At 40.8% G+C, this 119664-nt stretch overlaps 13 protein-coding genes across 26 annotated transcripts; 4 read left to right on the top strand and 9 right to left on the bottom strand.

Moving 5' to 3' along the window:
• Nucleotides 1–208: 208 nt before the first annotated feature.
• Nucleotides 209–7030, top strand: Sam-S (S-adenosylmethionine Synthetase). Of its 4 annotated transcripts, XR_010437174.1 has the most exons (8): nt 209–448; nt 717–909; nt 3102–3179; nt 3417–3539; nt 4685–4797; nt 5431–6110; nt 6177–6383; nt 6458–7030. XR_010437174.1 is itself a non-coding variant. In XM_064690445.1 (7 exons), the coding sequence occupies exons 2-7, from the start codon at nt 771–773 to the stop codon at nt 6280–6282; spliced, it is 1239 nt and encodes a 412-aa protein (XP_064546515.1). In that variant the 5' UTR covers nt 209–448; nt 717–770; the 3' UTR covers nt 6283–7030. The 4 variants fall into 4 exon arrangements, 3 of the variants coding, with proteins under 3 accessions (XP_064546515.1, XP_064546513.1, XP_064546516.1); XM_064690445.1 differs by lacking the exon at nt 4685–4797 and adding an exon at nt 3698–3810 and having other exon boundaries at nt 6177–7030; XM_064690443.1 differs by having other exon boundaries at nt 6177–7030.
• Nucleotides 7031–8226: 1196 nt separating this feature from the next.
• On the bottom strand, nt 8227–13683 carry LOC135434094 (ATP-binding cassette subfamily G member 4). 2 transcript variants are annotated; one of them, XM_064690489.1, is made up of 10 exons: nt 13554–13683; nt 11357–11576; nt 10599–10722; nt 10448–10535; nt 10285–10386; nt 10081–10226; nt 9508–10021; nt 9282–9450; nt 8966–9222; nt 8227–8900 (listed from the first exon to the last, which is right to left on the bottom strand). In XM_064690489.1, the coding sequence occupies exons 2-10, from the start codon at nt 11565–11567 to the stop codon at nt 8475–8477; spliced, it is 2037 nt and encodes a 678-aa protein (XP_064546559.1). In that variant the 5' UTR covers nt 11568–11576; nt 13554–13683; the 3' UTR covers nt 8227–8474. The 2 variants fall into 2 exon arrangements, with proteins under 2 accessions (XP_064546559.1, XP_064546560.1); XM_064690490.1 differs by lacking the exons at nt 8227–8900; nt 8966–9222; nt 9282–9450; ... (2 more) ...; nt 10285–10386; nt 10448–10535 and having other exon boundaries at nt 10595–10722; nt 13412–13659.
• A 2099-nt stretch (nt 13684–15782) lies between these two features.
• On the bottom strand, nt 15783–23629 carry LOC135434079 (ATP-binding cassette sub-family G member 1). The gene is made up of 7 exons (XM_064690453.1): nt 23099–23629; nt 20239–20356; nt 19382–19571; nt 17566–18405; nt 17327–17495; nt 17167–17267; nt 15783–17103 (listed from the first exon to the last, which is right to left on the bottom strand). The coding sequence occupies exons 1-7, from the start codon at nt 23289–23291 to the stop codon at nt 16603–16605; spliced, it is 2112 nt and encodes a 703-aa protein (XP_064546523.1). The 5' UTR covers nt 23292–23629; the 3' UTR covers nt 15783–16602.
• Nucleotides 23630–27845: 4216 nt separating this feature from the next.
• Gs1 (Glutamine synthetase 1) lies at nt 27846–29842 on the top strand. The gene is made up of 2 exons (XM_064690468.1): nt 27846–28009; nt 28308–29842. The coding sequence occupies exon 2, from the start codon at nt 28315–28317 to the stop codon at nt 29515–29517; it is 1203 nt and encodes a 400-aa protein (XP_064546538.1). The 5' UTR covers nt 27846–28009; nt 28308–28314; the 3' UTR covers nt 29518–29842.
• Nucleotides 29843–35681: 5839 nt separating this feature from the next.
• ovm (oven mitt) lies at nt 35682–36540 on the bottom strand. The gene is made up of 2 exons (XM_064690471.1): nt 36367–36540; nt 35682–36308 (listed from the first exon to the last, which is right to left on the bottom strand). Exons 1-2 carry the CDS (start codon nt 36538–36540, stop codon nt 35808–35810), a joined length of 675 nt encoding a protein of 224 aa, XP_064546541.1. The 3' UTR covers nt 35682–35807.
• On the bottom strand, nt 36539–37979 carry LOC135434090 (uncharacterized). Its single transcript, XM_064690469.1, has 3 exons — nt 37138–37979; nt 36862–37075; nt 36539–36798 (listed from the first exon to the last, which is right to left on the bottom strand). Exons 1-3 carry the CDS (start codon nt 37946–37948, stop codon nt 36588–36590), a joined length of 1236 nt encoding a protein of 411 aa, XP_064546539.1. The 5' UTR covers nt 37949–37979; the 3' UTR covers nt 36539–36587.
• A 1441-nt stretch (nt 37980–39420) lies between these two features.
• LOC135434085 (uncharacterized) lies at nt 39421–41314 on the bottom strand. 2 transcript variants are annotated; one of them, XM_064690464.1, is made up of 5 exons: nt 40482–41314; nt 40335–40376; nt 40181–40278; nt 39995–40106; nt 39421–39654 (listed from the first exon to the last, which is right to left on the bottom strand). In XM_064690464.1, exons 1-4 carry the CDS (start codon nt 41254–41256, stop codon nt 40026–40028), a joined length of 996 nt encoding a protein of 331 aa, XP_064546534.1. In that variant the 5' UTR covers nt 41257–41314; the 3' UTR covers nt 39421–39654; nt 39995–40025. The 2 variants fall into 2 exon arrangements, with proteins under 2 accessions (XP_064546534.1, XP_064546533.1); XM_064690463.1 differs by having other exon boundaries at nt 40177–40278; nt 40482–41312.
• Nucleotides 41315–41953: 639 nt separating this feature from the next.
• On the top strand, nt 41954–43009 carry LOC135434086 (RNA-binding protein 7). The gene has a single exon (XM_064690465.1). The coding sequence runs from the start codon at nt 42023–42025 to the stop codon at nt 42785–42787; it is 765 nt and encodes a 254-aa protein (XP_064546535.1). The 5' UTR covers nt 41954–42022; the 3' UTR covers nt 42788–43009.
• LOC135434076 (uncharacterized) lies at nt 42716–51225 on the bottom strand. Its single transcript, XM_064690447.1, has 10 exons — nt 49201–51225; nt 47702–48049; nt 47160–47644; nt 47008–47086; nt 46852–46894; nt 46621–46786; nt 46348–46568; nt 46196–46289; nt 44614–44913; nt 42716–44538 (listed from the first exon to the last, which is right to left on the bottom strand). The coding sequence occupies exons 1-10, from the start codon at nt 51067–51069 to the stop codon at nt 42999–43001; spliced, it is 5145 nt and encodes a 1714-aa protein (XP_064546517.1). The 5' UTR covers nt 51070–51225; the 3' UTR covers nt 42716–42998.
• Nucleotides 51226–51751: 526 nt separating this feature from the next.
• ft (cadherin-related tumor suppressor fat) lies at nt 51752–69465 on the bottom strand. The gene is made up of 9 exons (XM_064690488.1): nt 69390–69465; nt 64115–69329; nt 63919–64081; nt 62338–62652; nt 62042–62275; nt 61767–61968; nt 61411–61703; nt 54846–61165; nt 51752–54782 (listed from the first exon to the last, which is right to left on the bottom strand). Exons 1-9 carry the CDS (start codon nt 69463–69465, stop codon nt 52064–52066), a joined length of 15537 nt encoding a protein of 5178 aa, XP_064546558.1. The 3' UTR covers nt 51752–52063.
• Nucleotides 69466–73949: 4484 nt separating this feature from the next.
• Nucleotides 73950–81396, bottom strand: LOC135434098 (ral GTPase-activating protein subunit beta). Of its 9 annotated transcripts, XM_064690506.1 has the most exons (16): nt 81004–81396; nt 80720–80939; nt 80104–80502; nt 79778–80041; nt 79061–79642; nt 78537–78635; nt 78313–78453; nt 77709–78252; nt 77425–77639; nt 77139–77309; nt 76876–77016; nt 76709–76726; nt 75853–76419; nt 75213–75796; nt 74252–75081; nt 73950–74196 (listed from the first exon to the last, which is right to left on the bottom strand). In XM_064690506.1, the coding sequence occupies exons 1-16, from the start codon at nt 81193–81195 to the stop codon at nt 74082–74084; spliced, it is 5082 nt and encodes a 1693-aa protein (XP_064546576.1). In that variant the 5' UTR covers nt 81196–81396; the 3' UTR covers nt 73950–74081. The 9 variants fall into 9 exon arrangements, with proteins under 9 accessions (XP_064546576.1, XP_064546577.1, XP_064546571.1 ...); XM_064690507.1 differs by lacking the exon at nt 76709–76726; XM_064690501.1 differs by lacking the exon at nt 79061–79642 and having other exon boundaries at nt 81004–81393.
• Nucleotides 81397–81734: 338 nt separating this feature from the next.
• Nucleotides 81735–84124, bottom strand: LOC135434100 (putative lipid scramblase CLPTM1). Its single transcript, XM_064690508.1, has 2 exons — nt 83966–84124; nt 81735–83906 (listed from the first exon to the last, which is right to left on the bottom strand). Exons 1-2 carry the CDS (start codon nt 84008–84010, stop codon nt 82017–82019), a joined length of 1935 nt encoding a protein of 644 aa, XP_064546578.1. The 5' UTR covers nt 84011–84124; the 3' UTR covers nt 81735–82016.
• Nucleotides 84125–84435: 311 nt separating this feature from the next.
• RpL40 (ribosomal protein L40) lies at nt 84436–85417 on the top strand. Its single transcript, XM_064690510.1, has 2 exons — nt 84436–84593; nt 84885–85417. Exon 2 carries the CDS (start codon nt 84898–84900, stop codon nt 85282–85284), a length of 387 nt encoding a protein of 128 aa, XP_064546580.1. The 5' UTR covers nt 84436–84593; nt 84885–84897; the 3' UTR covers nt 85285–85417.
• Nucleotides 85418–119664: the final 34247 nt, after the last annotated feature.

The following is a 119664-nucleotide window of genomic DNA, read 5'->3' on the forward strand; positions in this document are numbered from 1 at the left end:
ACGTGGAGATGCTCTTTTGAGTTAGCATAAGAACGGTAGGAAAGTTGTGTGGCAGCAGCTACAAATAGGAGCGCCAAAACAAGCTACATACATATTTACATACATATATACATGTTACCACTGTGAGGGACAGAGAGAATCTTCGCTCTCACACGGCGCCGCCATCGTTGTTCGCTCCCACTTCATGGCTATAAATTCTATAGCTGGCGAAAAGTGTGCGCTCTTTTTCTACCATACCGTCACGGAGATAGGACGTGCGTTATAGTTGCGCTAATTTGATTGCCCGTCGGCTAAAATATAAGAAAAATCAGTGCAACTTACTGCCCACAGAGGCTGCATCATTTATTCTAATTCTATTCTTTTAAAAAACATAGAAAGCCAGTTAAATACACTTTCATTGAACAGTTCTTGCTTGTCGGTGTGTATGTTTATTCATACATTTATACATGTATGTACATAAGTATGTATAGCTGCTGTGGCGTGTGTGCGTGACTTTGCCATCAAACACAGCATAAACCGTAAAATGCGTTTGCTGATTATATAAAAATAACAATAATATAGTCTACAACTAGAATATGTAAAAAAATATTCGTAAGAAATGGCAAATACTCGGACACCAAGCAGCGGTATACAATTGGCATTAGATTTGTTGTTCGTGATAGTTTTGGGAAAATCAATTTCTCTCATATAAATAACGACTATTTTGTTTTATACAGTATCAACTTTATTCACTTGACAAAGTATCACCTAATTAACAAGCCACATTCAAAATGCCGCAAAAGACCAATGGACACACCACTACCAGCGCCAACGGCTTCAATGGTAGCAATGGCAATGGCAATTCCTACGACATGGAAGATGGACAAACTTTCCTATTTACTTCCGAATCCGTGGGCGAGGGACATCCAGGTAAGTGCATATACACACACACATCAATAAATTTGCAGGCCCAAATTAGCTGCAGTGTATTCAAATCGCTATCGAGACGCGACGCCAGCTAACCATTCCGACCTCCTTATTGCATCACACAGTGCGGGCATGCACAATAACATATACATATGCACATATTTGTACGTACATACTTATGTACCTCCTGCAGAACATATTCACATTTCGGTACAATTTAAGGCATAATTGTATGTACATACAATTATACATGGGTTTATCAAGTTTTGATAAAATGGTGGTAGTGTTATTACAATTGTTTGACCAGTCAAGCGCTTTGCTTTGCAGCTACAATGTTTGATGCTAATAATTTTTATTATTTTTCAATATAATGAGCTTTAGTAGGTAGAAAATTCGATCGAAAAACGTGCTTGTTTACTCAGCAGACTAGCAATAGCAATTGGTTAGTGTGACCAGCTCTATGTTATATACTTATACCAAACAAGTAATATGTTACTAACGATCCAAGCCTTGGTTTTAGGTGCTCATATACAACACACATATGTTAATATAACCATTTGTGTTTCAAATTCATACTTGCAAAACTATCTAAACATATTTGTCGTACGTATGTATGTAAACCTTCATCATTTGCCCACCAACTACCAGCTGGTCGCTCATTTTTGGTCCGAAGTGCTGCTGTTGCTACAGAGGCTGCCCCGGCAACGTGTTAAATTTACATTCATACATAAGCACAGCAGTATTTTTGTTAGAACGTACATACATGTACGTATGTATGTCTGTTTGTATAGATTGCTTTGCACAACACAGAGTGCGTCATGCGCACCATGTGCTTTTTCTGATTATTGCTCTTCTGAGTTACCGGTTCTCTTTCGGCAAATGACGATCAAAACAATCGCGTACGTACTTTTTCATACATACTTACATAAACACAACAAAACATAATTACATCTGAAATACATACACATATACATACATACATATACATAAATGCGTAAACTAAAGTACAACATAATTGAATTTTGTCTTCCTGCTGGTTTCAGAGGTTTATTCATGCTATTTAACAGCCGTACACTATATTTGCAAAGCTTATCAAATTAGCGAAATTTGGAACCACGTGGTTTTCTAACAACGCTATATTTATTGGTTCTTTTGCATTGCATTTTAGTTTGTATTTCTAATTTACATACTCGGAAATGCAAATGAAATACCAGTTAATATATATGTACATATAAATCGTTGCATGCTATATTAGTATGCTATTACAGTAGTATTAATATTGCCTAGCGATAAGGACGACCGACCCTTTTGTGCGACACATTGATTGCTCTAACCGCTTTCGAAACTAATTAAGTTCGTTTAAATGGGATGTACGTATTGACTACGCACATACATATGTACATACATATGTATTTACATATATGATAAGAGAAATGTATGTTATCAATACAAGATGGGAATTGCACGTTTAGCTGATTGATGGATTGGTTTATGCGCTACTTTATCTATGCTATCAATAGTTTTAACCGTTGTCCCGGCTGTGAAAGTATTTGCTGACATTAATGACAACATAAATTAGGTATTGTAAAATTTGTCACATCTCAAATTGATCATCCAACATACACCGGACATGATGAGGCGGTTTCTACCAGACATTTTTTTTGATCGTCATTCTAGTAAACAGTCGCTGATCTGAAGTGAGGTTATCAGCATCCCCGGAACCCAAAAAGACAAAGGGGCGCCTAAAGCTCTCAGCTAAAAAAAAAAAAAAAAAACTTATTAATGTAGATTAGTATTTGAATAATATATGTTATTGAACCAATCCAAAACGATGCGCCATTTAAATGATTAAACACTTTTTCTTCCCTGGCGATTTATCAATATTGTTTACTTGAGTAATATTCGCCGTCAAATATGGCATAGTGTAAAATTAAACCAAGCTCGTTTTATTACAAGCACATGTAGCTTTTCTTTCTTCATGTTTAGCCCTAAATTCCTACGTGGCATAGAATTTCGCTGTCAATCGCAAAATGAAAATGAAAATAAACTGCTTTGTCCGACAATTTTAGCTGGCGCGAGTCTACTCGGCGGTGCCTTTGTCTGGGTATTCGTATATACTTATCTCATATACATATATACAACATACATATACAAAACAGCATTGATTGATTTACTTTTCTTATCATATTTTTTAGACAAAATGTGCGATCAAATTAGTGATGCCATCTTAGATGCCCATCTACGACAAGATCCTAACGCTAAAGTGGCATGTGGTAAATATAAAAAAATATTGAAATAAATGCAAGTTACTTGGGCAGTGAGTTATTAAACGCATAATGTTGAAATCAGTGCTAAATGTGCAATATCGACAGCCCTACAGGGCTTATTTTGCCAATAGACATTAGTAGTAAAACAACAAACGCTTATGATTTCTATAACTTGTAGTCAGAACACTGACATTGCATAATTTGACTTGCTGAATCTTATTTGAAATTATTTTTTAAAAATAGAAACGGTGGCAAAGACTGGCATGATTCTGCTCTGCGGTGAAATTACATCCAAGGCAGTGGTTGACTATCAAAAGGTTGTGCGTGAGACGGTTCAACACATCGGTTATGATGACTCCTCGAAGGGTAAGTTTTCTTGGCTTTGCTTCGAAGTTGAGAGTATCTTTTTCTTGTGGGTGGGCCTCAGGAACATTGCTCAATGCATTGTTTCTGTATTTATGTGCATATGTGAATATTCAATATTAAAAAAAAAATACCATAAAAATCAACTCAAAATCAAAAAGGTTTCGATTGGAAGACGTTAAACCTGCTCGTTGCCATTGAACAACAATCACCCGATATTGCCAACGGTGTACACATTAATCGCGAAGAAGAGGATGTCGGCGCTGGTGATCAGGTATAACAAAGCATATCTGTACCGTTATTATCCGCTAAGTGAAGCCGAATAGTGTGCGTTTGTTTGTTATGTTTACATTTCGTTTAATGTTATTCTAAATCGTATGTTTCTCATATTTACTATGCTCGCTTCGTGGCCAACCCGAAACTCATTCTCTTGTTATCGTTCTCCTACAATAGGTGTGATTGCATTTTTAAATTCCAGATAAATGTAAAATATTCATAATAGTTTTCAAACAAGCTATAAACTTGATCTAATTATTTAAAAGGATACATTAGGTCTTTAAAAAAATGAATTTTATTATATTTTTCGAAAATATTATTCTTATTATCCGCCAAAAGAAAAATATGTTTAATGAAGATTACTGGGAAACTGCATATCAATTTCACTTCGATTGGGCTGACTACATAAATTCTCATTTAACCAAATCCATTTATTGTATTCCAATAAGTAAGTTTTCGAAAAGCAACTAAAGGAACAACACATTAAAACCAAATGCATGCTACATCCCACCAAATCAGACCTCAATTGTCGATGCCTGCGATCTCAAGGAGTTTCTAAGGTGTGAACTGTGGTTACAATCAAATCAGTTCTGCAACCAACATATATCTCATTTGTGGAATATTAAGCAGAATGTGCCATGTTTGTTTAAATATATATACATAAATTATACACAGAATACAATTTGTAATATTAACGGGGATATATCATAACAAACACATTACTTACCATTACTTATGTATTTTCAATTGTGCTGCGCTCTCTACTTTTTATCTCTTTCGTTTCATATAAAACAAAAACACGACACACATTAACCATATTTGATACCTTAATACTTAATTCGCAAACGGTTTATAAAACGAAAAACGAAAAGGTTTCGATTATAAGACATGCAACGTTCTCTTGGCATTGGATCAACAATCGCCTGAAATTGCTGCTGGTGTGCATGTTAATCGCCCTGAGGAAGAAATCGGTGCCGGAGACCAGGTGTGAACTACAAACAAGTACAAATTATGCAAGGCTCGGCTGGCCGAGCTTATATACCCTTTCCAATAAGCTAGATAAGGCCATAAATTTTATCATAATCGATTCATAATTTCTTTTGGAAAGAGTGTAATAGTCACATGTACAATTTATGTTGCATATATTCTATTCTTTTTTTATATGTGTGACTAATGTAAAAGCTATAAGTGTAATTAATATTAAGGTACATTGCTAAAACTACATTTAAAATCATTTTATGATTGCAATATATGACATTGTAGAAAATTGCAATACAAACAAAAATTGCTCACATAACATAAGAAAACATTCATTATCTTGTTTGACAAAATTGGACTCGTATATGACATAAAATAGAGTTTTTCATATTCAGTTTTCATGAGCCACTAACTAACATCCTCATATATTGTATATGGCTTGCTTTGGTATATCAAAATCTCCAGTCATAGTCACTGCAGCTTTTTCATGCTCTAATTTGTTTTCCATGTTACTTCTTAACATTTCATTTAAAAAAAAAAATGGTGTTTACTTGTACTAACTTAAAGTTTAACGATTATTGTTATTTTCATTGTAATATAATCAATTGCATTATTAATGCAATATGTTAATCGTTCACAGGGCATTATGTTTGGCTATGCTACCGACGAGACAGAGGAGTGCATGCCACTAACGGTCGTGCTGGCACATAAACTAAACGAAAAGATTGCCGAGTTGCGACGCTCGGATGTCTTCTGGTGGGCCCGTCCAGATTCTAAGACACAAGTCACCTGCGAGTATCTCTTTAACCAGGGATCGGCTGTGCCGAAGCGCGTGCATACTATAGTTGTATCAATGCAGCATTCGGATAAAATTGCGCTGGACACACTTCGCTCGGAGGTTATGGAAAAGGTAGTTAAAGTTGTCATTCCCGCCAAATACTTTGATGCCAATACCATTGTGCACATAAATCCCTGTGGACTGTTTGTCATTGGCGGTCCAATGGGTGACGCTGGTTTGACCGGCCGTAAAATCATAGTGGATACATATGGCGGCTGGGGTGCACATGGTGGTGGCGCATTTTCCGGTAAGGATTTTACAAAGGTCGATAGGTCAGCAGCTTACGCAGCGCGCTGGGTTGCTAAATCGCTGGTAAAAGCCGGACTCTGCAAGCGATGCTTGGTGCAGGTCTCGTATGCCATTGGTTTGGCAGAGCCGCTTTCCATAACCGTTTTTGACTACGGAACCTCCCACAAGTCACAAAAGGAACTTCTGGACATTATCAAGCGCAACTTCGACCTACGACCCGGCATGATTGTCAAGTAAGTGCATAATACATATAACAGAATGCAGTTTTTTTTAACTACTCCACACTTTCTACTACACAGAGACCTAAATCTGCGCCAACCAATTTACCAGCGCACCAGCACATACGGCCACTTTGGTCGCGATGGTTTCTCATGGGAGCAGGCAAAACATTTGGAAAGCAATTGACTAGATGCCGAAATGTCGTTGCCACAGCCGCCGTGTGCTAAGAAACTAAGGACATTAAAAGAAACAACAGCAACATAATTTTTAGTTTTTAGTTTAAAAGAGTAAGTGGCGCCAGCAATAGGCTTGGCAGCTTTTTAGGCTTTCATTTCTTATCTATAATACCCTTTCTTTATAGTTCATACGCATTGTGTGTATGCAGCAATTTACACAATTTAGTTGTACGGGTCATATCTGCATATATGAACTTACTGTCAGTAACAAGCTCAATTACCAATTTGAGAGCTTCTGTTTTATTTGATCAATATGTTACCTACCACATCAGAGCTGTTTTTCATAACCGTTTTCAAAACTTGTATAAAATATTAATATAAATAGTAACTTTTCTCATGTTTTGAATAATGCAATACCTTGTGCCCCTTTAACGGGCTATTGACTTAATATTGTGGTGCAATTGTATACAACAGGAAGTGGGAGATATCTCCCATGTTCAAAAAAAAAATATTATAGTTTTTGAATGCCAAGTCTGTTATTATTGTCATACATTTAGATGGTTCAGACCCGGGCACAGGGTATTGTATATATCGAAAAGAGCATTCTTACTTGTTTATAAATTGCTATGTTGTCTTTTGTCGATGTTGGTATTTAACCAATCTTTTAAACAACCTAATTGTACATTACTTAGACTTACCAAGTTTTGTATTTGCTGTATTTTCCTTTACAAAAATATATTTTTAAAATACAAGTAAAACGTTTTAAATTGTGTTTAATTATGTATAAATTAATATATATAAATTTTAAAACACATTTACCCATAAACTTCAATGAGGGCACAGTTTTCTTACAACTTTTTAGATTATACCAAAAACTGCATAATAAGAAAATGATTGAAAGAAATTCTGCTTTCCGTATAATATATATATATATATATTACAGGTAAATTATATATGCTGTGATCTACGGTGTGATTTGTATATATATATATTATATATATATATACGAACCTACACTGAAATGAAGATGTTATACCCCTAAGTTATTAGTGGGTAAATCAAGAATAAAATCATTTTTATAGTAGTAGAGTTGTCGAATATGTGTGACCATTGTCTGACCGATACAAAACTCCTAATTCAAATTAATCAGCTGACGACTGTTGGGTGTCAGAGCAATTAGGTTGTCGACAAGCTGCAATGAGTATTGCAAGTCTTCGAAAATAGTATTGTAAAACGAAAATTGTTCCAAAAAGGCGGCAGTAAAAATGATCGAAAATAGTTGCAGGATAAAATTTTCATCAACGTGTATAAAGCGGCTTGCGCGGGGTAATATTAATTTAGTGCTCGTTTTACGAATTTACAGATAGTGTTTTTGCTCGATCTAATCGTGTTAATAATTGTGCGTGTGTGTAATGAGAGCTTAGCCTGTCGACAAGTAAGCATGTACATTTTTTTTTTGCCTAAAAATAATTTCGCGCCTTTATCCCGAAAATTGCTCCAAAAAGGCGGCAATAAATATGATCGAAAATAGTTGCAGGAAAAATGTGTTAAATTTAATGTGTGTATATTAATTTAGTGTCCGTTTGCGAATTCGCGTGTGTGATTTCAGTGCCTGTTGAAAAGCAAGTAAATTTTTTTTGCATGTTTTTTTTTGTGCCTCACAAAAATTTTGCGCCTATATGCCGAAAATTATGCTAAAAAGGCGGCAAATAAATTTCATCGAAAATAGTTGCAGGATCAAAAAGTAGGTTGATACCTGCGCTATTATTTTAGTGTCCGTTAACGAATTTGCCGATCGTGTTTTTGCTCGTAATAATTAAATATAAAAATCTGGATTGTTGTGCGCGTGTGATTTCCGTGTAAGTTTTGTTTTGCCTAAAAATAATTACCCTTATCTTTATTTTAAGCCGTTGCCTAATATATCAATTAATTTATTTATATATATATATATATATATACATTCGCAAAACGTACCTCGACTGTTGTACATAATAAACATATATGTGCTGTAAAATAAAACATAAAAATAAAAACATTTCATTGGCACGAAGTATTCAAATTCGAATTTGACCATCTGGAGGCCGCTTAAATCTAATCACAAGCTCTACTTTGTTCAATTTATATGAATATCTATATACTAATTTAAAAAAAATGGCTGAAACATAAACATATTGCATGTAAAGTTGTTCCCCAAAGCTATATCTAATAATTATACGAGGTGAAATTAAAATGTTCTGTCAGAAGCCGCAAGACATATGTAACCATCGGATTTGCTGCCGATTTTTTTAACCTCTGGCGTAGCATAATATATGCGGCAACTGTGAAGATCACATAGAATCCAAGTAAACAGCTCACGGACCAAAAATAGTTGATGTTCTCAAATCCAAGAAATATCAATAAAAATTGCGACTTCTTAAACATACAAAAAACTTCGGCTTCACAAATTGTATCGCCCCTGCCATAGTCATATAGAGCAGCGACTAGGCCTTCTAGACCATGGCGTAGAAAGCTGAGCGACATCAGAAACCGCATGAGGGGCGAGATGTAGGTATCCTTACCATAGCCCATGCCGTATATGGAAAGTAAAATAAGGGGAACGGCAAGAACTGGTCCCATGAACATGCCATTCTAAATATAGGAGATATATAAAGAGTTAGTTGTAGCAGGGATATAGGAATTATCGTGGTACTTACCACCAAACTAAGCCTACTGGATATCAGTAGGCCAAAACTGTCTGAGGTGAGAGCCGTTAGAAATGCAATGGTAAAGAGCATGGCGAATCGAAACCATTCAAGCGGCTGGCTGGACATTAAGTACACAATTGCCAAATAAATGACTGCCAAGACGAACATCAGAGGCAATTTGGCAGAAATCATGGCGGCATAGTAAGAGCTTAATCGGTACCACTGATTGAAATATTCACGCTTTAGAAGTTTGATTTCGGTGGGAACTGGAATGATGAAAGTGCGAACAACCATTAAAAATTTAACAGCAAAGATATTGACTTACATTGCAACAAGACCGGCATCATGGGCAGATACAAATAGGCTATGACAATGGTGAACATAAAGCCAAAGTTAAACAGAGCCTTTGAAGCTTGACTTCCCACTCCCGTATAAATGCCGCCAACGATTAAAGCCAGAATTATATTCATGTAAAATTTCAGTTTGATGTACGACTAAAAGATATAATATTCACTTAAATCGGGTAATTTGTAAATTCGTTCTGTACTTACATTGTCTCGCCACATCTGCAGCATTATGCGGTTGAGCAGCAATTTGTACTGCATCCACCAGGTGGACTTGGATGTTAGTAACTTTGGATTAATTTCCTCCTCAAACTGATCTATTTCATAGTATGAGGAGGCACCCGAAGTTGTATCCGATTTTGTTGGTGTTTCTTTGCCATTTTCCCCTGGTGGCATCCATCGTACGACTCGGCCATTGCACACGGCTTCCACCATGCGATCGTGGTAATTGTTACCGTACTCGTGGCACGCCACTTCAATTATAAAGTCAGCCGGATTGTATGTTAGCGGACAGTACAGCCCTAGATGGTTCATGTATGGAACAATGTTGGCTCCACTTCCTTGGTAGATGCACTGACCCTCAGCGAGTACGTACACCTTGTCGAACATTTCAAAAATCTTGGCGGACGGCGTATGTATGGAGCAGATGACAGTCCGACCGCCGGCTGCTAACATTTTGAGAAGCGCTATGCATTGCGAGCTGGATAGATCGTCCAGGCCACTGCAAGAAGCCGAATACACTAGTAAAACAAATTAATTCACACATAACAAAAAACATACGTTGTTGGCTCATCTAGAAAAATTACAGGCGGGTTGTTCACCAATTCTAGCGCGATCGAAAGCCGTTTGCGCTCTCCGCCAGAAATTTTTTCAGTCTTCGTGTTTTGGGCGCGTGCTAAACGCAACATACCCAAGATTTCATCAATCTATGTGCAAACGAGAAACGTACAGCTGAAGAAGTTCGAATATTGTTAATCTGCTCACCACTTCAAGTTTTTGGGCTAATTTTAATTCATTTCCCAGTTTTAAGTTTGCCGCTAAAAGCATCATCTCTCTTACAGTAAATTTCGGGTCGAGAACATCTGTCTGTGCGGTATTCATTTGAAAATTTCTTATTTATTACGCCGATTAAAGTTAGGATCCATACCTGCATAATGTACCGAGACATCTTGCGAAAGATTCGCATGTCGCGCGGACTGTTATTGACCAGAATCTCACCAGATAAACTGACAGCTCTGCAAAATACCTTAGGACCTTAGCGATCATGTCGGTTTGTTTAAATACTATTAATGTCTTACCCAAATCCTGCCAGTGCATTTAATAGTGTTGTTTTTCCTGCTCCGGAAGGCCCCATAATTGCGGTTAGCTCGTGAGAGCGGAATTCGCCATTAATGTTGCGTAAAATTTGCTTGGTTTTGTGGGCTACGGGAAATAAACAATACAAAATTATAGGTCAAGAACAATGAGAAACAAGTATGAGGTTCTAGTCGGGACCTCCCGACTAGGGGATACCCTGAACCCTCTTCTTCCAACAGGCGATAGGTATAAAATGAAAGATACTTAATATATATATATACTATTCTAGAAGCTACATGACAAGTTTGGTGACTCTAGCTCATATTATTTACCGAATTTGCCCAAAAAACAGGATTTCGATATCGATTTTTATCGATTACTTGGAAACGGGGCAAGTTATCGAATATCGAAAACAAACTCGATCTGCGCGGGGACTAGGAGGACCTACAGCTAAAATTTCAAGTCTCTTGCGTTCATACATACGGACAGACGGACGGACGGACAGACAGACGGACAGACAGACAGACGGACATGGCTAGATCGACTCGGCTATTGATGCTGATTAAGAATATATATACTTTATGGGGTCGGAGATACTTCGACATACATTTGCACAAATACATAATACCCTTTTTACCCATTTTCAATGGTTGCAGGGTATAAAAAACAAGTTTACTCCTATTGAAACGAGAATCAATATTCTATTTGTAATAGCTAATACTAAGTATAAAATTGGCCATTGCCTTAATTATAGGCTTACCATTTCCGTGATCAGGCACTTCGTAGATAAGGCCGGAAAACTCCAGGTTAACCTGTGGCCAGGCAGGCAGATACTTTAATCCGTTAACTGATTGATAATCATCTGGCTCAGGAAGTTCGACGCTAATGGCATTTATATCACTGCTGTAGTTAAGTGAACTACCGCCGCTTTGAGAGCTGGAGGCGCCCTGCACGCTTTGATTAAACTGCATTCTAGTAGACTTAAAAAACGTGATGGAAATTAAAAAGGAATAGTTAATTTGAATGGAAATTACACTGTCCCAGTGGGAAAAATGTGGAAAAAACATCAGGCGAACTGTAAGATTTAGAACGATAAATTTGCGACTCTTATATGAACGGATTTCCTTATAGAAACGGTAGGTATACGATTGCAAAAACTTATGTTTAATTTTGTAGACAGGTTGTAAATGAACAATATAACCGGTATGAGATAACCTTTGCGTAATTTCGAGGCACACATTACCTTTGCAACCACTTGGATTTGAATAAATATTTAATCGTTTATATGGGGAACTGTTTGATAATAATAGCAAATTTTCATTTTTTGTAAGTGTGTCTAATGATCAATCATTTATTAATGCATACATTAGCACTGTTGCGCTTGAACAACATATAAACTTAAATAGTCAAAAGTCGCTAGAATAGCAAATATACAGAATTTACACATCCCGGTCTTCTAACTGAAATATTTAATTTTTGTGATGTCGTGCTGAGTTTTATTTGTGTGATTTTTTTTTTAAATTAAATAATTAGGTATAATTACTCTATCTTGTTGTTTTTTAAGAACCATGCTCAGTCAGAGTTGTTTTGTTTTTTTTCGATTTGAGTACAACATATAATTTACTTTACTTCAACTCTGACAGTAAATATATACATATACTTTTAATATGGATCAGCTGTCCGGTTTCAATGCTCAACACTTACTAGCGACCCAAAAATATGAGGAACTTAAATTGATCTTGTGTTCCGCTTCAATTAGACAGAAGCATTCATTATCATTTCTCTCGCCCCGCTGTCGCGACACATAGAAGCTTTCTTCGAACAAATATTTCACTGAACTGAGCTTGTTAAATCAGTTTTGTGCTCTAGTCAGCTCGTCATGAATAACGAATTCAAATTTCCAATTGATTTCAGTTGTATGCGGCCATCTGACGGTCCGACAGCAACTATCTGATTATGTCTGGCGGCATATGCAAACGGGCGATCGCTGGTCGGAACTTTCTAGTGAGTGTGATTCAATTCGCGCATCGAAACAAAAAATGAACGAGTACTTGCTTAGAGCTTTGCAATCATCACGTTACGCTGTGCGAGCTTCAGATAAGCTGTGTGGGGCCATTTCAAAATAGGAGTAGCATCAGTTATCAAACCGAATTTATCTGCATCGGAAATTGTATACAGATCTGTGGCACTAACTGGTACCGCAAGCTTTGTATTTGTCGGGTGCACAATGCGTACTTATTACTTTAACTTATTTAATTAGTTTATCTGTACTTTTTGATAACAAACTGTACACATAACCCAAATCAAACAATATAGTATGTACATATGTGCCGGCAATTTGGCGATGTTCCAAATAATGTACATATGTATTACAATGCAAAGTCGATTGGAATTCAATTAAGGGCCTGACCATTGCACTGTCCCATACACTTACCTATTACATCCATATTCATATAATTTTAAAGCGTATTTAAAGCGTACTAATCGAAATACCCTCTGGCAAGTTGACAATTGTTAAGTATTTTGTTATTTTCATTATATTTTGATTAATCACAGTGTGACTAATGGTGCATGCATATTCAGTGAACCGGGGAGTGTTGACCATCCCTTCGGATTCTCAATAAATATTTTTGTATTCTCTGATTATGGGTGCAACCATTTACCTGCTAACTGATATGCATTTCAAATAATAAAATCATGTTTACTTTTTACACATTTGCATATAAAACTATTTTATTCTATATATGTATATGCATAGGAACAAATGGTGCAAATTCCGTAGTATACAATTGTATGAATATGTATATGTACATACTGTTACAACGACAAATGATTTATGTACGTCGTTGACTGGCAGGTTCATTGAACGGATTTAAAATGCGGTGAACCCGTGAGTGCTATTTTACTTAGATATAACAAAGTTTGCCGGCGAAGGCTTAAAACCGCACTGCACTTACTCCACTTTCTATTTGGGAATGTGTATATGTATATGTTATTGCTGTGGGTTTTCACTCTCTTAGCATTAGTGTAGCGGGCGTGATGTACATACATATATACAGACATATGTATGCATGCAACAACGACGACAACGACAACGACGACAACGGCGGCGACAGCAACGACTTGTTGCACCGAGAAACGAAAATGTACTGAAAACAAATGAAGGAAGAATGATAGAGTGGCAGCGGCAGCGGGCTGACAGGCAAGCACACTAGTACACGCACACATTGACGTCTGTACACACACATGCATGCATGTGTAAAAATGCATTTGTATTGCACGCACACTAAAGCGTGTTGCGCACTCAATATGAGAGCACGCAATGCTACAAAATGCGCAGCAGACAAAGAAAATACTAAAAGAATTCTTCTAGGAGGAGAGAACAGTCTTACATTTTTTTACAGTTGGGTATCCAGTCTATTTTTAGCTAAACGTGAATGGTCACTTTTCAGGATCTGGCTTCAAGAAACCTTGCATGGGAATGAACATGGCAGCAATCTTTATCTCTAATCTCAGTAGTCTGATCTGCAGTACTTGAAATGTTTTTTAAGTTCGCCTTGCTTTTGTGTTCTTTTCTCGATCAGCGCTTTTTTAAGTGCGACCTACCACAATATGTTTCGTAGTTTACAACTGAAAATTAATGATGTTGTTAGAAAGGTGTTGCCCTCCTTTATACCCTGTTTCTGAAAATAACAGTATAAGTTTAACAATGGACAAAAAAGATTTCACCGACAGTACAAAGTATTTCTGTACATGGAAATGGAAACGTTAAAAGTTGATCATTAACCTACTAGACGTTCTTTAGACTAGATCCTAAATTTCATATTCAAGCAATCTAATCAAAGGTCAATAATATTTTAAACTAAATATACCGCGGGACTCTAAATAAAAGCAATCATATAATAAATAATAAAGTTGATCGAAAGATTATTGCTAGTATCTTGGTTTGTCCGAATATATGTATATAAAACTGGCACACACAAGTGATACCGAATGTGTGCTAACATTACACAGAGTATCTTTAAGTTGATTAGTCCGGATTACTTGTTCCTGTTGGTCTCGCTCTTACTGTCGACTCATCGTGTTTCCAGCTTTGTTTGGCAACATTCAAAAAGCGGTTGCCAAGCAACTTGGAAATGGCGGCAAAACCAAACGGGTACAAGTTGCTATACCGAGAGATAAACTGAGAATGGCCGTGCCTGGAGTAAACAATCCCCGTTTTACTTACCGGCGCTATTTCTAGTCTTTTCTTAACCAATATTTTACTTCACCCTTGAATAACTAAAAAAAAAAAGAAAACTGGATCGAAAAAATCCAAATAAATTGGTAACCAATTTTATTAAGATTGCAAAAATATTTCGCAACAGATATCGAGCAACAGAACACATATGCAGTTGTTTAAAAGAGCCGACCAGCAGACAACCAGTCGCAACAATTCAGCATGTTGCCGTTTTTATACATTTTTATAACCGCATAAACACAGCAGTAACTATCTATCCATACAGATTGCATATATGTATATAGGCCTGTCACATTGCCGTCTTAACCAAACCGAGCCAAACCCGCCATACCTGCCTCTAGAAAACCTAACATTATACTAATTTAGAAGAAACACCATGAGCAATGTAAATCGATTCACTTTTGACCAATTTGTTAGCGTTCAAAGACTTGACGGTTCTTTAAATGGATTTGGGAGCTTAACAAGTTAATTTTTTTTGTTTGTAATATTACTTTTTATTTTGACTTTTTTTTAATATTTGCAGTCGGTTAAACAAAAAGATGTCTGGTTTTATCTAAAGAAAATGTTGTAGCTTTATTTTTTTTTTCTAAAAAATTAAAAATATTGATATTTTTTTTTTTCAAATTCAGGGACATAACTAATCTATAGGTTTAGTTTTGATAAACTTGTAAGAGTTTGAAATTTAGGCAGAGCAAAATATCAAGCATCTTTTTTTTTAATCTTTGGATGACACTTGCGAGGAACTGCAACAACACTTTATATATATACTCAGTCGCATCAATATGAGATGTTAGTTTTATCCAAGTTATTGCCGATTTCAGGTAATGTGGTTTTTAAACCCACTTGCCAATTTTTGTTGTCATATTTTGGCATAAAATTTGACAGTAATATAAGAAACCAAGAATCGCTGTTAAAATACATTCATCTGAATGCTAGAAATATATAATCAATTTTAAACGATTTTATTTTTCCATTTAATCCAAATATAACTGTGGACACTTAGAAGAAATTTTGCGAGTTTTTGAAAAACAAATGTTATATTCTTAAATAATTTTATATTGTATAATCAATCTTCGACCAAAATAGTGTTAGGCTACACATCGTATTAGCTTCGATTAAATTATAGAAGTCCGGGAAGGCTTTTATTAAAAATTTCCACTGTTTTTGTTTATAAGTAGATTGAAATATAAATTCGATAATTTTCAGGATTGCAAAAAAAGCGTAGGCATTTTTCTTCTTCTTCAAATGTCATTAAACTTTATTACAAAATATATTCAATATACAATTTCCAAAAGGTATTAATAACATTTATAAATAACATTTTGTTCGTGAAAAAATGGCTTTAAAATATTTGTTTCATTTTATAGGATTCGTATTTTGAAGGTTTTTCATATTTGTGTGTGGTATTATTTACAAACCATACGTTGTAGTATCCCAAAATTTTGATTTATAATTCACTTTACCAAACCCCAAAAATTTTTCGCCGTTGGGTCTTTTACTCATTTTATAGTTGCTGTTTTTTTTCTCTATATTGTTAAAATTTGTATGTTATATCTGGAGCTGAAATACAGATCACAGTGAAACCTTTATTTGTGGTCCCATCACACTTAAGCTAAAGATGTTGACTATACAACGTATTATTGAAACTATTATACAGAAACTGAACGTTTCGGGGATCTAAAATCAATTAGTGATATATTAATAGATACATTGGGGTAGACACACAGAAAGCTTTTAAACCCAAACACAACAATATATTTAAATAGTTAGCGAGTAGTCTTAAGCTTCCAGCGTAAGAAGAGATAGGCCGAAACCCGCAGAACTACAAAAATTACAACTAGCGCAACAATATCAAGTGTGAAATTCGCCTTGACCATGTCCAACTCCTCCAATGTGGTCAGGGGCGATTTAAAATGACAATACGTTTGGAAGCACTTTAGTTTCTCACGTCCATAGCCATAGGTGGCCAAAGCTGTACCCTCGAAACCGTAACGTATATATGAAAGGTATGTGATCCAGCGTAAATAAACTGGTATTGCGTCGAACGAAACAAAGAACCCAGAAAAGAGTAGGAATGGTACCGACATAACAGGCGCCAGGAAGACACCGTTTTGTACGTTCATTGCAGCGCCGACGACCAGGCCAACAGACTGGGCCACGAACGAAATTAGAAGGCAAGCTGATAAGAACATGGAGAAACGGAAAAGTTCCCAGGGCTGTGAGGTAAAGTAGTATACTATTGATACGTAGATGACACAGAAAATAGCCTGAAATAAATTTGAATAGGATAATGTTATAAGTCCAAAAAAATATTTAACAAAAATATATACCTGGAATGGTAGATCTGCAACTGATATAGCTAAATAATATGACTTCAGAGAATACCAGCGATTAAAGTTCTCCTTTAGCAATACCGGCATTTCAAGAGGGACTGTGAATGTTAAATATTGTGATTACAATTTTACATTACTTGAGAGATGAAAGACTTACATGACAAAATCGTTATGGTCATAGATGTGTACATCAAGAACAACATGTTGAAAAACAGAAAGCCCAAATTACTTAGTACCTTAGCGCCATCGTTACCAATGTCATAGTACAGAGCTCCAATTAGAAAACCAACCAGGAGGTGGGCAAATAAGCGCAAGTACATTAAAGTCTGAAAGAAGAGCAAACAGTTAGCTTTGGTATTAACGAACGCGACTTTTGGCATGATTTTTATGACCTACCCAGTCACGGTAACTGAAAAGCAAGGTCCTCTTCAGAACTACCCAAAACTGATGAAATTGTGATGTTGGATAGCGCTCGGGCGACAGAATCTCCTCCGAAAGTAGCGCGGCGGTGCAATTGTCTGTCTTTTCGACATCAATCATAGCATCGCCTTTCTCGTTGGTGGTCACCACAGCTTGCGCTGCTAGACCATTAGTTTCCTTAACAATGTCGTTGACCATTCCATTCAGCAAACCGTTGTTCAGAGTTAAGTTGTCCTCGTACTTGCTGCCACTAACGTTGGACAGATCGTTTTTATCCAAAATAGCTTTCAAATTTTGCACTTTCACCAAATCGTTGCGTGCCTTGATACCAGCATAGTCTGCCGAAGAGCGAATGTCCCGCTTGCCATTGTCAATGGCATCAACCAGCTTGCGTATGTGATCACCATGCTCTCCGCACGACACCTCAATTACGTAGCTCGCTGGGTTGTGGTAGCTGGGGCACTCCAAGCTCAGCGTGGATAGAAAAGGCACCAGTTGCTTAGTGCTACCTTGATACACGCACTGTCCATCGGCAAGCGTGTAAAGCTGATCAAACATTTCGAATAGTCGAGCGGATGGCTGATGTATAGTACAGATGACAGTACGTCCGCCGGCAGCCAACATTTTCAATAGATGAATGCATTGGAAACATGTCGAGCTGTCCAGTCCGGAAGTGGGCTCATCGAAAAACATAATCGGCGGATTGCTCACCAGCTCAAGTGCGATCGATAATCGTTTCTTTTGCCCTCCTGACAGGTTGCGCGTCATCGTGTTGCGATGCTCACTCAAGCTTAGAGTCAAAAGAATGTCATCAATCTGTAAATGATACATTTTTATTAGAAAATTGATTTTTTGCTTAGTGTCGCTTGCAGAAATAAAAACGAGTCTGTTGCCTGGGAGTATACAATCAGGAGGTTAACTATAGGTCAAAATAAAAAGGTTACGAATTAACATTTGCGATTTTGACGCCAATACAAGCAGACACACAGACGGACAGTCAATCGACGCGGTTATTAAGGGTGTTCATAAAAGTATATATTAAAATTATTTCTTCAAAAACTACAATATGATGCACATTTTTTAAAAAACCCTTTTTATCGGTACGGGATATACATACTTTTTTATACCCTGAACCCATTGAAAATGGGTAAAAGGTGTATTATGTATTTGTGCAAATGTTTGTAACAGGCAGAAGGAAGCATCTCCGACCCCATAAAGTATATATATTCTTGATCAGCATCAATATCCGAGTCGATCTAGCCATGTCCGTCTGTCTGTCTGTCTGTCTGTCTGTCTGACTGTCCGTCTGTCCGTCCGTCCGTGCGTCCGTCCGTCCGTATGTATGAACGCAAGGATCTCAGAACCTATAAGAGCTAGAGACTTGAAAATTTAGCTGTAGGTCCTCCTAGTCCCCGCGCCGATCGAGTTTGTTTCCGATAGTCGATAACTTGCCCCATTTTCAAGTGATCGATAAAAATCGATATTAAAATCCTGTTATTTCAGCAATTTCGGCAAATAATATGAGCTAGAGTCACCAAACTTGACATGTAGCTTCTAGAATTGTACATATATGTATATCAAGTATCTTTCATTTTATACCAATCGCCTGTCGGAAGAAGAGGGTTGAGGGTATCCCCTAGTCGGGAGCTCCCGACTAGAACCTCTTACTTGTTTTTTGTTATATTTGTTATTGACATTTAAACATTTGCCCAGCTATTTTTAATTGACCATGCCAAATATCTGCCTAAGACATGTTATTTAAATCCGTAGAATGTACTTGCTGTTTATTTACCATTGAATTCTTTTCCATTTTTGTGAACTTTTTGCTCAACTTTAAATTTGTTGCTACTGTCATCGCTTCCTGAACAGTTAAGTTTCCGTGCAGTTGATTATCCTGCATTATGTATGCGGACAATTTACGGAATAAGCTCAGATTTCGTTCGGAACCATTCATGGTAACGCTACCCTCGATATTTGAAGTTCTGAAAATATACAAAATTGTAAAAAAAATATATAAAGTATACATATAGGTAGTATGTGTTTAAAAAATACTTGTTTACAAGTACAATAAGTATGCCCACGTAGAAGTAATCGCTTGTGTGATTCAATTCGCGCATATAAAGAAAGCAAACGTGAGGCACCCATATGGTCATACATGCTTGCATATGTACATATGTACATATATACACACGTACATGTGTGTACATACACACGTGCAAGGTTGGTCCAAAGTTCAGCAACGTGGTAGAATTTGGTATAAGCGCTTAGATCAATAACCACATGTACTTATGTATTATGTATACCTGTAGATGTGCTTTTGAAATGATAATAGAAAATTATTTCGATTACATACCGGAAACATAAGCTTATCGCAATCGAGCGAGCCGGTCATATTGTTTCACGGCTATCACTTATAAAGTAAATAGGGTCCGTAAATTAATTATATGCGTAAGAATAAATTTATTTTCAATAAAATATTGATGTTGTCGAACTTATTAGTGTAAGAATGCACCAGGTTGTCCTTCGTTATATAACACAATAATTTGGAATATTCATTTGAGATGTTAATGAATTAAAAATTGAAATATGTGCATAATAAAAAACCGATAAGAACGTTATGTTAAACTGACTATCAATTAGCAGACTCACTTGTAGCCCGACAAAATGTTGAGCAATGTACTCTTTCCAGCGCCGGATGGTCCCATAATGGCCGTAAGCTCTCCCGAGCGCAAACGGCCGCTGACACCTTTGAGAATGGTTTTGGCATCTAAAACGATAATTTTTGTAAATGATTATTTAACAACATTATTGAACAATTAACATAACACTGCACCGCAGTTGATATTCAATATATTATACAGCTGACCGTTGCATTGCTCAGACACACAGTAATAAGTCGAGTCTTATATGAAATACGAAAAACGTTTAAACTTCAATAAACAGCAATTGTGCGGTCAATGGCCTTTGTCTATTTTGTTGCCCTCCATAACTGAGACGAATAAATGCCGATGACAACGTACGCCTATCTATTTGTAGTTGAATGTGAAGGTGAAAGATACATATAGTGCAAGATATCGGACAATTACATACAATTTGAATAGCGAACAAAAACGAAATCGAGCAAACTGAAATTCGATTTGTTAAGAAGATCAAATTAAATAATAATCAGATGCAAGCTGCTTGATTAAAGCCCATGCATATATATGCGCATGTGCACACTCTGTGAGTTAATTGATTGCCTTGTTGATGCGGGTTAGTATTGTGTTGCGTTGTTTCAAACATGTTACCAAACTTGTTTTGTACCAAAACTATAATCTGTTATTTCATCTTTGCTATAAAGTTTACCTAGGTTCTTTTATAATTGATTTGGTAGTATTCGGCGGATTAAGTTCATCGATTGATTGATTGACTGATATTTCTAATATTGAAATTTGAGAATCTATCTTTATCTTTATCAGTATCTATAAATATTGTTTAATCTAAAAATGTTTCCAGGTTTTTATTATGGTTTTAATTACCTAGTTACAGCAAAACATACCATTTTTTTTAACTTCACAAGCATTTCAAGATAACCTAACTAAATACTTGTATAACTGCAGTTAACTGCCATAACCTTTGAGTCATAATGCATAACATTACTTTTGACAGCTCAGTTGAAATGTTTCACAGTTCAGCAATCTGAACCTTGACAGTAAATGTCTTCAGTTAGAAGACCACACAACCACTACGATTACGCAATTTTTTCGCAATGGACTACCTTAAATTACAGGTGGAAAAGTCGGCCAGCCGGCTATAGCTGCTCAAAAACTGGTACTACATATGTACTTAAGTGATACGCTTGATGAAGTAATGCCAAGCATTAAGGTTAGGTTAATTAATAAAAATATGTATATTCATTTTTAATAAGCTTACGCTCACTAGTCTAAAGATATGCCTGTATTTATCATAAAAAGCAACTGCAACATCTTCAAGGGCAATTATAACAAATCTATCAACAATTGGTCTTCAAGAACACATTGAACAGAATTTTGAATGTTTATTTTAAAATAGTATAATTTGCATGCGTTCGCCTCATCGCCCGCCATTTTCGGCAATTTATTGTTATTATTTGGCCAAGCATTCAGCAAGTATCTTCAGTTAACACTCGGCGTCGTACATAGACATTTTTCGAGCTCAGTTAGTGTGTCAAGAATTTATAAATACTGGCATGTGTGTTCGTACACAACCTTCAATGAGTTGCTTTCTTGACCTTTGCATTTAATGGGTGGTAAATATATTAAGTACTACCTGCTAAAAAAAGTATTTTTTTTAAACATTTGTTGACCAGTAATTTAGTGTGGCAGTTCAAAGATTGCTTTTATAATGCTGACTGACATACCGTTCCAAAGCTTACATCGAACTTAAAATGGCCTTTGGCCTAGTCCTAGTCCAGCGCCTATTATAGCCCCATTCAATCAATTGAACTATCATCCTCAAAGTAGAGCAACGGCAGGGAATTGGAAGACTCGGTCTGTGGCCAGTGCTCCCTTCAGCAAAATTCAATCGAGCGAAATGAATATTTGTATACTTTGCATATGGCACAATTGATTTACGATTACCTGAGAACAAAAGCAGCTGCACCCAGCGCCCTGAAAGGCGCTACGTATAAATGATGTTTTACTAAGCAAAATGTATTGATTAATGCACATACGACTGACGATGTACTAGGAGATCCAATTAATTAGATTGGCGTAAATAAAACAAACTTGTCAGCGAGACGAGCATGTCAACATATTTACAGAAACACTAGTCATTAACAACAAAAAGCTCATGACCATGCCTCCCCCACCCTAACGTAGCTCCGGCTTATGTACACATGCTACTATATATTTATATGTATATATGCAGGCATACACATATTTATGTCATAGTATATGTGTGTACATACATAGCATATGGCCGAAAGAGGCAGACACGATTCGCATTGGAAGCTACTTGTTGAGTGCCCTAAAACACAGCAGTTTGCCTGTTATTGCCATTGGGTTCATATGAGAAGCTAGCAATGGTGGGGCAAAGGGTACTTTATCTTTATGTTAAATGGAAGGGGATTGTAATTACCCAGCGCTACGACTAACCAAGTCCAAAGTTCCATTAAACTTTGCCCAGCGAAGCTCGATGTGGCAACGCTGCCGGACAACTGCTGATATAGATGAGAACAAAGAAACCAGAAATAAGCACAGAGCGCAGCAGAAAAGCAAAAGCAAAAGCAAAACTGGATTGAAGTGCTCAGAGAGTCGACGGCGCATAATAAAATCTAAAGCCACCTAGAGGCCAGTGAATAAACGTGGATTGCAATTACTGAGAATAACAGAGGCAACAAGCAAAACAGCTGCACCAGAGTACTGCTCATTATACCCTTTTGTTTTTGGTAGCGCTACAACGACGACTGTGACTCTTCTGACTGTATGAGCGCAACACTGTTGAATGTCAATGGTAATCTTCGGTGCATTGAGTCTGGATGAGTACTTACTGCTTCGGTTTCCTTCCTTGACGCGATATGTCAAATTGTGGAACGCCAAATCCACGGGTGGTCGCTTCGGTAAATGCTGCAGAGTCTTTGGCTGGGCGGGCACGATTTGGGCTTTAAGTTGTCCAGCGCCTCCATTTCCGCTAACGCCCAATCTGTTATCGTTTAATAGATTTTTATTTTCGTTCGTTACCATCTTGACGAGTTTTTGGTTAACCAAGAACTATGTATGTATAATTTTCTTGAAACTGCAAATCGCAGTCTCACGTAGCACTTTTATTCGTTAAACCGAAATTCTATTTTTTGGTGTGTTTATAATAATTTTTGTGCTTATAGCCTTTGATAAAAATAATTTCAATTTTATATTCTTGCACCACTATTGCAAAGGGTTCTTTAAACGGCCCTGCTGCTCTTTTGCGTTTCAACCACCATCAACATGGGGGTCGCTCTATAGAAAATTTTCCACCCGTTTGTGAAAATAACTTCTGCTTCTCGAATTTCTAGTACCTAACGCGCTCACGCCGCGATCGCAACTGAATGTTTCGCAGTCGACGTAATGGAACAAAGCCAAAATGCGAGCGACTCTGAGCACTCACCACCACAGCTGCAGCTGCACACAGCAACGACTCATCCAGTCGGGGCAGCTCCACTGCTTACGCCAATGCTTTAGCTTGGGGCGGGAGCGCGATGGCAATAGTCAGTCAGAGTTGTTCTACTCTCGGTTTTATGAGAGCCAGTCATTGCGCGTGTGGAAAATTCTCATCGCTGAATTGATCGGTTCTCCGAGCATTTGTATACATTGCTTTATTTTTTTCATGCCATATAAATAAAACCCTATCATTTATGTATATAGATATACTCATGTACATGTGTATATATACAGCTGTAGGAACATATGAGTATTTTATATTTTATGGCTTTATTGTTTATGTTTTTTGGAAAACTTTTTAACTGTTAATACCCATCTTTTTATAGGACAAGTATTTATGTGATTAATAAAGCACATTTTACTTAATTATGCCGATATAGAAATGTACATACAGATGTATGTATATAAATCTCTAAGGTAGGCTCACAAATATGTGTACTATGTACATCCAAGACTAGAAAATGTACAAATTTGTATCTATGTATAGACAGTTCGAGGCATTGTTTAATTTAATTGATAAAAACGTAGACATGTTTAACTTCGAGTCAAATCATATGTTTTGCCAGAGTTCTCTATATTAGAAATTGCTGTGACGGCTGGTAAATTGTAGATTATTCAGTTCGGTTATCAACTAAACTCTATAAAAATTTATTACACGTTTCGAACATAGGTATACCGAGATAACTATGTATACAGTTATATATATATATATATATAGCGTGATAATATATACACATGCTTGGACGCTGATAACTTTATATTTGATACAAAATCGACGTTTTTTTTTTTAACTTTGTGTTGTACGACATGGAAGTTCCTTATCACTTATGAGCAAAGTCCGCGTCTTTCAGTTAATACAAGTTTGGCTCTTCAACGGTGGATAATTACTCATTAAGCTAACTGTTTCTATGAAATAGAATCACTTAGCTGTTGAAATCAGATAACTATAAAGATCGCAGCAGTTATTTGACTAACAAGAAAATATAGCGCTCTATCTTGATCTAATACGTAATACATATGTATATGTATGTGCTGTCACATAATAGCAAACGCCAGTAATGGACTTTGCTTTTTTTTTATCATCTGTGCAGTTACCAACAAGTTTCATTCCATAATGTGCTGAGTTTGATAATTGGTAATTGGATACAGTAGAGGTAAATAGTTAGCTATTTATGGTATCATTATTTAATGACTGTTATATGGTAACAATTATAGTTGTAGTAACTAAGAAGCTATAATTTATACGTTTTTTTCAAGTCCAGCGAAAATCAGGCGTTTAATTATATTTATTTTTGCTCTTACTGAATATTCTTAAATACATATATACTATTTGGTTACCATTTCCTTTTAAAATTTGTTTATATAAACAAGTTAGACGGGATGCATTTACATGCAAGACACATTTTTGAAAGATACATTTTATAGTTTTAGGGTTATCAGAAATTAACTTGATTTAATCAACTTGCATACAGGGAAAGTGCAAATTTTATGAGAATTCCATAAATTTTAAAATTTGTGCATTGCTCGATATATGAAATAGTCCGATGATATTTTGCGGTGCAGTTATTGCAAAATGCAACTGAAACAAACCGGTTTCTCTTGTTAAGACTTCCATGACAACAATTTTCCAAGCTCAACCATATTCGACGCTAGATTTGTATCTATTCGTGTTATTCGTACAGAGTCCATACAAATGAAAAGCTGGTGAGCAATTGGTATTTCCAGTTATGCAAAGTACTGAGTTTTCTACGAACTAAATATTGTTTCCTATTGTGATGACATTGCGTTCGTTTCCCAATGTGATATTATCAAACTTAAATAGGGCTTAAGTAAATCAGTATTTTTAAAAATAATATAAATGCAGGGTTTTATTCTTGCCGCCACGCAACTTAAATAAGTCAAGGCGACGTAAATATGTATTATATTATACGTATAATTAAAAAAAAAATTACATGTTATTGTATGACTAGACAGATAATTACTCACAAGTTATTATTTTCCAAAAACTGTTCCCAGCTATTAATATCCATAGTTTTGTCGATAATGATTTCTCTATTGCCTACTTTACAAAACGAATCAATTTAGAGTACATTGTAAATGTACATCGTATCCAAGTATTTCATTGTCATAAGTAGCTATGAGACCCTTGAAGCAACAAGTGGCAATTCCAATCAAAGTGCCAAATCCAATTTTTATACTCGTCTCCAGTTTTTGGTTGCTGTTTGCGCTTATGTACTTGATGTAAAAATTGTCAAGTATCTTAAGTCGCAATTGATTAACAAATCTCTGCACTTTTTAACAGCCCTAACTTATTTTGTATCTTGCGAAAGAAAACTTCAAGCCGACAGCCACTGGAAACGATGCCACACAACTGGAAACGCATTGTGCGAGTGACTACGAACTGTGCAGCAGTTGCAAGCACTCACACTTTCGCACGGTATGGTGGAAAACCGTACTAATACATACAGAAGAAAGCGCCTTAGTCTGTGTGCACTACCAACTTAAAGCTTAGCCAAAATTACGTCAAGCGCACAATGTACCGAATATACAAGTAAGGCAACAAAAAACATGCTTTTACATATCTATGTATGTATGTATGTAGGCAACGATTACATATAAACAATGTACAGCTATATGTAACGATTACATATAAACAATGTACAGCAATAGATTTTCTGCTAGAAACCTCCGCTGGCTTGGCAAAAGCCAAGGAAGCTGGTTGGCTAAGTTCGGTCAATCGCAATGGCTTGATTTTCGGGCATTTGTATAGGTATATGTAATCTTTTTATATAGGTGTTTTATATAGGAAAAACAACTTAAATACTTGAAGAGTGCTTAAACTTTGCCTACTTATAGGCGGACACAAAAAATTATTTTAGAAAAAAATTGACTGAAATGAAAAGTAGAAATTTAGGCTGAAAACAAAAATGGATTTCTTTGGCATAAAAGCTTTGAAATGCTCTTCGTGCATATACATATGTATGTATGTATAAACTGTACTGTTTCTTCGTCGTAAAGAAATGGTTTTATAAAGATAAAAACACTTTAATCCGTACTGGTTTCACTTTGCGAGTGTTGACTGTGGATAATTGTGAAAGTTCTTAACATACAGAGTTTACAGTTTTACATACCAGGAAACACAACATGAAGAGCCGGTAGAGCTGCCGGTGTGCTTAACAAGAACATACAGATGCATATATTTATATATGTACATACATCTGCACATTTAAAATTTTGTATGTTGGCACGCACAGCACTAATATGTATCAGGGGAAAAAAAAAAAACAGATAATGGACTTTGTACCAGCAGTGCGAAGAGACATGGGTCTTTCTCTATTTAAAAGAGCGCATGTGCCATACCAAATATCAGCAGGCAATTATTGGCCTGTTGCAGTTGTATGACCCGAAACAATGTTTATAGCTTGGTGGAGGTCAAACAACCTGATAGCGATACTGCCCTGATAAATAAGGGAATTTGGGTGTCTGGTTAGTTATTTCGCTGTTGAATTGGGGCAGACAATGAGCGAGAGTCTGCGCATTGTGAACACCAAGCATATTGTTGCTCTCTTGTTGTTTACATTTTTGGTTTCTCCAGACTAGTTTCTACAGTGAGCGCGCGAAATATGAAAAAAAATATATTAAAAGTAAAACAAAAATAATAATAAGCAGTTATGTAATTATTTGATGACTCACAAAGGACCCAACCAAAGTATTTAAATAAATCTTAATACTTAGTAATGCAACCACAAAAACTGAACGATATTATCGTATTCGTTAAAGAAACATTAGTCTGGCGGTCTTAATGCGTCGTTAGTGTCACTCACTTGCTCTCAGAGGCAGTGATAGCGCTTGCATGTGGGCGCCCACTTCTGTCTCTCTTCCCCTCGTTTTTTCTGTCTCGCTCTTCTGCCCATGTGTGTGCCTATGGGCTGTGCATGCGTTGGTATCACTGTAGGACGCGTCGACACTGCCGATGCCTCTGCTGCTGCTGCTGCTGCTGCTGCCTTCGTCGCGCCGTCGGCTGAAAATGCGATAAAGAAAAATCGAGACTGGCGAGCCAAACGAGAAAAGTGAATGTTGTGTCGTGAATTGTATTCACAAACCTTCCTAACTTCGTATAGGTTGGGCGTCCCAAGCAGTCGCTCCGCAAACTGATAAAACAGCGCGCAAGTTCCGCGAAGGCTACCAAGAGGAGAACAAAATTAATAAAAAAAATATAATACATACATATATACATATAACAGTATAGTGCAATTAGTGTAAATGTAAGTTGAGCGAAACAAAAGTAAATGCAACTGTAATACATATACATACATACGTGCAAACATGAATACGTATGAGTGTATAAAGTTTGAGCAAAAACTTGTGCATATCAAAAGAAGTTAAATACAAGTTCAGAGAAATCAAATGTGAAATTTAACATTGAGATGACATCTCTTGCGCAAGTACTTCACATCCATTATCCTTGAACTTTCTGTATACGCATATACATACAAACACACAGTGCTCTCAGATAACCTCAGTTCAAAAGTAAATGTATCCTTTTCTTAACTCATACCCAAGCACCGCTATGGCATTCCGTGTCGCTGGACTCTTCCTGAAAAAGGAGCTGGCCGCCCCCGCAGCCCAGCAGTTGCGCCTGATGCGCACCTCGAACGTCGCCAAGGCTCAGTTTCTAATCAACTCGCCCAACACGGCGCTGGACAAGAGCATTCTCCAGCGTTATCGAAACCTTGAAACACCTGCAAATCGAGTGCAAGCTACATATCTGTGGATCGATGGGACAGGCGAGCATATTCGTCTTAAGGATCGTGTCCTTGATAAAGTGCCCAGTTCGGTGGAGGATCTTCCCGACTGGCAGTATGACGGCAGCTCTACTTATCAGGCACAGGGTGAAAACTCGGACACAACGCTCAAGCCCAGAGCAGTCTATCGCGATCCGTTTAAGCCAGGCAAAAACGACGTTATCGTCATGTGTGACACCTATAGTGCCGACGGAAAGCCAACGCCCTCAAATAAGCGCGCCGCCTTTCAGGATGCAGTGAACAAAATTGGTGACCAGGAGCCCTGGTTTGGTATTGAGCAGGAATACACGTTGCTCGACGTGGATGGGCGTCCCTTTGGTTGGCCCGACAACGGCTTTCCGGCACCACAGGGTCCCTACTACTGTGGTGTGGGAGCCGACCGGGTATATGCCCGCGATCTCGTCGAAGCTCACGCTATAGCCTGCCTTTACGCTGGAATTGACTTTGCCGGCACTAACGCTGAGGTAATGCCGGCACAGTGGGAGTACCAGGTGGGGCCCAGCAACGGCATGAAAGCTAGCGATGATCTCTGGGTGTCGCGGTACATCCTGCAGCGTATAGCTGAGGAGTACGGCGTTGTCGTTACTTTCGATCCAAAGCCAATGGAGGGTCAGTGGAACGGTGCAGGTGCACACACAAATTTCTCCACAAAGGCAATGCGTGCCGATGGCGGCATGAAGGCCATCGAGGAGGCCATAGAGAAGCTGAGCAAACAGCATCAGCGCCACATCAAGGCCTACGACCCCAAGGAGGGCAAGGATAACGAGCGTCGTCTGGTCGGCCGATTGGAGACTTCTAGCATCGATAAGTTTTCATGGGGCGTGGCTAACCGTGCCGTCAGTGTACGGGTGCCGCGTGGCGTGGCGACGGCTGGCAAGGGCTACTTTGAGGATCGACGTCCCAGTTCCAACTGTGACCCTTACGCCGTCTGTGGCGCACTAGTACGTACGTGCCTACTAAATGAATAAATCATTGGCAGCAGGCGTCTTTTGTGTTAATAAGTAGTTGGCGTTAAATTTTCAAAGATGTATATACATAGTTGAAATTGTAGCATGTGGGCGGTCAATCTGAACAATTCGATTTGGGTAAAATCAAGAAATATTTTGCTTGTGTATAAAAAGACAGATGAGATAGAAGAAGAGGTTATATGTATGTGGCTAGCATTTAAGTAAATAAAGCAAGAGAGATGAAAGAAATAATATAACTGAAATAAAAGTGAAATTACGTTCGGCCATAATTATGTTTAAAAGTTATGTTTAAATAAAAACCTTCTATTTTTTATAATTTATATAATACGTATTTTAATTTATATGCTGCATGATTTTTATTTTATATTTTGATTTTTGTGACTGTACAATATACTTATATATACATATATAAAGTGTTTTATTTTTTATTTAATTCGCTTGATGTTAAGAAGATGGGCATATAGAAGATGCCCTAGTTAACGCATTTGCAGATTAAAAGTCATTAAAGTTATAAACATGTATGTATGTATGTATGTATGTACACATGCTTACCGTATATACACATAGATATATATATACATAGAGCACATACTCTATCCGATGTTATTGTATACAATTTGCCAAACAAACTTTTAAATAATGTAATGTTGAATTTCAGTACGAATAAACATATTAATACATGTATAATATCAATTGTAATATCAACGACCTAAATTAACAAAATTTATTAATAAATTTTATGAAAAGTAAATGTATTCGATACAGTTTAAAGCACATTATTTGTCTTTATTTTGGGATACGCTTCGGTTTATCGGGCTTTGTTTTGCTTTTCATTTTCATTCGCCTTCACTCGTTCGGCGCCGGGCAGTAGAAAATAAGAACAAATATATTTGACACGCGTTTCGCATTCTGTTGGGATCTCTATGAATAACAGTATAAATAGAGAAGATGTTTAATCAAAGTATTATATTTTTACTTTTTAAAGTTGTCCCATAAGCGTACGATAATTTTGTCATAATGGAAATTTTCCGATGGTAAGAATTGTACACATATTCATTTATCTGTACATACATACTTACAAATACATTTACTTGGCACTTTGCATTTTCGTATTCCCATGTACATATTCGTATTTATACTATATATGATATATGTGCGTCGCGGCTATATATGTATATACAAGTGTACGCATTATACATACGTATATATGTCTCGAAATCTTTAAGTGAAATTGATAATCATACTACTTCGTTGGTCGCGCTTAAAAGTGCACAATTAAATATTGATTAACACTCTTAAAATGCAAATACAGCAGCGTGGCGACCTTAATCGCGACTAAAAGGGTATTCGCTCATAAAGACTGACAAGCAGGCAACAAACAAGTGTGCAAACAAGCAAAATACGGTTGAGCGATGCACTTCACCTTGAGCTGGCGACACTTGTGACACTTGCATCGGCGATTAATGCGTTAGTACAGCCAGTTGTTATACCCTGAACCCATTGAAAATGGGTAAAAAGGGTATAATGTATTTGTGCAAATGTATGTAACAGGCAGAAGGAAGCATCTCCGATCCCATAAAGTATATATATTCTTGATCAGCATCAAAAGCCGAGTCGATCTAGCCATGTCCGTCTGTCCGTCTGTCTGTCCGCCCGTCTGTCGGTCTGTCCGTATGTATGAACGCAAGGATCTCAGAACCTATAACTATATTCGATAACTTGCCGCGTTTCCAAGTAATCGATATCGAAATCCTGTTATTTGAGCAATTTCGGCAAATAATATGAGCTAGAGTCACCAAACTTGACATGTAGCTTCTAGAATAGTATATATATATATTAAGTGTCTTTCATTTTATACCTATCGCCTGTTGGAATAAGAGGGTTCAGGGTATGCCCTAGTCGGGAGCTCCCGACTAGAACCTCTTACTTGTTGCTATTGCACCAGTCCACAAATGGGTTGGCCTGCCATTCTCATAGCTTTACTGCACAAATATTTGTTCACATGTTGTGGGACGCGATTGGGCAGACATTTTATTGCAACTTTGCCTTTATACAAATGCAAGTATTATGATCAGCTAGCTGACAGATTGTGTAAGTGGAATAAGGTCACTAGCCTGCAACCGATAAAGCAAATTATTAATAAGTATAATCAGTGAGCACACGTGCTTTACGATTATTATTCATTTGTTTACCAGCATAGAATTGTGGATTTTATTTTGTTGTCACAACTACAATATGTTAATAGTTAATAGTTTGTAGTTATTTTCAATGTGCATTTTCGAAAATTGCATATGTACACATATTCGAAGCTTTTGGAGCAAGAGATTTCTCTACGCCTGTTTGTTAAATTGTTGGGTAAAAAAACCTGTCAGTTTTAAAAAATCCATAAGCAATCGTATGTCGATGCCTAATTATGAACGCAATTCGTTTGAGTTCCGCACCTTTGTCTATTTAAATGAATGAAGTTTATTTATATACGGTAAACTAGTTTCAACGTACATATACATATATATATGTTGACATCTTACAGTGCAGGTCTTTCGAGATCAGGCTCAAGCTCAAGCTGGTTCAATTAAGTTTTTCTCTAGGAGATTTGCATAAAACTGAAACAAGCTAAAGTTATGTATGCTCACAGCTACTTTTTGACTCCGCAAGTTTGTACATTTGATTTGATACTGCACTGTGGATTAAATATTCATACTGGCATCGAACAACATTCCTTTTTAAAAATGTATATATACATATACATAGCAAAATGAAGAACGGAAATTTTAGTTAAAAAATTAATGCTTGCTATCAATTTTTTTATTTTAATACTCTCTGTTAAGTAGAAGCCTAAACAATTAATTCCAAAAAAAAAAGAATAATTCAATAAAATAAAAACCAAACAATTGACCAGTCCGCCGACCTATGATTGTTTACTTTGGTCAGACGGCACCTGTGTCCCGCCAAAACTTTAAAGACAATTAAGCAATCGATCAAATTGGAATTAAGCGAATTGATAACCAACTGCCTGTCGTTGTCGCGTGGAGTGCAGAAAGCAGTGTGTGGTAAAAGTAATAGACAAGAAATGTATGCAGTTAATAGATTTCAGAGACCATTTGGCACATAAAGGGCTCGATCTGTGCGTTAGAAATGTTTGGCTTCTTTTGGCATTTGCTAACTCGGCCAATAGATTAACGACGTTATCGGGCAGTCATAAATCATTTTATAATTTCATATGCCACTTGCGACAAACAAATGCGTATTCGTTCAGAAATTCGATTGATATAATCCGCAAAAAAAAAAAATTCAATTTATTTATATAAATAAATATTTGTTACGAAACGGCACACGGTCACGGTGCGTGATAGATATATGTACATATATTTCTGCTTGACCGTACAGTGCTCATCAGTAAATATGATAGAGGTGACTCACAATTAGTTAGTATACTATCTACATGTTCACTCAAAGCGTTATCAGAAGTGGGGCAGACCCTTGAGGAAAAACCGAACACAACAGCATTTGGCGATAATAACTGATTTTCAGTAAGGTTACGCCAACAAATATAAACTAATATAAATCACATATAAATGGCAACAAGGCTAATTATGTTTATGTTGTTCCCTTTGCTGGTGGCCTTTTTTTTTTATTATGTCAATTGGTTTTATTAAGTGCCAAATCAGCTGATAATTACGATTATGACACTGCCCATAAACACACTGGCTTGAATGCCTGAGGAATTATAGACTATGATCGCAGTCAAGTGGTTGTTGAATTGTAATCTAAAACAGAGACGCGATAATATACAGAAATAGAAATATAATGTATGTATATAAAACATTTATATTGTTGGTAATTAAAATAACATTATATACAGAACTTTACCCCATTTTATTGTCCTTAACAAGAGTTTGAAATCATTAACAATTGACAATCAAGTCTACTGTGCTCAACTAGAAAACACCCTGTGCCACCAACATATCAAGTGGTTAAATTGGCATACAATAATATTAGCCCTGTTGCCCATTAATATTATCAGTAGGCTCTTGACTATCAACTGTGCCAATCCTTGACGAATGGGTTACAAATAAAGTATTTATGAAATATACATATTTATATTTTAGAAGAAATTTGTTTTCATGCATACAAAATATACAACACTAAAATATCTCATGCTTTTTGTATCTAAATTTGTAGATATAGCCATATTTTTTTTTATAAATTTTGCGACTATAGGGTATAGTTTGTTACAATATAATGGCCCCTTATCGAAGGCCCATGGCCAATTTTGTGGGTTCTACTTAAGTCACATGAAAAACAATCAACGATGCATACACTTTAAGGTGTTATAGCCAGTTAAACAGTTATAAAAGTTTTATAAATACCTTTTAGTTGAGTTGGGCTCATTTATTCATATGTTCCTTAACGTACAATGATAAAATCATTTAAATATGCCTGTTACCCCCCTCTCTTGTTACTCACTCTCGAAACGTATACTGCCCTCTTCTTGGAACGTTGCGTTGGCGTTTTCGGCGTAGACTACGCCGTACACGCGAGCCGTTTCTTTACGTCATCGGCTTCGCACGCGTCTGCCAAGTGATCTTTTTGTTCTTTGGCTGATTAGCACATTGAACCAAACACATAGAACCGACGAATTTGACGTAGCCAAAGACTATCAAATTTTAATTGACGCTTCATTTAGATTAATAATTTTTATTTTATTTAAATATTCATTTTTATTAATTAATGCTGCGTACAAAAATGGATCATTGCTGACTATAACAAACACATGCACACGTATATGTATATATTGTGTATACCCGAAATTGTCTGTGTGTGTGTTTTGGCACGTACTAGACAGATAATGGCTGACAACTTTGTCTTTTACAAGGCGCTCAATTGCTGACCCATTGTTGTTTTTAACTTGAGCAGATTAAAAACAAGTAAGAAGTTCTAGTCGAGAGCTCCCGACTAGGGGATACCCTGTACCCTCTTCTTCCAACAGGCGATAGGTATAAAAAAATGAAAGATACTTGATATATATTTACTATTCTAGAAGCTACATGTCAAGTTTGGTGATTTTAGCTCTTATTATTTACCAAAATTGCTCAACAAACAGGATTTCCATATCGATTTTTATCGACTACTTGGAAACGGGGCAAGTTATCGATTATCGGAAACAAACTCGATCTGCGCATGGACTAGGAGGACCTACAGCTAAAATTTCAGCTCTTATTGGTTCTGAGATCCTTGCGTTCATACACATACGGACAGACAGACGGACATGCTGATCAAGAATATCAGAGATGCTTCCTTCTGCCTGTTACATACATTTGCAAATACATTATACCCTTTTTACCCATTTTTGATGGGTTCAGGGTATAACAAAACTGGCATTGTTATTGTTCTTGTGCACTGATTATGAGTACCCGATAAGCGTACTGCTGGCTTGCTGTGTGTAGCAAACTGCGCTATCAGCATACCCTTTCTTAAATGTGTGATATGTACTAAATACATATAACTGTGCGTTGAGTCAACCACCCGAACTCAGATCGCAGAATTTTCCGTCTTTGTACTTTTTAAAAGATAAATTGAATATATATCTACATGCTTAAGTACAATATATTCTGGTTTTTTCTTGTCTTCTTGATGTACATGAATGTCCAAGTTCAATTAAATAAAGTTCATTCACTGCTGAGCCAAAAGCTGTTATCATAGGGTCTCTCGGTAGAATGTAATGTGAGGCTTTATGGACATTTACACTGGACATAGTGATTGTATTCAATCGATTTGCGATGTGTATACTACTGTAGGCATGTGTGTGTGTATCTCATTATGCAGCCAAACATAAAATAGGAAGACTTAAAAAGGCAAGGACAGCTGCTCGACTCATATAGACAACGTTCTCAAATTTTCTGTTAAAGATTGTTCGAATGATTTGTCATAAAGGCACAAATAAATCTTTTTGTCCTATTTTTATAAAAATTAAAAGCAGAGTCGGTCTAGACGTGTTTCTCTTTGTAACATACAAAGACAGGAGTATATAAAAGTTTTGACTACTTTTCCCACTCTTGCAAATATCAAAAAAAATTTTATCGGTTCTTCGTAAAGTAGACATTGGTGTAAATTCTCTCCTTGATTTATTTTCCGCTTCCAATTTGTATGTATCTGCATTTATTTAAAGTGACAGCCTGAAAGTATTCTACTTTTTGTAATTATAATAATTATATGGAAATAATTATACAAAGAATAAAATATCGGAAGGGTATACAAATTGGTTTATTTTCTTGTATTTTAAATAAGGCTTACTCGTTTCTACCACAGCCCTTTTTTATGATCTTACCAGCTATGTTATAAGTAGAAAGCGGATGCAGTTGTGTATTGGGCAATTCTTCAAGCAAAGCACCAATTACCGTAAATGTACCTTTGGCCTGGTACATCAGGCTAAGCAGCGGATTTCTTGGATTGACGCGCATGTTGTTCATAACATAAACGCCTTTATTAAGGGGACAACTAAATGTATAGTTGCTTTGTCTTAAGACACTTTCCTTGGCTGGCTTAAATAGTGGTACGGCATTTATAATACCTTGCATTGCGCATAATTTGGTGGTCACATTGTAAATAATACGTTTCTTTTCCTTAGGGCTCTGTTGTACAATTAACATTCTTGAGACGGGTGACGAAATAGCCTCGTTGATGGTTGTAATTGATCCCACGCCGTTTTGATTAGAAAATGTCATATTAACGATGAACCGTGGCCGATCATCTGTCCAGTTTGTGTAAATAAAATTCACGTAGTAACAGCTCTAAATAGCCAAAAAAAAACCGTAATTAATGTCACTTGAAACAGACGCGGATAGATACCTCTTTGCACTCGACGTTCATATAGATGGATAGTACTATCCATATTGTTACAGGCACAAATATGTCGGGTAATATGTGCATAGCCTTCTCGTATGTTAACAGATAACTAAATGAGCAGTGCCAAGTAATGAGGCCTATATTTGTATTGAAATAAAATAAATCCAAAGCAATCATCAGACATCATTAGGGGAAAATGATCATTTCGGTTGAAAACAAAGCAATTACTCCAAAAATAATATATTAAATTTTTGTGCCAAGCGCAAAATTTCAATTAGCTTCCGATGCACCCGCCTCGAACTAGTGGTCTTTAGCACCTGAGATAGTTCGAGCTCATTTTCAGTGCGAGTGACTTCATCCGCCAATATGAAACGAGTCATGAATATAGAATGGGGCACTTGAATGTATGCGATGCGTTTTAACTCAGCATCAAACCTGTCGAGAATATACGAAGTTACTAAGACGTAATTTTATAAATGTATAAGCAATGTGTCTTACGCCTCGTAACTATACACACTTGTATTTACACCCACTCTAGTTAGATTCTCAACAAAGACATCATAGTAGAATTTCAGTAAATTCCGGTAGTTTTCTTCTAGTATGCACGTTGAAACGCTTGTAAACAAAAATGATATAAGATCGTGTATGACAGAATCATACTGTGCGGTTTGAAAGTCGATTATTTTTAATTGCGTCGGCTTGCCAGATTTATCTGTAGGAAAATTGTTGAATGAATCTATATATCTATATCTCCAAATGCCTTCACTTACTTACCATATTTGAACATAAGGTTCATTGTCCAGAAGTCGGAGTGAATTACACTGTTAAATGCATTATCTTCGATAGGCGGCGCTGCTATAAACCTAAAGAATTCCGTTGAGAGTTTTTTAACATGCGCTATCATTGTCTGATCGTTGCCGGTTGCTTCTGCAATATCCACCAATGTTTCCGCTATCATCGTTGCTTTCGATTCCGGCGCGGCTGCATGCCAATCGAATTTGTGAAAAAACGGTCTTAGTTCCATTTCAAAGACATTCGGTTTCTTCAATCGCAGAGCAATAGTAAGTGCATGGAATTGCGCCATATACTTTAGCACCACATGTGTATGGAGCAAGTCAAAAGGCTTTAACCTCTGGCCCGGCACGTAATTGCTGTCCCGCAGATCCTCCAACACCAAAATCGCGTCCTTGTCCACAATGTTTGCGTTTGGGATCAGGGATATGCGTGAGCCAAAATACTGTGCAAAGCCATCAAACTGTGCGTCTCTGTGTATGCCAGCCTCCACTTGTAAAGTGCTCAGCGCTGGTGCTAATCTCTCGTAAATTGCAATTTCTGCCAAACAGGTGCGTTCGGGCTGTATAAATTGCCAATGTTTTGGGTCTGTGGGCGGCACTTTAGCTACAAGCCGCTTAGCAAACAGCTTACCGTCAGGACACTGCACTTGGGCTCGTACGGATATTAAAACACTGCCGTAATTATCACCCGGCTGTGTTAGGTTTTCTACTTCATACGAATATAGCCTACCACCATTAAGTGCTGGCTCAATTACTTGACCCAACCGTTGAATTACTGGCAGGTTATTCATCTTGATGAGTTCCACGTATTGTCGTACTGTAGGCTAGCGGGTTATTGATACAAAATAGAGCGCTTGGCCTGAAACATACACAACACGCTAGATTTTCTGGCTATCGCTCAGATAACGTTTGTATGTAGCAATCTTCTAAAACTGATAAAGAATCCCTCTCTCACTCTTTCTCTTTCCCTTTTATTTTCGCCTTCTGCTAAGCAGAGCATATAAGCAGAAGCCAGAACTCCGAGGCACTCGAAATAAACTGAATACCTATATTTATTGAAGTAAGAATATTAATAAATATGACATTCTTTAAGTACTTACAACGGTTTGGCTTTTTGATAATGGTTTCACTTTTTGATTATGGTTTGGCCCCTCAATCACTTTGGCATCTAAATCTGGCAAAATTCATGTGAAAATGGTACCCTCAAATATCGTATATGGACATAGGTCAACATTTCCCACCCCCATAACTCGGTCAAATCTCATCCGATTTTCACGAGGTTTGGTGTTTTGGTAATGGTTTGGCCTCTTTATCAATTTGACATCTAAATCTGGCAACATTATTTTTGGTCAAAATTCATGTGAAAATGGTACCCTCAAATATCGTATATAGACATAGGTCAAATTTTCTCAGTCCCACAACTCGGTTAAATCTCATCCGATTTTTACGGGGTTTTGTGGTTTGGTAATGATTTGACCTCTTAATCAATTTGGCATTTAAGTCTCACAACACTATTCTAGGTCGAAATTCCTGTGAAAATGGTACCCTCAAATATCGTATATAGACATAGGTCAAATTTTCCCAGTCCCACAACTCGGTCAAATCTCATCCGATTTTCACGAGGTTTGGTGTTTTGGTAATGATTTGGCCTCTTAATCAATTTGGCATTTAAATCTGACAACACTATTCTAGGTCGAAATTCCTGTGAAAATGGTACCCTCAAATATCGTATATAGACATAGGTCAAATTTTCCCAGTCCCATAACTAGGTCAAATCTCATCCGATTTTCACGAGGTTTGGTGTTTTGTTCATGGTTTGGCCTCTCAATCAATTTGGCATTTAAGTCTGACAACACTATTCTTGGTCAAAATTCATGTGAAAATGGTACCCTCAAATATCGTATATGGACATAGGTCAAATTTTCCCAGTCCCATAACTCGGTCAAATCTCATCCGATTTTCACGAGGTTTGGTGTTTTGTTCATGGTTTGGCCTGTCAATCAATTTGGCATCTAAATCTGGTAACATTATTTTTGGTCAAAGTTCAAGTGAAAATGGTACCCTCAAATATCGTATACAGACATAGGTCTAAACTTCCCACCCCCTAACTTGGTCAAATCTTATCCGATCGGTTTCAAACTCATATTCAAAGATTTTGGAGAGAATTTAAGAATAAGGACTCTCCCTTGCTCTCTCTCCCTTTAATTTTGCTTGCGCTAAGCAAAGCACATAAGCAGAAGCCAGAAGTTCAAGGCAATCGAAATAAAGTGCATACATATATTTAGTTTAGTCAAATATGTTGAACACTTTAGCCAACCTTAAAATTTCACTAATTTTAGCTAGTATTTTTTCACCTCCTCTGTTTTTAGTTAATACCGTCAAATCAACATCCTTATAGTCGGTTGGAAGCGTATTGTTGTCGGCCAAGAGTACCTTCGTCATGAAGAGAGCATGTGGCACCTGTATATGCGCCACACGTTGAACTTCCTTGAGAAAACTGTAAGTATATATATTTGCTATTAGATATGAACTGATATCAATGTTAACAAAAGATTATACAACAGAAAAGACTTAAATTTTAAAGACAGTAGTCGAAAGCTAAAAACTATTCTATAAATACTGATATAATTTTGAAGCTCTGGATGATTTGCAATTTTTCGTTGATAACCATGTTATCAACCAAAGCCTTGAGCACATATTTTGACCGTCTTATCGCCTGTTACATAATGGGGAAAAGACAGTAAACTACCCATGTCATCCGAATTGTTTAAGTTTCATAAGTGTACTCTGTTCTGAAGTAAGAATGGTAATAAATATGAAATTGTTGATGTACTTACGCCTCATAGCTATAGTTTTTTGTATCCACATTCACGGTATGCAAGGACTGAACGAATGCTTCGTAGTATATGCGTAGAAAATGATAATAGTTTTCCTCCAACACCAACGTATCTACAGTATAAAAATATTAGTATACATTTTGAGCATACATTTAGCATTGTTCTTATTGATATGAACTGACCTACACTTGACAGCAGTAAAAAGATTAGGTCGTGGACCACTGACTCGTATTGAGCAATTTGAAAGTCAACAATTTTAAGCTTAGCGGGGAGACCAGCATCATCTAAATAAAATTCAATAATTAACATGCTCTGCTAATTTATGCGAACCGCTTCTTACCATATTTGACCATCATGTTATTTATCCATAAGTCCATATGAGCTGAAGAAAAATTAAAAATGTATTATACAATTATTGAGTCTTTCGCTGATGGCTTCGACATACAGAGAGTAAAATATGATATTTACGGAAAGTAAACCACCCTACCTATAGAGGTCCAAGGCCCATCCTCTACATATTTAGTTGCTTGAAAGTTATCAAAGATATCCAGTAATTCTTTTACGCGCTTATAAACGCCGTCATCGCCCTTGCAGACATCCTTAACGTCATTTAAGGTTTCATCGTTTAACACATCTTTGGTATCAGGTCCCATATTGTCACCCATATTAAATTTTTTGAAATACGGTAGAACATTTTGCTCAAAAACTTTTGGTTTTTTTAGACGCAGGGCGAGGGGCAAGGCGTGGAACTGCGCCATGTAGTGCAGAATGAGCACGGTATGCTGCAGATCGTACGGCTTGTGTCGATTTCCGGGCTTATAGCCACGTGCCGTTAAGTTTTCCTGCACCAGAACTGCGTCTCTGTCCACTTTATTGGTATCCGTGCTGAGGGAGATGCGTGAACCAAAGTAACGTGGAAATCCATCAAAGAGATGGATTGGCAGTACGCCGGATTCGAGCTGTAGCTTTTCCAGTTCCGGTGCCAAATACTTGTAGACGGCATTTTCCGTGATGCATGTCCGTTCGGGTTGAAAAATTTGCCAATACAAATCATTGGTAAGTGGCGGTAACTTTGCAATTAGTGGCAAATCCTCAATGATGTCATTCGATTGCTTAACTTTCGCATTGATCGCTAGCATAATACTTCCATAATTATCGCCGGGCTTAGTCAGATATAGGCTTTCATAGGATTCAAGTGTGGCGCCCTTTAAATGCGGCTCAATCACTTTGTGCAATTCTGTAATTTTGGGTACTTCTCCCATTATTGAGGCGTGCTTTGTGCTTACACTGACGTGCAGTGACTGAATGAAATCGCAAAGTAGACCCCACACTGCTTTTCATGCATCGGTATTGTTCTGCTCATGTAATCATACACACACATATTAATGTAGATAATAACAAATAATTGTACAATTACTGATAGTATGAATATTTGCATGTGTGGGTCACAATAGACGAAAAAAAAATTTACTCAAGTGGCGCAGATAAGATGAATTGTAGACGCAACTGTTTTCATTTCTGGTTGTGTTCACTTTAAACAAGTGCTCCCTGAATAAACACAACATTTGATTCGAATCTCTTCATGATTAACTATACTGTGTATGCCTGGTATCAGTTGAGTAAGTCAATCAGTTGCGACAGTGCCGACAACAACAACGACAATCTGTACTAGCAACAAGTGAATATCATCTTCCCTCCGTACCATTCTAAACAGTAACAGTAATTTGGGGTCTTTATCAACTGGCTTTTATTTATAATCAACTACATGTTCATGTTGATTATGGAATGAACATTTGTTGCATGGAATGAACATTAATAAACAAAATCTTTGATTTTGCCGGCATTTCGTTTTTCAATGTATGCTTTGAAATTGCAATACGGTCACACCTTTAAAGCGCGCGACTTGGCAGTCACGCACGTAGAGACGCATTTACTCTTATCGATATATCGACTGGAATATAAAAACAATCTTCTCGTTCGTTTGTGTACACATTCAATTGCAAAGTATTTTGATTGAAAATAACTAAAATGGATAGTTTTATGGCCGCCATTCAACAGGCGGCTCTGCAGCAACAAATTTGCAATGCAGCTAACATGATGGGTATGCAGTTGCCTTTCCCATTTGGACAGCCTGCGAATTTCGTTGGCGGTGACTTCGGATATGGGCGATCAGAAGGAGCACCATTGCACCCTCAAAATGATACAGAGGACCTAGATGACGAAGATGCAGATGATGAAGAGCAAACTCGCACTTTGTTCTGTAATAACCTGGACGAACGCGTAACTGAGGAAATACTCTATGAAGTATTTCTGCAAGCAGGTCCCATAGAAAGCGCGCGTATACCACTGGATAATACTGGACGTCAACGTAATTTTGGATTTGTTACATATCAGCACAAATGTGCAGTGCCCTTTGCCATGGAGCTCTATCAAGGACTTGAACTGTTTCAAAAGAAAATCACAATCCGGCAGCAATGCCCAGATAAACCTAAGCAACCTTTTATTGGACAAGGACGGACACACAATCCGTTTTCTCAAGGATTTGCTTCTCCCGCCCCACCAATGAATACCCACGCAGGTCCACGTAATGCTCGTCACAGTATGCACGATGGAAAGCAATTCGACCGCACCGCTGGCGCTCAAAACAAATATAATAATGATATGCGGCGCCGCAGCGACAGTGCCGTCATGGACCGCAAACGGCCAAGACCACATCAGCAGCAACAACACAACAACAGTGGCGGCAATCGAAGGTCTGATCAGCGATATATCAACGGAAAAAGATTACTGTAGTGTGTGCATTAAATTGCATAAAGTTCGTGTTTAAATTTATTTTATTAGTCTTGAATATACAAAGGCGTAAATGTATTATCTATGATCTATTGCGTTCAAAACATTGACCATATTTCATGATTACGATTACGGGCTTGTGCTTTCACTGTACATCTAAAGTTCTTTAAAATAAGGTAATCTTTATATACATATATCCGTATAAATTAAAAGATTAACGGGTAATGCTTCTCAATGTCTTTTCCACATTTCGATATGTTCGCGGTGGTATTACCTCTAACAGTAATCGCTGATAGCTTCCGTGCTCTGACAAAGCACGGAACATTGACTTGGCATAGCTGCGTGTTTCGAGGCTGCCTTCAAGCAGAAGATTTGCACCAACCATAAAGAATTTGTCACGACTTTCACGACCCATTGAGTAAATGCGATCGCAGCCTAAGCGCTCGACTAGTCTAAACAGCAGCTTCGCAGTCGTCGTCCGAACTATGGCATTCTGGTGCTGAGCACCTTTGTTTGTCAAGATGTTGAGTACTTTCGCAGGTTGCAAGTTATCCACCAAAGACTCCAAGGCTCCGGTGGCATCGGCACGCAGGAAACGATTTGTGTCTGCTGTGCGGTGCAACAACGCACAGACCAGGTCATCGCACTCAATCTCCAATGATTTGCATTTTAGGGTAAATAACTCTGTTGCGGCCTGACAGGCTGCACGAGCTACCTGTGAGCGTAAATTGCGTACAGAGCGAGTAAGTTGGATGCATGTCATGTGCATGTGGCTGTCCAAGAAATCTGCATGGTGGCGAAGCAGACGCACCATATATTTCAGACCTGTTATGTTCACTTCCCAGTTATTAGAGTCCAGCTGATCAAACGTCTTTATTAAGGCTTCTCGTGGCTTCTCAAAACGTGACATATGCGGCGGAAATAATTCCGTCTGCGACATCTTGATGGCCTGCTTCACAGGTGAGACGCGACGCTGACCACGCAGAAGATATGAAGTCTTCGACTTTTGTTTTAGCGGTGTGTGCTGTAACTTTGGAGGCAATCTGCTGTTGTCAGGATGGGAAACGGTATGAGAGCTGTTATCGGTTGTGGTGCTACTAATGTCCAGGGAACCTTGCTTAGAAGCGGGTCTTCGGCCATAGAGCGAGTCCAACGAGATGCTACGTGAGTGTATGGCTCTTTCGTCATGTGTGATATCAGCCTTTTTGCTGGATGAGGCTCGCGATAAAGATGCGAGAAATGTTTCATTGTCTGTTGATAATTCTGTCAGTTGTTTTATGGGCGGCGACTCTGCGGCTGTTGATTGGAGCTCGTTCTGGAGCTCCTCAACTACTACAAAGCTATTGCTGCTTTCAATCTCCTCTTCAATGGCCAAGGATTTAATTGACTGGGCACGTGACATTTGTGGTGTGGCATCTTCAAGCTGTGTCCTAATGCTTTCTGTTTTGCTCTGCAGGCTGTTCACGCTTTCGTTGCGTTTCAATGCGGGCTCCTGAAAGGGTGACTCCGTCTCCTCTTCTATGTCGTCCACTACGAGCTCCCCAAATTGTTGCTCCATCTCTTCCCGGGCTATAGAGTGGTCCACATTCTGTTTGTCCACTTCGGTTGATTTAGCCGAGGCAGTTGACTTTTGCGAATAGCTTGTTGACCTTAAGGACAGAGGAGAGCCTTCTGATTGATGCGGCCCAGATGTTACTGCGAATGACTGCACTGCGGTGGACGTTGTAAGTTCATTTGCTGGTTCGACCTTAACACTGTGTAAAAAATTATAATTAGTTAGCAAATTTACAGTGTATATAATTCCCCAATAGCACCCACAAAAAACTTACAGCTCAGTTTGTGAAAAAACCTCATTCACTAAAGTTTTATCAACTTGCCACGTCACTTTATCAGCCACATTTGTAGGACTTTTATCAATTTTCATCGATTTTCTACGCTTGGCGTGAGAACAACAACAACACAGACAAAGGCAGCGATCATAAGGTATCAGCCGCTGTTGCGCCGCAATCGCCTTTTCCCGTATATATTCCTTAACTGTGTGAAATGTGGTGCGAAATAACCCCAGTAGAATAGCGGGTTGACCGCTACAGTAAAAGGCATTTTGCATTTTACTAAACTGATTTCGTTTGCTTGTCTCCAAAACACACTCTAGTTAGAGAGAGAAATACATTTTGTCGATGAACTTGATTAAAACGTATTAAATTGGAAACTAGCCGGAGGACTGTTTGACCACTTGAAGCAGTAACGCCACTTTGCAAACTGTTTGCAAGGTTCGTAGAACGTCGGGTTGACCACTTCTCCGGCCACGCCAAATGGAAAGAAATGCCGAATCCACAACTATATAAGCGGTCTTTATTTCCATTTCAGGAAAACACAACACAACACAACTAAAGTTGCAAATGTAAAACAGGACATTGCGTTTTCCACACTAAACAATGCCCACACACACACACACACATATCAGACAGCCCCTGCCCAAGCCAGGGGCACCCCGGAATATATACCAATACTAAGGCTATAAAACGACGATGACGACGAAGGTGGAAAGCTAGCCATTGGTCTGCGTAGCACTGGTGTTATTTTCAGGTTGACTTTCTGCTTTTAATCGGGCGCCTTCTTACACATGTTCGGGCTACTTCGTGTAATTGACGAAGACGTCCAATGAAAAGCAATCTAACTCGACCCAATTCGACCCTTGGGTACCCTATCTTGTGTCCATTTATGTGTAGAATTAATTCAGTTAGCTATATGGTTTAACATATGCAAATATATAATTACCAATTTAATTATTGATCTTTCAAAAATGCAACAGGAATTTAATCCAGTTGAAATATTAAATTATCACTTGACACTCTCTCTCTTTCTCTCTCTATACTTAAAACTTAAATTAGTGTATTTTTTTAAAGCCAAGAAAAAAATTAATTTTTTTGAATGAATGGCAAAATATTTAACTAGATTATGATATGCTCTAACAAAGGCTGTGGGCCACAGCTACTTGTAGTGGTCATTTGAAGGTTCGTCACTGGCCGCCATCCTGTACCTACACCATAAATGTCCCTGATGAGTGCTTCATCGCGCATTTAAATTATTTAGGTTAAATAGCAAAATTGTTGGGCTTTTATATGCCACCTTTAAGGCGCCAATGTTGTAAGGCGTTAGGTGGCCAATTTTTGGGGTCAAAGGTACAACTAAATTTGCTGGCCGGCAGTTTTTTGTTTAAGGAGTGACGGAACTACCTACCCATTAACATTTGTATCAAATAAGACTGAGTATTTTATAATGTAGAATTAACATTTCTTAGTGGTGGTTTTGGTCAATTAAACTGCTGTAAGTTTTTATTACCTGGTATCAGGTGTATTGTCATTGTGGACGCAGTTTTAAGTTGTGTCAAGAAAAGCTTTTCTAACTTACTTGAATTTGCCAAAGTTTTCGGCATCTTTATTCACCGATGTTTCTGATTGGTTATTGATATCCTGTTTTTTAGTTTCCTTTAGTTTCGAATTTGCTTTTGAAGAAGAGGAAAAATTATTGCTACAAATTTCATTTGAAATATTGTTATTCACCTTGAGATTGACTGCAATTATCCGTCCAGTTTTGCTGTGCAAAAGTGTGCTGCGAACTGGTTGGCTTCTTAAGTACATGCTGTACATGCCTTTGAGTTTTTTGTAGATCATCATTTGCTTTTGGGTTCTTCGAATCTTCGAAACTATATGGATATGGAGTTCGCTGTATATTGCGCATAAAATTGCTAATGAAATCCGTTTGCCGCCTCACAGCCGGAAACCTTGAAGTCGATGCTTTAGTGTAAAAATTTGGATTCTATTCGTCAAACTTACCGGGAATTTTGTCGTGTTAAACGCCTGCAGGTTGTCAGCTGTATAAAACTACTACTTCCACTCCCACTACCACTACTGCAGGATGTTGTCGTACTGTCCGTGCTTCTTCCGTCCACTGAAGATTCAGAGCATGCTTTGGTTACTACACGACGCTCCAAGCAGTTTACTTGAATGATAACAAGTAAATGTGTATAATGCATATTAATTGTTTAGAGATTTCAATGGACTTACCATTCTTACCACTAGTGCCATAGATTTTTCTTTGAAAAAAGTCCTGAAAGCACAATATTGGGAATACAAGTACTTATAAAAAGTGCATTTTTGAATGACAAAAACAAAAGTGATAACAGACCAAGACACAGGGTATCTGTTGGGAAGGAAACTTACATTAGAGGCTCTAGACATGTCCAAGGCTTCGGGTGGTGAATGGAATGAGTGTCGATGCAAGTTCTCATCTGCGTTACAGCTAAATAAACAATATTTTAACAATGTTAAATACTTGTGCATATTGTTATGAAAACGGATAAAAATCAATTAACCTATGGTTCATTCCGGTGACTTCCTCGTCTGCGTTTTCTTGAAGCATACGTTTTTTGTTTGCCAAATGCAGACGTCGTCTTTTAACAGCATTTGGGGAGGCAGAGCCTTCTCCTTGCGTTATCCAATCCATATCTGCGCCAAATCGTGAGATACCAGCCTGGTCTGCTTTATGAAATGTATATAAGACGGATCCATCAGGGGTAATAAGGGGCAATTGGAGGCGGGACAGACGCGTTTGCACAGCCTTGAGCAGAGCAGGTCCTGATTCGATATCATCTGTTATCTCAGCAACAATTTGTAAAATCTGGTCCACCGAAGAAATATCAGCAAGCACAGCAAATACCTCCAATGCCGCCTGACGTACCCGACGCTTTCTATTAAGTGCAGCATAGGTGACTTGTGCTGCCAGAATGTTGATGTCGAAACAGGTGCCGGGAAATGACATCAAGGAGTAGATGGACATTTGTAAAGCGTGATCACGAAACTGCCGTACGATATTGTCAAATAGAAATCGTAGCAAGTATTTCAGACAATAGCTCACCTTTGAGCTCTTTGCATGTAGATACTCGGGCGCCGTTAATTTGGCGACAATTGTCCCAGCAGGCAGGCGCTGCATAAGTGCCTTGCATACACGGTTTGCACCTGCGTTTCCCTGGCGACACAGTCCCGACAGTATCTGTGGCGTACGCTCCTCCAAGTTGTCCAACGGCAGGCGTGAAATCAGATTTACCAAGACCTCGCGCTTAAGCTCAGCTACCTCGAAATTTCGCTCCGAAGAAAGTAATGTGCGCAGCAGACTATCCAAATAGGGCTGCACCAGCACCAAGTTGGATGATGAGCTTAGTGCTATTTCAAGCTGGGCTATGCCCTGTAAACGATTGCGCCAGTCCTGTTTTGTGGGGGGGAGGGGAAGAGATTGAATAAATGGTTTCGTTTACTATGGCAAATATTTTATGGCCAAGTTCTGAGTCATTTCAATAATTGCAGTAAGGGTCCATTGTTTCTACTAAATACAATTGGAGCAAGCCGGCAACGATAACGTCGCTTTAAATAATTTCCTGACTGCCCGACTGCCCCATGCTCTATAAAATGTTTTTATTCGCGCCTTTTTGTATTCTGTACGCGCTATAATTTTTGTTAATGTTTTATTATTTTTGTGCCAGTGCTGACCCAGTTTTTGGCACGCTCTGTGCCCCACTCTATCCCCATGCCAAGCTGAGCTGCGTCTCCATCAGCGAGGGGCCCAATGTATTTCTTTGCTATTTTATCGTCCTTTATGCATGCTGTTACTAAGTTATTGTTGTTTTTCTCGCTTCTCGCTAGAAATATCGCGTGCATTTAAATGATTGGTCTGCAGGAGCTACCAAAAGCACTATACATAGCATGCACCATAACTAAAACTCTCAAGCTGTTTTTTGTAAGGTGCCACCAGATGTTATACTATATTTGGAGTCAATTGATCCTAAAGGATTTTATTTGCATTGCAATACGAATTTGTGGGGGGCGTAAAATGAAAATGCTTTAAAAGAACAATTATTATTAAATAATGAAAAGCTGTCACATTCATAGAACGAAAGCTTGCTCACAAAAGTTTGACGGAAAACGCACTCATAAATTCGACGTAAAAATGTAGGGCTTTTGAATTGTTAACGTCAAAAATTAATAGGTCATTGGTACATGGGGGGTGCACACAGGAGCCCTATCAACGGCTGGAATGGTTCTGCCATTAATATGTGTGTGTGTGTGTGTGGTGGAGGTGCCCATTCCTGCCGTAGTTTTCATTCGGCCGGTAATAACAATGTATGTATTTGTTGAAATTGAGGCAATGCGTGTCGTGTACATAATAAGTTTTGGGTGGCTGCCATTATGAAGGAAATTGTGAACGCATATGAAACTGTATATGGTATATCCTAGTGACCCAGTTAGCGTATGAAACGGCCACTGGCATTAAGAATAGCGTGCGTTTAATATCCTTTTTTTTTAATATATATACATATCTACGATGCATCTTACTTGCACTAGTTGAATTTTGCTACTTACTCCTGACCGCAAGTCCATTATAGTTTTGTGGTTGACAATGTCCAGGTCTTCCCAGCTGTTTGGCGTAGCTGGTGCTTTCGCTGGCAAAGTAGAAGAAATAACTGGGTCAGTTGTGATGCTATCACTTGCCCGTAAAGAGCGCGGCGAGGGATCCGGATCACGTTGAAGATTATGCAGAACTTCGATTTCTTTGTGTGGTACTTTAGGACTGGCTGTGTTACTACCAGCAGGACTGATGCTACTGCTGCGGTAGACAGGAGAGTATGAGACGTCCCGCTTTGGCGATGTATAGGAGCTAGTTTTGTTATTGGTCGACCTTGCCTGTTCCCTACTTTGCTGTGGCGACTGAGCACTACGAGCACGGGGCAAAGGCTTAGTATTATCAATCGGAATCTCTAAGGTCAAAGCCGTCATTTTGTTGCTGCCTGCCGGAGTTGAATTATTGTCTGCGTGTTGTCCCTCTAACAGTGATGCTGAAGTTGCTGTCTCATTAGGCGGCAATGAGCTAATGTTGAGTCTGCCGTAACCTGGCACCGTACTTTCGATGTGGTTTGTAGAGGAAGTCGCATCACTGTCGGGTGTGCGCATTTTGACCACTTCTCCACCAAAAGTAACACGTTTCAAACTGCGAAACGGCGTGCCGAGACCAGTTTCATTCTGCGTCATTTCCTCCATTTCTGAATCGCTTATTATCTGGAGTATGCCCGCGTCCGTTTCTCGTGGAGACTGGGGAGCAGCAAATGGACGACATACAAGTTCCGTTGCATCTATAATGGGACTATCCGTCTCCTCGGTCTCGGTTTCCGCTTCGAGAATTCGCATGGTGAGCGTATCATCGTTGATTTGTATTTCCGTTTCCATTATAATCTTTCCCTTCTCTGGCAGTAGAGTTGCCTTTGGCTCATGTGAAATACTGCTGCTACGCCAAATGTGCTCTCGAGGCAAGGCCCTCCAAGCGCCAGCATTGACACTGGTCATGGAGCCATCAGTACGAAGAGGCTTGTTCGATATTCCATATACTTTACATAGTTGGTTATAGAGCGACAATGCATCCAGGCCGTCCATTTCGTCTAAATAACTCTCAAACTCTTGCACCCCCAACAGTTCACTTATTTTGGCCAACACCTTCAGCGTAATCTCCTGTTGGGTTTGTTGCAGCTGCAGGCGCTGCACTAGTCGCTCAATGGTGTGCTTCACTATAAAATGACTTTGTGGCGTGTGCAAAATCGATTGTAGTAATGGCGGAAGTGATAGCAAAACGCCACAGCTGAGACGTTCTTCATAGGTTGGCTGCTGAGTTAGTCCAGTGTCCAAAATCTGTAGCATAACCATTTCCGGTACGCCTGTCTCCGAGAGATAGACCCGCAAGCAGTCGAGTGCACCTTTTCGTACCGTGGGTGCCTGGTGTCCGAGATTTTTGATTAAATCAATTAAAAAATGCATACTATGCTTGTCAGCTTTTGCCCCCATTATGACCAAAACGTCGACGAGAACGCGTAATGCATGTTGGCGCACTTGCCATTCGGGATCCTGCAACCGCTCGTGGAATTCGGCAAACATGGTGGCCGGGCAAATTGTTTCCGGCAATCGACGCGTACGTAAAACATGCTCCCACAGTGGGGTTAGCTGGACAGCAGTCACAGTTTGCTCGTGGCGACGCTGCATTTTATTTGGGCAGATACTGATGTGCGGCGAGTCCGTGCTGGTGCTTGACTGTTGATTGTTGTTGTTATCCTTGTCCTCGCCAATGACATTGTTCGTGCCGCTCATGTGATAAATGACATTCTCATTGGCGTCGCCGTTGCCATTAGCCGGCCGCGTTTTATTATCCGAACTATTATTTCGCTCGAAAAAGCGCTGAAAGAACATGACGAGCTACGGTTCTTCGTTGTTTTCGGTTTTTGTTGCTGCTGCAATTATCTAACTAGTCGCATATAATGCCTTTCTTCACTTGATTTTAATTTATAACTGTCACGCACGCTTGCATCCGGTGCAGGGGCTTCTATGACTCGTATTTACATTGATTTCAATGTCATTTTTGTTTTGGCTCTTGGAACGATTTCACTACTGGTCTTTCCCAGCTGCTAGCAACGACTGCAGCCCTTAGCTGTTTGAGAATGCCTTTTGTAGTAAGTTGGCTAACAAAGTGCCACGGCTCGGGAAATTACCCCCGTATTTACGACAGAGGACAGGACTGCGCAAGTCACAATTCCTCTCCCAGAACGGCTGCGCGAACTAAAAGTGCAAACCTTATAAACAACCATTACTTTAGTTGTGCAGGAACTTTTGGCAAAAAAGAAGAACTCAATTTTAATTTATATTTATTGTAACATACAAACACTAACTATATTTTAGCTATGTAATTATTTGAAAGTTTTAGTGTATACCTTAAATCTGATATTAGTAGAATAACTAGTAAAAATGCTAGCGAGAGATAGAAAAAGTTTTATAATGTACTTAAATGGCAATAAATAGTTTAGCTGAACTATTTTAATATAGCACACATACATACATTTACAGAAGTAATTGGATTACTAAAAACTAAGGGTATAATTCAAGAAGTACTAAGTTATTAAAACTTGCTTGTGTTGGCCTTTGCTTTACTATTGGCAAATGCATGTCAGTCAGTACAATTACGTTAGAAGCCTATATGGATATGCACTTAGGATGTGTAACCTTGATACAAGGTGTTAATGTTTTTTTAAAGTACACTTTCATAAATATCAATGCAATAGTTAATAGAAACTTAACTTAAACTATAACGATACAGTTTCGTTGTACATTACAAATTGAAATGGCGACGCTTAACACTAGTAAAGGGTTAAAGTCTTACGCTTAATATACATACTCGGTCCTGAGTATTTCACACATACTCCTCTGGTGCTTTTTGTACATTGGGTATACGTAAAGTGGACACTGGCTGGGAGGGCTGCTGTTGCTGTTGCAGCGGGCTTGTCGTGTCAGGCAGCTCTGCTATGTCCTTGAATACGCCCATTAGATTCTCATAGCTAGGCCCCCAGTTTAACAAATACTCCCAACCCAATGTGGTTGCCGATGGCGAAGCATTCCCATTTGCTTTGCGATAAATGCCGCTCAGGTGGTTGGCCAGATCGTCGTCGCTGGCGACAAGTGTGCTGAGCGAGCCGCGAAAAGATGACTCAAATCCGTCATAGGCGTGCGGTGGTATGGGCGGAGTTTTGGACACATTTTGGTTCCTGCTCGGTTCCCCGCTGATTGCACGCGCCACAGGACTGCGACTATCGAGCATGCTTTTGCTAGTGGAATACTTGCCATCGCCGCTTAAGCTATTGTTGTCATACTCGATCTCAGAGCAAGTAAAGCTATCGTTGCCGCTCTCATCTGTAGAGGTTGAACTATGCGCATCCACATCTCCGCCAAGAGACAGGTGAAGTGCACCACCTGGAACTCGAGGCGTCGGCGCTTCACTGCTTGATGACAAATCCAGGGTCGAAACTAAGCTGCAAGTTCTCGGTCGAGCATTCAGTCTCTCAATTTCCTCTGCTGTGAGACCCATTGAGGTCTGTGTTGGTGCTTTAGGCGGTGCCACAGGCTTTTGACGACTGGCACTGGAACTCTGACCGGACAGTTGCGACATCACAGGACTGTTAAGGCTACGTTCGCTGTTGCTGTGCAGGGCATCCTTGCCAACGCCACCAGAGCTAGATGTGGTGGCCAGAAGTGCACTCTGCAACGGTTTGCCCGAGATATCATGCAGGGTTAGAATCCTCGGTTGTTGAGAGCTCAACTCAGAGCTGGGCGATAGGCGTGCAAGTGGTGTAGTCTGGTGGGTGCGAGATGCACTTGTCGATGGCGGTGGTTGGTTATTTTGATTGGGTACGCGTGGTACAAAGGGGGCGTTGACAGCGTGGCGCGGTGAATGGCGGTGCTGCTGTTGGGCTGCTGTGCTCTGGTGTTTGTGGTGTGTATATGACGCTACGGGGGGCGTAGTTGCTTTATACTTGCGCATGCCGCCCGCTTCGCGATACCCCTTATAATGGTAAACGATATCAATATCGGACGGCGCAATTGAGCTTGCGTTTTCTAAATCGTAGTGTTCCGGATACTCGGAGCCCATATCTACAGAGCTTCCATGGTCGAGGGGATGCAGTGGGTTTGGTGGTGGTATAGAGAGATGATGTTCCTCTCTGATTGGTGGACTCTTGCCGACCACCTCGCGTTCAATAATGTCTGGGCGCTGGGGACGTTGCTGTGGCTGCGGATGGTCAGCAGTCGGCGGTAGTTCACTGCGTTCTTTGAACTTCTTTGTAATAAGCTCTGGTCCGGCCAAATGATGACCTGGTGGGCGCATGTGATCATTGTTGCATACGATTGGTGCCGGAGAGTCATTCGCATGTATACTACGGGAAATGACGTGGTCTGCTGTTTGGCTTTGAGCAGCTGGGGCGGGTGGGTGCTTTATTTTAAATCCTGGTACACCGCAGCTGAGGCTTCCAATCTTTTCCTGTTTTCCCCGAAAGCGATAAATAACGTATGAGCCAAATATAGCTACTACAAGTATGACGAAAAACACAATAACCAGTGTGATGCCTATGCTCAATGGATCAGCTACTTGGGCAGCATCGACACCGATATCTGTACCACTGCAGCCAAGTTCTACACTTCCGTGTTGTTTTACTTCGTGAAATATGCTGCCTGAGCCGTTTAGCGGCTGCAGCTCATTATTGATGGTGAAGTTGGCTATGCAGCCCGTAAAAGGTTCTTCATTTATCAAAACGTTAGAGGCGCCGCCCACACAAAGCGTTGAGAGATACGGATCTAGGAAGTCATGCACGCCCGCAACATCCAATTCCTCGCCCACTTGGTGTCCGTCAATGAGCACGTGGAGGATGTGACTCTGGCTGCGGAGACTAACGTTGTGCCATTTGCCATCATTTAACGCTGCTGGCTCTGGCACAGTCATGTTGATCGACAGGTGCTGCTTGGAATAGTAAACCAGTTTGCCATTTAACAGGGACAATGAAGTGTACATCTGATTGGTGGCAGCATAAAATATCAATCCGTGTGACTTGTATGTGCGAAAGAGAAAACTCAAGACCTTGGGAGGGTCATAGAAGGATGTCGTTACTGCACTCGCGTTATATGATGACAGACGCTTTGTGCGACTGCCAAAGTTTGACCACGCATTGTTTCCATTATACAGATTGTCCAGAAGCTGCATGCGCCGATATTGTTCAGAGATTTTAAATTCAAGAAAACCACCACAGCTTATTCTGACAGGCTCCAGTGAGTCACCACAGTCAGGCGAGAGTAGTTCCCCACCGCACCGACACAGCGAGGTTGACCAGCGATCAACGCACTGGCCCGCATAGCTACTGCAGCGTTCCGCTGCCAAAGCTGGCTGGCAGGCCTGTCTATTGCAGCCTGGTAAAATGCCGTGCTGCTGTATCGGTGAGCTCAAATTCAAGGCGCGTCCATTGATCGAAACACTGTGAACACAGCCAACTAGGTCGTCACTGTGAATTTGACCCGGACGCTCGAGTACTGGATCTGCTGATTGTAAGCCTCCAATAAACAGAGGCTGTTTGTTGAAGTTAAGTGTGCTGCAATTAAAGCGATAATTACTTAAGTTTCTTATTTGTGGATTAAGTCTTAAGGTTGCTTACCCCATGGGAACAACGTCGTCCGCATAACAGCTGGAATCGCCGGGTATGCATTCCGAGCACACTTCGCCAGATTCCGCGCATTTAGCGATGCTCAGCGACATGACGCGACCGTTGCGGGTGGCGGTCACTTTGTGCCAGCTACCATCGGCGAGATTGAGTCCTGCCACAACTGTGCTAATGGCCGTACGAGAGCCTCCCGAAGAGAAAACCGCTTGACCCTTCACCAGCTCAATGGCCAAAAAATCTGAACGTCCTCCGTTCTGCAAGCCGTAGTTATAGACTAATAGCGCCGTCGGTTTAGTCGTTGCAAAAACTATAGAAATGTCATTTGTTGTTGGATCCAAAGAGGGAAAGCTCATGAAGGATAGCGGCTCAAATCCGTAGCTAAAACGTTCGCAATGACGCCCATAGCGACCTGATGGACAACTGCATTTATAGCTTGGCTTTAAGCTGACGCATAAGCCACCGTGTAGACACGGATTTGGTCGACACGAATCGGTAATACTCTCACACTGGCTACCCCGATAGCCGGGTCGACAAAGGCAAAAGTATGAGGCTCCATCTGGGCTACGTTGGCAGCTGCCGCCATTGTGGCAAGGCTTACTCCAGCACACATCACTGCGCTCTTTCTGGCACTCCTTGCCCTCTCGATTAGCCGGGCACTCGCACTGATAGTCATTACCCATTCGTCGGCATTGAGCCTGCCCCTGACAGGGGCTAGGTAGACAGGGATCCTGCCGCCTGGCGCACTGTTCACCCGCATAGCCCTTAGCACATTGGCAAGTGTAGTCGTGAATGATGCGCGGTCCACTCAGAACAAGCGTGGGGCTGTCGATGATGCTGAAGTGGCTTGTATCCAGCAGTCGGATGGTAGCACTGCACACCCCGCCGTTAGCACAAACATTAGGTGTACTGCAAGGTTCATAGCCGATTATTATATCCGTATGCAACAAGTCGGACAGAGATGAGCGCTTTTCACGCAGACGTTCGAAAATATGATGTGGTTGATAGTAGGTGAGGTTGGATGTGCGTACGACAAATAGAGCTTCTAGATCTATATTGCTTGCGTTATTGGTGTCTATTTCAATTAGGCTGTACAGAAGAATTTCATCACCAGGTCCAAAGCGTGATTGGAGCATCTCTAGGGCTTGACGATAATAATGGGCCAGAAACTGCGTAGCTGACATATTCCGTATTAAGAGGGGCAGAGTGTTGGCAAGTGTGTTATTGTTAAAGCTTTGAAAATCCACGGTCACCTTAGAGCTAACGTCGCCATGTTTCCCATCATTACCAGTTACGTCGTACATATATGACATTGGCGTAGTCATTGACGTTGTATACAAGTCACAGCCGCTCTTTATTGTCAGCTGCCCACTGCCTTGCAAACGACAGCGATAGTCTCCAACAATATCAACATCGTTGGGGTGTACATCAGCTAGTTTCGTATTTGCAGGTAAATCCCCGTTAAAGATACTGACAGCCACATGGACAGTGCGCGGTGTGGATGGATTGTCATTTTGATCTAGCACCTTTATAACCAGCTTATGTTGGGACTGTTGTTTGGGTTTTCCGCTGTCCTCCACCTCAATGATGGCTTCGAGATGGGGGGTTGCTTCGCGATCGTAGCTAGCAGTAGACCTCACCAATCCTGTGTACTTGTCGATGGTAAACCAAGACTTATGCTTGCCACCCACAATCTTGTAACTGAAAGGTGCTCCATTGTGGGGCAGGTCGGGATCGCTTGCTGTTAGCGTCATTATCGATGTGCCTGCAGGCTCATTTTCTGAGATATAGCCTATAAGGCCTTCTAAACTAAATGTGGGCCCATTGTCGTTGATATCGTCCAAGTCAATGCGCACTGTAGCCGTGCCCGTCTGCGGTGGTAGACCTGTATCAATTGCACCTATAACTAGATTATAGTGCGCAATATCCTCTCGGTCCAAGAGTGCTGCAGTGCTGATCTCTCCGGTTTCTGCGTCGATCTTGAAACTTTGCTTTATGTTGCCATTAATTATTGAGTATGTAAACTGATTGTTTTGTGGACGAACATCCTTGTCAATCGCTTTGACTGTTGTCACCATCGTTCCAGCTGGCACAGACTCCAATATTGTTGAAGTGTAGTAACGCTTAACAAACTCCGGAGGATCGTTTCCGTCCTGAATAGAGATTGTAACCTGCGCTTCAGCCGTATCATTTCCACGTATGCTACCGTAATTTTTGGCCATTACCATAAGCACGACGCGATTCTGGGTCTCGCGATCCAAATTACGGGTGACATATATCAAGCCTGTGTTTGTGTTGATACCAAAGCCCTTATCATTACTAGAGCCAACCAGCAAATAGTAAATTCTACCATCTTCGCCAATATCTTTATCGGTGGCCTGCACCGATCCCACGGCAGTGCCTATAGACGAAGTTTCCGAAACATCAAAATGAAAAGCAGATTGCACAAACTGCGGATAGAATTCATTAACACCCAAGACGTGTACATACAGCAGTGCATAACTTTCCATGCTTGAGTCTGGATTTTTTGCTTTAATATGCAGCGTGTAACTACGGCGCTCTTCATAGTCGAAACTGGCGGTGGATAATATTGTGCCGTTGCTGACATTGATACTGAAGAAGTGATGATCGGTGCCCCTAGCCAGAAATGAATAGTGTATGACGGCGTTTTTCGGCGAATCCTTATCGGTTGCGTGTGCCTGAAATACAGCTGTACCGACTGGTTTGTTTTCTGCAATATAGCCGTGATATTCAGATTGATTAAACACCGGCGGATTGTCATTGACATCAGTGAGTATGATCGTGAGCATAGCTAAAGCAGTCAATGGCTTGTAGCCCAAATCCCTGACGGAAATGTTTAAATGGTATTCCTGCATAACATCGTAATCCAATGGCTGCATTATTGTGATGGCACCTGTGCGTTCATTGACACTAAAATCGTTTCTTTCGTTGCCGCCTGAAATGGCGTAGTGCAGCATGCCATTGGGCCCAGTGTCTTTGTCTGTCGCATAGACTGTGAGGATCGTGGAGCCAATGGGCTCATTTTCTGGCACAATCCCTTGATAGCTCAGTGGGTTAAATACGGGAGCGTGTCGATTTTCATCCGTGACCACCACGATAACACGAGTTTGATCAGATAGTGGTGGTACACCACGGTCGGTAGCCCTTACGTTTAACTCAAATCGTGAATTAGCTGGCACTTTAATCTGTTTAATCAATGTTATCCAACCGTCGTGCTTATTGATGGTAAAGTAAGCGCTCAGATTAGAGCTAATCAACGAGTAGTCAATCTCCGCGTTGACTCCCACGTCGCAATCATCATTAGCGTGTACTCTCACAACACGTTGACCAGCGCCCGCCTGTTCTGGCAACGGGGAGAGATACTCTTCATGCTCAAACTTCGGAGGGTTATTATTTGCGTCCACTATGTTAATATTAACCAGACATTCTGTATAGAGTGGCGGCTTCCCATTGTCTGTAGCCAGGATGGTAAGTGCGAACATGTTCTCAGGCGAGCTGATGTACTGCGAGTGCTTGTACTGGATTTGTGTTTTGCTGAAGATCTCGCCCGTAGCGGGATCAACGCTAAATATGGGGGATGGTGACTGTAACGAATACGAGATGACAGAGTTGGGTCCCTGCTTGTCCCGATCGGTTGCTATGATCTGGCCCACAAAGGCCACTGCATGCTGCAGCTCCGGAAAATTGAAGCTGTAGAAACTATGTTCAAACTCAGGTGCATTATCGTTCTGGTCCTGTATTGTGATTGTAATTGGAGTCTCCGCTCGCCAGGCTCCATCGGAGGCCACAACCTTGAGAATGTATTCATCCTGTTGCTCACGGTCAATTTGTCCTGCGACCGTAATGTTGCCGCTTTGCGAGTCAATTTTAAACTTTTTACCCGGGTTCTCACTAAATGTATACGTGGCATTCGCATTTTCCCCCAAATCTAGGTCAGATGAGGTCACACATATTACAGAACTGCCGATTTCCGCATTTTCTGTTACGTTCAGTGAATATAGACGGGTAAATTTGGGAGGGTTGTCGTTTTTATCTAGTAGATGCAGCAACACACTCGCAGTACCTGTTAGCTGAGGCACACCTTGGTCGACGGCTTCCACAACAAGCGCATAATCACTCAATTCTTCACGATCTAGGCGCATGGTTGTATATATTTCGCCAGAATCGGCAATTTCAAAGGTGCCGTTATAGTCATTTTTTAATCGATAGCTGACCTCACCGTTTTCTCCAGAATCCCTATCTTTCGCCTTGATTGCAACAATAAGTTGCGGTGGTGTTTCCTCTTCCATGATTTCTGCGTTGTAGATAAGCTTCTCCATTACTGGAGGATTATCGTTGGCATCAGTAACGTTAATAGTCAACTGTGTAACGGTACGAAGGCTTGGTCTATCCGAGTCGGCAGCTGCAACCCAGATCTCATATTGATGAGCCAATTCGTAGTCCAATCCATCTTGCCCAACGCTTAAAACGCCGCTATTCGGATCAACAACAGCTGTATTTCCCATATTTCCACCGGCTATTTTATATCTTATATTGGCAACAGATCCCTTTTTTGGTGATGAGGCTGCCAGTTTAGCAATCATTTTTCCAGGTTGCACATCCTCCGGTAAATTGAATTGAGTGATTGGCATGTAAGAGAACACAGGAAAGAGCTCCACCGGACGTAGTTGCACCGTAAGCTCAGCTGTCGAGATTTGAGGCATATATCCTTTGTCCGTTGCATGGATGTTTATGTTATAAATAATGTCAACGTTTGGCTTATTTTTTTGTGCCAGTTCCATTTTTGTGCGTATAACTCCCGTGGATGGGTGCACTTCGAAAATGTGTTGATCCTTACCACTTATATTATAAATGACCATTGCATTTTCGCCCTCATCCAAATCCGAGGCTCGTGCACCAAATACAAATTCTCCAGCGCGGATATTGTTTGGCACGACAATATTAAAATTGTTGGCCTCAAACTTTGGCACATTATCATTTGTATCCCCCACTTTGATCGTCAGATTCACAGAAGTTGCGCGCGGCTCAGTAATGGAACTGTCCTGAGCCATAAGTGTTAGCTGATAGACACCTATGCTTTCACGATCTAATACGGCAGCCGTAGTTATTTCGCCCGTGTCAGTATCGATGTGGAAATGCGACATGTGCTCTCCGAGCAAGTCAAAACGAAGCTTGGCATTGAGACCGGTATCCTTGTCAGTGGCAACGGGCTTTAGCACCAACGACCCAACCGGAAGATTTTCTTGTATAGAGGCATGGTAATATTGGAGTTCGAAAACAGGTCCGTTGTCGTTTATATCTTGGACTTCAACTCTCACAATCCCCGTATTAGAGAGCGGCGGAGAACCCGTGTCCATGGCAACAAGCGTTAAAATATATTCATTCTGCAGCTCACGATCGAGAGTTCCAAGTAGAACAATGTCGCCCGTTGAAGCATTGATCCGAAACAGATCCGCATTGCCTTCTTTGAGGAAGTATCTTACTTGGTTGTTCAGAGGCGGAGTATCGGCATCGAAAGCAGTTACGGTGAGCAAATAGCCGCCGTTGGGTGGTAAAGTGTTTTCCATGACGCGGGCAATGTAAGGAGAGTCTAGGAATGTGGGTCGATTATCATTTATGTCGATAATGTTGATGATTAGCTCGGCGATATCACTTGCGCTTTCCTTTGGTGCACAATCCTCGGCACGTACTGTCAATGTATATCGCGCTTTGCGCTCGTAATTTAAATTTTTGGCCACTCTTACCACTCCGGTGTCCTCGCTTATACTAAAATCGCGATTTTGGTCGCCCGACACAATCGAATAGCGTACACGGCCGTTGTCGCCCTCGTCCATGTCTGTGGCAGAAACTTGGAGCACCATGGCACCTATACTAGCATTCTCCGCCACGGATGCGGAATATTGCTTCGGATCAAATACTGGAATGTTGTCGTTAACATCAAGGATTTTAATCGTAAGCTGCGATTGCGTTGCAAGTGGCGGATCTCCACGATCCCGCGCTGTTATATTCAAAACATAATTTAATCGGAGTTCTCTATCCAATAAATCGGCAACGCGTAAAATGCCATCGGTTGGATTCAAAGTAAATGGCAGAGGTTCAGCCGATCCATTGCCATCAATTAATTCGCGCGTATCGTTAAGAAAATAGTCTATGTAGCCATTGCGTCCCTCATCGTTGTCAATGGCTTTCACTGTGAACACAACCGTATTGATGGCCACATTCTCCATCACCGACGTCTCATTTGCGGAAACAAACACGGGCGCTTCGTCGTTGACGTCTTTGATAAGTATCGTTACCTGTGAAAGAGAAAAGTTTTTAATGACGCTCTAACATTTGTGTTAATTCTTTGAGCAATTTTATGCTTGATGATCTATTTAAAACAGGTTAAGCCAAAAGCTCTTAAAACAAGTTTCTATTTAACTAGGGCTTGACCAAGTACAAATAGTAATTAGACTTGTCACAGGTCAAACATTACTTTAGCATATGTCGGTTTTCTACTATCTAGATATCTAAAACGTAGATCTCTTGCTTGGTAGCTTACCTGCACGGTCGACGACAGCCGTTCTTGTTTTTGATGAGATAAAAACTGATCTTGCTGATGTTTTTTATAATAACGCCGGGGCGACCGATATTTGAGCTTTAACTGCGATTCCTTCAGCTCACTGAAAATGGCCATTTCATCGGCGCAATCGCGGGCAGTCACAGTCAGAGTATAGGAACTACGATGCTCGCGGTCAAGCTGTCGCCGTGTGGATATCGTTCCGTTGCTGTTAATCCAAAAGTCATTGTCTTCGTCCCCGGCTGTTATGCTGAATTCGATGAGGCCATTGTTTCCTATAAAAAAGCTCATTCCGTCAATTTTAATCACGTTTAATCAATTTATCTAGAATAACTAACCCGAATCGATATCCTTAGCGGACACGGTGACTACCTCCTTTCCTACAGGAACATTTTCCAATACTTCACTTGAATAACTCATGGGATCGAATAATGGCGTATTATCGTTTAAGTCGAGTACATTACAATATACTGTAATAGTAGTTGAGAGACTAGGCTGACCGTTATCCTGTGCTTGCACAAGTAGAATGTAATGCTGCACCTGTTTGCGAAGAATAATTTTGGAGATGTGAAAGACAAGATTTAATGTAAAACCGAAAAGTTGAATGTCTTACATCCTCGTAATCCAATTTAGCTGTCAAAGTAAGTGCTCCCGTTTGAGGATTTAAGCTAAATACGTCGTTGGCCCAATCAGAAACAACTGCATACGAGACTTGTGCATTTTGAGCCAAATCTGCATCTTTGGCCACAATTTCACCAACTTGATATCCGCGTGGTGCATTCTCTGGTATGTCAAAGGAGTAAACGGATTCTTCAAAAACGGGCGGGTTATCGTTGGTGTCATCCACCTACAAAGCGAATAATAAGCAATTAATCAGTTGCCCGTAAAAAACACGCTCGGATCACTTACCTGTATGATTATATCCGTTTCTGTGTACTGCACCCCATCACTGACTCGGATGCGCATATTGTACTTGTCCTTTGTTTCACGATCCAAAGAGTCTTTCAATTGTAGTTTTCCACTTGACGGTTCCAGGATAAACTTTCCATCATGACCATTGATTAGGGTGAAAATCATACTGCTCATAATATCGGGATCAGGATCGGTGGCGCGAATTGTAGCTATGGTGTGCCCGATCTCTAGGTCCTCGCTTACAGTATAAATCAATGGCGTATCGAGAACTTTCGGTGGACTATCATTTTTATCCAACACAGTTACTTGAACCTGTACAAAAATGGAATAAAATAGTTTTGCTCGTAAGGAGGCTCTGGACATTGAACAACGTGTGCTACGAGCTTCAAAGTTTTGCTGTAATATTCTAAACTAAATCACTGTCACAGTATGCACCCGTATGGGCGATCACACAAGGCGCAAAATACTCTTTTAATGTGTTAGTTACCCAGTCTAGCTCTTTTGCGATCTTTTACCTTCTTATGCGCTACCAGTTGCTTAATTCCAACGCAACGTCGGCACCCTACACTCTAAATACATTTTTAAAATAAACGCACATCCAAAAAAAAACATGGCAATCGTTTTAAATCAAAAAAAAAAAAAACAATAAAATTGATTGAAATACTTTTAGCACGCAAGGTTTCAGTCGCCGCGGCAGTCTCATACATGCCCGAGTTTGTATGTTTAAATAAGCAGCTACATATATACGCAGTCCAAGAAGCTGCGCAGAACTGGAACTACTCGTATACAGATTTGCATGTGTACATTGCTGGCATACCTACGCATAAAGCATGTCTAAAGTGGAGATGGAGACGGTCCCGCTGAGCAACACCAATGGTTGCCTGCCAGCGGCGACGCAAGCACTCGCAGGGCGGAGTGGCAAGGAGGGCTTAAGTGCCCAAAAGTTGGCTGAAGGGCCGTTGTACAACGTCCAGCAGCCTCAAAGATGTTTACTGTTGTGAATTCGTTTATTTTTTATTTGCTGTCTGAAAACAGGTCGACGATTTTGCAGTTGTTGGCATCCAGACTGCGCCATGCGCTGTGAACTCAGCAAATGGAAAATAGGGCCGAGACTGACATTCAAGTCGAAACACCGCGAATTAAATATGGTAGGGTATTATCGAAAATCAAAGACAACTGGCACTGGGAAATTATATTATAATTTTATGCCTAAGGTCTATTTATACAGCTTTTTAAAGTATTTTGGTTCAAGGAACAAGTACGACGGGCTTTACATTTTCTCACCACATCGCCGCAAGGTCTCTCACCTGCCGATTTGCATTTTTTGCATATGCGCGGGTCTAAAACTCTGCTTTCCGTTTAATCAAATTTTCATATCTACAGTAGACATTAAAAGCGCATTAGTGCGGTCTTAACTCATACTGATAAGCCCTTGAACCAGAACCCGTAATGCAAAAACCCTCAGCTGACAAAAGTAGGTTTACCTGGAACACTATAAGAGCAGCACAAGTCCGCTTTATTTCACGTAAACGTGCTCAGCTTCTGCAGCATCATCATGCGAAAGTCATGTTGACTTACCTTTGTACGAGCTGTCCGAGGCTTTCCGCCCAGTGCGATGGCATGGACCTCGATCTCGTAGGTGGGGGGGCCAGCTTCACGGTCCAATTCAACCGCTGTCGATAATATGCCCAATTTTGCATCGATATCGAAAAGACGGTCAACTTGGACACGCATCTCACTGCTGCTCGCATGGCCGAATATAGACGACGTGGACGCTGTGACATTTGTCACATAGTACTCGATCTCAGCGCCTTCGAGCTGCGCGCTTACCGTTAGTATACTCGTCCCGATCGGCTCATTCTCGTAGACTGATCCAAATAGGGCGTTGTGATTCTCGAATATAGGCCTATCGCCTTCACCATCGCTAGTGCCGAGCGTTATTATTGTGATATAGGTCTCAGTGCTCTTCCGCTCGCCACTTGCTTCGTCCGTTGCCCTTAAGGTCAATTGGTAACGCACGTTGGGCTTGGTTTGGGGCTGACTACCTTGACCAAGTGTGATAATTCCTGTGTTGCGTTGCAGATGGAAAAGTTCTTGCTGGCCCCCGGCAAAATCATATGTGACCAAGCCGTTGCTCGACGAATCTGCGTCGCGGGCCAATACCTGCATCACATGACCACCTATACTCCCCGGTGGAATCGAGCCGTTCACCAATGTTGGCAAAATTGCAGCATTCATTGAAACGAAGATTGGCGCGTTGTCATTGACATCTTCTACAATGACTGTGACCAGCTTCTCGGTGGACAGCTGGCGCTCCGAGGGCTGTGCCTGATCCGTAGCTACTACAGTCAGCCGAAAGTTATCAATGGACTCTCGGTCAATCTCACGCAGCGTATATATGACGCCCGTCTGTGTGTTAATACCAAAGTGACGTCCACCGGCCGTTTCCGGCTCCTGTCTGCTGATAACATACGTTACCTTACCATTCAGGCCGGAATCAGGATCATCTGCGGTGACCGTCACAATTGGCGTCTTGAGTGCGATACCCTCTTTAATTTGACGAACAATTGCCGTGCTTGGAAATATGGGTGGATTGTCGTTATCATCCACGACCATGACGTTGTATAAGACCGTGGTGGAAAGCGGTGGAATGCCGCAGTCTGAAGCTGTTATGTTTAACGTATAGTTAGTTATATCCTCATAGTCCAGCGGCTTGTGTAGGTATAAACTGCCGCTAACGCTGTCAATGTGGAACGTGTCCCTGCGGTTGCCTGCCGTTATGCTAAATACCACCTGGCTATTCAGGCCTTGATCTGCATCGCTGGCCCGAAACCGCATAAGCTCTGTTCCACTAGGACTAGTTTCCAGCACAGAAATTTCGCTGCTCGACTGTGTGAACTCCGGCGCATTGTCATTGTCGTCCAGCACTGTGATGGTAATGTTGGCGCTGGATGTCAGAGGATTTTTTATTGCTGCATCCCGTGCGACTACAGTTAGGCGATGAATTTCTTGTGATTCCCGGTCCAATCTATGGGCAAGGGTCAGCAAACCTGTCGCGCTATCTAAGCTGAAAAGGTTGGCTTCATTCCCTGCGACCAGTGTATAATATACGTCTCCATTAAGACCTTCATCGGCATCCTTAGTGAAAATATGCATTATATGTGTTCCCTCAGGTGCGTCTTCGGAGATAGTTACTTGGTAGGGTGTACGCAAGAACTCCGGGGCATTATCGTTGACATCAGTGATAATTACTTTCACTTTGACCTTGTCATGCAGTGGCGGAATGCCATTGTCTGTTACAATAGCCTCCAGCAGTATATAATTGGAGCCGCCGCTACTGATATTTCGTTCCTCGTCGCCGAGGCTGGCACTATTATCTGTGCTTCGCACCAGAGCCTCCCGATCGAAGGGTCGTAGGGTCTTGATAAAGCCATTGTGCGTATCAATTTTAAAGTCCTGTGACTGCGAAAGGACACTGAAACTCAATTCTGCATTTCGACCAATATCTCGATCCACCGCAGTTAATTTTCCGACAAACGTATTCGCCGGGGCGTTCTCTGGGATATTAAAAGTAAATGTACTATTTGTAAACTGCGGTGGATTGTCGTTTTCATCGATAACATGGATGACGACTGGTACCACCGACGACCTGGATGGTGTGCCTGCATCGCTACAAGAAATTGTAAGTGCATAATAGTCGCGTTCCTCGCGATCGAGAGGCGCGCGGACAAACAGTAAGCCATCAGGGAAGACTCCAAATTTACGGTCAGAATTTCCATCTATAATCTCATATGATATACGTCCATTTGGCCCAAGATCACTGTCCGAGGCAGCTAGCGCAAAAAAGCGTGTGTTCACCTTGGTGGTCTCCAAGAGTGAAGTTTCATAGGAAGTGTGATCAAACACAGGAGTGTGATCATTTACGTCGGCAATATGTACGGGGAGACTTAGTCGACTGCTTAGCGGTGGTGTACCCCCATCAGTAGCAATTATCTCCACATAGAAAACTGTGCCAGGATCGGCACGCACGGGCTTCTGCAAGTAGACTACACCTGTGCCAGGATTAATGCGAAATTGTTGATCCGGATTGTAGGTGAAATTATAGCGAATGCGACTGTTAACGCCAGCGTCACGGTCGCGGGCACGGGACAAATAAATTTCTTGCCCCACAGCGGTATCCTCCGGCAACCAAATAGAAGCCTCCGTGTCACGATCTTGAGCGAAATTGGGCGCATTATCATTCAAATCAAGAATCGTTATGTGAACATTGCACTTGCCATAGGCAAACCCAGACATGGAGCCAGACCCATTTATGCTGCGCGCCATGACAACTAACTGATAGTGTGCCTGCGCTTCTCGATCGATCCGGCGTGCAGTTGTGATGCGGCCACTGTGTTGATCAATTGCAAAATATTCGGATTTGTCGCCATAAATGATGACATACTCGATGGTTGCATCGGCAAAGATCGGTTGCCGCTTGACTTGCACCCGACCAACATCGCGGCCCAGCTTTGCCATCTTTTGATCAGGATCCTCAACAACCTGAAAATCATATCCATTATGAGCGTCAAAATCGAGTGTTGTTGATTTCGATTCCATTATAATTTCCACAACGGCATCCTGCGAACTGCGTCGTTCGCCAGAGTCTCGGGCAGAGATGCGCAGCTTGTAATAGGGTTTCTTCAGTTGTTTAAGAGCATCATCGCCACGTAACGCAAATATGACAGCACCCGTGCGAGAGTCAACGTGGAAAACGTTGTCGCCACCAGATTCTAGGTTGTATGTAATTAAGGCGTTATCGCCTTCGTCGCGATCTGTGGCCGTGACATTGAGCAGAGTTCGCATGCTGTTCAGTGCGACATCAGCTTCGCTTCGGTCCTTCAGTGTGTAGATGTAGTGCTTTGGATAGAACTCTGGATTATTATCGTTTATATCTGAAATGCTGAGGTAAACAGTAGCCGTGGCCGATTGTGGTGCCGGTGCGCCTTGATCGCGCGCGATCACAAAAATTTCATAATTCGCCATTGTCTCACGATCGAGAGCTTTGCGCGTCATTAATTGGCCCGTTATGGAGTCAATAGCAAATTGTTGTGGGTACAGGCGTTCCACGCTGGGCGCTAAAGAAAATGTAACCGATCCGTTCGTGCCCTGGTCATTGTCTGTGGCAGACAGCAATGCAACTATTGTCGGGGGACTAACGCCCTCACTGAGGCTAACGTTGAGCTCTTGTTGTCCGAAATGTGGTGCCTCGTCGTTCTCGTCCAAGATGGTGACCTTTAGCTGAGTGTAGGCGAACTTGGGATTGGGTCCGCCATCACGTGCTGATATGCTTAGCTCTACGCTGGCTTGCACTTCTCTGTCTAGTGGACCTGTAGTCACTATAAGGCCCGTCGTCGTATCGATGTTAAACCACTTGAGCTCGTTTCCCGTAAGAATTTCATAGAACACTTGCGCATTGACGCCCGTATCTTCATCTGTGGCAGCGATCGAGGCAACAAAGGTGCCCGTTGGCGCTAGTTCACTAAGCACAGCCGAGTATTCGGACTTTTCGAACACGGGCTCATGATCGTTGACGTCATTTACATCTATGATAAGATATGCTATCGCCTTTCGCTCTGGCGTTCCTTTGTCTATAGCCACAACAGTCAAATTGTATTTGCTAATCTCCTCACGATCAAGTACTCCATTAACACGGACAATGTGAAAAAGTGGAGTTTTTTCCAATCGAAAATGATGCAGCTCGTTGCCAGATACTATGCGAGTTGTTGTCTCTCCGTTGAGACCATCGTCCGAGTCAATTACCGATACGGCAGCAACCACTGTTCCGTTGCTGGCGTTCTCGTCCACGGTGGCAACTCTGCCCGTAGGTGGAAAGTACTGAAAGCGTATAATTGGATCATGATCGTTTGTATCCAGCAGATTCACAGTAACATAAGTGCGCCCATCCTGACGCGGAGAGCCATGATCGCGGGCAAAAACCGTGAAGACGCAGCTCTTTTGGACGTGTCCTTTGCCTGTGGGCTCTCGAGGCTGCTGACTCGTTTGTTGTGGGCAATTTAGGCGCTCAGTCGTAGAAATAACGCCCGTTTCGGGATCGACCGTGAACTGATGTTCCGTCTCGGCCAAGTAATAGGTGAGCTTGCTATTATCGCCCAAATCGTTATCCGATGCCATAACCTGTAGAACTGGCGAGCCAGGCATGACAGTTTCGTTTAACGTTACACTGTAGTCGCTGTGATCGAAAATCGGCGGATTGTCGTTAACGTCCAGTATTGTAACGTTTACCTGGAGAAACCCCAGTCGAGGAGGAGAGCCACCATCGCTGGCCGATATATTTAGTTGGTAGCTTCCGCGTGATTCGCGATCCAAGTTGCCGGTCGTCTCCAAGTGCAAGTAGGACGTATCGCCGCTGGGATTCGTTGTGGTGACTAATCGAAATTTATTATCCAAATTGCCCGCCACGATCTCATAATGATCGGTAACTCCATTGTCACCGATATCAGCATCTGTCGCCGCATCGAGCAGCAGACGAGTTCCGGCTACTGCGCTCTCCGAGAACGAAACCGCAATACTTGGCTCAGGAAACTCGGGTGCATTATCATTGATATCAAGCACTTTTATGCGCACTTCTATTGGATATGTGGGCTGCGATGAGAGCACCACAAGGTCATAATGGCTTCGCATACCCTCGCGATCTAGAACCACATTTGTCTTAACTTCGCCCGTTATCTGGTCCAGTGTAAACTCTCGCGGTGGCTCATTAAATCGATAGGTGAATTTCGGCTTTGTCGGTATAAAACCGACAAGCGTACCGCGTGGCTGCCCCTCGAGCACTTCGAAATCGGCGCTAGTATCGACAGCGCGGGACTGCATTTCTCCCGCTGGCGAGGAGCTGCGGCGTCTTGGAAACGCGGCATATTGTTCATATGTTGTGGCATAGCTACGTCCACGAGGCGCTGGCAACTGTAGTGTGGATGCAGCCTCCGAGGCTTGGAGTAACACAAAAGTAGTTAGCACGATCAGGTGCAAAATATTCCCCCTTCGTTTACCGTGGACAGAGAGGAGCGAGTGCATCTTCTCTGTGAACCTGAAAAGGCTGGATGGAATTCGCAGATTGTCATCCATGTAACATGTATGTTCACTTTTTATTGTTTTCATTAGCAACGTGCTTTTGATATTTTACTGGTGTGCTATTTGGGTAAAGCTCAAAACACGTCATTTTCCAGATAGTTTTGGATATTTATAATCACCTGGAAAGTACAAAAAAAGTCCAAATTACAATCGGAAAACTTTTTAATTGCAATAAAACTAGTCGTAAATAGAATTAAAATCAGCAGACAGTTTCTATTTGGAATATCGCATTTACCACCATTGCGAGTATAAATTATATATAACCAAAGCGAACTTAACTAGTTAATCATGCTTTCATGGCAACACTTTCAGCTAACAATTTCGTGCCTCTACGACCGCTGAGCATCTTAACACTTTCATACTTCGTCAAGCATAAAAATACTACTTTGCTTTTATGATTTTCTGAAAAAGGGGAGAAGGTGCATAGTATGGAATATGCATATGGAAGGCAGCATTTGCTATTTGCTCACATACAAAAGCTTCTATTTTTTATAATCAGTGCAATTCTAATTTGAACAATTTTGACACCATTTATACAAAAAAGAACAAAAGGGGAAGGGCTTCTGTTTCTCAACTAACTAGCAACACTTTTGCTAGCATTCTTTTGGTTTTCATACGGGATATATCTATGCATATATATATATATATATATATCTATATATATTTGTTTCAACCTTTGTTCACTCAAGCAATGGAATCCATCGTAAATTTGTTACCCCTGATTTGTTGTTGTTGTCTAAATCTTTGGAGCCGAGCCCGTTCATTAATCTTTAAACCCCAATCAATGGGAATGGTTGGCTTTGTTCTGTCTTGTTTTTTTTTCTTTTGTTTAATATCAAAATATTTAAGTGATTTGAATAATATACATGCATACTTATATACATAAGTAATGGATTTATATACTTAACTTGTTCCAGATACTGAAATATTAGGATGTAACTCTTGCTTCCAATTGATACACCTAGGTATATGTTTATAGATAGTTATGCGGGCTATTTTGAAGAGCTCATAAATACCATATCTGTACAAGATTCAACTTTACATTTGCAATGCAAATTATAACAAAAGAGCAAAGCATAGACAGAACCTGGGTAACAGACTACCAAGCCGCCGGCCATATGGCCAAAACTAAAAATTCGTAAGGAATAATAATCTTAGCCACGATAGCCAACTGGAATCAATGCGCGTCGCTATGAGGCGCCTACAAGTTGGGATACTCATACACAAGCGCTCACACACACACACACACACACCCATTAAAGTATGGTCTTTATTTTTATGACTTTTTTCTTTCTTCGTGCTTTTCACTTTATTACTTCGGTTGGCTAGCTAGCAAACTCTGATGAAGGAAAACGTGTTTTTCATATTTCCATATTCATTTACATTTCGCTTTTGAGCAGTGCGCATGCCGATACCTGCCATAAATGATTTCTTCTTGGACACAATGAGCAAAGATTATTTATTTAGAAGAATAGGTATTATTTTTTTTCCCTTTTCATGGGATGATTATTTTTTTTTAAAACATTCTTCAAAGCTCTGCCAATACAATTTGGGCTCTTACGTGACAGTTACAAGCGCTAGCGTTTCAAGCTCCACTCAATTTAGTGTCCCAGCCTGCGACAACAAAAGACGTCAACCTTTACAACAAAAACTGCCCACGTTGCCGTTGATTTATAAAAAATTGAACAATTAATCTTGTTTGAGTTTGTTGCGTCGAGTTCGTTTTGCTGCCTATTCCCTGAGCTTTTATTTATTTCTTTTTCTTCTATTCACATCGCAAATACATGACTTATAACTCCCTTTTGAGCCTCGATTCATATTTTAAATTATATACTTTAGCAATTGCATATTTCAAAATATCCTTTATATGTTTTTAAACTTTTCAGTTCGTTTTGCTGCCTATTCCCTGGGCTTTTATTTCTTTCTTTTTCTTCTATTCACATCGGAGATACATGACTTATAACTCCCTTTTGAGCCTCGATTCATATTTTAAATGATATACTAAAGCAATTGCATATGTTATGAATATCATATATGAGTACTTTAACTTTTCATAGATTATAAATACGTACCACTTTTGTTCACATTTTAAAATGAGTTTTGTGATAGCCTTGTTGATGTTAGTTGATCTGGTATACATATAGTATAAATACGACACGCGCACACACGAAAACACAAATGCAACATCGTCCGTGGCCACAGACGCAGCATATTTTTTTTTCAGCAAAACGTGTTTTGCTTCATTTCAGCTCTTGTATTTGCTGCAGTGCGGGCTGCAACGTTGTTGGAATTTTTTCACTTATAAAAAAATACAACGACAACAGACACACACACTCACACCACTCACACACTCATGCACAGCTCAGAGAGCGAGGTATCCACACTTAATTTACCAACTGCGTTGGATCCGATTTTATTATTATTTCTATGTGCTTATATTTCGATGTATACCATACATATATAATTATAAAGCATCGGTTAGATGTTTCACATGGGTAATGGGTAACTGTATTTGTGTGACCGAACGAAACCTGAGCATCCGTCGCACCTTCACTTTTGTCTAGCGTTATACGCGCACACGTTCCCAACTGAAATCGGCCAACTGCCACTCGCTCTGTGGTCGCAACGTAACTAACTGACTGGCGAGAGCCACAGCGAGCAGAACTTGCGCGCAGGCACCACAAAATTATGAACATAGCGGCCAGCCAGGCTTCGAAAAGCGGCTTGACAGGTTTAAGCCGAGAGATTCAGACGGAAAAGACGGAAACAGAGAGAGGCAGAGCGCGGCTCTCCCGCTCGTCATAAACGTACCAAATGTGGTAGCTTGTTTTATTGTTGTTGCACCGCCTGCACGCCCCTCCTGGCTGACTCTTTTACCTGTTGCCTCTCGTGCACGGGCACAGCATAGACAGGCAGTGCTAGCAGCGAAGCCGCCGTCGCCTTGCCGTCGCCCGCAACATATTTTTCACTTGTTGCAGTTTCGTTTTTCATTTTCTTGTACCAAAACGTTTCCAGCTCCAGCTCCAGCTCCAGCTCACGTCGGTATGCTCGGCTTTTCTCCGTCCTCCTGCTCAAATGCTCGTGTATATGGGTGAGCGTGCGCTTTTTCTCTATGAAACAAAATTTGACTTGCTTGCGCTGGCCGTGCTGGCAACTCAGCCAATATGTGTGCTCCGGCCCGCATTTGTGTGCAACCGAACCCAACAAGATTCAATAGCCACCGGCGACCCATACACAATAAGATTAAAAATTACTTGGCTGCTGCTCCCATGCCCACTCCACTTGCCGCTGAATGTTGCTGCTGCCACGGTGTTCACTCGGTTCAGTTCGCTATGGCTGGCGTGACTCAGGGTCTCCCGACTCTCGCGCCTTCAGGAACAAGAAATTGTTTTGCTTTGAAGTAGCTCTAGTTCTGTGGCTGTGTTGCGCTGCTCTCTTCGGAGAGGCTCTCTTCCAATGTTTGTCTCTTGTTTGGTAATTTTTGTTTGGCTTACCACTTCTCCTGCTTACTTGGATCTGTGCAGTCTTCGGCGTTCGGCTGCGCCGCAGAATTTTTGTTTGGCATAGAAACTGGTTTCAAATTAAAATTATCGCTGGTCATTTTTCTTATGGTTAGTTGTCGTTTACTTTACCGCTGTTGCCTCTTTTTTTTGTTGTTTTCTTTTTTTTGGAATTTCGACCTGCGTATGCTTCCCTTTTGTATTGGCGTGAACTAATGTATGCGTATGCCTCCATGTATGTGATGAACACTGGACACCACATACTAACTTTATATGCTAGCGTGAGGCTCTTTCCATAGAGATTGTTGGTTCACAGGTAGCCGAAGCCTCTCTTATATATATATAGCATAGACATAATCAGCATATTTTGGGGGTGGCAGTACCTGGCAGCACAAAACAGTTGGTTGTTTTGAAGAAGTTCAAGTTTTTTTCCTAAGTCTTTTGTTTTATATGAAATGACATTGTGCGAAACGGGCTCATGTTGTTTGAATATAAACAAATGCTTAAACCAGCCAGGCTAGGCAGCCAGAAACGAAGAACCTCTGACTGACTCGTAAAACTGTCACTTAGTAAAAAGCGCATAAGAGTTTAGCCCGATTTTTTGTATGTTTATGAACTATTCTGGTCAGCATGCAGGCCGGTCTGGTCACATTCTTATCTTTGAGAAATATTACAATAACACGCAAAGTCCAGACCAGCCAGCGTAATAACGTGATGCTGTAGCTGCGATTGGTGCCCAAAAAGCGTGGCCAGAAAAAAAACAAAAAACAACAATAAAAATAGCTTTAGCCTGCTGGCCTCGGCCAGCCTGTACGAGCAGTAGTTGGTGTTGTTGGGTTATTGCAGTGCGGAATTCGAGCTTTCTGTTAATACTTTAATCGCGACTGCTGAGTATGTGGGCGCTGTGGTTGCAAAGCCGCTATTTAGCCGAGACTTGGTGCGAATTTACAATTTCTATTGCGAATGCAAGTGAACATGTGTGCTTGTTTTGCTCTTAAGGCCCTAACTTTGTTAGTTTATTTAGACTTGTTATATAAATACTAAAATTAATATGCTTAGAGAAGCGGATTGAAGTAAAATAAAATACTATTGTATATAAATGCTTTAAAGCTAAATAGAACGCTGGAATAAATGCGCCAGTAGTTCAGCTTCGCTTAGATCCATCTTATACTTTTGGACTATGTCCTGCACCTTTAGACGGCGTCGTACATGAGGTGGTTGGTAGCTGCAAAGAATATACAAAATTAGACAAACTCGCAAAGATCATATGGGAAACTTACTTATCATTATCCAGACGCCTACGTCGCGATATATTAAGCGCCGTTTGACGTACCAAATTACCCACAACGCGCCGACTAAGTACCATACCATCCACTAATGGCGTTGCAAAGCTCATCCGACCAGGTGGTCCCAGCAGTTTCACTCTCAGTAAACCAGACTGAAGAGAATGCAGGAAGATCACATGACAGTCGGCTGCCCTCGGCAACTGCATCGACTGGAGCTCTTCACCAGTGCGTGCGTACGCCAGCAGATCTTCGACGGGAAAGTTCAAATAATCCTCGAAGCTCTCCAGCCAGACAAGGAATATCTTTGCTGGCGCTTGGACGAGAAGAGTAGGCTTCGACACATTCCCCTTTCGTCGCGTGGGTGGTACTGGCTCCTTGTTTCTGGTATTTGTATCTAATTCTAAGCTGAGATTTCTTGGCTTGGATTTAAGAGAACCAGCATCGTCCCCACGTGTCCAGACATTGCTCATTGTGCTCTGATCACTGCAATTACTGGACAAGCTGCAGGCGTCCATTTCGCTATTGTAGCGCAGATTCCAAGCATTAGGAACTACAAAAGCAATCTCGGATGAGACATCCGCCCAGTAGAGCACATGCTGTGCACCATTGTAATTAGATTCGCTGGACACGTTTGATTGGTAACGGTCGGCCGGAATCGATGTACCCTTTAACGACCACGAATTATGTGCAAAGCCCGTCCAACCCGAGTGCTCGGCCACCTGAACCGGCCATCCCAACGTCTGCAGCATATTGGCAAAGTGTGAGTCATACGATTGATCTTCAGCCATGTTACCAATGATCTGTTGTGCACTAGTTTGACCCGCCTGTAGGTACAAAACAGATCAAGACAATGAAAAAAGAAAACGTCAAAAGAAATTATATAACCAATAAGTTCCTAAGAAACAATTTGGGTTCGGCTCAATTCGATCGTCAAATATGCCTGCATGATTCTCACCTTTACGTAGAAACAGTAAACAGTATCGTGCGTGCGGGCGCTGAGCTTATCCAGCTTATCCAAATCCATAGCAAAAGCAGTTGATTTTGTGTCAAGCACAATAAGGGGTCTTTGCGGTGGACCCAGTGACTCAATGGGGTTATGCGGATCGCGGATCTCGAAGCTAAGAAATCCGAAATGAGAGAGAAACAGGCGAGCTGCATGAAACTCATGGCAGACCGTGGGCGGTACACATTCCTGTGCATGCGACAGACTATCGATGCTATTGTCCGATTCCGCCCAAGCCAACTTTTCGTGTATACTTTGATTTTCAAGCATTGCTTCCAGCTCACTTATGACGTTGGCGCCATATTGCTCACGTATCTGATCAATCGTTGGTATTGAGTAATCGGCCACACAGGGCTGCACTTTGTCAACGCCTTCGGGAAAGTTTTTTTGCTCGCATTCGGGACGCTGCGTGATGTCGTTCATAGGAATGGGCCGGCCGGGATTGACGGCATGGTACTTTACACCCGACTTGCTGCGCGGCAGATGGCGCAGCTGCATTGTCCAAGCATGTCGGCCAAAGGGACCACGTATAAGAACTACGAGTGGATGGGCTGAAGTTAATTATGCAAATAGGTGAATAGATTTTACTTACGAGTGACAGTTGGTTGTGGATCTTGATCATTGCCCAAAGGCTCTTCCAGTAAAGCCAATATCGTCGAGTTTTCCGTAACAAAATATTTAAACTTTGAGATAGCTTGTTCCGCATTGCAAACGCCGACCGAACCGTCTCCAGTCGGGAGCGAATTGCAGTGCTTCATTAGAGCCAGTTCATCCAAGAGCGAAGAGATAGATTCGGGTCCACACTCACTTGGAAAGTAACCAACCTGTTCGAGTATGATGGTGAGAAGATTCTCTGCTGCATCGCGGACGCGCATCGAAGCTGGTTTTAGTTCTTTTTCATCTTTAAACTTAGGTAGATCCCCATTTTTGCTCTGGCTCTTTGTGCCTGATATGCCCAGCTCAACCACCTCAAGCACCGTCTGCAAGCAGTCTTTGTCCTGCAGGAGGTACGGATGCTGCATAAGCCAGGCTGCCGTGCACTGGAACGCCGCCACTATTGTGCTGTGCAGATCCTTACTGTGCGCCGGCGGAGGTCGTGAGCACTGATAGCAAATATAGTCGCATATCCACTTCACTGCGCGCTTGCACTCTAGAGCGTCTGTGGAGATTATCGTTATATTTTGACTTGGTTCGAATATTTTCACTAATGAATCTAATGTGTGTAAGTTCAGGTGGTTTTGATTTGGTTATTTACATAGTATCCGAAAGAAATTAAAACACAAAATGTACAAATATAATTATTAATTTTAACAATTACCGCCGCATGTAAGTGAATGAAAGGGTGTTGAGGTTTGAAAGTGTGCAAGTTTTAAAGGGTGTTAGGTAAAGAAACATATAAAAAGAAAAGAAAAAGAGAGATGTAGATGTTGTTAGTAGCATTAAATTACCATTTGTTAATTTCCTGGCTGCAATTTTGTGGTTATTAATAATTCAAAATGGTTGTGTATGTGTGGTCGGATTTTTAAACGAGAAACAAATAGGAAATAGAAATTTTCACACACAGATAAAGACATTAAAATATCGAAACATATACCGCGAGCCCTCAATACAATACCTGTTTCGCGTATGTGAAGCCGCGCCAGACCTGACAGTAACTCCAGAGCTGCAAGTGAAACATTTAAGTCGGTCTTCCACGAAGAGATTAACCGGTGACACACCAAATATGTGGCGCGTACAAACAAGGCATGTGCGTTGTCTGCAAAATTTAAAGGAACTCTCAATTAGATAATAATAGATCAAACATTTTAAAGTGATGATTCACTATAAAAAAGCTATCTAAAAAATACAAAAATTAAAATGATAAGACGCAAAATTTACCATATGATGCAACGCTCTCAAACTCGTGCGTAAACTCCACCGATATATCATCGGATATGGTCAGACTGGGATAATCGTGGGCCGAACCTGTATCACGCGAGCTCATTGCTGTGGTCTGTGCGCCAAAGCTGACCGTGCCGCTGGCTAGCGAAGCGGAACGGTCCGAGCCCGCTGTAAAAACAGCCCCCATGATATCGGCAACAAAAACAAAATGCAAAATAAATTAAAATAAATAAGTGAAAAATTACAACCGTAGGTCAAAGCCGCAATTTCAGGGTCCGCTTACCGGAACTTAGCAGGTTTTCTTCATGGTGTTGAACACCGGGGCCGCTCAAATGATCCGTGCCGCCAAGCTCAGTGTCCTCAAAGGTCACGGCATCCTGTACACAGAGCAGAAGTCCGCCTAATAACATATGCGTGTTTTGGGCGTCAGTTTCCACTTGTAGCGCGTTCATCAGAATGTTCATTAGTCGAGATTTGAGTTGTAAGAAGGTCAAAACCCTTTAGAAGATTACGTAAAAATTAGTGTTACACACTCTGGCCTATGCCCGGCTCGTTAGGTGAACTTACTTCTCGCCAGTGTCAGATGTCAAGTTTCGTATGGGCAGAGTATGATAATGCAGCGGAAGTACCATGATGGAGAGTAAAATGTTTATGGCCGAACGACGCAGCTCGGTCCGGTTGAATGCAATTGCCTGTGTCTTAAGCTTCAAGTCTTTGTCCGGCAGTACGATTTCTAACGCAGCTATGAAGCCAGGTAGTAGCACATTGATACCATCGAGGTCTAAGCGGAACAAATCTGCCGAATGGAGCAGAATGCTGGCCAATGTTTCATCGCACTCCTTGGACTCGGTTATCTTGAGGCACTGCTGCAGTGCCATATAAAAGCGCGCTAAATAGACTGGCAGAATTTCCTCGCCCGTTTTTTTTGCGCAGAAAATCTTGCAGAGGGTGCCAATTGCCTCGGCGCGGCCAGATTCATATTTATCAATGGTTAGCGTGGGCGGCAGCGATGTAGGATCGTTAAGGGAATTGGGTTGGGACAACGATATCGAGCCCTTGCGATTCTCCATTATCATAGACGACGGTCGCTTGCTAGCCTCGCATGCTTGTTCTGAAAACTCAGTTATTATTTTCACGATACCAACAGTAAGCGATCAGTTTGAGTACTCACTCTTCCGATTCTGCAGCCAAGTGTCGCCGCCTATGTGCGCTGCCTCGAACAGCCATTCACCAAATAAATGCAGAATGCTGTTGCACTTCGGTCGAGCCACAGACAGCGGCGGGCGTAGGTCGGTACCGATGGATGGCAGCGCTGTGGGTAAAAAGAAGAAGAGCGTGGGGAAACAGTTGGTGAGAGAAGCGGCAAGTGTGTGTTTTTTTTTTCACAACACTCACAATTGATGCTGCTGGCGGAGGGTGGACCTGAGGTCGGCGTCGTAGGGGCGGCGTTCGCTGAGCTGCGTGTTAGGCTGATAAGCGCGGTTTTGCTTAAGCCTGTAAAGCGTGTGGGAAGGGAAAGCGTGTGAGAAATTAGTAGATGAGCTGGTCGGGGAATGCTTAGCATACACACACATGCAGCGTGGTGATTTAATTGTGGGCGTACAATATATAAACTACGTACTTTTATATGGGAACGAATAATTAGAGTGGTACGAACGTATATACTTACTATGTATGCATTATGTGTGAGCGTAAAAAAAATAATAAAAAATAAATAATCAGGCAGTAATATGGGCGTAGCAAAAATGAAAACTGACGAATAAAATGCAACATGTGCGGGCTTTCAAAAACAAACGTCGACGTAGAGTGTCAATCGAGCAATCGTCTTGCAAAAGCACAAAGCTTAGTTAAAGTATAACATGCTTTAAATTAACAAAAGCGTAACGACACAACATGGGGTTCTATTAACAAAATCGCACCCTTCTGCTGCGTAATAGACGGCGCCACACTGAAACTCTTAGCCAGACGACGCTGCAAAGGTGGCGTTGGCGTCACGCTGTTGCTGCCATTCGCGACTGTCATGGGCATTGCCTCAGACGTGCTGAATGTGATGCAGCCGACAACGCCTGCTGAATGGCTGCCGCCAGCACTTATGCTGCCCACTGGACCTGGGGGAGCGATATGGCAATAGTTGGTTGGAGAAGCGCTACCATGCTGCCCCTGAGGCTGTGCCGCCTGCTGTTGTTGTTGCTGTTGCTGATGTTGGTGGTGGTGGTGATGATGACCCATGATGGCGTTTAAGGCAGAGCTTGCCGAACTGCTGACAAAGTTATCGCGGAGAAAACTACCAGCACCATGTAAATGTAAATGCGGATAGTGGTGATGATGATGCGGCTGATGGGACTGAGTTGCCCCTAATTGCTGCATGCTAATGTTTGAAACGCTGCTCGAGTGTATGAACTGTTGTAGCGTGGATGAGGTAGCCTCGTTTAAAGAGTGGCGTATCTCAAGCAGATTTGTGACGACGTTGTCCTGCTGGTTAGGCGGTGGCTGATAAATGCCTGTGTGGCGGGAGCGACCAAAAATTGGTTTTAAAGATGGTTGTAGAAGCGAGAAATTAGGGGGAACAGTACTATGCTCACTATCACACATAAACTATATAGGAAAGCTCGACGACATGTCCAAGAATCTCTTACCTAAGAAGGCATCAACTTGGCTGGAAATACCCCTGATTGCATTCAAAAAGATTTGTGGTAACATTTGAAGGCAAGGATGCTGATGTGTCTCAGCGCCTTTCTCGTGCGTTAGAGCCCATTGTACGAAGTGCGACGATTTACTGATAATGTGCGGCGAGCAGAGAGCAGTGGGATTGCCAATCATGCGCAAAAACCGATACCAAGTCTGTGCTACACAGTCGTTGGTCATGCCTGCAGGTATAAGCTGACCGTCCTCGTCGCCAGCTAAAAAGAAAACCATAAATGTATTTGATTCATAACCATCTATAAAAAATGCTGCTACTGACCATTTTTGAGCTGTGTAAAATCAGGGCCGTAGCTAAACTCCAACAGGCGCGCGGTTAGGGCCAAGTTCACACGGTTCCACTGATCAACAAGTGCAATTCGATGACGCCACATGGCACACGACTCTTGCAAGGTCTTCCACAGTGAGGGCGATGGAAAACAGCGGACACATGCCAAAAGCCAAACCTCGAAGAGCACAGAGAGCACGCGTTCACACAATTGATCGCCAACATCATCCTTGACGGTCGGCGGCGCCAGCAATATCTCATTTATGGCCAACAAAAACAGCAGTAGCGTATCCCAGGTCTCTCGATCCATGTGCTGCGAGATTTGAGCTGTTTGTTGAAGAGTGCGCAACACGCGATGACATAGCACTGCCTGACGCTTAATGGTATCAGAGCCTATAATAAATAACCATACACATTAGAGCGTTAACTATGGCCGTTCAAATTGTATCCAAGGAGCACCTACCAAGCTTCGTTTGGTATAAAAATGGCAAGACTTGAAATTTAGAATGCAACAATTACAAATCGCAGGTAAATATGTCTATATGCGTTTATGAATGTTATTCGACAAGTGGCTAAACGTGAAACAGCATTGAGCGGCTTTCATACTTACTTTCTCCCTGCCGTGGAACGAATAGGTTGTGGAAATGATTGATTATCTGCCTCGCATAAAGATTTGCATCTTCACAAATGGGCTTGGGAACACTGATTCGTGGCTGTGGGTGCAGGGCCGTCAACCATTCGCAGTAAACATTGACACAGTCTTTGATGGTCTCATGCTCCTGCAGCGGCAACGAAAGGCCAAAACAAATGACGTCCATACACCATCTAACCTGTTGTGGGAGCGAGGATAGTAGCTTGCAGTTGTGGGCGAATTCAATTTTTAGTCAGACATACCTCCTCATCCTTCACCAAGTGGCTGGGCTCCGCGTTCTGTGTTATGCCCAAATTGGTGCCCAGTTGTTTTACAACTGAAATGACCACTTCTCGACCCGCAGACGCTGGAAACTTGTTTAGAACGCTGAAACATTGCGCTCCACAACTGTTGGCAGTAATCTGCGCCGACAGCGATGCCCACTCAGAGTACATATTTTGTTGATTGCTATACGCAGAATTTTCACTTTTTTTAAACAGGTACTAAAATCAAGGTATCAAAGTGTAGAGATGCACCTTGGCATAATTCATTACAATTATAGCAATCTCTTGATATAGAGTGCTTAATTAATTGTGAATCCGAATATATTTTCAGTTGGCAGCAATTGTTGAATTTCCTTGAATATTCTGTTTGGTTTTTTTCTTTCTTAGTAAACAAATAAGTGTTCATCAGCGACAAGCGGACAGTGCTGTAAAACACGTAGTGTTTCTAGAGATATTTTCGAGCACTTGTGTGGGAATTTAAAAATGCCGCCTCATGAGTTTTTAACAATAGATTGTGCGTTTATTTATTAATGTACATGGGGCGTCCACAATTTTTTATGGGGTAACCAAAGAAAAATACAAATTTTTAAGATTGAAAGATTTGTAGTATGATTTCTACTTTAATGCGAGATAGCTGTCACGTTGCATCCCAAGATAAGCATATCCAGATAAGCGCACCTGAGGCAAATAACATTAAAACGATATGTACGTACTTCTCACACTGAATTTATTTCAGTAGCCAATGCTATGGACCACCGTTGGCCCAAAAACAAACAAAATACACATACATACATATATAAATTACTGCTAGAATATGTTCGTAACTACGACGGGGGCGATTCACCGTTGACTATGTATACTGAAACTGATTTTTTGCTGCATATATGTGTGTATGTACGCTAGTTCTTGCATACATAGACAAGTATTATTATGTATTATTATAACTGCCGTTAAAATTGTTCTAACGCACATGCCTGGATGCACGGCTCTATCTAATCCTGTTTCTTTTGTGCGGCTGTCTTTTTGGTCGGCGTCGAATCTGCCGTCGCTTTAGTGGCTGTGGCACTGCCGGCACTGGGCGATGCTTCTATAGCGCCTGCCGGCGTGGCGCTGGCGTCGCCTTCGAGTCGTTTGCTTGCAGCCTGCTCCTCCATTTCGCCAGAGAAGCCATACTCATTTACGCGCTTCAGGTCGACGCGGTACTGCCAGCGCTGATAAAGGAATACAAAGAAGATAATGTCGTCTCGGAAGCAGCCGATGCGGTACATGGTGGGCATTTTTATAACGAATGCGAATATGTCGTCGATGAATGTGTTGAGGAATTTATAGGTCATCATTCGCCACGGCAAATGGGCAACTGACTTTAGCTTGTAGTTAATGAATAGCTGCGGTGTCATCAGAATGAATCCAAAGGTCAGCAGGTAGCTGTAAAGCATGTTCAACACAAAGGAGTACCAGCCCTTGTGCTCATTGTAGATCAGGGAATAGATAAAGTAGCCCACAAGCAATGGGAAACATGCCCAGCCCAGGTACTTAAATGCCAATCTGTCGTACTCTTTGGTGGAGCTCTCCGAGTACGAGCCCTTATCGTTGAAACTGATGCGCGGAAAGATGCCTAGCAGTTTTTGCTGGTTGTTGTAGTTAACATCGACCACTTTGTGTATTTTCCATACCTCAATGCCGAGACCCACAAAGCAGGAGATGCGTATCATGAAGTTCGTCTCGTTGTCAAGCACATAAAGCAAGATGATGAGCGATTGAAACACGCCGAAGAACACTGATCTCACTGAGAGTCCCTCTAGTGATTGCCGATTGTTCCAGAACTGTATGTCATTCTTGAAGGCCAGCAGCTCGAACACAGAATGGAGTATGGAAACGGCCACTGTGATTCCGAGTAGGTAGATGTTTGTGTCTAGAAGAGTTTCCTTCAGCGAGTCTTGGTCCTCGTCTGACTCTTCAGCCGCACCGGCTGCCATAATTTCTCCCAGCACATTGCCAGCCCACTTACTTTTCATTTGCTTAGCGGCATAAAGCTGCCACTTGAACATGCCCAATGGCTGAAAGGTCAAATGCAGATCCAGCTCTGGCGTTGACTCATTGATAGGAAAGTATTCGCGCTGCAGGTTCCAGTAGTCGTTGACGAACACAATCGGCAGATACGTTTTACCGCCATCCACGAACTTCACATATTCATCGAGCGGCGAAGGCACGCTACCTTGGGCCCAATTTGTCTGATCCACCACAAGATTAACGGTCAAGTTTGGATGCCAATGCGATACGATCTGATCCTTGAGATTTGCGTGCTTCAGCTCGTGCTCCAGCTTTTCCTTCTCGCTAGCCAATAGGTTGTAGTTGCGATTTACACGCAACTTCTTAAACTTATTGAGCTGATGCTGCTGATGGCCCATGTGGCCATGTCTTGAGTATTTAGGCGACTGTGGATCTGGGCTTTCGCCAGCGCGCGTTACAAATGCGTGCAGAAACACACTGCCGTTGTTTAGCAAATGGGGGCTGGCTTTTATCTTGAGGTTGTGTGTGTAAATACCGTCACCTGTAGGTCCCGAGACCCAGTCACCATAGGTTAGATCCTCTTGCAGCCAGAGAAGATTGGCTTTTTGTTGGAAGTTTACCACGTCCGGCTGCTCCGAGAGCCACACATGTAAATCAAAATCTGTGCCATTCTCGAAATAGTTCCAGGCGGTTATTTTGGGACCCGCATTGGCGACTGACTGCTCTTGATTAGTGTTCGACTGTGGCCTCCGGAAGAAGGAACTTACAAAGTAAATTATAAGCGCCCGCAGAATTAGTGATTTCGTCATTGCGAAAAAAGATTCCGCTCGTGATGGCTGCTGCTGCTGCTGTTGACCCTCGGCACCAGCCACCTACATTTTGGAATTGGGGATGTACAGAGTGAAGAATTCAATTATATTAATCAACATACCGGCGCAGCTCCAGCCGCCGGCATAAGGCCATCATTGTTCGACATGTCGTGTACGTGTACTTAACGGAATAAATACACGTTTTTTTTACACAACTTTTCCGTGGTTGCCTAGATTTTGATGAATTGAAAATGTTATTTAACATAACAGCCACAATAAACGAATAAAAGCCGAGCTGTAAATAACATACTGAAAATAATTAATGCCTGGAATATGTTATTTAACATAACAATGACTATAATATTAGTGTTGCTGTTACTGCCAGAAAAACTATCGAATGAGTCCATTTAACAGATTCAAAACTTATTAACAGCAGCGTTTTATAATTATCGAAACACTGGATATGAAATAAGTACTAAGAAAAACATTCAGATTTTTGTCTGAGTATTAAGAGAGAGGCTTAAAATACAACACATAAGCAATAAAAGTTTTGTTGTTGGCCTGTCAAGTGACAAATTATATATATTTGTTAATAAATTTATATCGATAGCTCTGCGACAGGCATCCAAATGCTGATTGATACAAAAGCACGACAGTGTTGTTCCATTTACTAATTTTAATAACATATGTGCTTGTTGTGTACACACTCTTTTCTTTTGTGAGTTAGCATTTGGTTGCACGTTTCTCTTGGTAAGTTGCTGAAAAGAACTTAAAAGAAATAATAAAAAGTGCGGCGTTTCCCTTGGCTGTGGTCTTGTAGTCTAATAACAGTTAGATTGCAACGTTATTCCATGTGTTCATTGTCGGATGGACACAAATAATACGCATACCAGTCGCCACTTGTTACTATGTCGTACCTAACCTCATGTCAGCCATGAGACAACGTCGCACTGCAAACTGGCAAAATACAAATTTGAGGCATTCGAGTGAATTGTCAATGGATTCTAATGATTTTGATTGAAATACATCTTGCGCTTGCAGCAACGCTTGGAAAATGCAAATCTTTGTGAAAACCCTCACCGGCAAGACCATCACCTTGGAGGTCGAGCCCTCTGACACCATCGAGAATGTCAAGGCTAAAATCCAAGACAAAGAAGGTATTCCACCAGATCAGCAGCGTCTGATCTTTGCCGGCAAGCAGCTGGAGGATGGCCGCACTCTCTCGGACTACAACATTCAGAAGGAGTCGACTTTGCACTTGGTGCTGCGTCTGCGTGGTGGTATCATTGAGCCTTCGCTTCGCATTCTCGCCCAGAAGTACAACTGCGACAAAATGATTTGCCGCAAGTGCTATGCTCGTCTGCACCCACGTGCTACCAACTGCCGCAAGAAGAAGTGCGGACACACCAACAACTTGCGCCCCAAGAAGAAGTTGAAGTAGACGCTTCTTTCTCCGAGGTGGTTAAAGCTGCTGTGCGCTTTCGAAAAAAAAACTGTTTAGTAAATATAAATTTGTAATATAATCAAATACGATTAAGAGCGAAATGTATTTACTTGCTGTAAGACGCACCGTACATGCCCATGTGTCTGTTTTGTTGAGTGATATCGAGAGGCCGGGACCAGGAACTAATTCTGGGATTGCGATACAGAAAATCTTTAGTGCAGTGCATTTTGTAACTAGAATTAATACACAATGTGCTTGCTAGTCGAAACTGGCTATCAAAAAGGCTTCTAGGCTTGGACTGTATCTACATTCAACATGGAAACATCTTTTTGGATACAAAATTGTACACCTTAAGATACTTTGCAGTTTCTCTGTTGGTAACTGATGAGGAACCAGTCCACTATTGCCTAGAAGTTCTGGTGAGTTATTAAGAATCCCTAATAAGAAGGCGCAAATTAAGTTAGCGTTAGTTAAATTAATTGTCTGGCCTGGTTTAAATGTATAGCCTTTCGAAGGAGGCGTCTCCGAAGCCAAGTATCTATATTCTTGGTTAAATTAACTCAATATTCGCCGTGTCTGGCTTGCCTAAAATGCAAAGACCTTAGCAGCAGTCATCTACGAGCTCAAGTATGTATTTTTAAGGCCAGCATCGATTCCCGAGTCGTCTGTCCGCTCGTCTCTATAATCGCGTTCATCTCAAAAATTTGAACGTTGGTGAGAACCATTTATCTCAACTCAAGTTTGTTTTGTCGTGAAATGTGTAACGCATAGAAGGAGATATCTCCGACCCCATAAAGTATATATATTCCTGATCAGTATCAGCAGCCGATTCGATAGAGCCATGTCCGTCTGTTTGTCTGTCCCTCTGTTCGTCTATCCGTTTGTCTGATTCTATGCGAACTAGTCTCAGTTTTAAAGCTATTGTCATGAAACTTTGCAGAAGTGCCTCTTTCTGTTGCATATAGCTGCTATATCATATAGCTGCCATAGGAACGATCGGTCGAAAAGTAGGTTCTTGTATGAAAACATTTTTGTTTATCAGGATATCTTGACCAAACTCGGCATTTATTCGTTTTAGTATGCCCCTCATATATATGCAAAATCGTATCAACATCAGACCACTATATCATATAGCAGCCATAGGAACGATCGGTCAAAAATTAAGTTGTATGGAAAACTTTTTTGTTTTTTTTTGCATATCCTGTAGCTAAATTTGGTATATAGGCTCTTGTATAGTAGACGTAGCTCCAGAATATTGTGTGGATGCGTGATTTTGTGAATGTACACATACACACACATATGTGTAAAAGGTGTTCGTGTTTTTGTTACGGTTTTACAGTGGTGCGTGAAGGAAATTTAGTCGAGTATATTCCTCCCCTGCATTATGGTTGTATTCAAGGCCTTCAGCACAGAGGTGTTGCGATAGGAACTCTCAATGTTTATTTATAATTAAAGTATTCAAAGTAATTAATTTTGAACAGTAACAGTTTGTTATTGGCCCACTGTGCCTGCTGCCTGCATTGTATTTTCGGCGTGCTGGCGTCTCATACAAAATACATTAATAGGTATTTTCCTCGGGGCTCGACAAAAACCAGAAAGGGAGAGAAATATTTTTAAAAATGTACACGGTACATATTTGTTTTTCATTTTTGTTGTTTCGGGGACCGCTTTTCGCTGTTGCAAAGCTACCCCTTAAAAAAAAAAAAAACGTACAGGGCTTGAAAGGCATTTTCAACCATCTTAATTTTGGGTGTCCATTTAACGCGATTTTGGCAACTTTTTAATTCTTACAGCGCACGTGTAGGCGTCGGCGTCGGCGTCGACGTCGGCGTCGGCTTCACTTTGTCTTTTGAGTTTGTCTTTGCGCTTTTTTATGCTTTGGACGTAGTTTACATAACAGATGTGACCAGAATAATTAACAATGGTCGTTGCCAAGTGACCCAAATGTTATGACCCCCAGGAGCAGGACGCGAGCACCACAAGGGGAAGCATTCAGATGCTCCTCTTGGCGTTAACTTGTGGGCGGCCCAAGTACATTAATATTGCAAAGCGTTACCCGGCGCGGCTGCCAGCCTCCCCATATTGTCCTTCATTCGCATTGAAGGACTTGTACATATATATATTTAAGTACATAGGCACTGATATGAAGTTACCTGCGCTGCATATTCCATATTCATATGCCGACTACTGGACGAAGGAGGAATTGCGTTAGCTATAATTGCCGTTTCTTCAACGAAGTCCTAATTTTCTTCATTTGCAGATGAGTGCATTGCAGCTAGCAAGTCTGGGCTAAGGAGGCGGTTCAATGGAGTTGCGACAGCTCTGAGACCCAAAAGTCAATCCAGCCCACGTGCCCTTCAACGTGAGCCACCAGCTGCTAACATTGAGTTTTATCGGATGTACGCCCACACATACATATACGCACACACACAGACACACAGATGCGTACATACGTCAGAAGAGGAAAGAAAAAAGCGAAGAAAATGGACACAAATGGGGGCGTTAGCTCAGTTGGCACAAAAAAAAAAGAAGCTGACAAAGATAAGACGTAGAGCAAACGTTTATAAATTGGTCGCTAGTGTGGGATCACATGGATAATAATGGAATGGAATGGAATGGAATGGTCGGGGACGGGGATGGGGTGGCGTGGTTGCTTTCTGGCGGCAATCAGCGTAGCCACCAATTTAGATGTCAGGAATTTAGGCGGCATATAAGAAATGTGTATAAATATTTTCAAAGGAGCAGCGCTCAGAGCGCAGCGCAAGGCTTCCATTGGATACAAATGTGTTTGTGTGAGGAAGCTCGTGTAATTTAATATGCATAAATCGATACTTTTGCTGCGTACTCCGAGGCTGCCTTTACATTTACATCTACATAGTACCACCCCGTCCATGGATCCGCGCATTGGCGTGCTTCTGTTGTATTGTGCTGTTTGTATTCTATTTTGAGCGCAAAATTGTTATTTGTTTTTATATGTGCCCTTTACAAGTGCGTGTGTATCCGTGCAATACACACACCGACTCGACTGTTGTTCGCCTTTATATCCTTTCTCCACACACACACACACACACACACAAATGTATCTGTATCTACGAGTGGCATACAATTGTCTGTGCGTGTGTGTGTGTGTCTTCTTTGGGGTTTGCATATCTACAAGTTATGTTTTGTCATACAGTTAACATTTTCCGCAGATAAGCACTTCTGGCACATGGTGCTTTGTTGTATTGCAAATAATTTGAAAAGCCATTTTATTCAATTTCCATTGTACTTGGGAGAGTATTGAGCGAAGGATACGAGGTGCGGGGATAGCTTAAACTAGCAAGTAAATAAGCATTTTACAATAAGCTAAGCGGAAGCACTAAAACTAGACCGTCTGGCAGTCAGGCCAAACGGATAATCGCACAAACAGCCAGCCAGCCCATTGGAAGACATATTGATTTCCTTGATAAATACTTAATAAAAATCCACTTAAGTACCAGGGACTTAAGAGGGCCGTTTCGGCAATCCATTGGGCCAATACAGAAAAGATTTATGGCAAGTTTTCCAACTGTCTGTTCGAGCGTTCGGCAGGCAGGTCGCTGGCTCTAAATTAGAGAGAAATAGGATTAGATCCGAGTTGTCATTTGCCAATTTAAGCTATCAATGGCTTCCAATCAAACACTTGTATTCAAATAATGACTAACTGACTCCCGCACTTTTCTTTGACTACGTATCACATACAAGATGAATGAATTTTCGTGCCTTTTGAGTTATTCGCAAGCAATTACGGATGTAGATTATTAACCAACTCATTTGAATTTGAAAAGTCGTCAATTGTTATGCATTTATTTTTGGCTCAAAAATGGAGATGAGACATGATGGCAGGAATCGAGAACTGACAAATAGGTTAGCCTGGCCAGATGCATCTTTTATAGACGATTTTGGGCACTTAACACAAATTTGAATTAATAACAATGCAAACGACTTATTGGACGGACGCTGGTGATGTGGCTGCAGCGGAAGCTGATGCTTCTGGGCACTTAGAACAGTTTTCGGGCCATATATATATATGTATGTTGAGGGTATGTGCAAACTTAGTCAAAGTTGGGTGTTTTTGAAAAATATTGACACGCAAAGTTTGTGCAATCACCAAACAAATTACTTCATCAATTTTACAAAGCAACAAAAATGTAAGATCTTTTAAAAAGTTTTCTACCAATCGGGCGCAGTCCCGGCCCGGCCCGGCTCGGTCACGAAAATACAGAGTAGGCGAGCCGAACAAACGACAACCGCTGCCAGGCCCATCTTTGCCCATGCCCGGGACACAGGCAGATGTTGGCCCATTGGCGGCTGGGCCATTGTTGCTTGACACACGCACCAGGATTCAAAGTTCTGCGGCGGCTCTCCGACAAACTGGCATTTTGCACTGGGCTAAAACACAACAAAGCCAGCTGTACGAAAGTTGGCAACAAATTGCTTATGTTCTGACATAGACCCACACAGACACCCCAAACAAATACACACACACACACACACACACACATAAAGAAAGCGAACAAGATTCGCAGGCACTCCGAGTCCAGACATGCGCTGCAACTTGTTAATTTTGACCAGCTGTCCCAGCAGTAAACCAGCTATGCCGACTGTGAACGTCGAGGACGAGGGCAAGTGTGACGACCAAGTTGTCGGTTGGTCGGTTGAACGGTTGGCTGCTCCTTTGCCTGTCTTACAAAATGTACCTCCTCTGCTGAGGGCTGCTGAGACCCAGTTTGCGAAGGATGCTGCTGGAACTTTAAATTGGCGCTTGGCAGCAAAAAAATGCTACTTGTGCATAAATAAAATGCCAGAGATAGATAGATTGGCTGCCAGATGACCTGCCACAGCACTTGACTAAAAGCGACAACAAATTACGAATGGGCGAGCAGCACTTGATTTCACATTACGACTGGTATGCAATGATCTTCTGCCTGGCTGCTGCTCAAGACATGCTGCTTCTTCCAACAGGCCTACGTAAGACTGTTGACCTTGTTGCACTTAAAACATATGTATGCACCGCTTCCGTCCTTCCCACTACACACATATGTACACATATATGGAGGCATGCCCAAATATATGGCATTGGCATGGCGACTGCTGCAGCACCGTCCAAAGCGAAGTTTACAGTCGTTGAGGCCTGCTTTCAGGCTATTAAAAGTGCATACCAAATTTCCATTTTATTTCGTTCACTCCGTTCCTCGTCGCTTTCAGTCTAAACAAATTTCGGGCCCTTAAATAAAACAACACAAAAGTGAAACGGAAGCAGGCTCCAATTCATGTTGGGGGCCAACCCTTTTGCCATTCGCTTGGCCTTTCAGCGAATGAAAAGTTCATTTAATGTTTTGTTTTGGGTTGCTCGGGTGGCATCTTTTGACAGTACATTTCGTAACTTGTAACATGCCTTGCATGTTCAATTGTGTTGCCAGCCTCAACTGAACTGAAGGGTATAAGCAGGCGATACACATATCTGCATGCACGTGTGTGTTTGCGGGTGTGTGTGTGTGTATGCAGAATTCGATTTTCACTAGTTGACAGCACTTATTTGCAAATTACTTGTGTTCGACCCGTACAACACTGCGTATGCGTGACATTTAACTCGTTCGTACATATGTATAAACAAGTTTATTCTTAATGGAGTGCACGTCTTGTCATTTATTTCGTGATTTCTGTACTTTCGTCGTGCATGGACCAGTATGGAGCTCTCATCCTTGACAATGTCAACTGTCAGCCGACAGGTGGGTCATTAATATTGACCCCTGATTCTAGCCTGAATCTAGCTGCTGAGGCATCGCGAAAAAACGATTGATTAATACAAATATATACGGAGGTGTCGTTCACATCTCGATACAAGATGCATAGCTTTTAGAAGGGAGTGTAAAAATTGCACTAGCGATTTTTTGCTGCCACCTTTGACCTTTTGCCAGTTGCATCACACTTTGACTCGTTTTGAAAGCTAGTATATCAGCAAGCCAGAAAGCAAGCTTTTGACAAAGTACAAGTCATTCCCTTGTGTCTGGCTTATGCTTGAATGTCCAAAACACACACAAAACTCTCGATTAGAAGTTTTAGTCGAACAATGTTACTTTGCGGCACTGGAGGATAGCGAGCGGTCGGAAACTTTAGCAATTCTTATGCATTTCTGATTAATGTCCACAGCAGAAATGCAAACATTTGCACAAAGTTTCGTTCAACGCAAAAAAATGTCAACTCTTAGCACTCTCCCATGACAGTTACATTTGCAGCACTCGCATCCATAGTTCCGGCCATGGCCAGGTCGATCGTTGTATGTGTGAGCTGATTACTTTGTCTTGAGCGTATCCTCAGCTTCTTAGCCTGGCCAACCCAGGAGCAAATGTTTGAATAATGCGTCAATTTGGAAATCCAAAATAGTCAACGGTTATTCCCGAGGTTATTTAAATTCTATCAGCTGAATTTCGGGCATAAATTTAACAATTGCATAAATAAATTCATTAGGCATTGGAAAACACGTTCAATTGTGGACAAGTCCAATTAGGACATAATTTAATTCCTTATTTTTCATTGTGGAAATGGAGGACAAGAGCATGCATCACTTTGGGCTGAAGTTTCAACTTTTGGCTAATCGCATCTGCGTCTAATTTTATGTTTAATTTAACAAACATTTACACCAGCTCGACGGCTAGATAGAGCCTTGGTCTTGCAGTCGCTCATCCTCTAATAGTTTCAATTAGCAAATTTAATGAGTGCGGCTATGTTGAGCGTAAAGGACAAAGTTTCTAACCTCGCTTTTTTTTCTTCTTCTTTTATTAAAACACCAAGGATGAGACGGGTACTAGGTCTAAGCGTGAGTTTTTACACAATAAATATTGGTTGAAAGTTTGGTGAGCGTGTGTTCTGTAGTGTTCCAAATTTCCCAAAGTTAAACAGCTTGTCAGTTCGCTGGGGCTTAAAGATGAAAGGGCTAAAGGGTGATTTCAGCTGAACATATAATCCCAGAGCCTAGACAAATAACTATGGACAACAAAGCTTATTTAAGAATAGAAACAACAAAAGCATATTTTGCGAATTTAACTTTTTTTATTTGATCAAGGTTGATTATCCCATTATCAAACAATAAATATGCTAAGAATGTTGCCGCTTAAGTTGCCATTTATTGGCAATCGATACTTATATTAGTAGGTATGGACATGTGCATGGACGCTTCAGACAATGGTAGAGGACATCTTCTGGTCGATCACGCTTGTATGTTAAAATGGTATATTTGTGCTTACCCTAGAATTGGCTGTCGCCTGCCTGTTTGACGGTCTTGATGAGTATTCGTTGAAACCAGAGCAAGGTGAACTTGCATTGAATTCAATTGTTCGAATTAAAGGTATGGCTGCCAAAGGCTGTAAACTTAACGAGACCATTTTGTGAAATATTGTTGCAAAAACTTATAAAATATCCGCCAACTTCTCTCTTTAGTTGTTGTGGCAAGCGTTAAAAATTATGAAACTAATTTAGAGCAATGTCACTTTGCTGCTAAAAGCAGACCGTAAAGAGTAGACAAAACTTTTCAAATACCCCGCAACAGAGATTTCCGGACAGGGTCTGCTGCAAGATTGCATCTGGATTTGTGACAGTCTTTGCGTAGAATCTACCTAAAAGGTGGACAGCAGTTTTTTTTTGGGGATGAGCTCGTAAAAACACATTTAATGTGTTTTTGATGACATGTCAAGATGCCCATGTGGGCCCCTGAGCTAACCCACATTCAACATTCACCTCCACTATGGTCTGCATCCGCAACACTAACGACGGCGGTTAGCCATGGTGCAAGTGGTTTTGGTGCCAGGACAACGGCTGGACATTCGTTTTTTTTGTAAAGTTCAAATTTGTGTTTTTTTTTTTCTTTGTGTGCTGAGCGACTGCCAATAGCTTCCTTAGTGTTAACAATGCTCGTTTGTTTGCGCACAACAATGGGCCCGAAACCCGCACTCAGCAGTCCGGAAGTGCGTGCATAACATGTCACATGGCACTTACGGGTATAGTTTATGGATGGCACAGTTTTCGTACGCCTGTGTCCACTAGCTAGTACTGGCCAGGGATGGGAATCGAAAAATATATAATCGTTGACTGGCTGGCTGGCAAAAATGTGAAAAATTCAAATCTCGAAAGGTCTTTAAGTGCAGATTGGCTACGTGGTCTGAAATTTTAATGAGCGCCTCACGCGCTCATCCGTTACTCTACGTTGCGAAGAGGCATTGCTATTGCCGAGCACTTAGGCCCTTGCACGTACATTCGGCCCGAATCCATATGTGTGTATGGTATGTGGCCTGTTGTGGGTTGTTGTAGGGCATAAAGTTCGTTAGAATGCTAAATAGGTATGGTTCCACTTTTGACACTTAACGCTCAAGGATACAGACACACAGTATCGCAGCCATGTTGGGTTGGGCCACATGTTGCAAGAATTTTTGATAGATATGTAAACATGCATAAGTGCGACTATGAAGGCATTGACAAGTTATGTCAATTCAATTGGAAAGTAGTCTGAGAACTTTGTCCACATCAAGTCTGACGAACTAATATTAAATGCAAGCATCACCTGAGCTGCCCTCTAACAAGCTCGAAAAAGTTCGGTCTTATCTTAACGCTTAACGCTAATGCCCACCTGAAGTGAGGGAGTTGTCGTCTGTAAAGGTTGATTGTCAAAAAACTAAAGCAAAGTTTCGTCAACCGGAAATTAATTGCCCTGACCGCAATTTCCAATGTCATTAAAGACAAGTCAGCAAACTTCAAAGCCGCACAAGCAAAAGCAGAAGCAAAAGCAAAAGCTGAAGAAGACGTAGACATAAAACCTTAACAAAAGAAATACCTCAAACAAAAAGCACACAAGAAATGTCTTAAAGTAGTAAGCAAAGAACAAGGACAATCACAAGAGCTATAAGTTTTTGCTTTTAAAGGAACAACAACGAGCAATAGTCAAGCAACCAAAATTTTGACAAGTAGATAAGCGCCTAAAGAACTTTCGGGTGGCGTATGCGGCAAGCGCCGGACAGCTGAGGATGTCGTCGTCAACGGCGACAACAAAATGTGCTGCTAAGTATATTAACTCAGAAATGCACAAGGGCTAAACATAAAGTAGCTGGCCATCTGAGCATCTGAGCAGATCGGGCAAGACGAGGCAAGTTGCAAGAAGTTGATGCCGCACTAGCGCAGCAACAAGATAAAATATAGAAGACTGAAACATGTAAATGACTGCACAGTGTCGGCGCCCCTTATAAAGCAACTAAGGGGCGACGGCGAGGCGCTGTAGAACAAAAGGTATTTGGAAGGACATTGTGGCAGGGCAACGACGGCCACGACTATCACGACGAAGGAGACAGTCGAGGCTGGTCGAGCCAGTCGAGCCAGCGCTGGCAAACATGCCATGCTGGCATTTACACAGCCGAGTAATAAAACCCAAAAGCTATGCAAACATTATTATGCTCGGTTCGGTCCCAGACCTATCATGTCCAGTTGGGACCAGCTCAGGCCGGCTACGACGGTTATGAAGAGTTTATAAGACGGCCACATGGAGTCGTTGACCGCTTCTGGTTTTGAGTTCGGCAGGATCTATAGCAAAGTGCATAGCATTGCCTTTAATGCCGACGGATTCAACGTATTTGAGGTGCTGTGCACATTTGAATGTAAACTAATTATTTTCACTTTTTCTTCAGCTCCGCCTAGTGCCGCAATGCATAGCTTTCTGAATATGACAGCCTTTTTTTTCATTAAAATAATGGCATTCAAGAAAGCTTTCCCAAGCCAAATGTTTGCAGAATGAAGCAATGGTTTTTGTTAGGGAAAGTCCATCGTTGCCTTCATAGATTTGAAGTTTAAATGGATATTTGGTCCTATAACCGTGCACAGAGATAAAATGTAAGACGAGGTCGCGTAGTTGTTTCTTTTTCGGCTGGTTTGGCTGAAATCGTGCAATTTTAGGGCCAATTCAATTGAAACAATATTTTTCATTTCCGTTTCCGTTTGCCGCTTGCGATATTTGTGTACATGTAAGTGTATATCTATTTTCGCTATCTACTTTCAGTGCAGACAGCGAAAGATGCTAGACGACGTAAATTTTAGACCGGATTCTTTCCCATTCTCTCTATTTCTGTCTCTCTGTTTTTCTCTTTTTTGTGCACACACACTTTACTGATTACCTAGCTGGGCAAAGGCACTTGTTCGTTCGATTGCGAAGCCACAGACACACAGAAATGCACACATGAGTCAAACGTAAATGCACAAAAAGAAAGCTGACCACAGGACGACAACGATGTAACGATTCGAGTTTCAAAAAGCATATGTTATTAAATGTGAAAATAAAGCACATTTAATACATACTCAACGGTTTTGAGGTCTCAGTTTAATTTAATTTTTTTCAAATGAGTGCTAAATGAAATTGGCACTAAGTGGAGTATGGTAAAACTGAACAGCTCAGGCATAGAATGCCAGTGCATGCTGACCTACTTTTACACATTTTGGGTTCCAATTGTCGCAATTCAATGAAAACAAAAACCCACAAAGTGTTCGCCTGACCGACATATTTTCTTGCATGAGCGGCCAATTTGTGCAAACTCAAGGTCTTCGGCTGTGTCTATGTGTCTATGGGTGCTTTAAAATTTTTCGATTTTTATCTTGTCTGTTTTTGACTAATACCACCCGTCCCGTTACTTTCACCAAGTTTGCAGCATAAAGTTTTTGATTAGGAAAATTAAATTGCTGGGGGTATGCACCAATAATAAATTAGGTAATAATCGCATAGGTTTCGCCAATCAATACGCGGGTTCTGGAGAGGAAAAAACAGATGCAGCCGACCGTGACTGCGCCGATAAGTCCACAACATAATAATTACTGGGAACGGCATTCACAGGTATTCAGGTTGCTCACCTGAGTTGACGGGTGTCTGTCCGCGTATTTGGTACTTTTCATTCTAACTTGTTGGTAAATATTATTAGCAAACTTTAACTCAATCAAAATGCGAAAGAAAATATATAAGGGTATTGTTATTAAGCTTGTTAATGGATTTCTTTCGGATTTCCCTATAGCAGCATATCTCACGAAAAGACGCGGATATCCAAGTATCTGTCAGTTATTGCGTGCGTGCGTTAAGACACACAAGATAACAATATTGGTGTGTCTGCCCCCTGTCATAATAAAGAGATGAAAAAATTTCATTATTTGTATAAGTCGTAATCCCCTGACCTCAGTCGTCATCAGCTATCCATCAATAAGCAGATCACGTTTTTGTTATAAATTTATTTTATATATATTTTCGCCAAGCCAAAAAACTTGCCATGTCCGTATCGCACGGCTGCTTCAGTTTAATGCGTCCGTTGCTGAGGTGTGCTTTCGTATATATATATATATATATATATGTGTAACTGATGTGTCATTCATTTTGCCAGAGTCCCTGATACGGGATAAAAAAGAAAGAACTAAGTTTCGCATGGCATTACACTTGCTTGGTGCTATTTTATTTTATTTATTTTTTTTTTAAGAATACTCTGATGTGGCGCAGGCCCACACAAACTGTCACGATGTTAAGATACTTGGGCAGCAAGAAAAAAATTAATATTGCAAAGTTGAGCAAGTCTGAAAGTCAAGTGAAAAGTTTTAAAATGAATTAGCTTGATTGCTTTCATTCATCGTGCAACTGGTGGCGCGGGTGTGCGTGTGCGTATCTCATCATTGCCTTAGGAATGAAAAGATATTCAAACAATTTTAATAAAAAAAAAAAAAGAACCAAAATAAGTGCGGAGAGCACACGGTTTGCTATTTGTATTAGCTTTCGCTGCTCTTGCACGAAGAAGCAGAAGAAAGAGAATATATAGTACGTGCAGCACTCAAACTGTAATTATGGCTTTTGAAGTAGACTTGCGAAACTTGAGCTGCAGTTGCCTCAGCGATAAGTTAGGCGTGAACCAAGGGCGCATAAAATGCCGCTAAACCACCCTATATAACCGCCTATCCACTTTGCCGCACACCACAGTCCATACTCTGACGCAATAGCACAGCTGCAGAGCGCTGCAGAAAGTGTTATCAAAATAAGTAAGTGTGCTTAGCTCGAAAGTGCCCGACTAAGAAATGCTCTGTAACAAGGTCTGACACGCCCTACAAAATATACTAACTATATGTATGTACATATATACATCAGAGTCGGATGTGTTGTCTTCACATTTTTATAATGTTATATAACACTTTTTTGCATCCTTTGAAACTGGTCACATGGTATTTAAAGATAAGCACAACGCAACAGAGTCATCCCCGTTTTATGGAGTCGCATTCGAGCCGCACAAGTTCACGTTTGCACAAGTTAGGAAACAAGCAACTGTGCAAAAAGTGTAGCATACATATCAGCGCCTGCTATATACACACACAAAACAACGTGTATGTATGCGATTTCTATTCATATTTTTAACCGTACACGATGAGCCTTGTGTGGGTAATGACATTTTTGCTGCACGCTTTTTAAAGAGGGCACTAAAGTCATATAATGAGTGCTCGAGTATTAGCGGTAAAAACTTTTCTTGCATCCCCAGTAAAAGTAGAATAAACGGCGTTGGAGACCTCAGTTAGGAAAAGGAACAAAACATTTCCTGTTTACATTCTCAATATTGCACAACTGCAATTTATGGTGCATTTTGCTTGTATTTATATACAGACTATTTTTTTTTCAAAAATACATACCCACAAGTAAACAGCAACACCCATACAGACAAGCTTAGCCCCACAACCGTATAGAATATATATAAATATATATTTATATGTAGATACGTGCATGAGCCAGTGAGCTTGTCTGTTCGTTTCTATTTTAAGTATTCTGCAGCTGCATTTGCGAATTATTTAAGAGTTTTGTGTGCTGAAAACCTGCCTGCAGGACATCACTCGCCACACTCACACACAGTAAGCCCACACCTTCAGCCAGCAGGTTGGCTTGCCAAGGGATGAAATCGTGCAGCATGCCCGGGCAGTAACTGGGATGCCAGACATTACATTAAGCGGAAGAATGCAATAACATTGAACTACAATACCAAATAGATCTACGGGAGGAGTATTGGAGTGTATACAGCTGTGTACGTTCCCGTATTTCATCAAACAGAAGTCTGAAGATTTAAGAAATTTTATGTTATGTATACGCAATGGTACTCATTGTGCCCAGGTCTATGCAGCGTTGCAACATCTAATGGGCCGCTTAATTTCTTCCATTCACACCCATTCACGAGTTACTTTGTTTGCATTTTTTTTACACCATCCAAATATTCTCATGCTCTTTGTTTAGAATTCAACAATTTGCACGCTGTGCAAAAGTCTAATGAATTTTTCCGCTGTCGCTGCACATAAAACAAATGGACAGAGCACATAGCAACACAATAAGGCAGAAGCGTGGAATAGGAGTTGGAGCATTGGGAGAAGCGAACACAAAGCTCGGCTACAGTTTGCTTTTTGTTCTGCACTCACAAAGAGCGGCTAATTAATGTCATTGTTTTTGGACAGCACAACGTTCGCTGCATTATAAAAAATGCATTTGGGCGGGGCTGACAAAGAAACGGGTGGATCTGACGTGCCACCGTCCACTTGCGAAATTTAACATAAGCTCAGAAGTATATGACGTGGCTTTTTTCGACCTACCTTGGCTTAGAAAACAGAAGCCCTTTGGTATATGTGTGTGTGTGGGGAAGTATGTAAGGCAATTGCGTTTCTTTGCTTTTACTTTCTTGAGCAAATAAGCAGAAACCCGCATACAAAGGCTGTTTGCATACAAAATTCTATTGATTGTTTTTGTTTGCGCTCAAGAAGACACCCTCCCATTGGTCCTCTGCTTGTGTCTAACAATGCAGCAAAGTACGCTAGGAATTTACATTAAATTCGACTTCTCTGCCCATACAATATACAAAGATTCAATAAAACTCGCAATGGGCTCTCATCTCAAGCAAAAGGGTGTTGCATGGTTTGTATGTAGAGTGTCTGGATACTTACATATGTAAACAGGGCTTTGGCTTCTACAATTTGCCGAATGCAACTATTAATAGCTTTAATTTTCACAAGGCAAATTTTTAAAGATTTCAATTCAATTGAATTAGTTAAATGAAAGGCTTAGTAAGCTTGAAGGATGCCCCAAACCGAACTATCACCCCAACTAGCAGCCCGGTTAATTATTTGCGCCCTTCTACACCCTTTGCTGCCATTTTTCTTTCTTATGGATAGCTGGGTTTGGGGCACGCAACAAATTCATTTAGCGCTGGCGCCTTGTGTCTTCTGGCATTGTCTTCAACTCGACGGTTGACTGCTGGTAATTATAATAAATAACAACTGTGTCCTGTTTACTTCATCATAATTAACATAATGGGACTTGAAGTACAAAGATGTTGACAGTAAACAAGAAAAATATGACAAGATTTTCATGTTGCCAACACCGTTTTACGACGCTCCAGGAGGCCAACGACGACGACGATGACGACTCCGCTTTCAAACTCCTTCGGCCGGGCGGTTGCAGCTCCAGCTTCAGCGCTTTCCATTCCTTATTGCGCCATTTAGCCATTTTTCCCTGTTACTAACTGTTTGTATTGCCATTGTCTCTGCTGTGGCGACCAATTGTACCATATACATGTGAATCCGGATTCCGGGTGCGTGCTTGTGTGCTGTTCGCCCTTTTTGGCCGCTTCCGCAGTGTACTTGAAATGCTGTTGCTCGGCTATCCGGCCTTTACACTCGTACACTGCTATTGTAGTCTGTGTAATGCACTCAAATTAATGCGACTTCATTAACACTGTTTACCCGTAAAAAGTGCCGTAGTGAAAGAAAAGCTGTACGGCTTGCCAACATGCAAATGGGACTCGCGCAACAGCAAAGAATTATTCCACTTTAATATGTAAATACATGAAATTTTTGTCTTGTGTGTTTGAAATCTTTTCAAGTGTCAAGCCAAAAGAGCAGTAACGAACGAAGCCAAATAACCGCAAAGCACTTTAAAATAATTTAACCTCCCACTGCTCTGTTCTGCTCTGGTATCCCTTCAGCCTTCAAGTTTCGGGCCCACTTTGACGTTGAGTTTGACGTTGATGTCTCAACGGAAAGGCGACTTTAATATGCGACATTTCGTTCCTTACTCCACATCGTTTTGCAAACACTCGAACCACCTCTATTCTCATCATACAGCAACCATCTGCTCTCCGACCCGACATGAGCTCCTGGCAATTTGGTTGGGCGAACACTCAACTCCCGAGGGAGTCATTTTGCCTTTTGTACTTTGTGGTATTTTTTTTGTTTTTTTTTTTTTTTTGGTGCAAATGTTGCTGCTGCCCCTTCGTGTCACGAGTTTTATGGCGCTTTTGGTTTTGTTGTTGATGTCGTTTTTATCAAAATTCGTGTTGCTTTATTTTAAAATTTTACAAATTTTGTGCTGTTTTGCAAATAACTATGTTGTTGCATGTGCACTGAGGCAAAATATCAGAAAGCAGAAAGAAAATAAGCAGCAATATTTTGCTCTGTTTGTATTTATTTTACTGCAATCGATGGCTTCTACTCACTGCGGCTAAGCTAATCAAACTACAGCAATATCTAAGCAAACTTTATACATGTTAATGTATTTGGGCTCAGTCTGAGTCGCAACTAAAAAAAAACACACAAATTGTGGCTATGTAATCAAAGACATGTGAGTGCTCCGAATGCTTTATTGTGTATGCCTAACACATACACATAGACAAACACACAAGCGCACAAGTATACATATGCGTACATATACAGAAATACTTGTTTTAAGATAAGTTAGAAATATGCGTGCTTGGTTTGTTTTATAGCACCATAAATGCCTGTTTCATTGCAAAGTCGCACATTTATTTCCTTTTGGCGTTTGCGGTTACAGTCTGTACCAGGCGCGACCGCACTCTTGCGCGGAAAAATTAAACTTTAAGCATATTGCTTTAAAGCCTCACATGCAGAAAATCGAATAACTTTGCTTTATGCTCAATACGGATCGTACATACATATAACAGGCTTTATAGCCGCGCAATGGCTGCACGCTTCCTGCGTAGTCCTCGAAGACAACAGGAACAGCAGAAGCAGGAGCAGAAGCAGGAGCAGGAGCAGTCAACGCCCTGTGATAATAAACGCAAATGACTGCTACGGGAATATTTTGGGTAAGCAAGCAAATGTCTGCCCCTGGCTGCAGGCAGTGTGTCGCAGCGTGGAGTAGGCATCAATGTGAGAGTGACTTGAGCTGGGACCGCAACCCGGCCGCGGAGCAACCCAAGGCTAAATAAGTACGTTTATGTAAAGTCCCATTCGCAATACGTATGTACATATTCGTACGAATGTATTTTCAGCGCGTAGCGAAATTATTTTAAAATTACAAAACTGGAAAAAGTTCAACCTCTAGCACAAGCTCATTACGCATGCCAGCGTTTTGGGAATATGGAAATATGGCGGGAATATGGCGGCATCGTCATTTGCAATCGCAAAACAGAAAGCTGACGGAAGTAGGCAAGAAGCAGAAAAAGCAGGATGGCAGAAAAGCGGGAAAGCGGGAAAGCAACGCAAAAGGACAAGTTTAGCGAAATGGGCATTGCTCTGAGGCGTAGACTATGCGGTAGCCAGTTGTCAAAGGCGTTGCCTTATAATGAGCTAGAAACATGTGGCCTAGGTGGGGCACGGGCCCGGGCCCGGGCCAGACACTACTGTTGCTAAGGAGCAGCACAGCCACTTCATGTAAGATGCTCGTTGATGTCTGTGCATGGTTTATGCATTAGCCTCTCGGCAATGTAAACCTCAATCAAGCACGAAGTCAGAAGTGTGGCGGAACCAGAAGCCAAAGGAGGAACATCAGCGCCGGCGGCAGTTTCATCCCTTTGGCCTGACGAGCGCCATTAACGTCTTCAACTTTCTGTTAGTGAATATTTCAATTATTAATGCCGCCCACGCAGTACTAGCTTAGTCCATCACCCATCACCCTTTGCCACCACTTTTTGCCTTCCCATTCACCGCTCCCGCCAATTGCTTGTACAGCAACACATAAAAATGTAAAGCAGAATTGTCTACTTGCCTTGGGTGAGGCCCACCATTACCTAGAATCTTTAAGCTGATGACACCTGCCAGGGACAACGGCAGGGATCGAGGGACGATGACGGGTCGACGACGCTTAACATTTTGTTTCTTCGTATGTTGAGAGCACATTGTGCATTTTTTATAGTAGTAATCTAGTCATTTGCGTTAGTGCACCCGTAAGTCTCTACCTGGTACTCCACAAATGTGGCTCAGCGGAAATATCACAAAAATTCTCTAATCACTAGATCCGACTAGGAATTCAAGCAGCTTAATTCCATAGGTCTTACGTCCTATAAACTTATCCACAAACATAAAACAACTTGACCGACAGATAGATGCGTGATAGTCAGTGAAACTGTCTGAAATTTGTAGTTTCTTTTAATATTTAAGACTGACTACACGTTACAAGGCTTATGCCGAACAGATTCTGTCCAAATGAGGAAGATCGTTGTAAATGGGTGATTAACGCGAAGTGCTCTCCGGCGAGATTTTTCAGCATCGCCTTTCTGCCACGTAATCGTAAGAGTCGTCTATCGAATCTCTATCGAATACTCTTTGGATAAACCAAGCCTTATAGGAGCCCATGATGTCGAAATACTTCATTAGTACGCTTGGCGAATTCATTTCCATTGGTCCTCAGGTTAATTTTGACAAATGGCTTCGATCTCCCTAATGTATTATAGTAATTTAGCAAAATTAATGCCCTAATTAATCAGGCAACGTCCGTTTAGCCGAGTTCTGTCTGTGCCTCTGGCTTGGGCTGTTTTAAAGGCAGGAGGGTCGGTCCTTTCCCACATCTCGATAGCAATGTGTATTGCCAGCTGTCTTTATAGAAATCAGTTGCGCAGGGCTTTTGTGCTTATTTAATGGACAGTATGTTTCACAAAAATAGGCTTGGCCTTTAAGGAAAGAACAAGAACTTTTGTGCAAGAGATTTCTCTTGTATACATTGGCATATTGCTGAGTATATAGAAGGGGTCAATAAATTTGATTTTGTACATTTAATGAATAACGTATTTGAATTTCGTTGACCACGACCACATAAAGTCTCAGTTAATAAATATATAAGTCGTAAGAATTTCAAATAGAAAAGGCCTAACAAACATTTAATTGTAACCAAATATAAGGGAACAATAATATAATAGGGCTGAGCATATATATGGCCAATTCTAGCGGAAGCATGGATGGTTTACTTGCAATCATAAAATCAAAATTCATTCACTTGATGTTTCAGTTGACCGATACGGCCAAACATTTGATTGCATAATTATGTCGCTAATAACACAATCATAAGTGCCAAGGCGGGTCTAATGCCGCTCTCAAAAACTCAATTGGCAACAAAAATATTTAGCAATTTCCGGGCGCTACGCAGAATCGTTTATGCCATGCTGATAAATTCACTTGAAAATAATTTAATTTTGTTGTTACTTCGCGGCTGCCTTCCGAGCCACATTATTTTCCACTTTGCCTATCGAGTTTTCACGAGGCGCGCCAAAATGAAAACGGGCATAAATGTTCTTTAGCATTGACAAAATGCCTTGGCATGAACATGAAGCCTATCGATATCCTTGATCTAAATTGTGCACAACCGCAAGCGATCAATAAAAACAAATATACTTGAACAAGTTTATTTCGCATTCAGGCGCTGGCCTAGACTAGATGGCAGCCGAAGTGAAGTAGTCAAGATTCGGTCGGGCTTGAACTGAGAAAGTTTGGTGCCAATGTGTTTATTATAACAATGAAACTATATTGCAAAATTAACAAGTTCTAAAAGTAATTTTAATAAACAATTGTGTAAATAATTGCTGTAGTCTCTTTAAATTGTTACTACATGGCAACTTTTAGCTGCAAATGCACATTTGGTGGCTTTTCGTGCGGCAAGCCATGTCAGACCATTTTGCGCACAGTTTGCATATTCTTTTAATTTCGCTATTAAATATTTAATGAGCTGCGCCAGAGCGAAGGGACAAAGTCGGCAGAATTTGAGCGCTTCTTGTTGGTGGCTACACTGCGACATACTCATTACGCAAAAGTTGTGAATAATTATGGTGAGTGCGAGTGGGAAAGTTGCAACTGCAGACTCAGCGACTCGGTGAGAGGTGGACTGTGGGACTGTGGACTGTGTGCCATATAGGACGGAGACTGCAACTCTAATTGTGTGCATTCCGAAGTAAGCTGCCATGACCTGCTAGCCCTTGTTCCTTCAATTCTGCCTACTCTTCCTACAGACTTCACTGCATGCGACAATGAATCTTGATTGCCTAGATGCTTGCGCAAAGACCTGGCCTAAGCTCCGTGCCAACAATGATGAAAAATTCCTTAATATTAGCAATTGTTCCATTGAAATTTTATTCTTCTCTTGCTTGTGCTCAGGCCATCATACACACAATAGCCCAAGTCTATACGAATTCGTCCAGGTTGCTGCTAATGTCCTTGTTGCTCTTTTTGAATGCGTACTCGGGATGTGAGTAGACCATGTACAGGGCAACAGCAACAATGAGCAACTTAACCTTTCGAAACACGTTAAGTCATATGCATGAATCAGCATCACGTTGCCACACCTGTGGCTCTGCCTTGTATCTAAAAACGCTCGGTCATCTTTTGATAAGCGACTGCTTTAATTTTTAAGATTTACTGCAAATACACATTATATGGGGACTGATACTAAAGTCTGTCTTAAGAACTTTTTAGTAGGTGGTATTATATATAAAACTGCTTCTCCTGACTGACTGACTGATTGGTGACAAACGCACAGCCATTTTCCACATTTTCACTGTATTTACCTTATGTGCTGAAAGTGCAAGTTAAGACCAGGTTTCGGGAATCATGTGAAAACGGTCAAAATTTTCCACCCCCATAATTTGGCCTCTAAATCTGGCAACATCGTTCTGGGTCAAATTTCATGTAAAAATGGTACCCTCAAATATATTGTATAGACATAGGTCATAATTGCCCACCCCGATAACTCGGTCAAATCTCAACCAATCTTCATAAAGTTTGTCTTTTTGTGTGAATGGTATGACCTGTAGATCAATCTGGCATCTAAATCTGGCAACATCATTCTGGGTCAAAATTCATGTAAAAATGGTACACTCTAATATCCTATTTACGCATCGGTCAAAATTTCCCAGCCCCATAACTCGGTCAAATCTCAACCAATCTTCCTAAAGTTTGGCTTTTTGTTCATGGTTTGACCAGTAGATCAATCTGGCATCTAAATCTGGCAACATCATTCTGGGTCAAAATCCATGTGAAAATGGTACGCTCAAATATCCTATATAGACATATGTCAAAATTGCCCACCCCCATAACGCGGTCAAATCTCATCCGATTTTTACGAGGTTTCGCTTTTTGTTCATGGTTTGACCTGTAGATCATTCTGGCATCTAAATCTGGCAAACATCATTCTGGGTCAAAATTCATGTAAAAATGGTACCCTCAAATATATTGTATAAACATAGGTCAAAATTTCCACCCCCATAACTGGGTCAAATCTTAACCAATCTTCCTAAAGTTTGTCTTTTTGTGAATGGTTTGACCTGTAGATCAATCTGGCATCTAAATCTGGCAACATCATTCTGGGTCAAAATTCATGTAAAAATGGTACCCTAAAATATATTGTATAGACATAGGTCAAAATATTCCACCCCCATAACTGGGTCAAATCTCAACCAATCTTCCTAAAGTTTGTATTGTAGATCAATCTGGCATCTAAATCTGGCAACATCATTCTGGGTCAAAATTCATGTAAAAATGGTACCCTCAAACATCCTATTTACGCATCGGTCAAAATTTCCCACCCCCATAACTCGGTCAAATCTCAACCAATCTTAATAAAGTTTTTTTTTTTATGTGAATGGTTCGACCTGTAGATCATTCTGGCATCTAAATCTGGCAACATCATTCTGGGTCGAAATTCATGTGAAAATGGTACGCTCAAATATCCTGTATAGACATAGGTCAAAATTTCCTACCCCGATAACTCGGTCAAATCTCAACCAATTTTCATAAAGTTTGTCTTTTTGTGAATGGTTTGACCTGTAGATCAATTTGGCATCTAAATCTGGCGACATCATTCTGGGTAAAAATTCATGTAAAAATGGTACGCTTAAATATCCTATATAGACATAGGTCAAAATTGCCCACCCCATAACTAGGTCAAATCTCAACCAATTTTCATAAAGTTTGTCTTTTTGTGAATGGTTTGACCTGTAGATCAATTTGGCATCTAAATCTGGCGACATCATTCTGGGTCAAAATTCATGTAAAAATGGTACCCTCAAATATATTGTATAGACATAAGTCAACATTTTCCACCCCCATAACTGGGTCAAATCTCAACCAATCTTGATAAAGTTTGGCATTTTGTTCATGGTTTGACAAGTAGATCATTTTGGCATCTAAATCTGGCAACATCATTCTGGGTCAAAATTCATGTAAAAATGGTACCCTCAAATATATTGTATAGACACATGTCAAAATTGCCTACCCCCATAACGCGGTCAAATCTCATCCGATTTTTACGAGGTTTGGCTTTTTGTTCATGATTTGACCTGTAGATCAATTTGGCATCTAAATTTGGCAACATCATTCTGGGTCAAATTTTATGTTGATAAGGTACCTGTATAGACATAGGCTACCCCCATAACTGGGTCAAATTTCAACCAATCTTCCTAAAGTTTGTCTTTTTGTGAATGGTTTGACCTGTGGATCAATCTGGCATCTAAATCTGGCAACATCATTCTGGGTCAAAATCCATGTGAAAATGGTACGCTCAAATATCCTATATAGACATATGTCAAAATTGCCTACCCCCATAACGCGTTCAAATCTCATCCGATTTTTACGAGGTTTGGCTTTTTGTTCATGGTTTGACCAGTAGATCAATTTGGCATCTTAATCTGGCAACATCATATTGGGTCAAAATCCATGTGAAAATGGTACGCTCAAATATCCTATATAGACAAATGTCAAAATTGCCCACCCCCATAACGCGGTCAAATCTCATCCGATTTTTACGAGGTTTGGCTTTTTGTTCATGATTTGACATGTAGATCATTCTGGCATCTAAATTTGGCAACATCATTCTTGGTCAAATTTTATGTTAAAAGGTACCCTCAAATATACTGTATAGACATTGGTCAAAATTTCCCACCCCCATAACTGGGTCAAATTTCAACCAATCTTCCTAAAGTTTCTCTTTTTGTGAATGGTTTGACCTGTAGATCAATCTGGCATCTAAATCTGCAACATCATTCTGGGTCAAAATTCATGTGAAAATGGTACGCTCAAATATCCTATATAGACATAGGTCAAACATTTCCCACCCCCATAACTCGGTCAAATCTCAACCAATCTTGATAAAGTTTGGCTTTTTGTTCATGGTTTGACCAGTAGATCATTTTGGCATCTAAATCTGGCAACATCATTCTGGGTCAAATATATTGTATAGACATAGGTCAAAATTTTTCACCCCCATAACTGGGTCAAATCCCAATCAATCTTCCCAAAGTTTGTCTTTTTGTGAATGGTTTGACCTGTAAGTCAATCTGGCATCTAAATCTGGCAACATCATTCTGGGTCAAAATTCATGTGAAAATGGTACCCTCAAATATCCTATCTAGACATAGGTCAAACATTTCCCACCCCCATAACTCGGTCAAATCTCAACCAATCTTGATAAAGTTTGGCTTTTTGTTCATGGTTTGACCAGTAGATCATTTTGGCATCTAAATCTGGCAACATCATTCTGGGTCAAATATATTGTATAGACATAGGTCAAAATTTTTCACCCCCATAACTGGGTCAAATCCCAATCAATCTTCCCAAAGTTTGTCTTTTTGTGAATGGTTTGACCTGTAAGTCAATCTGGCATCTAAATCTGGCAACATCATTCTGGGTCAAAATTCATGTGAAAATGGTACCCTCAAATATCCTATCTAGACATATGTCAAAATTGCCCACTCCCATAACTCGGTGAAATCTCAACCAATCTTCATATAGTTTGTTTATTTTGTGAATGGTTTGACCTGTAGATCAATTTGGCATCTAAATCTGGCAACATTTTTATTATTTGTAGTTTTGATTTTCCGTAAACTTATATTCAAAGCTCTACAGAAGCACTTAATAAAACGTGTTTCAGCGATTTAAAAGATCTTTGGGATAATTTATTTTATACGTACCACGGGCAAGGCCGGGGTATATCCGCAAGTGGCTAATAAAGAAGTCGAAGGACATATTTTAAATTTTTTGACTAATCTTAAACATCAATATAATCTATCTAATTGCCTCTAAGATCTGGTGTTTGTTCAATAATATTTGTATATACTTTCGTGTGATTGGAAAAATAATTGCCATCGTAAATTCGACTTGAAAGTCAAGACAGCCTGTTTTCTGGCACCTGCTGCAATTGTGGCTATCCATTAAATGCACTGCTTAAAGCAATGCGCTGCAGTGGAGATCCGTAGCGCACCTTTATTTTGGGCAATCTAATGCAGCGTGGCCACGCTCAGCAATGTGCAATGGTCTTGAAAATTGAATGTCAATTTTCGACTCATTTCACGGAACACTTGAATTAGTTTGCTGGAAATCGCGTAGCGAGGATGCGAACCTGCAATTGGCGGCTTATTTGTACACTTTTCGCGTTGCTTATTCGTAAAACTTGTGTTTTATGTTGTCAACGTCAAGTGGCGCCCAAGCCACGGTAACCCTCGACCTGAAACTGAAACTGACCACATCCAATATCTTGGCAGACTTCAGTGTAGATAGATCGAAGATCGACACTATAAATATATCTATATTTAAATAGCTGTTTGTTGTCTGGGGACTCAAAGTAGTAGGGATATGCTTAAATATTTTTAGGGATATGCTCATGTAATTGCCGTAAGCGTCTATATCAGGGCTAACCAAGAGTGGATTACTTTATATTATGATTTCTAATAAATCAGAATATATGAACGTTGATTCAATTTAGATATGGGCTCGGGATACCGCCTATAAAATATAAAGCACTAATAATTTTCTGATGCTTGACCTTTAATTTTCAAACACTCATGTACCCTTGCTAAGGGGATGGTAAATATGTGATACTTTAGCTTCAGATAGTGCAGGCTCTGGTTAAACCTCCTAATTGCGTGCCGAGTAGCACCGCAAAGCGCTATCCTTGCGTTCGGGCGTCCACGCGTGTGCAAGGATACTAAAAGCGTGTCAATTGCTGCACTGTTAGGGTCTTTGTCCTATTTCCTTCGAGTGGTCAGCGTATGTTGCAATTTCTGAATCGCTCAAGTTGTTACTGTTTTTGTGGTCGATTTTCCATTAAATCGAGTTGCTTCTGCTCTTGAATTGGCTCTGCGGTCATGTCGCTGGCTGGTGGACGGCCATCCACTTTACACAGGAAAGAGCTTGTAATAGCCTCGCTCTTGTGGTATTCAACCAAATGTACTCCTTTGGATTATAAGTTGCAGATAAAATTGAATGTGTATTTCAATCAAATCCGACTTCTTTTTGGCTATAATAATGTTCTCATATAATTAAGACAGCTGGTATTTAAAAAAATTCGATATTCTGTCTGTGTTCATCATATTGATGCAGGCCTTTCGACTTTGATTAAAATATAAATTATTGGGTAATTATCTCAACAATTTTGTTACAGTCTCCCGCTCACTCGCTCAAGTATACCAAAGCACAACATGTTCTTTTTGTGTGGGTATGAAATGAGTTTTTAATACCTCGTTATATTTTAATTGTTGTTAATGTCTGTTATAATTGTTATTGTCATCTTGACAGTACCACGGCCTAAACATTGGGCGCCTTGCACGCTGAAAGTGATTATCGACCGCCTTGTTGTAACATGTAAAATCCATTTATTTCGACACAAAGCACAAAAATCTATATTTGATCCATTCCATTCACATGCTGAACCCGCACAAAATAAAGGTGTGAAACCATTTCTTTCTCTTCAAAGAATCCCCCAACTTGTTGTGCTCCGTTTTGTTCAGTAAACACAAGTAAATTGCCCTTACCGAGGGTGATCGACATGGAAGTACCTCATGCCCAGGTCAATAATACATACCTACAAAGCAGGCATTTAAAAGCATCTATATAAACAACATCGATGTATTGTACAATTGTACACATGTTTTATACTTCTATGACAAACAGTGCACGTATTGACCGCACATACACATGCACACCTCACTGTCATGTAAACTTTGTATTGACCTTAGTCGCAACCTCGTTAAAATTTAATTGATGCAAAAGCCCAGGTGAAATATCCGTGAATTTTAAAGTGAAACTTTATTTGCAACATTTTGCTTTTGCAATCCATCTTATGGCATTGCAACAATATTTACACTCCTGGCATTGTTATGAAGCATGCCACACCACGACTTGGAAGTTGGCGCTTGTATCGCTGTTGTTTCTAAGCATCATGCTGTTTCTGCTTGGCTTGTTCTTTGATGATTAATTATATTGCTTTTGTTCTATTTGTGCAGTTTCCATTGCAGCCCAGCGTGCAGATGTGCGTGACTGGCCATGTCTGTGTTCGCGTATGAGCATAAGTGTTCTCGTATTTCAATAGCACTGACTTTGGCTGGCCATATATCGGGCTATATGCCGCACACCAACGATTACATACATTTGTACATACTTACATCAAGTACAAGTAATTGCAATTGCTATTGTTCGTTGCAATGCAATAATGCGGTCTCACGGGCACAGGCCCAGGCCCACGCCGAGGCCCATGCACAGACAAACATAAGTGTAGATGGATGTGCTGCTAGCATGCTGTTTGTTTATGTTGGTGTCATTTGCAACAATATGCACAGCAAGCGTTTATTCCAACTGACATTGTTTCAAAAGTTAAGTTGCCTGTGGCCACATCCACTTGAAACTTGTCTACATACATACATACATATATGTGCGCTAATTTGTTTTTCTTTTTTTTTAATTAAATACAAATTAAATAATTACATATCTATCCGCTTTACAACTCTGCCATTGTGTGCCATCGATTCTGCGATTCGAGAGAAATCATTATGCGATAGAAGTCTTCACCTTTTGTCGTATTCATCTAGCAATCATTGTGTTTGAAAACAAATCCATTTAAATTTGAAAACAAAGAAAATATAAAAATTTATATATTTCGAGATAAACAAAATTTAAAGTAATTAATTATTCTGAGTATGCCTCTTAAACATCTGACTAGGATCCAAAAGAAACACAAACAATGTCCTACATATGTTAACTCAGCGCATAAAAAGCTGATCCCGAAATATGCCAAGTTCAACAAGAAGGTTCTCTGTCAGCAGCAGCGAATCCTGAAGCAGAACTTCCGAAATACACCTAAACGTTTGGAGCAACCAACTGTACAGCGTGTGTGGCGCAAAACGATAGTGCGGACCAAGCCTAAGCCAAAGATAATGGTCCCTCGATTGTTTCGTGTAGATCGGTTAACAGGGCTACCTCTTGACTACGAGCGCACTGTGTCTAGGATAATGCACTACGTAAATCCACAGCTGATAAACAATCCCAGTCCGGAACAGCAAATGGAGAGGCTGCTTACACACGCATTGGGAGGAATTATAGATAGCAGTATCAATCGCTGTCCGTATTTCCTTCGAAATCAAATGCGCACTTTTTTAAGAAGCCAGGAATCAAAGAGCACTAGAAGGACTGGACGTACTGACAACGAGGATTTGAGTCAATTTTACTGTGCATGGTTCGTTTTTTTTTGTATCTTTGTGCTTATCTATTTAATACTAATTTTTCAGCAAACGTGGGCCAATTATTCTAGAGCAAGCTCCCACATATAGAAGCAAATTTAATTACAACAGCCTTAAGATAAATACCAAATAGCCATACCTATTGGACTTACAATGCTGTGTAATTTTATGGATGTGTACCCATATGTTATATTCGTTCTTATAATGTATGCGTATGTTCTGAAATTGCTTGTGGTAAAGGACGTGTGCTCTGCATATGTTGGAAAATGCTTCGGCGTGCTAATAAATCGAACAGCGTTATGCAATTTTTAGCCCACGCTAATTTACAAAATGAGTGGGCAATAAGTATGGGTACATTTTATATCAGGTGAAAAGTTCTGCCTATATTTTGACTATTAAACTAACATTTAGAGCTACGGTCAGTAATGACAGCTCAATTTTATGGAAAGGCATTTAGGCTACCTCGCTCTCTCATTTACTGATACTTTCCCCCCCACCGAGCGCCAGCTAAAAAGCCAGCTGCGACGCATTGATGTCAATGATTGTGACAAGTGCACTTCCGCTGCTTTGGTGTAGTCACAGGCCTTGCTCCCTGCCCCTGTTGGGACGGGCTGGGCGGGTTCTGGGCCACTTGAGCTGAGTTGACAGGCAGAGCCAAAGAGCGCGCATTTAACATTGTCAGAACAAGTGCCATTGTAGAGCACTTTAGCGATTCCGCAATGCCAATATATCTGCCACTAACTACACTGAACAGATCGGCTCTCGATCTGGGTGGGTGTTGTGCGTGTGCCAACTCGGTTAAGCATCAGGCAAATATGCCAAGTGCCGCCAGGCAACATTTTCTGTTCACTAATTTGAATAGCATCCAGCATCACAAGTAGCGTCCTTTTAACGGAAAGCTCAGCCTTTTTAACATGATTTTCTAGTTACATATTTAATGCGACTTTTACGCTGTACCCGGTAGTGGATTTTCTTGAATCTACGACACAAATTAATCGCCCGAATCAGCCGCGCTTGCAATTATCATAAGCAAGAACGCCAAGTTAAATATTAAAGTGGCTAATCATAAGAGTGCTTGGCTTGGACTCTAGCCAGTCGGAAATTGTTGGCTGCCTGAAAGAACGCGGCTTAATATTTATAGCTTATTTCTGTGGGTCCAGTTGGCCCCTTTGACAGCCTGCTAGCTCTTATTAATATTTACAAGGGGTATATGATCCCTTTTAATATAGTAAAAGCCGCCATGCAACATTAAACATTCTGATAAATGCTAAGGCAAAAGTTTTTAGTATCTTACTAGATTGATTATTATTTATTCCCTATTCTTGTAATAGTCTGCTAATCAAATGCTTGTGTAGACAAACATCTTAGAATATATATAAGCCCATGTTTGAAATTATTAAATCGTTAATTGAAACCCGAAAATCAGAGTTCAATATTCAGCTTCCTCGCTGCTTGATTATTATTTGAAGGGAAATACTCTTGTTAAACGCCTCTGCTGCCATCTGATTGTTGCTGCTATCATTTGTTTACCATGCCCTTTTGTTTACATCTTAAGCACAGGCTGCTTTGAAGGTGTACGGCAATCATTTGGCTGCTACTTGAAATTGTTTTTGTTTTTTAGCTGACGTCACGGGCTTGTCTTGGTACCAGTTAAACAAACAAAACAACACTGAGACATCGCAGCAACGGTAATCGCATCAGCTCTGTCATAAGCATTCAGGTTCAACTCAACATCATGGTCAGCATTGTCCTGCCGGCATCAGGGTCTGCCATACCCCTGGGCCAGGTCGCATTGGTTTGCCGGTTGGTGTCGCTGTTGCCATCGATGCTGCTTTTGACGTGCGACAATATTGAGATATCGTCTCAAGTGTAAATTGTTATTGACACTTTGCGTAGCGTGCGCTTTAGACATCCCCCTGCAGCAGTATCATCAACGTCAATGCCACACAATTCTTCGCCCTTCCCCCCTCCCCACCCACGATTTCCGTGCCCTTCTCCTACCCCAACAGCTGCTTCCTATTCTGTTCCCCTGCTCTGGGTGTTGATTGTTTGTCTGAGCATTTGTTTAGTTTGTGCATTTGATCGGCAACTGCCTTGACGGTCTTCATGCCATCATTTTTTCACTCCCATCTTGTTTCCGTTATTAAACAACTCACCAAATATATCTTTTCTTTTTTTATAAACAAAGTCTATTTATATCGGCATTCTTTTGGGCGCAAGAATTTAAATTTCAAAATTTAATTACTTATTTTCAAATCACGCAAAATTGCTTAATGATTTAAATATAGATATTATAAGCGTTGACATAAGGCGCCCTTTCCAAAACACATTCATTTGTTTATAAACTGTGCAAGTCGTTAGTTAGTCGCAGCCTATACATTCTATACGTTGTCCTAACTGCGGAGCTCCCACTTAGCCAGTGAACTGTGCGGTCTAACTTCGGTTTCGGACCTTTATGGGCAGGATAAGTCGGCAAGGCATCAGGACTGTGGCGTTCATTTGGTTCGTTGTGCCTTATTCATTAGCTGGTTTCCGTTTCCGCTTCATTCAATTCTCTTGATGCCTTCACTGCGACTGACTTAATGCTATTGACGTAGCCCTTGCGCTGAATGCTGTGCTACGTTTTTCTATACTGCCCCTTGTTTATGTGTTTCTATGCAGCAAGCGGCCGAACACAATTTTCATAGGAACTCCCTTCGAAATGGGCCAGTGCTCTTCTTTCCGCCAACCTGACTCACTCTATTTCGCAATTCATTTTCAATTTATCTTGCCTAATATCGACATGCTTTTAGGGTTCGCCCTTTCTTGCCTGTTTGCTGGTAACTGGCTTAACTGGCTGACGGAATGAACGGACTGTGACCGGAGTGGCAAGGGTTTTGTGTCTTTTGGCTTTGTTTTAGACTGTGCAAAAGTATAGGTTGATATAGGGCATTGGCTTACGCACACAGACATTTTCCAGTGACTCGTCAGTGCGATATGTCGAAATGTTATTTTTCTGTGTTTTTGGTTAGCAAATCTGATATATTCTTACCTGGCTTATCGACTTCTTTTTCGCATTACCTAAACATTATTAAATAGCACGTGAAATTGAAGAATACGCAAAGAGATACAATGTGTGTGTTTTAACAGCCGTTGACTGTCGAATTTACAGCGAAACTGCAAAATGTACATGTATTGGTCATAATATGCGAACGTTCTACATTTTAATAATATTCCACAAACCAGGCCACGCAGCCCGGCTTACCAGCGGACAGGCAGACAAGCTCAGCTTGTATTCATTTATTTTAATAAAGTTAAAAGCCACCTAACCATCAACGGCCACAACAACCTGTACACGAACAAATGTTCGACACTGTGCCAAAGTTCCTCGTCGTTGGAGGTAGTAAAATTAAAAATTTAAACGAGTTGCTTGAAAAATTTTTGCAAAAGCTCACCTTTTTTGTCGTCAGCTGGCTACTGCATCAGAGATTGTGGTGTAGCGCACAATCATATATGGAAACAAAGGCAGGGATAAAGAGAGAATAGGTCAGGGCTCATTCATTAACATTTGCGCCAAGGAGAAAGCGTCTGTTTGTCCGCCTATCAGACTGTCAGGCAGATGGTTTTGGTTGTCTGGTTGTATTTTCACTGCTTCTGCATGGCAAAATAACAACCCCCAATTGGTGTGCTGTACACTTTTCTCTGGCAAGTGCAAAGTGCTTACATTTTTCTGGCAACGGAAATTCGTATTGCTTCCGGCTTTTTGCTTCAACTCCCTTTTACTTCGACTGCGGCTGTTGCTTGCGATTGCAAATTTTTGTATGCAGCGGCCATGCCAAAAATGCTTTGCCAATACTTTCACTTCCATCAGTATGTGTGCATGAAGTATATACCTATATGTGCGCCAATAAGTTATACGCTTCTCCATTGCCTGGTGTCAGGCGCACGTAGTTGCCAGCCAAGGCAGCGTTCGTGCCAAAAACAAAGGATTATAATGGCAGTGATGACCTACGTTCAGCAGCTTAACACGATTCCAAATTTTACACACGAGTACAGCAAATTCTTTTACTTATTTAATGGACCTTTTTTATTCACACTGTTGCAAGCTAAGCCATCAATGTCCTGTTTGCCTCTCCACCAAATTTAAATACCGGCATTACTAACATATTCCATTGCGATTGATATTTTAAATCCAGCTTTTAAATTGAAAAACTAAAAGATATGAATTCGCAGCTTTTCCCTGGCGATCGATTAAGCTTCTCACTGTGGTCAAGGTCTATCAACTTTATTTATATCCAAATGCTTTTGAAGGTATCGTGTTATTATACAGATATAGGATTTTAGCTCAATTGCTTATTAAGTGTTTTCAAGTGTTGCGAGCTTAAAATATTGATTTTCGTATCCTACATATTATTAAGTATCTTCAGCTCACACACAAACCGTTTAACTTTCTGGTCAACATTCCTAATACTGGACAATATTCATCGAGGAAAGTTTTGCTTAGCTTCTTTACCGTGATACTTTTGGCCTTCGCAGTTTGACATCGTCCTCAACACCCTCTACGCTTCTTTTAATATTTAGGTTTACTAGGATTGGCTATTGCTGTTATTGCTGTTGTTGTTGTTGCTGTTGTTAGTGGGACTTTGTTAAGCTCATATCAGCTGACCGACCGCATGCAACTTTGTTGATATCGTTGGTTGGGGTCCATTTGCTTTTATTATATTTTTCGTTGTATACTATTTCAATTTTGTTAAGTTTTCGCCTTTCCCCTTTGTGTGCGTTGCTTCCTTTTCGTATCTACGCGTAGACACTTGATGTCCCATGCTACGTCCATAATGGAATTATTTGTATTAAATTGTGGCAACCAATAAATGAAATTGGAGCAGATCTCCCAACATCATTATCACTACCTACGTCTTTGGCAGCAGCAGCAGCAACACTAACACAATTGAAAACTTGCAGAATGACGCTTTTATTCGCCTAGAAGGCGCTTCAAATTAAATTAAAAGTTGTGGTTCCTTCCCCTTTGCTTCACTTTGATTTCGCCTTCAATGTAGCCATTTTGGAGCTCCTTGAGCTCGCATTCCTTTGATGTTGTTGGGTTAAGCGCTTTTATCTGGACCGCAAACAGCTTTTCCTTTAGGTCTAAGCTTTGAGCAATTTTTGTAAATATATATACGGAGGTAGTTTAATGCTATTGCCTAGTGACGAATATCAATTTAAGTGCAGGTGCTTTTCCACTTTGTCGGGATCTCTCTATACGCTCGACAGAGTTCAGACCAAGCTGTAGGACAACGCCAGACGCTGCATACAATCATTTCACTGAAAGCAAAAAAGCACTGAAGAGTATCTATTCGCTTTTGCACTTGCTGACAAAGATTGATAGGCGGGAGTATTAAGTGCATTATAAACAAGTTAGATAGCTCAAGGAAGAATTTGAATAATGTATTGTACGTATTGTATTGTAATATTATTATAGAAGACCATTAGAAAAAAACTTTGAAAATTCCAAAATCATCGAAAGAATACGAGTACAATATATACAGGCAGCCTGACCCACGAACCATCTGCCTTTTACATACTGTTGCACAAGTCTATTAGATCCTATTTAAAGAGTTTAATAGCGGGTCACATGAAAAGAAAAATAAGGTTTAAGTTCTTTTGTGGGATTTGCTGGCACATTTCTTGACGCCGTCAGAAATGTTGAACTTTTTTCATTTTGACTAATTTTTTTTTCTCTGTTATTTCGCTCTTAGCTTTCATCACTCTTTTGTCAACTGATTAATTGATAAATCAATGACAACTTTTGGGGGTCGTTTTGAGACCTTCCCCATTGCAATCGTCAGTCAACTATCGACTTGCGGCTACAGATGGTCATGGGTCGTGTTTTTATACCCTGAACCCATTTAAAATGGGTAAACAGGGTATATTGTATTTGTACAAATGTATGTAATAGGCAGAAGGAAGCATCTCCGACCCCATACGGTATATATATTCTTGATCAGCATCAATAGCCGAGTCGATCTAGCCATGTCCGTCTGTCCGTCCGTCCGTCTGTCCGTATGTATGAACGCAAGGATCTCAGAACCTACAGGAGCTAGAGACTTGAAATTAGCTGTAGGTCCTCCTAGTCCCCGCGCAGATCGAGTTTGTTTCCGATATTCGATAACTTTCCCCGTTTCTAAGTAATCGATAAAAATCGATATCGAAATCCCGTTTTTTGAGCAATTTTGGCAAATAGTATGAGCTAGAAATACCAAACTTTACATGTAGCTTCTAGAATAGTATATATATATATAGTATTTTTCATTTTATCGGAAGAAGAGGGTTCAGGGTATCCCCTATTCGGGAGCTCCCGACTAGAACCTCTTATTTGTTTTCAATATCACCGTGGCAATCCGGGGCAAGATGAACCCGTTTTTTTCTATATCGTATTGTCCATACGTGCTTATACGTTTAATATCTATTTGCAACATCTCCTTCGGTCTCTTATATAAGGCTAAGTTTGATCTCTCAGCTTGCATTTACAATTGAATTTGCATAAATCACATTTTCTTTGCTTCGTTGTCTGCTAAGGAAACTTAACTAAACTAAACGCAAAATACGTTTATATTTTAGATAAACTCTTGGCACTTGTTGGCACTGTCGGTTTCTGCTTTATGTTGTGCTTGAGTACAGTCCCCTCGTGAGTGCATTTTGAAACTGTACAGCCTCTGTTGCAGTGTACCAAGCTTCGACGCCTTCTCCTCTTACTACGGCCGGTGCGGAAAATAAGTGGTTTTGTGTGTCTTCACATTCCAATCAATTATTTTCAATTAACTTCTGCATCTCTGACTCGGCGATTTGACGGTCTTATGTCTGAAATTAGGCTCCCTGAAAAAACACATAGAGCAAACAGACATAGATCTATTATATAGATCTCAAGTGTTAAAGTTAACCAACTGCGTCAATTATGCGATATAAATTATATGTATATGCAATATATTTAGGTAAATAAAAGAGGAAATATTTCACGTTCAAAAAATTGCCGACTATAAAACGGTTCAGCATATAAACGACCACAATAAAGTATGTTATTATATTAAATCCAATCACCCATTAAATTACGAGCGAGGCATGCAAAGAGGTAGACGGTCGAATAACATATCCTTTGAGTAGGGTCACCAAATTTGAAGACTGGGCAGCTGTGTTGATATCCCCTAATCTCTAAATAAAACTGTTTGTCCTGACTGACTTAAGGACTGACTGATTGGTGATCAACGCACAGCCCAAACCGTTAGAGCTTTCCTTGGTGGAAATAGGGGTCAAAGATTTGGTAGGTGATGTTTCGGGTTCAAATTCTTTTTTTAGAATCTTTATGAGAATTCATTTGAGCCGTGTTACACACGGCTTGCCGAATCCAAGCTTCTTCGATGAAAATTTTTGTACGATTGGCTTCAAACTTAATTTCATAGCTTTACTTACGAACTTAATGAATAAGTGTTTCTTCGATTTTAGATTTTTTGTAAAAACGGTTGTAAGAAAGTTATTTTATTACTATCCGATCAGAATAAAATAATTTGCAAAGATCTTTGTGAAAATTTATCCGATATGTGTTTCACACTTTTCGCTAAATTTACACTAC

This window comes from Drosophila montana, unplaced genomic scaffold (genome assembly GCF_035044405.1).
Source record: "Drosophila montana isolate Dmon_TW-CO22-7 unplaced genomic scaffold, ASM3504440v1 contig_3266_1, whole genome shotgun sequence".
Lineage (NCBI taxonomy): Eukaryota > Metazoa > Arthropoda > Insecta > Diptera > Drosophilidae > Drosophila > Drosophila montana.

Bases quoted from the DNA above. Each gene is read 5' to 3' on its own strand.
- Sam-S (XM_064690445.1), top strand. From the start codon at position 771: ATGCCGCAAAAGACCAATGGACACACCACTACCAGCGCCAACGGCTTC. The intron at 910-3,101 runs GTAAGTGCATAT...CATATTTTTTAG, and splicing joins CGTGGGCGAGGGACATCCAG to ACAAAATGTGCGATCAAATT. The intron at 3,180-3,416 runs GTAAATATAAAA...TTTTAAAAATAG, and splicing joins TAACGCTAAAGTGGCATGTG to AAACGGTGGCAAAGACTGGC.
- LOC135434094 (XM_064690489.1), bottom strand. From the start codon at position 11,567: ATGCAGTTTAATCAAAGCGTGCAGGGCGCCTCCAGCTCTCAAAGCGGC. The intron at 10,723-11,356 runs GTAAGCCTATAA...TATTTCCCGTAG, and splicing joins AGTGCCTGATCACGGAAATG to CCCACAAAACCAAGCAAATT. The intron at 10,227-10,284 runs GTGAGCAGATTA...GTTTGCACATAG, and splicing joins TAGCCCAAAAACTTGAAGTG to ATTGATGAAATCTTGGGTAT.
- LOC135434079 (XM_064690453.1), bottom strand. From the start codon at position 23,291: ATGGTAACGAACGAAAATAAAAATCTATTAAACGATAACAGATTGGGC. The intron at 17,496-17,565 runs GTAGGTCATAAA...CTCTTCTTTCAG, and splicing joins TTTTCAGTTACCGTGACTGG to ACTTTAATGTACTTGCGCTT. The intron at 17,104-17,166 runs GTATATATTTTT...AATTTATTTCAG, and splicing joins TTGCAGATCTACCATTCCAG to GCTATTTTCTGTGTCATCTA.
- Gs1 (XM_064690468.1), top strand. From the start codon at position 28,315: ATGGCATTCCGTGTCGCTGGACTCTTCCTGAAAAAGGAGCTGGCCGCC.
- ovm (XM_064690471.1), bottom strand. From the start codon at position 36,540: ATGATTGCTTTGGATTTATTTTATTTCAATACAAATATAGGCCTCATT. The intron at 36,309-36,366 runs GTATCTATCCGC...TTGGCTATTTAG, and splicing joins TGAACGTCGAGTGCAAAGAG to AGCTGTTACTACGTGAATTT.
- LOC135434090 (XM_064690469.1), bottom strand. From the start codon at position 37,948: ATGAATAACCTGCCAGTAATTCAACGGTTGGGTCAAGTAATTGAGCCA. The intron at 37,076-37,137 runs GTAAGTAAGTGA...ATTTTCCTACAG, and splicing joins GAACCTTATGTTCAAATATG to ATAAATCTGGCAAGCCGACG. The intron at 36,799-36,861 runs GTAAGACACATT...TATTCTCGACAG, and splicing joins AGTGTGTATAGTTACGAGGC to GTTTGATGCTGAGTTAAAAC.
- LOC135434085 (XM_064690463.1), bottom strand. From the start codon at position 41,256: ATGGGAGAAGTACCCAAAATTACAGAATTGCACAAAGTGATTGAGCCG. The intron at 40,279-40,334 runs GTAAGAAGCGGT...AATTTTATTTAG, and splicing joins TAACATGATGGTCAAATATG to ATGATGCTGGTCTCCCCGCT. The intron at 39,655-39,994 runs GTAAGTACATCA...ATATACTTACAG, and splicing joins AAAAACTATAGCTATGAGGC to TTTTCTCAAGGAAGTTCAAC.
- LOC135434086 (XM_064690465.1), top strand. From the start codon at position 42,023: ATGGATAGTTTTATGGCCGCCATTCAACAGGCGGCTCTGCAGCAACAA.
- LOC135434076 (XM_064690447.1), bottom strand. From the start codon at position 51,069: ATGTTCTTTCAGCGCTTTTTCGAGCGAAATAATAGTTCGGATAATAAA. The intron at 47,087-47,159 runs GTTAATTGATTT...TTGTTTATTTAG, and splicing joins GTCACCGGAATGAACCATAG to CTGTAACGCAGATGAGAACT. The intron at 44,539-44,613 runs GTAAGTTTTTTG...TTTTTTACACAG, and splicing joins GTTTTTTCACAAACTGAGCT to TGTTAAGGTCGAACCAGCAA.
- ft (XM_064690488.1), bottom strand. From the start codon at position 69,465: ATGGATGACAATCTGCGAATTCCATCCAGCCTTTTCAGGTTCACAGAG. The intron at 69,330-69,389 runs GTAAACGAAGGG...TGTTACTCCAAG, and splicing joins CTCGCTCCTCTCTGTCCACG to CCTCGGAGGCTGCATCCACA. The intron at 62,276-62,337 runs GTAAGTGATCCG...TTCGCTTTGTAG, and splicing joins AAACGGATATAATCATACAG to GTGGATGACACCAACGATAA.
- LOC135434098 (XM_064690506.1), bottom strand. From the start codon at position 81,195: ATGTACTCTGAGTGGGCATCGCTGTCGGCGCAGATTACTGCCAACAGT. The intron at 80,503-80,719 runs GTAAGTATGAAA...TATTTATTATAG, and splicing joins CGTTCCACGGCAGGGAGAAA to GCTCTGATACCATTAAGCGT. The intron at 78,253-78,312 runs GTGAGTACTCAA...CTGAGTTTTCAG, and splicing joins TTGGCTGCAGAATCGGAAGA to AACAAGCATGCGAGGCTAGC.
- LOC135434100 (XM_064690508.1), bottom strand. From the start codon at position 84,010: ATGTCGAACAATGATGGCCTTATGCCGGCGGCTGGAGCTGCGCCG. The intron at 83,907-83,965 runs GTATGTTGATTA...TCCAAAATGTAG, and splicing joins CGGCGGCTGGAGCTGCGCCG to GTGGCTGGTGCCGAGGGTCA.
- RpL40 (XM_064690510.1), top strand. From the start codon at position 84,898: ATGCAAATCTTTGTGAAAACCCTCACCGGCAAGACCATCACCTTGGAG.